This window comes from Scyliorhinus canicula, chromosome 17, assembly GCF_902713615.1.
Source record: "Scyliorhinus canicula chromosome 17, sScyCan1.1, whole genome shotgun sequence".
In the NCBI taxonomy this organism is placed as follows: domain Eukaryota; kingdom Metazoa; phylum Chordata; class Chondrichthyes; order Carcharhiniformes; family Scyliorhinidae; genus Scyliorhinus; species Scyliorhinus canicula.
Genome location: NC_052162.1, coordinates 91,743,799 through 91,848,793, shown reverse-complemented (window position 1 = coordinate 91,848,793; position 104,995 = coordinate 91,743,799). Strand labels below are relative to the sequence as shown.

The 104,995-nt window shown below is 47.3% G+C and overlaps 1 protein-coding gene and 1 non-coding gene across 2 annotated transcripts; one reads left to right on the top strand and one right to left on the bottom strand.

Moving 5' to 3' along the window:
* Positions 1-4,926: 4,926 nt before the first annotated feature.
* Positions 4,927-61,163, bottom strand: LOC119951975 (sodium- and chloride-dependent neutral and basic amino acid transporter B(0+)-like). Its single transcript, XM_038775411.1, has 12 exons — positions 61,061-61,163; positions 53,182-53,313; positions 48,689-48,856; positions 35,524-35,662; positions 34,245-34,377; positions 30,411-30,551; positions 26,153-26,381; positions 25,552-25,677; positions 18,738-18,856; positions 15,663-15,762; positions 12,330-12,439; positions 4,927-5,109 (listed from the first exon to the last, which is right to left on the bottom strand). Exons 1-12 carry the CDS (start codon positions 61,128-61,130, stop codon positions 5,017-5,019), a joined length of 1,560 nt encoding a protein of 519 aa, XP_038631339.1. The 5' UTR covers positions 61,131-61,163; the 3' UTR covers positions 4,927-5,016.
* Positions 61,164-69,092: 7,929 nt separating this feature from the next.
* Positions 69,093-69,175, top strand: trnal-cag. Its single transcript has one exon. It is a non-coding gene; the product is annotated as a tRNA-Leu (tRNA).
* Positions 69,176-104,995: the final 35,820 nt, after the last annotated feature.

The window sequence follows — 104,995 nt, the reverse complement described above, 5'->3', positions numbered from 1 at the left end:
GCGGGGCCCAGGGGGAGCGAGGCCCAGGGTGGGGGGACGGACGGAGGGGGACCCCGGGATGGAGGGGGGGCGGACGGAGGGGGGGGGGCGGGCGGAGGGGGGGGCGGACGGGAGGGGGCCGCCCTGGGGGAGGGCGGCCACCGCGCATGCGCTGGTTGGCACCGTCCCAACTGCGCATGCGCGGGACCCGGGTCTCTGGCGCCCCCTAGCACATGGCGCCCCGGGCGACTGCCCGAGTTGCCGGTACCTTGGGCCGGCCCTGATTAGCGGGCCTCCCCTCTGTATTACCCTCCATGTAACCATGTAAGGATTCTCTACCCAAGCCGGAGTGATGCCATGTAGACAGGATTTACAACAGACTTTGACAAGCAGGCACCCGGCAAATGGTCCACATCCGGTGGAGCACTTAAACATACAGGCCCCGGAGGGATAGGAGTCACGCCTGGGCAGTACTCTGGCATTGTTCCCCAGGACTGTCCCCTGGCAGTGCTCCCTAACATTGCCACAAGGGGGCTTCCATTGAGGAGGTTCTGACAGGATTTAGGTCTTTTATTTAAAGCAGCGTTACATCAGGTATTCTTGAGGGCTAATTGTATTTAACAGTCAATTGAGAATGGAGATGGTTTTGTGGTGAATGACACCTTTAACACACAGCTGCCTGCATTGTTTCATTCATCACACTCCACACTTGAGTGACTTTCAAGTAGTCAGCTGTGAAACTAACCACAATTTTTACAAACATCAAGTTATGATGGACAGCTCCTGGACCACATCAAAGAGAGTAAAGTGTTTTCTGTTAGTTTCACTGCTGGGCACTTTAAAGTCACTCAAGCATGAAGGGAGAATCCAAAATCAGAAGCCAAATGGAATGTTTCTTCAGAGGGGAGCTTCACTGGTCCAGGGTGATCCATCTTTTCAGAAGAGAGAGACTTCCACCAGGAGAGAAGGCGGGTAGAGTTGAGTTGAGTTAGTCATGAAGGCACATGTTCCAGTGTCCCAGTAGATTGCGGTTTTGATGAGGATTGAAGATAGGAGCAGGAGGAGGCCTTTTGGCCTTTTAAACCTGCTCTGCTATTCATCACGATCATGGCTGATCATACAACTCAATAGCCTAACCCTGCTTTCTCCCCATAGGCTTTGATCCCATTCTCCACAAGTGCTATATCCAGCCACCTCTTGAATATATTCAAAGTTTTAGCATGAACTACTTCCTGTGGTAATGAATTCCACAGGCTCACCACTCTTTGTGTGAAGAAAGGTCTCCTTATCTCTGTCCGAAATGGTTTACCCTAAATCTTCAGGCTGTGACCCCTGGTTTTGGAGTGGAGATGCCGGCGTTGGACTGGGGTGAGCACAGTAAGAAGTCTTACAACACCAGGTTAAAGTCCAACAGGTTTGTTTCAAACACGAGCTTTCGGAGCACGGCTCCTTCTTCACCTGAAGAAGGAGCCGTGCTCCGAAAGCTCGTGTTTGAAACAAACCTGTTGGACTTTAACCTGGTTTTGGACACATTCATCATTGGTAACATCTTCCCTGCATCTACCCTGTCTAGTCCTGTTAGAATTTTATAAGTCTCTATGAGATCCCCCCCCCATTCTTCTGAACACCAACGAGAATAATCCCAATTTAGTCAATCTCTCCTCATATGACAGTCCCGCCATCTCTGGAATCAATCTAGTAAACCTTCACTGCACTCCCTCGAGAGCAAGAACATTCTTCCTCAGAGAAGGAGACCAAAACTGCGCACAATACTCCAAATGTGACCTCACCAAGGCCCTGTACAATTGCAGCAACACATCCCTGCTCCTGTACTCAAAACCTCTTGCAATGAAGGCCAATATACCATTAGCCATCATTACCGCCTGCTGCACCTGCATGCTTACCTTCAGGGAATGGTGCACAAGGACACCCAGGTCCCGCTGCACACTCCCCTCTCTCAATTTACAACCATTCAGGTAGTAATCTAACCTCACACTTATCCAAATTATATCTGCCATTGGTTTGCCCACTCACCCAAACTGTCCACATCATGCTACAGGATCCCTGTATCCTCGTCACAGTTCACCCTCCCACCTAATTTGGTATCATCTGCAAACTTTGAGATGTTACATTTTGTTCCCTCATCCAAATCATTAATAATCAGTACTTTCAGCTGCCATCAATTGGATGCAAAGACGATCAATACTGCAGGCTGCCTGCCTGGAGCCACTGTTCTATCCGAGATCCAACAGATATTGATTGTAAGTTCCAAAAGCTGTATAATTGACGGAGTTCAGACAGCTTAAATCTAGGTCATGCAATATCGGTTTCAGGTTGTTAAACAAGGCCCCCTTGATGAAAACCATTGTGATTTGGAACAGGTAATGCTCAGGCCATTAGCACCATATTGGAGAGTAAGAATTGCAAACCGCTGCCTTTGTTCAAAGCGGACTGGGCCAGATCGCCTGCTAAAACATTGTGTACGCTTAGCTGAAATGTTTGTATGATGCAAGGACCATCTCATTCCTGGACCTTTTCCAACTTTTGAGCTGGCTCAGAAATTTCCAGAAGCCAACATGTAGCCAACATGTCAGCTCAACAATTGCCCATTTTGAAAATCAGAGAAAAATAATTATGATTCAGCTCGGCTGATGGAGTTATACGGCGGGATTCTCTCCTACCCGGCGGGCGGGAGGTCCCGGCGCCGAGGAGTGGCGTGAACCACTCCGGCGTCAGGCCGCCCAGAAGGTGCGGAATCCTCAGCACCTTCAGGGGCTAGGACGGCGCCGGCGGGGTTGGCGCCGTGCCAAATGGCCTCCGCCGGTCGGCGCGAGTTTATGCATGCGTGTGCTGGTGTCATCCCAGCGCATCGCAGGGGGGGGTTCGTCTCCGCACCGGCCATGGCGGAGGTTCACAGCAGCCGGTGTGGAGGGAAAAAGAGTGTGTCCCCCCGCACAGGCCTACCTGCGGATCGGTGGGCCCCGATCGTGGGCTAGGCCACCATGTGGGCACCCCCTCGGAGCCAAATCCCCCCCCCTCGGACCTCTGTGGCCGCCCTGAGTGCCAGGTCCCGCCAGTAAGTACCAAGTCTAATTTACGCCGGCGGATCTGGCCTAAAATGAGTGGACACTCGCCCCATCGCGGCCAGAGAATCACCGGAGGGGCCGCTGCTAGCAGTCGCCGACCGGTTGGGTGCGGTTCCCGCCCCCGCCAAAACCCCCACGCTGGAGAATTCGGCAGCCGGCAGGGGCGGGATTCATGCCCGATTTCTCTGTCCCGATTTCCTCCCATCCCGACTGGGACACAATAAAGTGGCATTCCTGGATATTAAACAGTTCCAATTATCTGTGTCTGATATTGTTGCGATTTTAATTGAACATCTCATTCTGTTCAACCCATAGGCTCAGGAACTGAACTGATGTAACTCTTCAATAATGTGCAGGTGCCAGACTGAGACTTGCAGTAACCACAATATGGCACAATGTGTGAAACTGTCCTGTTAATATTTTCCATCCAACTTTCAGAGGTTCTTCAGACCAGTTTTAGCTTTTTCGAGTTTAATTAAAACACACGACATCCATTGCGTGAGTAGTGTTACAGATTATAACACAATTTAATGCAGATTATTGAAAGATTCTCCAAAATTCTACAAATGTCACCTGTAAATACTCAACATGAATTGATAAAAATGACATTTAATGATCTGACAATCATTAAGTTCCTGGGAAGAGTTAAGGCCAATCAACAAGTCATAATTGATCTGTGTCTGCAGACACACCAACCATCAACATTACACATGGACAGCCAGTGCTTTTCTTTACGAAAATTTCCAAAGCAACATTTGTTGTTAGAATTTCATAAATTTTGTACAAGGTTGAAAAAAATACACAGTTTGCTTCTAGATGATGGTCATTCTTCTGCAACATATTTCGTTCAGCATTAGTTCGCCCGATTCTGGTACAAGTCCATGTGCGTTAGTAGTGATATCAATGCACTTGACTGCAAGATTTGTCTTTTACTGCCTTTTTACCTCCATATGATATCCTGTAGAACAAGGCGGCCGTGATAGCTGAACTTGGCCATAATTCCCGTGGATAAATGGCAAAGGGTTTCATTAATGACCACCATTCTGCAATAGCAAGAGAAGCCATCGCCTCTTAGCTGCTCCAGTCCCAAGAAGGTGACCAACACCTTGCACTGCTTCAACTGTATGGTCGGTGCAAGAGTTGACCGCAGTCAGTGTTTGGAGTCAGTGTGTCAGCATTTGGTGGATAAACCTCAGTGTGGACCTGGTCCCTCAGTGTCAATCTTACCCACATCCTGGGAGGGGAACCCAGCCATTGTGTACTGTAGGTGAGAATTGCTGTGAGAACAGGAGCTCTTGTCCACAATGTTCAGTGACTGGAATCCTCTGTATTAACACCAGGACTGAGGTGGGAGAATGACTGAAGGTTCACAATGCAGGAGCTCTGATGCTCATTAATTCTACCCTGTACCATCCTGCCTCAAATTAATACCCATGTTTGCAGTGGTTAGAGGAAACTTCAAACCAAGTTGTATCTGGATCCTGGCTGAGTTACAGACTATTCTGTGGAACTCGCAATAAAGTTACAGTGGGAGTATCATTGAACAGCTGTGGATTTTCATTACTTACAAATTGAAGAATTAAAATTTCACATTTCAGGAAGGGCCAGAAGTTGCACATGTTTAGGGGCTTCTGTAGAAGCAGGGGCAGCACAGTAGCACAAGTGGACAGCACTGTGGCTTCACAGCGCCAGGGTCCCAAGTTCGATTCCCCGCTGGGCCACTGTCTGTGCTGAGTCTGCACGTCATCCCCGTGTCTGCATGGGTTTCCGCTGGGTGCTCCGGTTTCCTCCCACAGTCCAAAGACGTGCAGGTTAGGTGGATTGGCCATGATAAATTGTCCTTAGTGACAAAAAGGTTGAGAGGGGCTATTGGGTTACGGGGAGGGGGTTGAAGTGAGGGCTTAAGTGGGTCAGTGCAGACTCGATGGGCCGAATGGCCTCCTTCTGCACTCTATGTTCTAAGTCTGTAACAGTATCTTTCTCCTTTGTGTTGTTTCAAGTATGGACCCCAATCAGGAGCTGATGTGCAGGCGGCAGAAATTTTCTATGAAAGGAAAAATGAAATGATAAATAATTTCAGCTGGATCCTTACTCAGCATTAACTTCCAACGAGAAAAAAAATAACAACCTGATCCCAATCAGGCTACCCTGCAGTTTGTTACAAAATATGTCAGTTTATATTATACTGAAAAATATTTAACCTGTATGTTTATCACAGGCCATAGTGTGTTGGGCCAGGTAACGCTGAGGCAATGAGCACCAGATTGGAGACTAAGAGTTGCAAACTGCTGGCTTTGTCCGTGACTGGCTGGGGCAGACATATCACCTGCTAAGCCGTTATGGATGCTTGGTTGAAATGTTTGTACAATGCCAGGAGCATTGCATTCCAGGGCCTTCCAGACATACTCGCATATAATGCTTCAGGGTGCAAACTGGCACTGAGGTACACTAAAAAATGTATTTTGCATCTAAATGATAACTGGTGAAAATACTGCTCATTGCATCTCAAATATGTGTGAGATGGCGAGAGAGGTAATTAGGTTTCCATTTAAGGGGCAATTTAACGTGGCCAATCCTCCTAACCTGCACATCTTTGGGTTGTGGGGGCGAAACCCACGCAGACACGGGGAGAATGTGCAAACTTCTCACAGACAGTGACCCAGGGCCGGGATTCAAACCCAGGTCCTCAGCGCCGTAGGCAGCAATGCTAACCACTGTGCCACCGTGCTGCCCTCGAGGTAATTAGGTTTGGGGGTGGAATTCCAGAGCTTTGGGCCAGTTGAACTGAAAACAGTCACCAGTGAAGGAGCGATTAGGATAACGGCTACACAATGTGTCAGAATTGAAAGAGATTTTGATTATTTATATGGCTGAAGGATATTACAGAGACAGGGAGGAGTGGGTCATTAGAAGGAACTCATACAAGAACGAGGATTTTTTAAACTGTGATGTTGCTGGATAGGGAGCCCATGTTTGTCAGACAGCACAGCAATGGCAAGTGTACAAGACGCAATGTGGTTGAAGAGATTTACGAGTGCAAGAGGGATTGTTCCTTCGAGGAATATGTTATGGAGCCAACCAGGGAACCGGCTATTTTTCAATTTAGTATTATGTAACAAAGAAGGGTTGATACATGGTCTTGTCATTAAGGATCCTCTTGGAAGGAGTGATCACAGAATGCTGGAATTTCAAATGCAGATTGGGCAAGAGAAGGCAGAGAGCCAGGCTAGAATGTTAGAGTTGGGCAGAGGTCATTATACCGGCCTGAGGAAAGACTTGGCTCAAGTAGACTGGGCATGATGGCTGAGGAACAATGGTGGATGTTCAGGGAGATATTAAATAAATCTTAATTAAAGTATATTCCTGTGAGGAAGAAGAATTATAAAAGGGAGAAAATGTTCCATTGCTAAACAAGGAAGTCAAAGAGGATATAAAGGCAAAAACTAGGGCATACCATATTGCAAAAGCTAGGAGTAAGCTGGAGGATTGGGAGATCTTTAAGGTTCAGCAAAAGGATGCTAAAAATACCATTAAAAGAGCAAAAATGAACTGCGAAAGGAAACTAACAGAAAAAATAAACACATATACCAAAGTAAATCGCGAACGATTCACCTGGGATTCGTACCCTTGAATTAAATTTGAATCTCTGGAGTATAACTGATGGTTGAGGTTGCAGTTGACCTCACTAAATCACAAGCTCACCAAATGATTTGAGGTTTGACATGTCTTGGGGCTGCAAGACTGCGAATAAGGTCCTCGGTCTGAGTTCCACAAATATTTGTGAGAATAGATTTGTCTTTCGCCTCTTCACCTATTTAATTTGTTTGGAAATAATACTGAAGGCACTCAACATATTGGGCACAGTCCTCCATGAAGGAATCAAATGGGTCTCTTTGACAAAAGGGAGGAATTCTGGTGAGTATCTTCTCTTAGACTTCAATTAAAACATGATACTCACAGGTATTGGGGCAGGAACAGTGTCGGGATAATTTGTGCAACCCGGTAATCCCACCTACTCTTATGGACACTCAGGGGCAATTTAGCATGGCCAATCCAGCTAATCTGCACATGTTTGGACTGTGGGAGGAAACCAGAGCACCCGTGGAAACCCACACAGACACGGGGAGAGCTTGCAAACTCCACACAGTGGCCCAAGGCTGGAATTGAACCTGGGTCCCTGCAGCTGTGAGGCAACAGTGTTAACCGCTGTGCCTCCGTGCCACCCCATTAGTTGTGGATCATGAGGACCAAGAGCACAATAAGGATTTTTTGGCTTTAAAGTGACAAGCAATGTGCTTAACTGTGTACTTAACTCAGTGCTCCTCCTGAGCCCGAATGTGCCGTGCGTTCCTACCCCTTTAAAAGATGTCAAGGTGTTTCCTTACCTGGCACAAGGTGGCACCCTCAGCTTGAACAACTCTCACAATGGCGACAATGGGAATCCACATAATACAGAAGATGATCATACACCAGCCAAGTACTGTTGCCCAGACTGGGTACTCAACAAGTCCATATGTTGGAGACGTAAATGTTGCTAAGGACCACACCAAGACTGCCTGAATGAAATAAATGTATAAAATAGAAGGTTCCATTTGATTGGGAAACAACTAGCGTAACTTTATTCAAAAAGGGGGAGTCAGAAATCAGAAAATGATAAGCTTAATAGCTGTCACAGGCAAAATTTTGAAAGTTACCTTAAAGACATTCTCACAGTAATCAGGCAGAGTCAACATGGTTTTGTGAAAGAGAAATCAAGTTCAACCAGTTTATTGGAGTTCTTTGTAAGAGCCACATGTGCTACGGAGGCAGTGCTGTCGTGGTATTGTCACTGGACTAGTAATCCAGAGAAGCAGGTTAATGCTTTGGAGATATGGGTTCATATCCCACCAGGGAAGATGGTGGAATTTGAATTCAACAAAAATCTGGAATTAAAAGTCTAATAACGGTTGTGTTAGATACACTGGTCGAATACTGGCTGCAACTTGATGCAGCTTAGATCAGAAAGATACTCCAGACCTTGAAGTTAGTTCAGTCAGGTTTATTGAACTAATAGCACAGTTAGCACAGTTCTCTGTGAGTTCGACTCTCTGCTGACCTCAGTGTGGTTACTCTGTCTGACTGAACCAGACTAGCCCTTGGCCACGTGGTGGAGGTGTGAGATTGTAACAACATTCGATTCCCGGCTGGGTCACTGTCTGTGCGGAGTCTGCACGTCCTCCCCGTGTGTGCGTGGGTTTCCTCCGGGTGCTCCGGTTTCCTCCCACAGTCCAAAGATGTGCGGGTTAGGTGGATTGGCCATGCTAAATTGCCCGTAGTGTCCTAAAAAGTAAGGTTCAGGGGGGGTTGTTGGGTTACGGGTATCGGGTGGATACGTGGGTTTGAGTAGGGTATTCATGGCTCGGCACAACATCGAGGGCCAAAGGGCCTGTTCTGTGCTGTACTGTTCTATGTTCTATGTTCTATGTAACATCCTTGAATGACGCTCCAGATGTTCATCAGCGTAAAGAGGTGGAGTGTGAGCGCCTCGTATTATTTGTAGTCAGATCTCACCCCTGAGTGCCCTGCCTGCTTATTGGTCATGTCCTGTTCTCGGTGTCCATTAGCTGCTTGGCTGTATATGATTATGTGTGTGTCTGCATATCATGATATCTCCCCTTTTTTTATTTTGGATGACATATGTAAACGTGTTTACAAGAATAGGCTAATATTAACATATTTACATACAGTGGATGTGAACATATGTACATGTTAAAACAGCTGTCTAATGCAAGAACACAGAACATAGCAAACAGAACAAAGGTTCATAAGTCCAGTCTCTGTGGTTTGCGTCTAATCCTGGTCGACCGCCGGAGAGGTGGTGGTGGGGATGACAGCGCCTTGATGGGCGGGATTGAAGCCTGACTGGTGGCCTCGTGAGTCGAGGTATCAGGAGGTGGAAAAACAACAGAAGGAAACGGAGAAGAATGTGGTTGCGGGCAGCCAACTTTGCGCAGTGCCCGTCTGTTTCGTCGCACAACAGAACCATCAGCCAGACGCAAAACAGACAAGCGAGGGTCAGCCTGTCAAACAACGCCAGCTGGAGCTGACAAGCCTCCATCAGGGATCTTGACCAGAACAGTATCTGACGGGATAACACGGGCAAATCGGTGGCATGAGCATCATGTCCCTGTTTTTCCCGGTCTCGGAGTTGCTGCACCTTCTGAAGCACCGGGAGGTGATCCAGGTTGGGCACGTGTATGGCTGGAAGTGTCGTATGCAGATCCCTGCTGATCAGAAGTTGAGCCGGCGACATGCCAGTGGACAGTGGGGCCGCCCTGTACGCAAGCAGCGCAAGGCGAATGTTTAGCACCAGGTTTAGCTTGTTGCAGGCATTCGCCCCCAGTAGGGATGCCCTGTCCGGCCTGACAATTTCGAACCTTAGCTGTGCATGGGTACTCCGGTTGGAGAGGAGTAGATGGCAGGACCCCAGTGCCGTGATGGCATTACCGTTATAGTCCACGAGCTGGCAGGATGCTGGAAGGACCTTGGGGGGCTTTTTGATGCGTTTGAAGTCTGCCTGTGAGAGGAGGTTGGCAGAAGCACCTGTGTCCAGCTTGAACTGGATGGAGCAGCAGTTGACCTACATCACCGTACGCCATTCATCCTCCGAATCCACAACGAGGATGGACTGAATGCGAGATGAGTTAGGTGTGGCATGTTCACGTGTGGTAATGATGCCCACTCGGTAGGCAGACTCCAGGCACTCGTCCTCTGGATCCGTTGTACTGCCAGGATCAGAATCCTGTAATCGTCGTTGCACATTCTGGATGCGCCATTGTCGGAATTGGGAGCGCTGGCCTCTGACTTGTGGTACAGACCTGCACAAGGCAGCATAGTGTCCAGGCTTCCTGCAGTTTAAACCACCTGCCCATTGCAGGGCAGTGTCCCTTTAAGTGGGCATTACCACAGTTTGGGCACGGCGTTGCACCTACGCAGTGTGGGTGTCGGCCGCTTCGTTATCCCGTTCGCATCGCGCATGCGTGAGGCTCCGGGAAAGTCACGCGAGATGGCCGCTGTCTTCAATGCTGAGGCGCTGCATCCGGGAGATGGCCTGCACACTCACTGCCTCATGGGAGGCAAGTTTCCCATTTTCTGCCGATTTGTATTGGGAATACCAATTTTTTGCGTGCTCATGCACTGTACGTGTTTCAATCGCGGCAGGATCATATGCTTGATTTGTAAGAGCTGCTCCCTTAGAGGATCAGAGTGAGTTCCAAACACGATTTGGTCTCTGATCATAGAGTCAGCAATATCACCAAAGTTGCACGCAGAGGCTAGTAAAGAAGGCATTGAAAGATTCATCTTCACATTGAAGACGTTATTTGAATGTATAGTGCTCAAGGATTTCATTGGTGTGCAGTTCACAGTGACAACCGAACTTGTCCAGGATGGTCTGAAACTTTGTCTTGTCCTGGCCTTCAGTGAAGTTAAACGAGTTGAAGAGTTCAATGCCTTGATCACCCGCTGTTGAGAGGAGAAGCGCGATCTCTCTTGTATCAGACGCAACCTCGAGGTCTGAGGCTTCGATTGTGCAGCAGAAACTTTTGCTTGAATGTCCGTCAGTTGACACTGAGATTGCCGGAGGTCCTGAGCTGGTGAGGAGCCTGAATCTTCTCCGTGGTGCCGGGATACATTTGCTGGTCTTCACGGAACGGACTGAGGTAAGCCACCTTAAATTAGTAGTCACCTGGTATAATGTTGTGTTAGGTACACTGGTCTAACACTGGCTGCAAATGGATGCAGCTTAGATCAGAAAGATAATCCAGACCTTGATCAGGTTTATCGAACTAATAGCACAGTTAGCACAGTTCTCTGTGAGTTCGACTCTCTGCTAACTTAAGTATGGTTACTCTGTCTGACTGAACCAGACTAGCTCTCAGCCACGTGGTGGAGGTATGAGATTCTAACAACATCCTTGACTGACTCTCTAGATGTTCATCAGTGGAAAGAGATGGAGGGTGAGTGCCTCGTGTCTTTCATAGTCAGTTCCACCCTTGAGTGTCCTGCCTGCTTATTGGTCACATCCTATTCTCTGTGTCCATTGGCTGCTTGTCTGTATATCATCATGTGTGTGTCTGCATATCATGACAATGACGACCATGAAACCATTGTCGATTATTGTAAAAACCTATCTCGTTCACTCAATGTTCTTTAGGGAAGGAAATCTTTCATCCTTCCCTGGTCTGGCCTACATGTGACTCCAGACCCACAGCAATGTGGTTGACTCTTAAATGCCTCTCAGAGATGGGCAACAAATGCTGACCCAGTCAGCAATGCCCACAACCCATGAACGAATAAAGAAAGAAAATAAAGGGAATCGGTGGATGTACCATACACTTTCAGAAGGCATTTGATAAGGTGCCACATTAGGGGCTATTGCAGAAAATAAAAGCTCATGATGTAAGGAGTAACAAAATGGGCAGATCTTCACAGGTGAGGCTTTTATCTGCTGGAGTAAGAGGCGACTTGATTGAAACATAGCAGTACAAAAGTGAACTTGACAGGGTGGATGTGGGAAGGATGTTTCCTCTTGTGGGAGAACCTAGAACTAAGGGTCTGATGGACACAAATTCGGTCGAGATGCTGAGTAGTAGTGAACCGATGCTTTAATAGACTAAAAGTGTGCCAACCTGTAGCTCCTCCCACACTGCAAGACTGCCCCAGATCGACGGGCTTTATACCTCCTCAGAGGGGCGGAGCCATAGGCAGAGCCAACAGCAGCACCAATAACAACATTCCAACAGTACAACAGCAACAACCAATAACAGAACAGCAATAACAGTAAGTATATACAACAGTGGAGATAATGATAGTCATAGAACAGTAGAACAATAGTGAACATATATACAACAGCCTCACGTAGCCATACGTAGCTCACCACAGGGTCACTGTTTAAGACAATGGTGAGGATTTTGTTTTCTCTCTGAGGGATGTGAACAGGTGGTTGAGGCAGAGGCTTTGAATATCTTTAAGGCAGAAGTGGATAGATTCTTGATAAGGGGGTGAAAGATATTCGGAGGTGGGCAGGAATGTGAAAATTAGGTACAAATTAGATGAACCATGAATGGTGGTGGAACAGACTCGAGAGGCCAAGAGGCCTACTCCTGCACCTAATTTGTAAGTATGTTTGGATATATGTAAAACCAGATCAAATGCTGATTGGAAGATTGCCTGCAGTTTGATTATTTTTAGTTCAAGTCACAAAAAAAAAATCGAACATCTTACTGTCAGCAAACACGGGGAGATAAACATCCAACACGCTCTCCACCACAGCCAGAAGATCCAAGTTCTTTTCCCAATCATCATCTCAATGTCTTTGATGAATCTGTTCATCCCTGTGAACAACAAGAAAGCAGAGAGACACAATCACTTGGATTGTTCAATCTTCAGGGCACTTTGTTTATTGCAGAAGTTCATCTCATACTGGGTGTCTCTAATGAACAGGTCAAATCAGAGAATCATAGAATCCCTACAGTACAGAAGGAGGCTGTTCGGCCCATCGAGTCTGCACTGACCCTTGCAAAGAGCACCCTGCCTTGGCCCACATCCCCACCCTATCCCCATAATCCAGTAACCCCACCTCACCTTTTGGATTCTAAGGGGCAATCTAGCATGGTTAATCCACCTCACCTGCACACCTTTGGACTACGGGAGGAAACCGGACCAGCCGACCAAACCCATGCAGACATGGGGAGAAAGTGAATACTCTACACAGACAGAGGTCACAATTGAATCTGCGTCCCTGCTGCTTTAAGGCAAAAGTGCTAACCACTGTGCCACCATATCATAATCAGGGCCATGATGACTAAGGAATTCCCAGTCAAAATATTGGCTGAGATCTTGGCCTCGAGAATAGAGGATTGTGTGCCAGGGGTGAAAGGGGAGAACCTGTGAAGGGGAGGCATCTGGCGGTCAATATCAGGAGGCTACTCCGTGTCATCATGATGCCTCTAGAGGGACGAGAGGTAGAGTGGGTGGTTGCCATGAACACAGAGAAGGCCTTTGATAAGGTGGAGTGGGAATATTTATGGGAGGTCCTGGGGCTGTTAGTGTTCGGGCAAGAATATTTGGACTGGATCTGGATGTTATACCACGCACCGGTAGCGAGTGTGGGGCTGAACTGGGTGGGTTCAGATTACTTAAGGCTGCACCGGGGTATGAGGCAGGGCTGCCCACTTTCCCCACTACTGTTTGCCCTGGGTAGAGAGCCATTGGCGATGGCACTGAGAGCGTTGAGGGTCTGGCAAGGAATAGTGAGGGGGTGGGGGTAGAGCACAGGGTCACGTTATACACTGACGATCTTCTTCTGTATGTTTCAGAGATGCTGGGGGGGGGGGATTGGAGGGATCATGGGGATATTTGAGGTATTTGATCGGCTTTAGGGGTATAAATTTGAGGTATTTGATCGGCTTTAGGGATATCAGCAAGAGCGAGGTCTTTGCGATTCAGGTAAGGGAGCAGGAGAAGAGATGTGGGGAGATGTCGCTTAATGTGGATGGGGGGGGGGAGCTTTCGGTATTTGGGCATCCAGGTGACATGGGTGTGGGAGCAGCTGCACAAGCTGAATCTGGATCAGGAGGTAGAACAGATTAAGAGGGACTTTTGGACGTGCGATGCGCTCCCTCTGTCATTGGCGTGGAGGGGGCAGACAGTGAAGATGACGGTGTTTCCGAGAATCCTGTTTGCCTTTCAGAGCTGACCAATTTTTAACCCCAAGGCGTTCTTTAAAAAAGTGAATGCAGTAATCTTGGGGTTTGTGTGGGTGAGTAAAACCCCACGGGTGAAGAAGGTGCTGCTGGAGAGGGAGTGAAGGCGGGCTGGCCCTTCCGAACTTCATAAATTATTATTGGGGGCTGAAAATAGCGATGGTCAGGAAGTGGGTAGTGGGGGAAGGGTTGGTTTGGGAGAGGGTGGAGGCGGCCTCATGTCGGGGCACGAGTTTAGGGCCATTGTTAACGGCACCTCTGCCATTCTCGCTGACCAGGTACTCCATAAGCCTGGTAGTAATAGATACTCAGAGTGTATGGGTTCAGTGGCGGCAGCACATGCTGCTGGAGGGGGGCATTGGTGTGGGCACTGATATGCGGCAACCACCGGTTTGTTCTGGGAGGGACTGGATAGGGAATTCTGGAGGTGACAGCGAGGATTGAGAGATTTGGCGATCTCTTTGTCGATGAGGGCTTCCTGAGTTTGGAGGAGTTAGAGGAGGAGTTTGAGCTGCCAGGGGGAATAGGTTCCCGTTTCTCCAGGTAAGGGTCTTTGTGTGAGGCAGGTTTCGACCTTCCCAAACCTGCCGCCGCAGGGGATACAGGATATGGAAGTGTCGAGAGTAGGAGGAGGGGAGAGGAAGGTATCAGAGATATATAAGGAACTGATGGAGTGGGAAGGAGCCCCAATAGGGGAGGTGATGGAAAAATGGGAAGAAGAGCTGAGTGGGGAGCTGGAGGTTGGATTATGGGAGGAGGCCCTGAAGCGAATCACTGCATCGTCTTCGTGTGCCAGGCTCAACCTGATACAATTCAAGGTGGTCCATAGATCCCCAAGCCCAGGGGTTGAGAGAGGCCGATGTTCTGGCCTTTGCCTCCCTGGTGGCCTGGAGACAGATGGTACGAGAATGGAGGGACTCAGAGCAGCCAAAGTCAGGGGGTATGGGTTCGAGAAATTTCAGGATTTCTCAGATTCGAGAAAATCAAGTTCACTTTGAGGGGATCACTGCAGGGGTTTCCCGGGAGGTGGCCGACGTTCATTGACTTCTTCGAGAACAATGAGGCTATCAGCAGGGGGGTGGGGGTGGAAAGGGAGGCATGGGGGGGTTAAGTCAGGTTAGATTTTCTGAAGAAGACTTGTGGAAAGGAGGGCTGGGGAAGAAGATCCTGATTATATAAGCCATGTTGGCTGGAGTTTGTATTGGGTGGGTGTACTTTTTATCTTGTTTTGTTCCTTTTGATACCTGGTAGTTAAAATTGTTTAAATTATAAATGCCTTCACAAAATATTTTCTAAAAAAAATGCTATTGGTAGGAAAATGGTTGCAACAAAAATAACCAGCTGTAACCCAGCTGGATGAAGGAGATCATGAGTGAAGAATGCTGAAGGCACCGTCTCAATTTGAACTCAAATGGAGAAAGATCTTCAACAGGTAAGCAGAACATTTGAAATCTTCTCATCTTCAGATATGAGGAACTATCTACGCCAGATCACCCAATTTGATGTTTTAAACAAACCTGAAGGTCCACGAGAATATCTTCAGGAGTCCTGAGTAGATTAAACAATGAAGGTTCATTTTGGCAAATAAAAGTAAAGGCCGCAACGTGGCATCCAGCAGATAAGTCCCAGCCGGGGCTGCCGTTCCCAATCCTGGCCGGTTTTCAGGAACTGGTTCACGAGCCCCAGATGCCAGGCCTCCGCCCCTCAGTGAAAGAGCTCATATTCCACAGACCCCATGGAGAGATCAATTGGGTCGGCCCCGTGGGTTTGGTGAGGGTCATTACATCCACCAAAGGTCTTTCAAAAAAATTATTATTTGATTTTGGTTCAGTGTTTTTCCTATTTTCCTTACCGTAGATCCAGTTGATACCAATGAGTTCCAGCAGAGCTGTTATAATGACAATCCACCCAGTACAGAAATAATCCACTAGATTTAACCAGTAAATCCCAGCCTACAATTAAATGGAAAATTAGAAGCAGTTACTGGGGAAAATCATAACACTCCAACATTCAGAATAAGAGATCAAAGGGATATGTAAAAAGTTGCACTTGCGCTCATTTACAAAACATTCAATTGTTTGTCTTCAATTCTCCCTGATTCTTTTCAGCTCTGGAATGAACTGTGTAGATGTTCACCAGACCCATTCAATAACTAAACACCGTTTTTAAAACGAGGAAACGAACAATGCATGCCGGAATTTTACAGCCGTTGCAATTCACTTTTCCCGTCAACAGCGCACCGTCGCTTGCTCGGATGTTCCAGCAGTGTGGGGTGGCTTCCATGGGAAATCTCATTGACATGCGATGGGAAGATTGAATCCCGCTGGCAGCGAATGGCACGCTGCCAAGAAGAATCAGCTAGGGAACTGAACAATCCAGAACCTGATCTCACTGGAACCAAATATCTCTCTGGATTTAGAGGTTTTGACCTTTCTTATATAGTATCATGATCCTTGACTTGACACTTTAGTGTTTGGTGAGATTCGATTAGAGATCAACACTGAAAACCTGCTTCTCTCTTGAGTGGCTCCAGTCTTCACTTCCGAAGATCTGACCGGGAAATTCAGTCCAGAGGTCAATCCAACTTGGAAGGCGTAAACAATGGGTCACCTCGCAGAGCTTCAATTCCATCTCCCAAGATTTTGTTCCCCTGGAATATACTCACAAGCACAACGTGAGTTCATTGGCTTCGCCAAGCACAACACTGCTGCTTCAAAGAGGTATCTTTGCCCCATTGGCTTGTAATACAGATTCAACACCTTTGGTTGCCTTATTGGATCTTCAGGCCTTTCCCAGAGACCTTGAAGTCTGCGACCCCAAGCCTTTGTCCTGTTTGGAGCCTGTTTCTCTGCTTGTCTCTTTTTAACCAAACTGAAATGATCCCTTCTCTGAAATTCTTCTTTTGCAACCTCTCCATGCCCCTATTTCCCTTTGGGGCTTGACCCAGTCCATACTCTCAATCCCGTGCCTACGATTCTTCTTATCAATGGCTTTCCACTCCCGGTCACCGAACTGAGTGGGAGGGTGAGCTGTGAGGGGGATGCAGAGATAGCACAGTGGTTAGCACAGTTGTTTCACAGCTCCAGGGACCCAGGTTCGATTCCCGGCTTTGTCACTGTCTGTGTGGAGTCTGCACATTCTCCCAGTGTCTGCGTCGGATCCACCGAATGCTCCGGTTTCAGCCGGCAGATGTGCAGGTTAGATGGATTGGCCATGATAAATTTCCCTTAGTGTCCAAAAAGGGTAGGTGGGGTAACTAGGTTCTGGGGATAGGGTGGAGGCATAGGCTTAAGTAGAGTGCTCTTTCCAAGAGCCGGTGTAGACTCTATGCGTCGAATGGCCTCCTTTTACACTGTAAATTGCATAAATTCCTTGATTCATTGTGATTTGGACACGTTGAGTGAGTCTGTAAAAAAATGGGAGATGCAGTATAATGTGGATGAAAATGAGGCTGTCCACTTTGGTCAGAAATTGGTAAAGCAGATTATTATATGAATGGCTATAAATTAGGAGAGGTGAATGAACAACGAGACCTGGGTGTGCTTGTGCACCAGTTGCTGAAGGTAAGCATGCAGGTGCAACAGGCGGTAAAGTCGACACAGGGTATGTTGGCCTTCATAGGGAGAGGATTCAAGTAGAGCTGTAGGGATATCTTGATGTAATTATACAGGGTCTTGGTGAGGCCACACCAGGGTTATTGAATGCAGTTTTGGTATCCTCATCTGAGGAAGGATGGTCATGCTATAGAGGGAGTGGAGAGAAGGTTTACCAGACTGATTTCTGGGATGACGGGACTAATGAACGAATTATTTTGCTCATTGTTGTCACAGTCATTCTTTGCTGTTGGAGTTTCTTATTCATTCATTTCATTTTTTGTCCCGCTTGATTTGCCTGATTTTCTCTCAACTCAAACAACAATTAGATATTTTTTCTTTGCACATTTATTTAGCAGCAATGTAGTGGAACGTCATATGGAGCCTGCGGATGGGCTGCAGTTGTAAAATGTACAGCACAATTTGAATGACAGCTTCCATGCAAAGGGGGAAATAATCAATTTCTTCAGTTCAGGAAGCACTGAATTTTTGTCATTCTTCATTGAAAATTTTAGACCAACATTTCAATCTGAATTTTGCTTGAGTTGTTGGTAGGTGCCTAATTGGTTGCCAAATCCTGGGGATAGTGTCGTTCATGCAAAAGGGTCAGGTGCCATTTATGATATGTTATAGGTTGGTGCTGGAGAAGTCAGAATGGTAAGGTTGTATTAGCTACAGAGTTGAATTGTTCTGTAAATGTAGTGATTTATTTGCAGCCACATTGTTAACATAAGTTGATTGCTCTATGATTAATTATTCTTACATTGGGCCTCCAATTTCCCCATTGCTACGGTAACTCTGCTTACTCCATGAAGGCATAATGAAAGAAAGATAGGTTTTAGGTTACACGTGCAGCATGGTCAGCGCAGGCTTGGAGGGCGAAGGGCCTGTTCCTGTGCTATACTTTTCTTTGTTTTTTGATAAAACCTGCATTTATATAACACCTTTCACAATTTCTCAAATTGCTTTTCTACCCTCTATCGATTTGAGATTATCTTAAACTTTGTTCCCTGTGTCCTTACAGCAGGTTTCATTCACATTTAATCCCTGTCTTTGTTGACCAACATTGGCTTCTGATTTTAATATTCTTATCCTGGTTTCCATTCCCTTTGCATGGCTTGTCCCCTCCCGATCACTTTAACTTCCTTCTGGCGGAAGATTACTCAATGTCACACTGTCACTGCACATGATTAAACAAATGGAAAACAAAATGAGTGCTCTCACCACACCATAAGATCATTCTTTATTCCTTCAACATATAAACTTTATCATCTTTTAGAGTTATAACCAGTAATTAATGTGGAAACGGCCCAAATTGCTCAAATATAACATACCTCTGTCACGAATAGAAGGCCAAGGAAGTAAAATACAAAACAAAGACCAGTTGTCAGGTAAAGCCGCCTTGATCGTAGGAACTTTGGATACTTGTCCAGTAGAGCTGTTGTAATTGTTTCTGATTGAAGAAAATAGTGAATGAAATCATTAATGAAAGAATAATTTACATAATCGCAGAGAAATCCACCCTTGCAGCCAAGGGAGCATATGACATACAAACATGAAGATATATGAATTAGGAGCGGAAGTAGGCCATTTGTCCCCTCGAGCCTCCTCTGCCATCCAATAAGATCATGGCTGATCTGACTGTGGCCTCAACTCTGCATTCCTGCCTACCTCCGATAACCTGTCACCCCCTTGTTAGTCAAGAATCTATCCGTCTCAATATTCATTGGCCATGCCTCCACTGCTATATGGGGAAGAGAGTTCAAATGATTCACAATCCTCTGAGTGAGAAAAAAAAATCTTCTCACCTCAGTCTTAAATGGGAGACCCCGGGCGCGATTCTCCCAAAGCGGGAGAAATCGTAAGGCTGGTGTCAAACCCGGGCGGGTTTGACGCCAGTGCGCCCCTTCCCGACCGGGAACCGATTCTGGTCCCCGGTCGGGGCTAGCAGCCCGACGCCGCAAGCTCCGGCATCACGGGCTTAACGAATTTCGTTAAGCCCGCTTGCCGGAGTTAGCGCCGGCTGACGCGTCATATGACGTCAGCCGCGCATGCGCGGATTGGAAGACTCCAACCCGCGCATGCGCGGATGACGTCATCGCGTATTTCGCGAAACCCGCGCATGCGCGGGCCGGGATGCCCCTCAGCCGCCCCGCGAATGGATACTACGGGGCGGCGGAAGGACAAATAGTGCGCGGGCATCAGGCCCGCTGCCCGCGATCGGTGCCCACCGATCGCGGGCCCATGGCACCCTTGGCACGGCCGTGGTACTGCCGTGCCAATCGGTGCCATGGTTATAAAAAGCGAGTTGTTCCCGCCGTTTTTACTAACGGCCAGACCAGGTCTGTTTGCCGTTCGTAAAAACAGCGTAAAGGGCTGGGACTTCGGCCCATCGAACAGCTGTGAATCGCTGCCGGCCGTAAAAAAACGGCGGCAGCGATTCGTGTCGGGAGTTGGGCGGGGGGGGGGGGAGAATAGCGGGAGGACGGGAAAAATGTCGGGAAGGCCCTCCTGCTATTCTCCGACCCGTCGTGGGGGTCGGAGAATTTCGCCCCCCGTATTTTCAACCTGTGTCCCCTAATTGTAGCCGCTCCCTGAAGGGCAAATATCCTTTCAGCATCCAAACAGCAATTCACCTTAGAGTATTTTATGTTTCAATAAGATCACCCCTGAATCGTCTAAACTCTAACGGATATCGGCCCAGGTTGAAAATGAAAAGGAAACCAGTAAAAACTCTCCAACTCATTTCTTGTCTTGGTTTTGAACATTTTGAATTGGTTATTCCTTCTGGATTCCTTCTGGATAAGACCATCAGATAGGGGAGCAGATACAGGAGTAGATATCAGAATAGAATTAGGTCATTTGGCCCCACGGTCTGCTCTGCCATTCGATCATGGCTGATATGTTCCTCATCCCTAATCTCATGCCTACTCCCTATAACCCCTGATCTCCATATCATTCAAGAAATCTCGTTATTAATCAAGGACACCAGATTTGTGCTTAAGTTGCTGTTGCCTACAGGTTTACAGACTAAGAGCTGGATTATGAAATCAGACAGAATAGTCCTTTCTTAGAACATCAGAACTAAGTGCAGCAGTTGGCGATTTAGCTCCACTGTTCAGTCCGTTCATAGCCGATCTCATGACGATAGGGGCAGCATGGTAGCATGGTGGTTAGCATAAATGCTTCACAGCTCCAGGGTCCCAGGTTCGATTCCCGGCTGGGACACTGTCTGTGTGGAGTCTGCACGTCCTCCCCGTGTGTGCGTGGGTTTCCTCCGAGTGCTCCGGTTTAATCCCACAGTCCAAAGATGTGCGGGTTAGGTGGATTGGCCATGCTAAATTGCCCGTAGTGTCCTAAAAAGTAAGGTTAAGGGGGTGGGGGTTGTTGGGTTACGGGTATAGGGTGGATACGTGGGTTTGAGTAGGGTGAGCATTGCTCGGCACTACATCGAGGGCCGAAGGGCCTGTTCTGTGCTGTACTGTTCTCTGTCTATGACCTCAACTCCATCGTATGATACTCTACACACTCTCTGTAAAATAAAGTAAATTAGCGCGGGCAACAAAAATGCAATGTAGAAACACAACTATTTATGAATATCAGTGAAGCCAATAAAAAGATTTTCAAACAAAGATACTCGACGCCCCAACCCCCCACAACTACATCTGTTGTATCAGCCGAGTGGCCTTTCTCTGAAATGCTCCAAACTAGATTTATATCCTTACTTAAAGAAGGAGACCAAACCTGTAGACATTGTGGTCTCACCACTGCATGTACAATTGCAGCAAAACATGGCTAATTTTAATGTTCCATTCCCTTTGCACTAAACAATGGGCGAGATTTAACAGAAATGAAACAGGGTCCCGTGTCAAGTGCGTTTAGCCAAGTGTTTACCTGCACTGGATTCGCTGAGAACAACCCGGCTATTATGTGGAACTCTGGTTCATTTTTGGGCCATGGCGAGGAACGTTGTGCCAAGGCCGCACATGGTCCTAGTTCCTGCACTAATGAGCTTTGCTTGCCAGTGCAGGAAGAGATAGGAGCACCAATCTCGAGACCCCTCCACCTCAGCCTCCAGACCCCTCCAATGTCTCAACTCACCAATAAGGGGGTAACTGAGCTCCTGCATCCCACCTCAAAGGCAGGGCACCTCAGGCCTGATCCCCGGCATGGGCATGATGCCACCGGGGCACTGCCAGGGTTCCAGACTGCCCAGAGCCGAACCGCCCAGGAGCCCCTTTCAGCTGCGAACCCCCCCCCCCTCCCAATTGCCAGTACATCTGGTCCACATTTGTGGAAACAAATGTTAAATGGCGCCCACTCAGGGTCTCCGGGGCGAGGCCATTAGGTCCTGGTGAGACCACCTGTTCACTTGAATCTGCAATTCTGGGTCCCGGCGCCAATGGCTGGGATCCAGATCACGATGCCTCATGAGATCTCATTAGAGGCCTCTCGCAAGATTTACCAGTCTCGTCACGTCCTGAGTCGGACGAGGACGATAGATTGTGCCCAACAACATTCCATTGGCCTTCCTAATTTCTTGCTGCACCCACAGACTAACGTTTCATGGTTCATGTACCAGGGCACCCCGATCCCTCTGTCGCTCAGAACTCTGCAATCTCTCTCCATTTAAACAACATGCTGTTTTTCTATTTTTCCTGCCGAAGCACTTTGAAACATGCATTTCACCCAGTTCCGTTCCCATTACTCTTGTTTGTGGGAACGTTTTGGGGAAACTATATAACTATAATCCCTAGTCATCTGCCAGGATGTTTTAAAAAGCGAGTGAGGTTTCTGACCAGCCTGCTCTCGGTGAGTCAGTCAAAGGTTTAAAAGTTGTAGCAATATCAGCCAGAAAGAAATGCGAGAGAATGGAATTTGGGAGTAAGAACAGGGAAAGGAAATGTAACCTGAACACTTTCATGTTCTTGTCGGATGGCATGATTTATATTACAGGAAAACTTGTAGCTAAAGCTATAAACAATTTATTCACATGAACTGGAGGTCCACTATATACAAAACAACAGATGAAGAACAGTATGATGATGCACAAGCAACCTCTCCAATAGCTCCCTCGTCCGTCTGCCTCTAACATTCACTTCTATGATGTGGAGATGCCGGCGTTGGACTGGGGTGAGCACAGTAAGAAGTCTTACAACACCAGGTTAAAGTCCAACAGGTTTGTTTCAAACACGAGCTTTCGGAGCACGGCTCCTTCTTCAGGTGAATGGAAAGGCTTGTTCCAGAAATGTTTATATAGACACAGTCAGAGATGCCCCGGAATGCGAGCACCTGCAGGCAATCAAATCATCAAAGATGCAGAGAGAGAGGTAACTCCAGGTTAAAGAGGTGTGAATTGTCCCAAGCCAGTTCAGTCGGTAGGCCTCTGCAAGTCCAGGCTTGTTGGTGGGGGCCGAATGTAATGCGACATGAATCCCAGATCCCGGTTGAGTCCGCATTCATGCGTGCGGAACTTAGCTATAAGTTTTTGCTCAGCAATTTTGCATTGTCGCGTCTCCTGAAGGCCTCCTTGTAGAATGCTGACCCGGAGATCAGAGGCTGAATGTCCTTGACTGCTGAAGTGTTCCCCAACTGGAAGGGAACAGTCCTGCCTGTTGATAGTCGCACGATGCCCGTTCATTCGTTGTCGCAGTGTCTGCATGGTCTCGCCAATGTACCACGCTTCGGGACATCCTTTCCTGCAGCGTATGAGGTAGACTACATTGGTCGAGTCGCACGAGTATGCGCCGCGTACCTGGTGGGTGGTGTTTCCACGTGTAATGGTGGTGTCCATGTCGATGATCTGGCATGTCTTGCAGAGATTACCCTGGCAGGGTTTTGTGGTGTTGTGGTTGCTGTTCTGAAGGCTGGGTAATTTGCTGCAAACAATGGTTTGTTTGAGGTTGCGCGGTTGTTTGAAGGCCTTCAAACAACCGCGCAACCTCAAACAAACCATTGTTTGCAGCAAATTACCCAGCCTTCAGAACAGCAACCACAACACCACAAAACCCTGCCAGGGTAATCTCTGCAAGACATGCCAGATCATCGACATGGACACCACCATTACACGTGGAAACACCACCCACCAGGTACGCGGCGCATACTCGTGCGACTCGACCAATGTAGTCTACCTCATACGCTGCAGGAAAGGATGTCCCGAAGCGTGGTACATTGGCGAGACCATGCAGACACTGCGACAACGAATGAACGGGCATCGTGCGACTATCAACAGGCAGGACTGTTCCCTTCCAGTTGGGGAACACTTCAGCAGTCAAGGACATTCAGCCTCTGATCTCCGGGTCAGCATTCTACAAGGAGGCCTTCAGGAGACGCGACAACGCAAAATTGCTGAGCAAAAACTTATAGCTAAGTTCCGCACGCATGAATGCGGACTCAACCGGGATCTGGGATTCATGTCGCATTACATTCGGCCCCCACCAACAAGCCTGGACTTGCAGAGGCCTACCGACTGAACTGGCTTGGGACAATTCACACCTCTTTAACCTGGAGTTACCTCTCTCTCTGCATCTTTGATGATTTGATTGCCTGCAGGTGCTCGCATTCCGGGGCATCTCTGACTGTGTCTATATAAACATTTCTGGAACAAGCCTTTCCATTCACCTGAAGAAGGAGCCGTGCTCCGAAAGCTCGTGTTTGAAACAAACCTGTTGGACTTTAACCTGGTGTTGTAAGACTTCTTACTGTATTCACTTCTACACTAAGGAGACTCCTAGTGGTCAGTCAGTGAATTACAGTACAGCTGTGATATCACTATTCACACAAGGGTTGAATTCCCCAGACCAGGATGTTTTAAAAAGTGAGTGAGGTTTATGACCAGCCTGCTCTCGGTGCGTCAGTCAAAGGTTTGGTGACCCCCACTGCGTTACAGCTGCTGAACAATGTAAAATGCTGCTTACATCAATGGGACCAGAAGATTCCGCTGCTGACCAATAGTGAGCTGCACCCTTCTCTGTCCGACCCCCACCCCGCCACTGGAAGCCCCCATCATAAGATTCAAAACCATGGCAGTGAATAGCTACTGGAATTTGTATTCTGAGACCATTCAGATACTGAGGTGACATTTCCTTGGAATGTTAGAGGGTGCAATTTAACAGAAATGATACAGAGTCCTATATCGAGCATGTCTAGCCGGCTGTTTTGAAGCACTGGCAGCGTCGAGAAAGACCCCGTTATCTCACGGGACTCTGCGAGGAACGTCTCGCCGTGGCCACACTCAGTCCCATTTCCTGCACTGAGGAGCTCCCCTCCAGATCTCCCAATGTTTTCCCCAATGCCCCAACTCACTTATAAGAGGATTATTGAGCCCCCACACGCCACCTAATAAGGGTCGGGCAACTCTCGGCCCAATCCCTGGCTCAGGCAAGGTGCCACTCTGGCAGTGCCAGGGTTTTCAAGTGGTATCAGGGGTGCCAGTATCCCACCCTGCCCAAAGCCCAGCCTCCCTGAGGCCCTCGATTCCCTGGGAGATCTCTGGACGTGCCCCCCCCCTCCCCCCTCACCCCCCGAAGTGCTGGTACACCTGGTCCCCGTTTGTGTGACCAGTGCTAACTGACACTCACTCGGGGTCTCCGAGGCCTGGAGATCCCCTGATATCTTGTGAGAGGCCCCTCGGAGGATTTACCTGGCTTGCAACAGCTCTCCAACTGAGACGCAACACGGCCAGTAAATTTCACCAGAGCCCTCTCGCAGGATTTACCCAGTGAACCACGCCTCTTATGATTTACCGGCCACGTCGCACCCCCATTCGGAAGCGGCCATTACATTTGGCCAAGCGTTTTAATCAGTTGGGGAATCCAGGGTTACTGGGATAATGCGGGAAAGTGGAGTTGAGGATTATATCATATCAGCCATGGCCTCATTGAATGGTGGAGCAGAGTTGATGGGCCGAGTGGCCTACCTTTGCTCCTATGTCTTGTAGATTTATTCTAATGCAGTTGTTAACCCATTTAAGTGAAACAGGTTGGAGCTTCGCTAAGACAACGGTCAAAGGTCTGTTACAAATAAATCCAATAGATTCATTCACTCACATCACCAAAGTAATTTCTAACTCTATATGATAAACAGAATAATTTAGAATAGTTTCTTTCAGCAGAAAGAGATTGTTTAAATACAGCAATGTATTCTTACCAAAACTTCCAAACTGCGTATCAGCTCCCAGAGTGAACAGCATGAGGAAAAATAAAATGGACCACAAAGGTGCCCATGGCAAATGGCTAAGAGCCTCTGGATAGGCGATGAAAACCAAGCCGAAACCTAAACATCGGATACAATTGGAATTATTCAATTAATGGAGCTCAGAGGAGATTTATTGTAAACTGATGTCATTTCCTTACAGATTGTCAATATTTTTCAAATTTGTGAAATTGATGATCAGATGAAATTTACAGTGATGAAATGATCTATCTTGTTTTGAATATAAATCACCGTCTCCACATTATGATTATTTAAAAAGCTGCATTTCTGAGGAAAGGTTAAAGAAACAAGTCGGCCAAATTCCAGAAATTCCAGCTCATTGATCAGTTCCAATCGCTGTCCAGTATAATCCAAACCCCATTTCATTGTGTGGTTTTTCAGAACCTGACTATCAGTTTCCATCAGAATGACTGTTGTAAATTCAAGTATTGATGATCATGTCTGTACACTGGAACAATCTCAGAATAAATCATTTGAGAGCGAGATGGTTAAAGCTTTGTGACCCTGCTTGATATTTTTCCCAGTTCTGGTTTACCTGACTGTACAACCTCTGGAACAGGTTTGTCTTGCACATGAGCCATGTGTCCCAGGACGGAGAAGATGGCAAATCCAGCAAACACACTCGTAGCACAATTAGCAACGCAGACAATGATGGTGTCGGTGCAACAGTTGTTGTGGAATTTGTTGTAGGATGACAATGCGATTAAACTGCCCCAACCCACCGAGATAGAAAAGAAAATTTGTGTTGCAGCATCTTTCCAGACCTGGTAAACAGAAAATAGAATTAGTCCATGGTGGGCAGCTGAAGCACATTAACCATGAAAACTATCAGTCGGTAAACCTATGGTAAACAGATTGGATAAAGCACCTCCGGTCAATAGTGTCTCCCTTAAACAGCAGCATCTTCATTTTTCCTCTCTGTCTATTTCTTGCTGCTAAATTCTCTCAGGGAGTTTGAAATTCCGTCCCACCAGACATGTTTCTGGTAAGTGACTCAATTAATTCACTTGCAGAGTACAATCTGTCACACAGTGGCCTCCGTTCTTTTATTGAAAGCAACAACAAAAAAAGCCTTTCAACATAAAATCAATTTTCATATCTGATTTGTAATAAATACTGGACCAAAGTTAAAAATCTCAACGTCAATAAATACCCTGGCATATAGATTTTAGTGCCAACTTCAGGGCCACAGTGTAAACTGCATACACAGGAATCAATATGGATACTGTTAAAGGAGGTTAAATGTTTTAAATTTAAATCAAAATCCAAATCCTGTCAGAATAACGCTGTCACAAATATTGCTCACCAATCATTTATGTGCAAATGCCGCAACAATTTAAAATTAAACACAGAAGTTGCTCTCTGATGTGCACAGACCCACTGTAATCTTCGTGAAAATGGTGCGAACAGTGTGCTTGCACTGTAGATATAGACTAAACTTGCCATAGAAGTTCACTTCAAGTCATTTCAAATTTAAGGAGTCTTTTGACAATGTGCTGAGGGTTCTTTTCTGTCCGTCAATATCTCTGGCATCCAAAATTATTGTTCGAAATGTGGAGTCAGGTTTTAATTGTGTTGGAGATTTGGATAAAAATTAAAGGTAACTGTTTTATTTATTTTTTCTTTCTGTCTTTTTCAACTCTCATTTAATCCAACCATTATTTTCCTTGCTTTTAATAATAAAATATTTATTGTCACCAGTAGACTTACATTATCACTGCAATGAAGTTACTGTGAAAAACCCCCAGTTGCCACATTCTGGCGCCTCTTCAGGTACACAGAGGGAGATTTCAAAATGTCCAAATTACCTAACAGCATGTCTTGCTGGACTTGTGGGAGGAAACCGTAGCACCCGGAGGAAACCCATAGAGACACAGAGAGAACGTGCAGGCTCAACACAGACATGACCCAAGCCAGGAATCGAACCTGGGACCCTGGAGCTGTGAAGCAACAGTGCTAACCACTGTGCTACTGTGTTGCCCCACCTCACTTCATCTCATTTTCCTGACTTAACATTGAATTCACTTGCTCGAACTTGCTCTTCATTCTCTCTGTCAGTCGTTGTATAGTTAATTTCACAATACTGCAGTCTGAGTGGACAAGGGGATACTCCGTTTTCTTTTCCATGTGTTAAGATACTGGACCAGACCCCAAACAATTTTTTTAAAAATTTGTAAAACTTTGAGGAAAGGATACTTCACCTCACGAGTGATGACCTTGATGAATAACATAGAACATAGAATATTACAGTGCTGTACAGGCCCTTTGGCCCTTGATGTTGTGCTGACCTGTCAAACCAATCTAAAGCCCATTTACACGATTCCATTATCATCCATATGTTTATCCAATGACCATTTAAATGCCCTTAATGTTGGATCTTGGGGATGGCCAAGATGGCGGCCCCCGTGAGTCGCACATGTTGTCTGGAGGAGGAGACACGCTGCCACATTGCGGGGTCTGCGGGCCTGAGCATCGGAGGAGCGAGTGTTCGAGTTAGGATTTGAGTTTTTTGATTTGGCCAGGCAGACCTTAGCAAAGTGTCCTTTTCGACCGCAGCTGCTGCAGTTTGCGTTGTGGGTCGGGCATTGCTGTCGGGGGTGTTGGGGCTGGCCGCAAAAATTGCATGATGGTCCTCCGTGATGGGCGGGTGACCGCGCGGCTCAGGCCTGGGGCAGCCTTTGATCGGGGGTCCACGATGGGGTCACGTGATCGGCCGGGAACACAGTTAGGCTTTGGAATGCGACCTCCAGCGAGGTCGCCAGTTTTACCGTGTCCTCCAGGTCCTGGGCCACTTACTCAAGGAGACGCTGTTGTACATCATTTGATCGGACCCCCACAACATACACATCTCGGAAGGCGAGTTCTATGTGCTGAGTGGCTGCCACGGCCTGGTAGTTACAGTCACGTGCTAGAGCTTTGAGGTCGCGTAGATAGTCATCTAGCAACTCCCCAGGGCGCTGGCGATGAGTTGTGAAGATGTGCCGTACGTAGACTTCATTCACGGGCTGCACGTACAGGCGGTCGAATATCGCAAGGTCCTCAGTGTAAGAGTCAGCTTCATCAAGTTGAGTAGAAATACGATGGCTCACCCATGCGTGGAGAAGACTTAGTTTCTGTTCATCTGTAACGGAGGAAGTCGTTGATGCAGCCAGGTAGACCTTGAAGCACAGAAGCCAATGCAAAAAAATTTCCTTTGCCTCTGCGGCCTGTGGATCGAGTTCCAGTCGGTCAGGTTTGAGGGATGATTCCATAGTAGTTCTTTAAGCCGATTAAATTGATGCGACCATCAATTCACTCAGAGGCACGAGTTGGAGTAAACTGTGGCTTTAATCGGCTTACAACTAAGCCTGCCTGCGACTGCACGATACTGAGGGCGGACTCGCAGGACCGCAGCACTTATACTCCCTAAAGGGGGTGGAGCCTAGGCCACAGCCCTGTACATGCTCCTCATCTCCCCCTGTGGGCAGAGCCGCACAGTAGCTCACAGATGGGGTCCACAGGGACAACAGTAAGGGACAGTGTGAATTGCCAGTTACACATTCACCACAATGTGGTTTCAGCCTGGGGAGTTAATTTGTTTTTAGCTTGGGTGGAGTAAAGGTATTTAGACATTTCGAGAAAGATTTTGAGCTGAGCTCTGATCTGGTTAACCCTTTAGACCACAGGTCAGGAATTTTGCTCTCACCGTAGGATAAAATAAGATTAGCAGTATTTAAAGCAGTGCAGACTTGTCTGAAGACAAGTGGGATGCTGAAATTGACTAGTTGAAACAGCTTTTTAAAGACATCCAGCCAGAGTCTGCGGGGATTCTAACAGGAGCCAAATCTGTTCTGGAAAGTGAGTATTACTCTGTACTATTGGGATGTAGGATGGATTGAGAGCTATATGTTTTTTCTTTCTTGTTTTTAAAAAAATTTGAATACTCAATTCATTTTATCCAATTAAATGTGGCCAATCCACCTAGCCTGCACATCTTTTGGGTTGTGGGGGCGAAACCCATGCAAACACGGGGAGAATGTGCAAACTCCACATGGACAGTGACCCAGAGCCGGGATCGAACCTGGGACCTCAGCACCGTGAGGCTGCAGGGCTAACCCACTATTTCTTGTTATTTCATTGGGACCATAAATAGTAATTAAGGGTATTGCATTTACTGTAGTGAGTAGTATTGTTTAAGGAGTATTTGAAAGTGATTTTTGGATGTGATGTTAAAGAGTTTAATACTGTGATAATCATAAAGTTTTGTTTTAAATTACAAAATCCATATTACTTCATGCAGTCACTCCTGGATGGAACGAAGTATTCTTTCCGCACAGTCTTACAAAGCAAACTAAAATATTGGGGTTTTGACCAGAATCCTGGCCATTGTTGGGGTCTGGCCTGAGATTGTAATACTTAACCTAATTTGCAAATTCAAAAGGTGCCAATTAACTAATTAAAATCCACCATGAGGTTAAAGTTTGGGGGCAATACCACATTTGCACAAAAACACAAAACAACACAGGGTGGAATTCCCCAGCCCTGCATGGTCAGCTTGTCATTGTCTCTGGCAGGACTTCACAGTCCCGCCAAAGTCAATGGCAAATTACATTCCTCACCCTTTGGGGAACCTGTGGTGGGGATGGACTTTGGCAGATTAGAAGATTCCGCAGGTGGGGAGGGCTGGAGAATTCTGCCCTGTGACTTCAAATTGACCATCCAAAACAAACAAAAAATAAATAAGGTCAAGCATGAAACAATTCAACTGAAATTAAATAAACACCAAATGATATCAATGGTATTGTTATATTTACCTCGGCATCAGCCAGTTTGGAGAAGTCTGACTGGCTTCCAATGTAGAATTCAATTCCTTTATAGGCTCCCTCCAGGGTAAGGCCTCGGATCAGGAGTATGATCAGAACCACATAAGGGAACGTCGCAGTGAAATAAACCACCTGACCATGGAGAGGAGCTTGTTAGATTTCTCTGTATTAAAAAGCATAAAATGATCAATGCAAAAGCATATAGACTAAAAAATGGAAGAGGAAATCTTACATCATTGCCGAGAAAGTAGAACAAAAAAGAAAACAGGAAAAGAGACTGAATAAACTTAAGGCCACTATCTGATCAGCCATTATCTTATTGAACAGTGGAACAGGCTCTTTGGCCCCTCAAGCCGGTTCTGCTGTTCAATAAGATTATGGTTGATCAGATTGTGGCCTCAAGTCAATTTCCAGTCTGCCTCCAGTCCCCATAAATCTTGACTGCATTGCAGGTCAAAAATCTACCAAAGTCAGTTTTGAATATCTCCAGTGACATGACCTTCAGTGATTTCTTGGGTAGAGAAATCTAAAGATTAAAAATGCTCTGATAGAAAAGGCTCCTTGTCGTTTCCGTCGTAAATGGAGGCCCCCTTATTTCAAAACTGTGCACCCAGCTCTAGGTTCCCGCATGAGGAGAAACATCTTCCCCGCATCTATCTTATCAAGACCCCTTAAAATCTGTTTCAACAGATTATTCCACATTCTTCTCAGCTCCGAGTATCATAGGCCCAGTCCCGCTCAATGTTCACTGAAACGACAACCCCTTTATCTGAGAAGTCAGCCAAGGAAACTTCTCTGCACTACTTTCAATGCAAATATATCACATAAATGAGGAAGCCAAAACAGTATGCAGTGTCTTGTTGAGTTTCATCAGGCAAGTTGTCATGTTGTCCTTATTGTCACTTGTTCTCTTGTTCAGTTCACAGGTGTAGTTACACTGGAACATTGACACAATGTCTTTGTCATGGGGTTGAATATTCAACATAATTTTTGTTAGATAGATATACTCATTGGTGTCACTGGTTTCTTTGTGTTGCGTGTGCAGTTAATTTACAAGCTGGCCTTTTTAGAACATTGTTTTATCCGGGTGGACCATATGAATATGACTGCATTTTACAAGCAGTTTGTTGTCAGCACTTTGGGCTTTCCTTCATGCTGCGCCACCTTCGCCCATCCTCGTCAACACTATTCACAACTTCTCTTCATTTTTAAGCCAACCCTCCCCCCGATACGTGTTCACTCAATTAATGCTATTTTGTAGTTTAAAGGGTTAATGCTGAACATGTAAAAAGACAGCCAACATTATCAATGATGCAAGATAAGAAGACAACAGAATATGATGAGAAATCATTCTATGAAGAGCCTCGAACTAAGCCCGTACTGTACATAATATGACGTTCAATAAATGGCAAAGTTTAACAACAGGACAAAAACAGAAAATTCTGGAAAAACTCAACCGGTCTGGCATAAGATGAGGAGGGAGAAACAGAGTTAATGATTCAAGTCTGTATGACGCTTCTTCAGAACTAAAAAGAGGGGGATTTGAGATGGGCTTTATACTGTATAAGAAGGGTGGAGCAGGTGAAACAAAGTAGAAGGCCAGGGATGGCTGAGATCTAAGAAATACTGGCCAAAGATGGCATGGATGCAAGACAAAGGAAATGTTAAAAGTCATGTTGAAGACAAAATAATGTGGTGATAATGGCACCAAGGTAAGATAGCAAGATATCAGAAGGGGTGGAACAAGGTAGATGGTCAGGGATGGCTGAGATGTAAAAAATGTTCGACAAATATGACATGAGTATAAGACAACGGAAATGTTAATAGTAATGTTGAAGACAAAATGATGTGCTGATAGTAGCATTAAGGTAAGATAGCAGGGTACCTCAAAAGGAGAATGAAGATCAATGCTCTTCAAAATGAGGTGACCAATACTCTGAAAGTTTTATCAACAGTCTAAGCCTCAAGCACTGTCTGTCAATACAGATGAAGAATAACTTCATTGAATGTACAAAACAGTTAATAACACATATTCTTCATGAAACAAGTGCTGGTCGAACCGCCTTCCTGGATCTGATCAATAATTTTTACTTTTTCGGCAATTATGTGAGATTTCCTCTTCCATTTTTTAGTCTATATGCTTTGCATGGATCATTTTATGCATTTTAATACAAGTATTTATACAGAGAAAACTGGCACCTTAATTAAACATGTTATTGTCATTTCATTGGCAAGTTCTAAACCATTTACAGCCCATTTATACTCAATGATATACTTAAATTACTCTGAATACTAAATACAGACAGAAATGTTGGTGTTCATGATGGACTTGATTTTTGCTATACTGGGTTGAATTAGAGGAGGGTCACAATGTACTTAACCCAGAGCTGCACATTATAACTAAATTTAAATAGCACAAATTTATTCCAAATTATTTTTAGTTCAAATGCAGAAAAGCAAAAAATGCCAAGTGCACAAGAGGGTTGACTAAGAACCCAGAAATCCATCAGAATGTTGAAACAGCAAAGCCCCAGGGAAAACATTGTTTGATTAGCACACTGCACAATGTATATTTGCACAATATAAACTGGCTTCAAGTGCTTGCAGTTTCAGCTATTGGCATATTAAAGGGACTGGATGCTTTCCACATACATTGGCCCATAAGAAAAATAATAGTTTTTTTTAAAGAAAATGTAAAGTTAGCTGTGAATGACTGTTAACTTCACACATTTTTTATTCAATCTATTATTCACATAGGACTCATTAGTTTGTGCAGTGTAAAGTAGGTGAATGGGCAGAGGAGTGCCATAACTTTGCATGAGGGACCATAGAGGTTTGGGAGAGAAGTGGTGCATGAATGGCATGGATGTAGCATGGGCAATGTGTGCTGGTAAGAGACCAAAGAGAAGGGTTCAGGTGAATGAGAATGTCAAAAAAATGGGTACAGAGGGGGAAGTGACAGGTAATGAACTGGGTGTCACACTGAGCTCATAATTCATTGAGGAAGTGGAGAAAGTTGTGGCCTTTGTTTGATCATTTTTTTAACCTTGTATCCTATCACAGACATTCCCTTTTAGTCTTCCTGCCCCCCTCCTCCAATCCCAACCTTCTATTGGATTAAAGACTCTTACATTTCTAGACTTCTTCAGTTCTTATGCAAGATCATCAACATGAAATGTTGGGCAGCACGGTGGTGCAGTGGTTAGCACTACTGTCTCATGGTACTTAGGACCCAGGTTCGATCCCAGCCCAGGGTCACTGTCTGTGTGCAGTTTACACATTCTCCCCGTGTCTGTGTGGGTCTCATCCCCACAACCTAAATATGTGCAGGGTAGGTGGATTGGCCAATCAAAATTGCCCCTTAATTGGAAAAATATTAATTGGGTATTCAAAATTTATTTTTAGAAAAGAAATTAAATGTTTTTGCAATGTTTTTGCTTTTACCGCATGTTTACTCTATGTTTATTTCATTGTCAATGTCCAGACAAATCTTATTTGACAAAAATAAAACCATGACCCTAATCTGCTCGATCACTTAGCCAGTCTGGCCCAGCATCCAGAGCAATTGAAAATTCATCCACTGAAGCCCGTGGAACGAGCGGCACATTTCAGGGGTTTAGGGGAATTGCTGTGGTTCTTTCCTTCAGGAGAAAGATCTTCAGATTTCAATCAGGCCTGAAGTGCTGATGAATTATGGATCTCCCACTCCCCAGAGTCATTGTTGCCTTGACATAAACCTTCCCAGTTCACTAATGATTCATACATTCTCATTTTATTCTTTCTGATCTCTGTACTTTATCACTAGTTTTAACTAAATAATTTTACCTTTCCTGAAGATTTGATTCCTTTCGATAACGCTGCCCCAACAATCAACCTGGCCAGAAACAGACAGAGGGCCAAATGCCAGACCACCTCCCCAGTCTCATCAATTGAGCTGGTACGGCGCAAAACCACTTTACTAAATAAATAACAGAAACACAGACATTATTAGACACAATACATCTTAGTATTCAATGAAATGTATGAGGATTTGAACACATTTATATTGTGTTTTTTAAGAAGTAAATTGTGACCAAGAATTGAGATAACATTTAAAGTTCTTCATGATTTCTCCCTTCCTGTTAATGTTTTAAAAGATAAATCTTTGTTTAAACAGCGAGTGCTGATGGAAACTCTTAAAAGATAATTTGATTGAATTCCAGACAGTCCTTCACTGACTGTCTTGCATTGTACTTTTCAAACTACCTGGGTTAGTTGTGTATCCCAATGAATTCAGCCCCTTCATATTGTTCAATATGCTCCCTGCCCCAGGCACTTTCCCCCAATTCAATTACCAGGTCTATGGGTTAAACGGGTTAAACATAACACTGGATTCAATTAAACACACAGAGAAAGGGACACCAGCCACTGATAATTGAAACCATTTCATGTTTAAGAATTTGAGGGGTTCATCTGTTCTTTGTTCAACAAGAAAATAAATAATTGGGGCAGCAGGGTAGCATGGTGGTTAGCATAAATGCTTCACAGCTCCAGGGTCCCAGGTTCGATTCCCGGCTGGGTCACTGTCTGTGTGGAGTCTGCACGTCCTCCCCCTGTGTGTGTGGGTTTCCTCCGGGTGCTCCGGTTTCCTCCCACAGTCCAAAGATGTGCGGGTTCGGTGGATTGGCCATGCTAAATTGCCCGTAGTGTCCTAAAAAAAGTAAGGTTAGTAAGGTTAATGGGGGGGGTTGTTGGGTTACGGGTATAGGGTGGATACGTGGGTTTGAGTAGGGTGATCATGGCTCGGCACAACATTGAGGGCCGAAGGGCCTGTTCTGTGCTGTACTGTTCTATGTCTATGTTCTAATGTCCAAGAAAGTTTTCACTGCATAAATATTGTTAAAGTGAACCTGCAGTGTTAGAAACCAGAGAGCTGTTAACTCATTAAGGGCCCCTGTTGTGATGTTATTTTGTAATAGGTGTATGATGTAAATGCTACCTCTATCGAAATCAAACAGCTTTTTACTGATTAAACAGGACATTCCCCCAACGGACCTTCCCAAGTGGAAGCTACTGGTACAACTGTGCAGGTTCTAGGTGCAGCTTTCTGTAGTCATTTACTTACTCCCAGTATTGCTCACTTGGACCCTGGTGAGGAACGTAGATTTCTGATCCATTTGGACAAGTTTCATTGTTTACATGCAGCCATGTTGTATTCACAATTTCAAAATATCCATGATCCAGAGTGAGATTGCAGAGTGGATCTAGAAAATGGGGAATGTGTTTTAGAATTCCATTTCACTGGGAATGATGCAAACATTTCTAGTAATATAATCAGGGTCACTTTCATTCTGACTGAATCAGTCCAATCCCTTTTATTACATGGGGAAGGTTACAGATGGGTCAAGTTCAGTCTATAAACTCCACTCACAGCACAGTCCTGCTCTGGTGCCCACTGTGTGTGTGTGTGTGTGTGTGTGTGTTCGGAGATTTTATTTGACAACACCTGTAATCCTCGTAAGCATAAAAACATGTTAATACATTCAAGTAGAAACAGTTGCTTCAATATAATTATTGCAGATGTATTCAGGATATTAAAGAAGACAGTCGGGATTATATGTTTCGAAAGACGTTTCAGATTTAATTCATTCACTGCATAAAATCTTTACAGAGAATCAGCTGATGAGCCTATGGGGCACAAAATTTATGGGTCTGACATGACCCTGTTCTGCCATCCTGGTGGATTACAGGCAAAGAAATGTTAACTGGTCCACATATCTAGCTTTACATTCCACGGGGGTTAAATTGAATGGACTTGATGGGTTTAGAGTCAATGCTGAGGACTCTCAGGGCCATTTCCTCCCAGCAGGGGAGGCGGTGGCATAGTAGTATTGTCACTGGACTAGTATTCCAGAGACCATGGGTAATGGTCTGGGGCCTAGGTTCGAAACCCACCATGGCAGCTGGTTAAATATGAATCCAACAAGAAAATCTGGAATTAAAAGTCTGAGGATGAACATGAAACCATTACCGATTGTCATAACAACCCATCTGGTTCACTGACATACATCAGGGAAGGAAATCTACCATCTTTCTCCGGCCTGCCCAACATGTGACTCCAGATCCACACAATTATGTGGTTGACTCAGATATGGTCCAACAAGCCACTTAGTTCGAGCGCAATTAGGGATGGGCAATAAATGCTGGCTCACTCAGTGACGTCCACATTCCAAGAACGAGGAAAGAAAATCTCAACACCAACATACCATCACTTAGAATTAGCAAATTCAGAGTTAATATAATAAAATGACCCAACATGTCACAGCTTCGACAATCTTTTTCGGTAACTGAAGCCTCTCATCCCCGGAACTATTTATATCATTCCTTTCTGTACCATTTCCAGTTCCTTAACACCCTTCCGAAAGTGTTGTTCCAGGATTGGACGCGATACTCGTTAAGGTCGGAATGTGTTTTCTAAATGCTAACCACAACATCTTTTCCTTTTCACTCAGAGCTTGTTTATAAAGCCAGGGTTCCAAAGAACCATAGAATTCCTACAGTGCAGGGTTTGGCCACTCGGCCCATCGACAGTGTGGAAGGAGGCCATTCAGCCTATCTGCAATGCAGAAGGAAGACATTCAGACCATCTAGTCTGCATTGTACGTTATTCTCTAAGTCTGAATAAAAATTGTAGACTTCCAGTGAACACAAATACTTTATTCAATGGGTTAGTTCTGTTTTCAGAGCTTAACTAGATATAATACAGTCAAGAGGTATGACCAGTGAAGCTAAGGTAAGCTGCCTACGCTGAGCTGTCCCTGTCTGCTGCTGCTCACTAGCCCTGTGCTTCTGAAAGAGGCAGATCCTCCCTTGGGCTGGACCCTTTATACCCGTCTCTGATGCTGCCCTCTAGTGATGGTGTGGCTGTTACATCTGTCTGTAGTCCCTGGTGTATGTGCAGATGTATGTCCAGATGTAAAGATCACTACACATTGATCCTCTGTAAAGCACCCTACCTCGGCCCACTTCCCCACCCTATCCCTGTAACGGCACAGCCCCACCTAACCTACACATCTTTGGATTTTAACAGGCAATTTCTAGCATGGCCAATCCAGCTCGCCTGCACATCTTTGGACTGTGGGAGGAAACTGGAGAACTGCAGGAAAACACTGACAGACACGGGGAGAACGTGCAAATTCTATACAGGCAGTACCCAAGGCCGGAATTGAACCTGGGTCCCTGACGTGTGAGGCAGCAACGCTAACCACTGTGCCGCCCTAATCAGCCTTCTTAACTAATTTGTCAACCTGACCTGCTACTTTCAATAACTTACACATATATACTCCTAATTTCCTCTCCCAATGCACTCCCTATGGATTTGCATCCTTTATTTTATATTGTCTCTCCTCATTCTTTCGATCAAAATGGATCTCTATCACCTGTCCCTGCATTATATTTCAGAAGTCACTTCTCCACACATTCCACCTGTCTCTCTGTGTCCTCATGAAGTCCTCTCTTATTTCCCAACAGATGTAATCTTCTGGTACAGGGACCAGTGAATATCCCAACATAAGCCGCTGATGTGTGACAGGATCCTGGGAAAACCCCAATGTGCACACATTTACGGTACTTAAGTGGCAATTCTAAACTTCCAATTGCCAGTTTTACGCTGCCTGGACTGCTCGGTGATCGGAATGAGGAGGTCAATTCCATACAGACTTAGGCTGTTTGCCTTATACTTGCTGTGAAATTTTTACTGATTTACCCCAAAATCAATGGTGTGACACTATCCTCTCAGCAGATGGCAATCAGTTCCTCATGTGAGTCTCATTTATTGGGCAGAGCACTTCTGCAATCCCCTAAATCACCAGTACATAGAGTGCAATGGTAAGAATACTGTCACTTCCACAGCACTACAATGGGGGTCTGGATCGAAGATTGGCTGGTTAACAGGAATCAGAGTGTAATGAACTCTAATTGGCTTTATTGGTTGGCCAATTGGAGTATGAGCTCCCTCAATGATAGCTCATTGAGGGGGCCAATATAATCACCTGTGTAGGCTTTGTGAGCAGTCTTAAGTTGACTGGACTGCTAGCAGCACTGTTTGTATCTCCTGCAGCTCCTGTAGTATCGTTATTGTAAATAAATATTGGTGTGGTGACGGAACTCCTGCCTTCCGTGGATTTCTACACAGAGAGTGCTCATAAATGGTCTTTTTCTGGTTGGCAGGAGGTGATGAGTGGTTGAGCATAGAGATCGCTCATCAGAAAATTGAATGTGTGGCTCAAATATTGGGACTGGAGAAATGCATTTTGATTCACACTGCACCGTCCTGGGACTGGGAAAAGAGAGAACTGTACCTATGAGAGAGATATCACCTGAGCTGCGTTGAGACGAGTGTTTTGGTGAATCCAATAACCAGAGGGTTCGAAACAAAATAATGCGGGGGGTGGGGATGGGAGCAGAAGAGGAAGACACTCATGAGGGAAGATTTGGAAAGTTGAAGACGAAGGCCAAGCCAATAGTTCAAGGTAGAGATGTGGTTAATGAGGGAACTGAGTGCACAAACACAAGGGTGCAGCAGCAATTAAGGTCAGAGTAGGGAAAATGGTGAAAAAGGTAGAATGAAAGGCTCTTTATCGGAATGCACACAGCCTTTGTACCAAGATGGATGAATTGTTAGCACAGGTCAAAATAAATCAGTATGATATGGTGATCAATACAGGCACTTGCAATGTGACCACTGCCTGGACCTGAATATTCAAGGGCAATTGGCCTTTTGGAAGGATAGGAAGAAAGGGAAAGAATGTGGGGTAACTGTTAATAATGGATGAGATCAGTATGGTGTGGTGAAATGCATCACTGTAAATACACAAAGGGTTAATGTAAATACACTACAACTAAGTAAACACTGGAGGGAGCAGCAGAGATGTCATGACATGCAGACATATAGCTAATGAACACATAGAATAGAACACGACCAATGGGCAGGCAAGACACCCAGAGGTGACACTACCACAAGGGGGCAACCCATATATAAGGACAGGGACAACAAAGATAAATTCCATTGAGAGAGCCTCTGCGAGAAGGTTGTACTATCCATGGATAAGTAATGAAATAAACATTGGAATCAAATTGAAGGAAATTATGAACAACACTGCAAAGATTTGTGATAGGTCAGAAGATTGGGAAGATCGGGAATTCCAAAAACAATCAGACTTTCAGAGATATCGAACTATGAAAACTAATGGTACGAAAGGCTGACAAGTCCCCTGGACCTGATGGCAGAGATAGAGGATGCATTGGTTACAATCTTCAAATTTTCAACTTGTTGCTGAAAACCTCAAAAGTAACATTTGCATTTGAACATTGGGTACTAGTAAAGGAGAACTACAAAATAAAGAGGGATACATTTGGAGTTTGAGAGAACATTATCTAGAAATATAAAAAGCTTCCACACAAATATGAAAAGGAAGAGAAGAGCTAAAGTAAGTGCTTGTACCTTAAAGGATGAGCAAGGAGAATATATGATTGGAAAAAAACAAAATGACAGATTTTGGTCCATATTTTGTACTTAATATCACAGTAGATGGCACAAGAAGCATCCCAAGAACAGTAAAACAGCAAGGAGCACAAGGGGGGGAGGAACTTAAAACAATCACACTTTTAGAGATATGGAACGATATGGAATAATGGGACGAATAACTAAAACGTCCTCTGGACCTGATGGCAGAGGTAGAGGATGCATTGGTTACAATCTTCAAAATTTCCAAACTTTTGCAGAAAGCCTCAAAGGTAACGGGGGCGATTCTCCGAAATGGAGCCCAAGTGTTCGCGACGGCGTGAACGCCGTTCCAGCCTCCCTTCCCGGCGCCAAATGGATGCTGCGCCAACCCGTGCACACGCAGTTAGGCCGCACCAACCTGTGCATGTGCGGGGGACTTCTTCAGCGTACCAGCCCCGACTCAACATGGCGACGGTATTCAGGGGCCGGCCACACAGGAAAGTCGGCCCGGAGGGGGAGAGGCCAGCCCGCCGATTGGTGGGCCCTGATCGCAGGCCAGACCCCATCGGAGGACCTCTAGGGACAGAGCACCCCTCCCCCTCACCCCCCACACAGGCTGCCCCCCCCGATCGTCCGCGCAGAGTTCCCACCGGCAGCGACCAGTGGTGAACGCCACCGGTCGGACTCTGTCATATCCGCGCAGCCGCTCGTCCCATCTGGGCCGGAGAATCAGCCAACCACGCCGGCGCAAATGGCGCTGATTCTCCGCACCTCGGATAATTGCGTGCCGGTGTTGGGGCGTCGTCGCACGGTTGCGGCGATTCTCCGCCCCGGCGTGTGGCTCGGAGAATGACCCCAACGTCTCTATTTGAAAAAGGAGGGTAACTTAAAACAGGAAACTATAGCCTAACATCTGCTATTTGGAAAATGAAGACTCTACTAAGAAGGTAGAATCAAGACTTTTAGGATATCATAATAAGGCATAATTGGTAGACATGTGTTTGTCTTCTGCAGACCCTTTGTCTATTGCAGGCATCCGGAAAGAAGTACTCTCTCACTTCACTGCCATGTTCTGCGTAAGTATGGCTTTCCAATGTATTCCAAGTGACTTTCCAATGCTGTGAGTCTGCTGCTGAGAGCTGTGGGAGGGGGAGAGAGCGGCAGGTGATTCAGATGCTGGTAACTTCATTGTACTATTGCCTGCCATTATTTTCTGTCTGGAGGACATGTGTTTGTCTGCTGCATCGCCTTTTATCTGCAGCGGGAGTCCGCAAAGGTTTGCTCACCATTTTCTGCATCAGTGTGACTTTCTAGTCAGTCTGCTGCTGGGAGCTATGGGAGGGGGAGGGAGTGGGCAGTTGATTCAGATATTGGTAACTTCTTTGTACTGTTGACTGCTTCATGTTTAATGTGTATTTGGTTTTTTTGTGTAACTACACTGTTCTGGCTTTGTGTTTGTACTGATATCTTGCAGTTAACAGGTGCCTGTGTGCATAGCACGGTGCCTTTTCCTTGTCAGTTCATGGTTAGTGTGATATGTGTACTGTTAAGTTGTTGGTTTTTATCCTTTTGCACAAAGGTATTGTTGACCATTAATAAACAAAATATTCTCAAGTGGATGTTGAGCATGTATCTGGGGCAAAATTCTCCCATCGGGAGACATCGGGCGGTATTCTCTCTCCTGATAAAAATTGGGATGGCCATCGTGAAATCGGCCAAGGTTCACGATGACCTCGGGGCCCGCTCCCCGCACCTAATTCACCCCCACCCGGGGGGCTAGGAGTGAGCCTCCGTCTTTCACGGCCGCGACCTTGTTGCGCCGGAAATGATGTGCAAAATGGCGCATTTGTGAGGTCATCCGCGCATGCGCGGGTTGCCAGTTCCAACTCGCACATGCGCGGATGACTTCATCGCGCAGATGGCATGAACCGCGGATGCGCGGTGGCCGTCTTTCTCCTCAGCCACCCGGCAAACGTGGCGGCTTGATCTTGCCGGGCGGCAGAGGGGAAAGAGTGCGGCTGTTTTGGACGCTGACCCGGCGATCGGTGGGCACCGATCGCGGGCCTGTCCCCTCACGAGCACAGTCGTAGTGCTCCCGTGCCAATCGGGCCCCTAGATGCCCCAAACGGGCATCTGTTGCCCATTTCACGAATGCAGCAACCAGGTGTGGTTGCTGCCGTGGTGAAACGGGCGCGAAGGGCCGGCCGCTCAGCCCATCGGGCCCGGAGAATCTCCATTCGCCGTGAAAAACGGTGAGCGGCGGTTTTTCCGAGCCGGAGAGGGGGAGAATCGCTGGGGCCGCCGGGGGGCGTAAAAAATGTCGGGAGGCCTTCCCGCGATTCTCCCATGCCGTGTGGGGAGCGGAGAATTCCGCCCTAATTGCCGGCACCGGAGTGTTTCACTCCGGCTTCGGAGGCTGCTCCTCGCCCCTTATTCTCCCACCCCCAGGGGGCTAGGAGCGGCGCTGCGCCAATTACGTGCACCGGGCCTTGGCGCCGCTTGATAGCGGCGGCGTGTAAATTGCGCAGCCGGCGCCGCATAAATGACGTCACCTGCGCATGCGCTCCGCAAGACATGGAGGATTGATCTTGCGGGGCGGCGGAGGAAAAGTGTGCGTCCTTTAGAGATGCCGGCCCGCCCATCAGTGGGCACCGATCGTGGGCCAGACCCCTACTGAGCGCCCCCCTGGTGCTCGATCCTCCCTCCACCCCCCCCCCCCACAGGCCGCACACGCATCGTTCATGTGCTGTTCACACCGGCAGCGACAAGTTGTGGTTGGCGCCGGCGTGAACCCGTCGGATTGGGCAGGCTGCTCAGCCCATCCAGGCTGGAAAATCACCGCTCGCCGGCTACAAACAGCGGGCGGCGATTCTCCGAGCGGCCTGTCGTGAAATGCGGCACGCCACTTTGGGGGGGGTGGGAGAATCGCGGGCGGGTGCCAGGGCGGCATGGTGGGAATAACCTGGCACTCCCGCGATTCTCCCACCTGGCATGGGGGTCAGATAATTGCGCCCCTGTCCTTTGATCCTGCTTTTAGATACAAAATGCCTGCAGGCCTAATGTGTGTTTGGTGCTGCTTCTTCTGCTCCTGTGATCTGGAATGAGGTAAAGGGAGGATGTAAGCAGATATACGACCAGTCTGAAGAAGGGGAAGGGGAGCTCGTTCACTCTTCCGCCGTGCTTTATGTTAGCTTTTTATTAATGTTTTATTCTGCCTTCGCGAGTCTGCTGCTGGGAGCTGCCAGGAGTGGGGAGAAAGAGAGATAGTGACCTGAATGCTGTTGCAGCTACCTGGAAGCTGTGTGTTTGTTTCCTGCCACCTCTTCTGTTTCTGTGGTCTGGAGGCCATGTGTTTGTCTTCTGCAGCCCCTTTTGCTTTGGCCTGTAGTCCGGAATCTACTGCCAGTGTTACAGCGGGGGAAGGGGAACTCTCTGAATATTCAGCTGCGCTCTGTGTCGGTGTGACTTTTCCGTTGTATTGTGATGCTCACCCCTGAGTGGCTTTCCACTGATGTGGGTTCACTGCTGGGAGCTGTGGGAGGGGGAAAGCAGCAGGTTGATTCAGATGCTGGTAACTTCCTGGTACCGTTGACTGTTTAATGGCTAATGTGTATTTGGATTTATTTGCATATCTACACTGATAAAGCTTTGTATTTCTACCAAACTTTTGTGGCAAAAAGGTGACTGTGCGTATGGCACGGTGCTTTTTCATTGTCGAGTAATGGTTAGTGTGACTGTTAAGTAATTTGTTTTTGTTAATAGAAAGGTATTGTTGACAGTTAATAAACAAAATATTCTCAAGTGTTGCTGCAGGTTGCGTTTGCAGTTTGCAGCTGCAAATACTTGGAGGCTGCTGCTGTTTATTTCTTTTTCTGTAGCCTGAAAGAAGCACACTTTTTTCTCACAGACCTGGAACCGAGACTACTGGGCTCAGAGAGGTGCAGAGTCCAGAAGACAATCAGATTTGACCAAGAAGATGCTGCAGGACCTGGCGCGCGACATTGATCAAAATGAGCAACTTGATGAATATGTTGAAGAAATGCTTTCGCAGATTGCTGATGATTTTGTTGTTGATGCGGTGAGTGCTGTATGTAAATGACACATCACCACGCTGGAAGTCAAGGATGCTCAACTACACGTTGAGCGCCAGTGAAATATGTGGATGCATGGGTGGCAGGGTGGCACAGTGTTTAGCACTACTGCCTCACAGCACCTGGGACCCAGGTTCAATTCTGGCCTTGAGTAACTGTCTGCGTGGGCTTCCTCCGGGAGCTCCGGTTTCCTCCCAGAGTCGAAAGATAAGCAGGTTAGGTGAATTGGCCATGATAATATTGCCCCTTAGTGTCCAGGGATGTTACGGGGATAGGTCAGGGGAATGGGCCGAAATAGGGTGCTCTTTGAGGGTCGGTGCAGGTTCAATGGGCTGAATGGCCTCCTTCTGCACTGTAGAGATTCCATGATGCCAGGATTTGGTTCCGATGAGATTGGGTTGTGTGGGAGGGTCTGCACAGCTGCCGCTCCTGGAAGGAGAATGGCACTGAAACGTGGAACAATTCACACATTAATGAACAGATCATTTCTCCGACAAAGTTCTGGACATGTTAACACATTCTCAGGCTTATCCTCCATTTGTGTTGAGAAACATGCAGGGGTGATACCATGGGCTGGATTCTCCGCAGCCCGCGCCGAAATCGTGGCTGGCACCATGGTGGAGAATCCAGTTTCATGCCATAATTGGACCCAGAACTGGCCCGGCGATTGTCCGGGCACCGAAAATCGATGTCTCCATGTAGTACACTGCGCGTCCGGGTGTCCATTGACAGTGGCCCGCCCAGCAAACCTCTGCTCCCAACCATCCGAGTTCCCGACGGCGTGCAACTATCCACCTATTGCCGGTCGGGATGGTGGTATGGCAGCTGCAGACACAGTCCGTGGCCGCCCTAGTCGGGGAAGGGTGAATTGGAGACCAAGGGGGTCTGGTGGGTAGCCAGCGATTAAATGTGCGGGTTAGATGCTCGGGTGCGCGGCCGATCGGGGGGGGTTTTGTATTTTGTCTGGCTCCGCGGTCCAGGTCCGCCATGGAGCACGGCCGCTGGAGGTCGCCACAGTGCACATGCATGGCCTCTGACCCAAAAGTGCAGGGGCCCGTATCTGCAGCAAAAGCTGCAAGATTCACTCCAGGTCCCTGCTACCCCCTGCAGGGCTATGAATTTGTCTAACTTTTTCCAAGGAATTTCAGGAGTAAAACTCCACCATTTGTACGCCGGCATATGGACATAGTCTCATTTTGGAAGAATCCAGCCCCTTGTGTTTAGGAGGCCGCACACAGCCTGCAGACCCGGACACCCAGAAAGCCGGCGAGGGGGGTGTTCCAGAGGGGAACGCGGACGACGGCCCAAGATGTCCAGGCGTTGTTGGTAATTTGAGAAGATGACGAACAGTATGTGACACAGGATGCTTTGTCTCAACAAGGAAATGGCACGGTACCTGTGTTGTATCCGTGCGGACTTGGCATCCCGTGGAGGAGGAGGAAACCCGCTCCTGGTGACTGTGAAGGTCAAAGCAGCTCTGAGCTTTCATGCAATGGGTTCATTCCAGGGCTCGAGTGGGGACTTTTGCGGCTACAGCCCATAAGTTACAACCCATAAGTCACAAGCTACAGCTCATAAGTGCATCCAGGAAGTCATGGATCCCTGTATGCCTGAGCAGCTGTCTGTATAAACTTTGAGCTGGACCAAGTCCATCAAGATGCCCGGGCAACTGGATTCTCTGCCATCGCCGGGTTTCCTCATGTCCAGGGCATGACTGATGGCACATATGGCACCTTACGCACACCGGGACATCAAACAGGAAGAGGTTCCACACCCTGAATATTCAACTTGTGGGCAACAACCGCCTGCGGATCATGCACATTTGTGCACGTTTCCCAGGGAGCGTAACAGTTACATCCTGGGACACTCAAATCCTCAACATCTTTGTGAACCACCCCAGGATGATGGGTTGGTTCTGGGGATAAGGGGTACTCACTGAGGTATTGGTTGATGACGCCAGTGCGGAAGCCGGAGACCGATGGGGAGACTCGATATAACTTGGCCCATGTTGCTATTTGAGCTGTCATTGAGTGGTGCAAGGACTGCTCAAAGTAACTCCCGCTTTCTGGTGGTCTGCTCTGTGCTCCACAACCTGCTGCAGCAGCATGGTGACATATTGGAGGAGGAGGGCCTCATCTGAGGAATCGTTGGGGGACGAACCTGGGGAGGACCTGTGGCAGAAGCCAGAGGAAGGAGAACAGGCAATGGCGATGGTCTGGCATGCCTGGAGGGCAAGAGAGGTTCTCATCCTTTCACGCTTCTCATAGGATGAGGCTTTGTCCATCACCTCACCCCCTCCCTCCCTTATTGTCTCTTCTCCCCCCACCCCCAAACTCCCTTCGATCACCTCCCCTCTCCTATTGGCTACTTCCACCCCCAATCCTCCGACCCATTTGCCTCTCCATCTCTTCCCCAATTCTTGACCGTCCAGCACAACCCTCCCCTCCCCACCTACTGAGTTCCACCTAACCAGGGTCTGTGTAACATCACCCCAGAGTAATGGGCCCCTGTTGGCACTGTCAGCGCGTCAATATACAAGTGATGAGAACCTGCTGTGAGACAATTTCTGGTTCTCTATATGCCAGAGCCTAACTCCTGTCTTTCTGCTGACAGCACGGTCACACCCATCACTACATGTAGTCTGCATCAGGGGCTCATGCTGTAGGCCCACTCTACCTGGGTGGGGGGTTGGAGATGGTGGGGTGGAGGAGCAGAGAGGAACGGGGTGGGGATCAATTGAGGCTTAACATGTATCAGGTGTAACATGTTTTAGTTGTGAACATTTGATATCCTCATTGTCCCGGGGTACAGATGGGTACCAGCCCCATACACCCCTCCCCCCACGCCTTAAAATCGTAGTTTCAACCTAGCATTCAATGTAGCACCAAGAAACACCCTGCTTTTCAACAGCATTTTGCTGTTTTTTGGCCTCAATGCCGCACTTAGAGGCATTTTCTGCTGGTGAACTTCAGTTCATCAGCAGGAAAGTCTCCTCTCAGATCGGGGTGCCATTTTGGCAGGCTCCCCTGATCACCCCCTTACAGGCACTGCTAGGGTGCCACCCTGCGCTGTCCACGACAACCGAGGGGTCTCCAATAGTCTGGAAGACCCCACCATGATTGTGTAGACCAGTATTAAATGACACACTGGCGAAGTGAAGTGTCCCAGGTGCGGCTGCTGAATCCCGAGCACAGGTGATTCTGGCGAAAGTATATTTAGATGAGCCTGATGGCTAGATATGCTGATCTGGATCACGTTCATTGAGGGTAAGATCCAGATCGTGACACCTGCCGGCTGAATCAGGCACAATGTTTCCTCTCATTGAGGAGTTTTAAAGTGACCAATCACAATTAAGATTGCTTTGGTCAATTCAAAGAGAATTAATCCTCAATATCTGAAGATAAAAATTGAGAGTCTTCAGTTGAACAGTGCATCTCTGTGAAAGGATGAGGAGAAAGAGAAAGAGACAAGACTGAAATAACATCAACAGAAAGTTTGTGCAAGGCTAACAGACTAAGAAATGCACAGAAGATGGAAGATATTTGGGAAAAACTCACATGGTGAGAAAAGATTCCTGTACAAACGCAGAGATACACAGACAAGAGAATGAATGTAAGAACAAATACAGAGAGAGAGAGAGAGAAAGAGAGGGGGAGTGGGGGGATATAATGGATAGAATGAAAAAGAACAAATTGGCCAAGGTTCTCCAATCCTGCGGCCAAGTTCTGACGCCTGCGTGAAAAGGGGCGCGAGCCACTCCAGCATCAACGTGCCTCACCCGGCAGCTATCCATCCCTTCCCAGGGGGCTAGTATGGCGCCGGAGTTGTCTCCTCAGCTCTGGCACCCGAAAGGAAGCACGCCATGGACAGCGCGAGTGCGTGCAAACGCGCCAAGGACAGCGCGAGTTTGCGCATGCGCATGGGTTTCCGTCTCCACGGCAGCCCCGGGCAACATGGCGCAGAGCGGAGGAACATAGGCCCCCACGGAACCAGGCCCACACAGAACCAGCCAGCCGGCCGATCGGTAGGCCCCAATTGCGAGCCAGGCCACCGTGGAGGGCCTCCCCCCCCCCCCCCCCCGGGGTCGGATTACCCCCCCCCCCCCCCCCCCTTTCCCCCCCTCCCCCAATCAGGATGGCCCTCGCAGACAGAACTCTGAGGTCTTGCTGGGTGGGAACACATGCAACCCACGCCGGCGGGACTTGACCGAGTGCCCGCCGAGGACCGGAGAACCGCCGGGGCGGGGGCGCTTCCAACGATGGCGATCCCGTAGACACCCGAAAATCAGCACCAGAGAATCGGTGAGCCGGCGTCGGGGCGGCGTGGCGCAATTCTCGCGCACCCCAGGGATTCTCCGACCTGGCGTGGGGTCGGAGAATCCTGACCAAGAATTTTCAAATGGGTGAACAGCTGAGTGACCAAGAAGAACGAGATTCATTCTCTTTTATTTCCCTCATAAACAACACCATGGAAGATTTTCTTTTCTTTATTTCTTCCCAATGTTCAAACTGATTGTCCCGCAATCCCGGTGACTCAGTGACATGATTGCTGCTGCTGATTTCTATCCCAGCTGTGTGATCACAGTGAAGATGGCCACTGAAACAATTGTCCATTTTCCCCTCACATTCAGTCTGACAGAATGAAGAATAAACAGTCGGTCTCTATACTTTACCCAATAGACGTTCAGACATTACCTTTGGGAGTCCTGCTACACGTTTCATCTGCTCCCCACCAACTGAAGCAGTCTGCCCACGGCAGGGGGGATTGGAAAGAGGAGAACAAGTAGTACAGGCTGTGGGCGAGGATGACGCTGTACGAAATGTTGGAAATGGCAATCAGAATGACCATACTTATACCCAGACCTGAAAATAGAAAAAAGAGCAGGCGGTAAGATTGTATTACGATCCCAGACCAGATTGTAACAATGGATACAGTACTGGACACAAACCCCATTATTTTAATTAAATTTTCGAAGACTGTGAGGAAAGAATACATCATTCCCGGAGTGATTTCACATAAAATAGGGATATGGGATGCGATTTTCCGACCCGCTGGTGGGGGTGGGGGGAGAATCCCGCCCTGCCGCCCCATAATATTCTCCGGCCCCCCCAAATATCCCGTTGTCATGAATTGCGGCGCGCACCGTGGGGAATGGCGAGGACCGGCACGACCAAACGGGCCCCGGGGCTGCCCCAATTCCCCAGGCCGGATGGGTCAGATCGGCATAAATCAAACCACCTATTTAACGGCGTCAAACACTCGTGATGGTTGACGCGGCCAGCGCGGAGATAGGGGCTGGCGTGGAGCGGTCGCCGGAGAAGTGACGGCACGGCCGCAGGTGGTGGGGGAGGTTGCAGAAGCCGTTGGAGTGCACGTGCCTGGGCTTGGGGGGAGGGGCGAGGGGAGGGAAGGGGCTGGGGACGACGGGTTGGAGAGGGTGCGTGATGGAGAGAGTGCGTGCCGGGGAGGAGGGGGATGGTTGGTGAGGGTAAATGCCGGGGTGGGGGGGGAGTTTGCGTGCCGGGGAGGAGAGGGGGGGTTAGGGAGGGTGCGTGCCGGGGAGGACGGGGGCAGGGGTGGGTAGGATGCGTTCCGGGGAGGAGGGGGGGGGGGTGCGTGGGGAGGGTGCGTGCCGGGGAGGAGGGGGGGCGGGGGTGGAGAGGGTGCATGCCGGGGAGGACAGGGGGGGCGTTGGGGAGGGTGTGTGCCGGGGAGGACGGGGGCGGGGGTGGGGAGGATGCGTGCTGGGGAGGAGGGGGGGGGTCTTGGGGAGGGTGCGTGCCGGGGAGGACGGGGGCGGGGGTGGGGGGGATGCGTGCCGGGGAGGAGGGCGGGGGGGGCTTGGGGAGGGTGCGTGCCGGGGAGGAGGGGGGCGGGGGTGGGGAGGGTGCATGCCAGGGAGGACGGGGGGGCGTTGGGGAGGGTGTGTGCCAGGGAGGACCGGGTCGGGGGTGGGGAGGGTGCGTGCCGGGGAGGAGAGGGGGTGGCCGGGGAGGGCGAATGCTGGAGAGGGTGCGTGCCGGGGAGGGGTGGTGCGGGGAGGAGAGGTAGCGGGGTTGGGGAGGGTGCCTGCCGGGGAGGAGAGGGGGCAGTTTGGGAGGGTCCGTGTCGGGGGAGGAGAGGGGAGGGTTTTGGGCACGGCACGTGCCAGGGGAGGAGTGGTGTCCGCCTGGCCATGTGCCAGCTTGGCAACATTCACGGCCATGCAGCCCATGGGACCTGGCTGCAAGTGGGGTGGTATGGGCAATGGTGTCATGTTGTCTATCCCCCCCACCCCCACTCCTCCTGCAGGCCGTTATGTTTGGTCACCACCTAGCGAATGTGGCCACCGTGGCGGGAGCCGCACTTCAACATGTTGCCCTGGGGGAGCTGGAGCAGTAGTGTGCCAGGGAGGCAGCGGAGGCTGCCGCAGGGAGGCAGGAGGCAGCCGCCCAGGCTGCAGGGCCACCCGCACGACAGGACGAGGAGGAGGAGGAGGTGATTGTGCCACGGAGAGGACCGATGAGGCCCCGTGTGTACCGGCCGCGCTCGTCTTACCAGGACCTCACAGACCTGGTATGTAGAAGGAGACTCCGGATGAGCCAGAAAACCATGGCACACATTTGCCACCTGATGGCATACCTGGCACTGCGTTGTGAGAGGACACCGCCTCCCCTGGCCGTCAAGGTTACGGTGGCCCTGAACTTTTCTGCCACGGGGTCATTCCAGGCACCGAGTGGGGACCTGTCCGGCATCTCGCAGACATTGGTACACCGGTGCATCCGGGCAGTGACAGGCACCCTATATGCCATTGCGGACTGCGACATCCTGTTTCCTGTGCACCGGGCCAGCCAGGATGCCCGTCAGCGGGCTTCGCTGTGGCGGCCAGGATACCCATGGTCCAGGGGGCGATTGATGGGATGCATGTCGCTGTGCGGCCACCTGCAGATAACAGGGCTATGTTCACCAATAGGAAGGGGCGTATTTCATGAACATTCAGGTGGTCTGCGACCACCACATGATGATTCTGCACGTCTCCGCTGGTACCCGGGCAGTGTACATGACTCATTCCTATTGGCGCAATCTTACATCCCCGGCATGTTTGAGGGACGCTCCCCCACGGCTGAGTGGCTGTTTGCTGGGCGACAGGGGTTACCCGTTGCGGTCGTGGCTGATGACGCCCCGACGGAGGCCGCAGACTGACACGGAGAACCGCTACAACGATGCCCATGCAGCGACCAGGGGTTTGACAGCGAGGTGCGTTGGGCTGCTAAAGATGTTCTTCGAGTGCCCTGGAGGGGCTCTCCAGTACCCGTCAGATAAGGCTGGCCGCATCGTTGTGGTCTGCTGTGTCCTGCAGAACATAGCAGAGGGGCGATGTGCCACAGGCAGAGGAGGGGAGGAGCAGCAGACGAGGCACATGTGGTGTGATGAGATTTGCCCTCTGATGGACTTTGGGGGCAACTCCCTAAAAGAGTTACCTGCTTGGTCCACCGTGAAGTCCACTGTCCCAGGAACACGCTGGTGAATACCAGCACAAATTCTCGCCCACATGAATCCCGGCTCAGAGGAACGGAGAATCACACAGACTTGGAGAATTTGATGCCTGGCCTGTCAATTTGACCCATGTGCATCCTCCCGTTGACGTGCCGCGTGAACCTCGATGCTGCCGCCAACAGGGGACCGGAACATCAGAATGGGATCGGCCATTCCTTTGCCCGACGCTGGAGTTAAACCAAGTGCTACCTTAGCAGCAGAATAACACCTTGAATAGTCTCATATCTCTGTCCTTATCAATTGCTGATATTCTGTCCCGTGTCAGCTGTTTCATGGGGTATGAGCTCGGGAAAATTATTACGTATTTAAATTGTAAAATTCATGTTCCCATTTTCAATTCTGGAATTATCTCAGCTCCTCACTGATTTTCCCCAAGATCATTTTGAGGTTTTTCCGACCGGTGCTGTCCAGATTATGGTCTCCTGGGCTTCTTAAGTCGAGAACCAACTCTGTGAAATACTGAAAAGCCATTAACCATTGACCAGGAGGGGTCATTCCAGTTGAGTCCAGTCTTATCCTCACCCAAAATTCATGTGCTACATGTTTATATTTTCACAGAAATTGGCAATCAATGATAGGATCCTTGGCTGATGCTTTCCTCCTTAATCTCAGGGATACAGTCAGCTCTATCGCTCTCACTATTGCTAAGGTGACGCACAAGTTTGAGCTACCCACGTCATTTAATTTTTACTTATTTCTAAACGGCAAACAAGCTCACATTCTTTCTAAGAACTTAGACTTCATTTGTGTTTATTTACCATTATGCTTCACATTCCAGAGGCACACTATCCATAGAATCCCTACAGTGCAGAAGGCCATTTGGCCCATCAAGGGACAACCGACCCTTGGAAAGAGCACCCTATCTGACCCATCCCCTGCTCTATGCCCTTAACTCCAACTAACCAGCACATCTTTGGATACTAAAGGGTAATTTAGCATGGCTAATCCACCTAACCTGCACATCTTTCGACTGTGCGAGGAAACCAAAGTGCTGGGAGGGAACCCACGCAGATATAAGGAGAACATTCAAACTCCACGCAGTCAGTTATCCGAGCTCGAAAATGTACCCGGCTCCCTGGCTCTCTGAGGCAGCAGTATGAACCACTATGCCACCATGCCGCCCACTACTACACTGCAAGAGACTGAATTCACTCATCCACTTTATATCAATGGGCAACATTTATCAAAATCCTTTAAGAAAGGAATCCTTTAAGTTGCAGGTTATACAAAGAAAGATATACTGTGGTAAAGCTTTTATTTCACCAGAGGGAAAGCACAATATACTCTGCAGTTTAAAACAACCTGGTAGAATTCAGCTCCCACCATAATCTAGGACAGTGACAAGTTATAAAATATAATCAAAGTCAACATTAATTACTGAATGAGAGATAAAGATTTGTCCAGGTATTGGGTTTAATACCTGATCAAAGTTGGGATGAGGAAAGAAAATATTTCACTCACTGTGTCTGTCTCTTCATTGTCTGTATCTGGTTTTATAAATTATACAACAGATCAGAATGGCAACATTACTTCACCAGGTTCAGCTGCAACCTTTGTCCGAGCGGGAAAATTCCAGCTGTTTTTTAATATGAAGTTAGCACTATTACTCAGTTAAATTATTGCGAGACTGTGTTACAAAATAAATGTTAACCTTGGAACATTGGCACGGCTTTCCACACTGCAACAGGTCCAAGGCTGGCAAATTGACCAAAGGAAGATTCCAAGAAAAACATTGGTATGCCAGCGAGTGCCAGCATGAGTGTGTAGGGTATAAGAAACGCTCCTGGAAAATATAAGAAAGAACTTCAATGGAGGGTTGATGCACTATCAATTACCACAAAGACGCGAGTGTAATACACGTAATATAGTACTAGTGGTGACTACCACAAGGGTGAAAACATCGTTATGCAGAACCTCCTTGTTCATATCAGGTGGGTTGGGTTCCAATTACTTCTGAAATCTTTATGAAAACCCTTCCGCCTCTCCTGATTTCCTTTCTCTCCCTCTCTTTCTCGCTCTCTTTCTTTCTTTCTCTCTTTCGTTCTCTCTTTCTTTCCTGCTTTCTTTCTTTCATTCTCTCTACCTAGCTATCTATCCCTTGTACAGCAATATCTTTCCTTCCAATCATCCCAATATAGAAAATTAATTTGTCTCCATTCTCTCCTTTTTTTTGGCCAGATCATGATTCCTATAAGATTTTTTACAATTTGATTGTACATTGAAATATTGGAAGTGTTAATCTCGCTGTTGCAGTTTTAAATGTTCAGTAAATGAAGGACGTTGCAGAGAAATTCCCATTTTGTGAATTTCATTCTCTAACTGAATCAACATATTTTCTGTCTCTTCTTGCAATGGTGTTAAAGCATTCTTACATGTTTGTTGGTGGTTTCCATCGTTCCAGTTCCGTGGGGTGTGAAGAGCACAAAAATGAGCAAGCTTGAATCCAACCTCCAAACCTGACCCCATGGTCTGACTGAGGCTAAAAACTTAGGGTTTCAGACATTGTGCAGTAAATGTGACTGATGTGGACGGTTCATGAGTTTTAAACCATATCACTTCAAAGCAAAAATGGACAGTTGTATTAATAATTTTGAATATCTTTTGAATTGTCATCTCTTTGGTATATCTCACTCTGAAGTATAATTCTAAACTATCGCAATACATTGTTATTCTCTAAGTCTGAATGAAGACTGAAGACTCAAAGTTAACACAAGCTCTTTATCCAAAGGGTTCATTCTGCTTCCAGAGCTCAACTAGATGTAAAACAGTCAAGAGGTATGACCAGTGACTAAGGTAAACTGCCTATGCTGAGCAGTCTCTGTGTGCTGCTGCTCCCTAGCTCTGTGCTTCTCAAAAAGGCAGATCCTACCTTGGGCACGACCCTTTATACCCGTCCCCGATGCTGCCCTCTAGTGATGCTGTGACTGTTACATCTGTGCTGCAGTCCCTGGTGTATGTGCCGATGTATGTACAGAGGTACAGATCACTACATCCACCCCCCCCCCCCCCCCTTTGAGTTGGTATATTTCCTAAACTGACCGCAAGAAAACTGTACAGAACAACTGGTGAGAATAGGCAAATCTGCACACTGTGAAAATGATAAAGTAATGCAGGAACCAGTAACAGTGCTATGTGTCCATCATTAGAAATGTTCATATTCGTCTTGTAGGTGTGTTGAAATGTTGTTACAAATCCAGCCGGTCGGATGCCTTATGGCGCCTGCTGGAGCATCGTAACGGTGGAGGTGGGGATGACGGTTTGATGTCATCAAGAGTACTGCTTGGCGTTGTCTGGCTAGGAACGTCCTGTGGAGTAATGGACTTGGTCAAGTCCAGTTTGGGAAACACCAGCGTCATAGGCTGAAGCATTAACAGATTCCAGCGCTTGAGGCAAAAGTGTACTCCTACCGACGACTTAGAACATAGAACATAGAACGATACAGCGCAGTACAGGCCCTTCGGCCCTCAATGTTGCACCGACATGGAAAAAAACTAAAGGCCATCTAACCTACACTATGCCCTTATCATCCATATGCTTATCCAATAAACTTTTAAATGCTCTCAATGTTGGCGAGTTCACTACTGTTGCAGGTAGGGCATTCCACGGCCTCACCACTCTTTGCGTAAAAAACCCACCTCTGACCTCTGTCCTATATCTATTACCCCTCAATTTAAGGCTATGTCCCCTCGTGATAGCCACCTCCATCCGCGGGAGAAGGCTCTCGCTGTCCACCCTATCTAACCCTCTGATCATTTTGTATGCCTCTATTAGGTCACCTCTTAACCTTCTTCTCTCTAACGAAAACAACCTCAAGTCCATCAGCCTTTCCTCATAAGATTTTCCCTCCATACCAGGCAACATCCTGGTAAATCTCCTCTGTACCCGTTCCAAAGCATCCACGTCCTTCCTATAATGAGGCGACCAGAACTGTACGCAATACTCCAAATGCGGCCGTACTAGAGTTTTGTACAACTGCAACATGACCTCATGGCTCCGGAACTCAATCCCTCTACCAATAAAGGCCATCACACCATAAGCCTTCTTCACAACCCTATCAACCTGGGTGGCAACTTTCAGGGATCTATGTACATGGACACCGAGATCCCTCTGCTCATCCACACTACCAAGAATTTTACCATTAGCCAAATATTCCGCATTCCTGTTATTCTTTCCAAAGTGAATCACCTCACACTTCTCCACATTAAACTCCATTTGCCACCTCTCAGCCCAGCTTTGCAGCTTATCTATGTCCCTCTGTAACCTGCAACATCCTTCCGCACTGTCTACAACTCCACCGACTTTAGTGTCGTCTGCAAATTTACTTACCCATCCTTCTGCGCCCTCCTCTAGGTCATTTATAAAAATGACAAACAGCAACGGCCCCAGAACAGATCCTTGTGGTACGCCACTCGTAACTGAACTCCATTCTGAACATTTCCCATCAACCACCACTCTCTGTCTTCTTTCAACTAGCCAATTTCTGATCCACATCTCTAAATCACCCTCAATCCCCAGCCTCCGTATTTTCTGCAATAGCCGACCGTGGGGAACCTTATCAAACGCTTTACTGAAATCCATATACACCACATCAACTGCTTTACCCTCGTCCACCTGTTCAGTCACCTTCTCAAAGAACTCGATAAGGTTTGTGAGGCATGACCTACCCTTCACAAAACCATGCTGACTATCCCTAATCATATTATTCCTATCTAGATGATTATAAATCGTATCTTTTATAATCCTCTCCAAGACTTTACCCACCACAGACGTTAGGCTCACCGGCCTATTGTTACCGGGGTTATCTCTACTCCCCTTCTTGAACAAAGGGACCACATTTGCTATCCTCCAGTCCTCTGGCACTATTCCTGTAGCCAATGATGACCTAAAAATCAAAGCCAAAGGCTCAGCAATCTCTTCCCTGGCTTCCCAGAGAATCCTAGGATAAATCCCATCAGGCCCCGGGGACTTATCTATTTTCACCTTGTCCAGAATTGCCAACACTTCTTCCCTACCCACCTCAATGCCATCTATTCTAATAGCCTGGGTCTCAGCATTCTCCTCCACAATATTATCTTTTTCCTGAGTGAATACTGACAAAAAGTATTCATTTAGTATCTTGCTTATCTCCTCAGCCTCCACACACAACTTCCCACCACTGTCCTTGACTGGCCCTACTCTTACCCTAGTCATTCTTTTATTCCTGACATACCTATAGAAAGCTTTTGGGTTTTCCTTGATCCTACCTGCCAAAGACTTCTCGTGTCCCCTCCTTGCTCGTCTTAGCTCTCTCTTTAGATCCTTCCTCGCTTCCCTGTAACTATTAAGCGCCCCAACTGAAACTTCACGCCTCATCTTCACATAGGCCTCCTTTTTCCTCTTAACAAGAGATTCCACTTCTTTGATAAACCACGGTTCCCTCGCTCTACCCATTCCTCCCTGTCTGACTGGTACGTACTGATCAAGAACACGCAATAGCTGTTCCTTGAACAAGCTCCACATATCCAGTGTGCCCAACCCTTGCAGCCTACTTCTCCAACCTACACATCCTAATTCATGTCTAATGGCATCATAATTGCCCTTCCCCCAGCTATAACTCTTGCCCTGCGGGGTATACTTATCCCTTTCCATCACTAATGTAAAGGTCACCGAATTGTGGTCACTGTCTCCAAAATGTTCACCTACCTCCAGATCTAACACCTGGCCTGGTTCATTACCCAAAACCTTGACAATGTAGGACCGCAGTGCCTCCTGCCTGATCACCGTGGCTGCTCAGACCACCCGCCTTCTGGGTCCCTGATCCTGATGATGTCGCCCATGTTTTTGTTTGGACCGTAGTACCCGCATTTTGTCGAGTACCAGAGCGTTATCAGGGACTCGGAATTGAATCACCGGTAGGATTGTCCGGATGTCCCTGCCAAAGAGCATCTGTGCTGACGACAGTCCTGAGCTCAATGGGGTTGCTCGGTAGGATAACCGGTAGTGCTAGGTTAATGTCCGAGCATGAATCTGTTGCCCTGCTAATAAGCCATTTAACGATGTGGACACCCTTTTCCACTTTCCCATTTGACTGTGGGCAGCGCGAACTGGACGTTACATGCCGAAAGCTGTATCGGTCTGAGAACTCTTTCCACTCCCAGCTCGCGAAGCAGGGACCATTATCTGACATTATCTCATGCGGGATTCCATGTCGCGTGAATGTCTCCTGGCACGCCTTGATGACAGATGACGACGTGAGATCATGGAGTTTCATTACCTCCGGATAGTTTGAGTAATAGTCCATGATCAAGACGTAATCACGCCCTGTGGCATGAAATAGGTCAATGCCCACTTTTGTCCACGGCGCCATTGTGAGTTTGTGTTGCTGCAGTGGTTCTTTACACTGTGCGGGTTGATATCTTTGACAGGTATCACATGTCATGACCATGACCGTTATGTCTTGATTCATGCCGAGCCAGTACACAGCCTGTCGTGCTTGCCTTTTGCACTTCTCAATGCCTGGGTGGCCTTCATGAATCTTATTGAGCACCTCGGTGCGAAGTGTGGCCAGAATCACAATCTGCACATTGCGTAGCAGCAGGCCGTCAACTTCAATCAGTTCTGACTTGACATTCTGAAATTGTGGACATGATCCCCTCGTCCAACCATGCTGGAGTAGGTGCAGCACCCTCCGTAAGGTTGCATCTTTCTGCATCTCCTGTCGGATTAGGCAAAGCTTCTCATCCAAAGTAGGCAATTTCTCCATGCATAACTGTGTTTGGGCCTCGATTTCTCTGATAGGGGCTGATGGTGCATTGTCAGGGCCAATGGATCAGGACAATGCGTCGGCAATGGCAAGGTCTCGTCCCGGGGTGTATATTGGGGCAAAATCATACCTTCGCAGCTTCATCATGATGCGCTGCAGACGAGTTGTCATGTCATTTAGATCCTTGTCTATGATATGGATCAACGGTCTGTGGTCGGTTTCCACTATGAACGTGGGCAGGCCGTACACATAGTCATGGAACTTCAGAATCCCAGTGAGGAGTTCCCCACGGTAGGCTATTGCAGAAAATATGGAGGCATGGGATTCAGGGTGATTTAGCAGTTTGGATCAGAAATTGGCTAGCTGGAAGAAGATAAAGGGTGGTGGTTGATGGGAAATGTTCAGACTGGAGTCCAGTTACTAATGGTGTACCACAAGGATCTGTTTTGGGGCCACTGCTGTTTATCATTTTTATAAATGACCTGGAGGAGGGCGTAGAAGGATGGGTGAGTAAATTTGCAGATGACACTAAAGTCGGTGGAGTTGTTGACAGTGCGGAAGGATGTTACAAGTTACAGAGGGATATAGATAAGCTGCATAGCTGGGCTGAGAGGTGGCAAATGGAGTTTAATGCAGAAAAGTATGAGGTGATTCATTTTGGAAGGAATAACAGGAAGACAGAGTACTGGGCTAATGGTAAGATTCTTGGTAGTGTGGATGAGCAGAGAGATCTCGGTGTCCATGTACATAGATCCCTGAAAGTTGCCACCCAGGTTGAGAGGGTTGTTAAAAGCGTACGGTGTCTTAGCTTTTATTCTTAGAGCGATTGAGTCTCTGAGCCATGAGGTCATGTTGCAGTTGTACAAAACTCTTGTGCGGCCGCATTTGGAGTATTGGGTGCAATTCTGGTCATCGCATTATAGGAAGGATGAAGCATTGGAAAGGGTGCAGAGGTGATGTACCAGAATGTTGCCTGGTATGGAGGGAAGATCTTATGAGGGAAGGCTGAGGGACTTGAAGCTGTTTTTATTGGAGAGAAGAAGGTTAAGAGGTGACTTAATTGAGGCATACAAGATGATCAGAGGATTAGATAGGGTGGACAGTGAGAGCCTTTTTCCTCAGATGGCGATGTCTAGCACGAGGGGACATAGCTTTAAATTGAGGGGAGATAGGTGTAGGACAGATGTCAGAGGTAGGTTCTTTACTTAGAGAGTAGTAAGGGCGTGGAATGCCCTGCCTGCAACAGTAGTGGACTCGCCAACACTAAGGGCATTCAAATGGTCATTGGTTAAAAATATGGATGATAAGGGAATAGTGTAGATGGGCTTTAGAGTGGTTTCACAGGTCAGCGCAACATCGAGGGCCGAAAGGCCTGTATTGCGCTGTAATGCTCAATGTTCTATGAGTCCGAGACATTCTTTTTCGACCTGTGCATGTCTGCACTCAGTTGGGGTCATGGCCCTGGACGAGTATGCTCCGGGATCCAGTCAGACTGGTCGTCCTGTTGGAGGAGAACAACACCAATCCCGTCCTGGCTGGCGTCAGTGGAGATCTTGGTGGGTCTGGTTGCATCAAAGAAAGGGAAGGTCGGTGCCCTCGTTAGTTGCTGTTTGCGGTCCACCCATTCATTTTGGTGACGTTGTGTCCACTCAAACGCAGTGGTCTTTCGTAGGAGATTGCGTAAAGCTGTCGTCCGTGCGGACAGGTTTGGGATGAACCTGCCGAGGAAGTTGACGAAGCCCAGAAATCGTAGCACCGCCTTCTCGTCGTGTGGCGTCTTCGTGGTCCAGATTGCAGCGATTTTCACCTCATCAGGGCTGACACCCTGAGATGATATGGTCTCACCCAAAAAGGTTACAGGCTCCTTCGCAAATGTGCATTTTGCCTGGTTCAGTTTCAAACCGTATTTATGAATCTTCTGAAACACCTTCTTCAGACGACAGAGGTGTTTTTCTTCAGTGGTGGACCAGACGATGATGTCATCCACATAGACTCTAACACCCTCGATGCCCTCGGTCATTTGCTCCATTATCCTGTGGAAAATCTCTGACGCAGAGATAATGCCAAAGGGCATGCGATTGAAGCAGAAACGTCTAAATGGCCAGGGATAAGAGCAAGGCTATCTTCCTGGCATCAGACGCTGAGGTTAGATCCTTAGCTTCTAGATTTATTTTGAACTGTTGTATCAAAAGTTTCCGATTGGAATGCATATTACCAGTGTTCTGGAGCAGGCGTGGAGGTTGGATTGGGTCCATCGTGCCGATTGGTGTCTGAAGGGTCCGAATGCTGCGAGGCCTTCTGCGGTCGAATGTCTGGTTTAAGTCCACTTCTCTTGCTGTTGTCTAGCTAGCTTGCTGAAATCACACCTGGTGCCATATGTTATTCTCTAAGTCTGAATGAAGACTGAGGACTTACAGTTAACACAAGCTCTTTATTCAAAGGGGCCGTTCTGCTTCCAGAGCTCAACTAGATGTAAAACAGTCAAGAGATATGACCAATGAGACTAAGGTAAACTGCCTATGCTGAGCAGTCTCTGTGTGCTGCTGCTCCCTGTGCTTCTGAAAGAGGCAGATCCTACCTTGGGCTCGACCCTTTATACCCGTCCCCGATGCTGCCCTCTGGTGGTGCTGTGACTGTTACATCTGTGCTGCAGTCCCTGTATGTGCCGATGTATGTACAGATGTACAGATCACTACACATATCACCCACATCCCTGGTCAAATTGCATAAATAGTTTAATACTGTGAGATTGAATTTATCATTTACATAAAAAAATTTTCCCTTGTACCTCCTCCATTTTTGTAAGCCAGGTAAGGGAATCTCCAGACATTGCCGTAACCCACAGCGTAACCAATCATTGAGAGCAAGTAGTCTGTCTTCGAGGACCAGTTGCCGCGCTCCACATTCTCGTCACTTTCATCCACATGGTCATTGGTGAACGCCTGGAGGGAAAGAGAGGAAATGGCTGACTCAAAAATTAGACTTTCTCAGATTGGAACTCAAACAGAAAACAGCTTTGACCCACGGCAGAAATATGTGCGATTTCACCACCACGTTGTGATCTGAACGTGCTGGTTAAAAACGAGAATGACCAAAATCGAGATTCATGCTGGGTGCGAATCAGTTTGCCGTCTAACTGGCCCACTCCTGGTGACGAGTTCCGGATCTCGCCCAAACGTGACAAGCATATTATTAGCCCCAATTAATTTCCATCTCATTAGTGGAATTGAAGTCAATGGCCTCCCGGGAATTAACTGATTCCCCAGCAAGAAATTACGCAGGCATTGCATAGTCCTCCTTTTTAAAAACGTGAAGCTGGCACAATGGCTGCTGAAGGGAACTGAGGAAGTGAGGAGCCATTTCCATTTTCCGGCAGGAAGCTCAAGGGCACCGGAGCTGCTGCCCAGTGCTTAGGCGGCTGGAGGTGGGGGTGGGAGAACCGACAGGGAGGTTGGGCTCGTTCGGACCCCTCAGGGGGTTGGGATCATTCGGGGGCTGAAGTGTTGCATTGCGGTGGCACCCCTGGCTGGGGGTGGGTGAGGGACTTTGTGTCTGTGAGGCCTTCAAGCCATCTTTAAATATTGTGGATATCCATAACAGGGGCAACAACAGCTACAGTCTGTCTGTCCTACCAGTCTCTTCCAGAACAGAGTCTTATTCTTGGGTGAAGATTTTTATCCCGGAACTGCCCCAATTTGTTATGGGCCAGGGTTTAGAGAACCAGAAAGTGTATCATGGAGTTCACCTGACCCACAACTTTTAATAGATTGTGGTATAGGGAGCACATGGCCCACTCTGTAGGTGTGGTAGAGCAGAAATGGAGAAGTATTTTTTTAATCAAAACAGTGTTTATTCTAAGAAGTCAAGTTAACCTTTTTAAAACATACAGTGAACATCTCAGCAACCATTAATTCAAATACAATCCCTAAAGAATACAACACTTAGTAATCCTTAAGCTGTTCTTTTAACATCCATACGACTTAAAACACCTTTTACCAGAAGCACATCAGGTTAAAGTCACTACTGTTATTAGTTTCAAATCACCAGGATCAATTTACAGTCTTTAGATTACAGAGAGTGACTCTAATACACCTTCTGGCTGTGACTGCAGCTATCCAGCTCTGAAAACGAAACTAAAACACACCCTGCAGCAAACAGCCTAAAACGAAAGTAAAAAGCTGACTGACAGCCCAGCTCCACCCACTCACTGACATCACTGCAGTAATAAACACCCATTTCGTAAAGTTACGTTCACTACAGATATTTATATACACACCCATTTATAAACACCCATTTCTTAAAAGTACTCTCACATGACACCTCCCACCAAGAAAAAATAAATAAACCATCAACTTCAAGATGGTTTCATTTTTCACATTTTCACTATCCTTTCAGAAATGCACACAGTAAATATACTATTTAGTTTCAAAAAAACAACACACGCAAGCAGGTATAATAATATCGTCCATTTGTTTTCATTCTTCTTCCTCCAACTGAAATCCGTCTCAATTGACAGACTCTTTGACCAAGAAGGTCTCTGCATGATTCGTCCATTACTCAAGCCTCGGAATTTCCCTTCAAAGTCAGATACTTTTGTTCAATCTGATCAGAGTCTTTTGTAATCCTTCAGCACAGGAGCATTGTTTATCAGAGCTTTCAGGCAGTCAAATGCCTGTTGAAAGTTCGCTGTCCACTGAAATTTTTCGACGTTTCTTCTGCAAGTCCATCAGTGGAGAAATCAAGCTACAAAACCTTTGCATAAATGTTCGATCAAATCCACTCATGCCAAGAAATAGCATTATTTCCCTTTGTCTCGAGGGTATTGAAAACTCTCCCATAACTTTTGTTTTCACATCCCGTGTGACCATTCGACCCTGTCCGATTGAATGGCCAAGAAAAGTGACTTGGGCTTTTCCAAATTCATTTTTGGCTAGGTTTACCACCAAACCCGCCTCCTGAAGTTGATCGAATAACTCCATCAGATGTTTTAAATGTTCTTTCCAAGTCTGGCTGAAAATTGCTAGATCGTCGATGTATACCGCACAATTGGGTAATCCTGAAACAACTTTTTTCGTTAACCGTTGAAATGCGGTTGGGGCGTTTTTCATGGGGCGTTTTTGAATTGGTATATACCATCTGGAGTCACAAAAGCTGAAATCTCCTTCGCCCTTTTGAATAAAGGTACCTGCCAGTAACCTTTAAGTAAATCCAGTTTGTAAATAAAAGCTGATTGTCCTACTTTCTCAATGCAATCCTCCAACTGTGGGATAGGATAAGAGTCCATTCTTGTAACTGCATTAACATTTCTATAGTCCACACACAATCGTTGGGTACCATCCAGTTTGGGTACCATCACTATGGGTGAGCTCCATTGGCTGCAACCCACTTCAATTATGCTATTTTGAAGCATACTCTCAATCTCTTTGATTGTGCCAATTTTAAAGGGTTAAGTCTGTATGGATGTTGTTTGATTGGAACAGCATATCCCACATCAACATCAACATCATGTAGAGCCATTTTAGTACTTCCCAATTTATCTCCGCAAATATGTCCATGTGATATCAATAACTCTTTCATGTCAGTCCATTTTTCCTCTGGAAGGTAACTCAAAAATCTATCCCAAATTTTAAGATCATTCTCGTTTTCCAATTTAATTTGAGGAATGTCAAAGTCACAGTCATCTGTATTTGGTTCATCACTTTGAGTTAGAATCATTAAAATCTCCTCCTGTTTTTCTCCTTCCCTTTCAAAGTACCTTTTAAGCATATTCACGTGACACACCCAGTGAGTTTTCCTTCTACCTGATGTTTTTACCACATAATTCACCTCACTCAACTTCCTTTCAATCTTATAAGATCCACAAAACCTTGCTTTTAAAGGTTCACCTACCATTGGTAAAAACACTAAAACTTTATCTCGACTGGCAAAACTACGACCTTTGGATTTCTTGTCCGCTACCCATTTCATCACATTTTGTGCAACATTTAAATGTTGTCTAGCCAAATGACCTGATCTATTTAATCGTTCCATAAAATTTGACATGGAATCCAATAACGTAAGTTCCGATTTCTCACTCAGCAATTTTTCTTAAATTAATTTAAGTGGTCCTCTTACCTCATGACCAAAAATAAGTTCAAAAGGACTGAATTTGGTTGATTCATTAGGTGCATCCCTAATTGCAAACAGTACGAATGGAATTCCTTTATCCCGATCCTCTGGATAATCTTGACAGTAAGCCCTCAACATTGTCTTTAATGTCTGGTGCCACATTTCTAACGCTCCCTGCGATTCTTGATTTAAATTGTTTTATTCCTAAGCTATCCATAACTTCTTCGAATAACCATGAGGTAAAATTTGATCCTTGATTCGATTGTATTTCTGCGGGTAGTCCATAATTCGTAAAATATTTAAGTAACTCCTCCATAATCTGTTTAGCTGTAATATTATGTACTGGAATGGTCTCTGGAAACCTGATAGACATATCCATTTTAGTCAAAAGATATTGATTCCCACTTTTTGTTTGCGGAAGCGGTCCTACCCAATCAATTAGGGCCCTTGTAAAAGGTTCCTCAAATGCTGGAATGGGTATTAAGGGCACTGGTTTTATCACTGCTTGACATTTTCCTATCACTTGACATGTGTGACATTATTAACCAAATTTAACAACATCTTTATGTCCAATAAAAATGTTTTTGGATTTCAGCTTGAGTTTTCCTTATTCCCAAATGACCTCCCACTGGTACCTCAAGTGCAACTCGCAACACCTCCTTTCTACACCCTACCGGCAATACTACTTGATGAACTTCTCCCCACTTTTCATCCACCTGCATGTGTAAATGTCTCCATTTTCTCATCAAGACATCACTTTTACGGTAATGGCACTCTGGTATTCACGCAGCTTCCTCTTCCATGTATGCTTTCTGATACATCCATTTTATTTCTGCATCTTTCTGTTGTAACTCTGCCAATTTTCCTGAACTAAAAATATCCGCCTCATCCTCCACCTGTTCTTATTCTTTTTCAACCATCTGAACAAAAATGGTTTCTGATAATTGCACTTCAACGTCATCTTCGCTCTTTGATTTCTCCTCTTGTCTTAACCTGTGACTTTGCGACCTTGTTACTACACAATCCGGAAAAATCCCAGGATATTCCCAGGATTTGGGCAGCACGGTAGCATGGTGGTTAGCATAAATGCTTCACAGCTCCAGGGTCCCAGGTTCAGTTCCCGGCTGGGTCACTGTCTGTGCGGAGTCTGCACGTCCTCCACGTGTGTGCGTGGGTTTCCTCCGGGTGCTCCGGTTTCCTCCCACAGTCCAAAGATGTGCGGGTTAGGTGGATTGGCCATGCTAAATTGCCCGTAGTGTCCTAAAAAGTAAGGTTAAGGGGGGGGTTGTTGGGTTACGGGTATAGGGTGGATACGTGGGTTTGAGTAGGGTGATCATTGCTCGGCACAACACCGAGGGCCGAAGGGCCTGTTCTGTGCTGTACTGTTCTATGTTCTATGTTCTATATTTGTCCTTCAACACTTCAGTTTTCTGATTTTCCACTGGCTTATCAACCACAGTAGGCATAACTCCCACTTGCGATCCAGCTGTATCATTACCCAAGATAAAGTGTATTCCTGGACAATGTAGTTTCTCTATTATTCCTCCTACCACTTCACCACTCTTCACAGGACTTTCCAACCTTACCTTATATAATTGTACAGAACTCCTCCCACCCTGAATTCCACATATTACCACCTTTTCTAGCAATATTCTTCCTACACTACGTAACTCCTCACCTCTTACCATTAAAGATTGACTAGCTCCCGTATCTCTTAAAATTGTGACTTCTTTACCTGCTCCTCCTGATAAACATGAGTGAAGTTTACCCACACAAGTAAATTCTTGAAAGAGATCTGGCACCTTCTTATCAATCATCTCTTGATCAGGCTGTACAATCTTTTGCACCTCCTTCGCTTCACTTGGGCTTCCCTTTACCACTTTAACAAACCCTGTTTTACCACATCAGCCTTCCCAGTTCTTTTCTTCAATCACCAACACTGTGACTTTCCATGGCCTAGTTTATCACAGTGAAAACATTTGAAACTTTTCATGTCTCTTCCACCCTCCTGGATTTCCTTGTTAATCTGAGGTACACTCTCCTGATTATCTCCCATCAGATCACCTTTACCTTTACCACTTGAGTATTTCTCATGTCCCCAGTTTCTATCCCTCACAGGCTGAAACTGATGTCGGAAATTAAGCTTTGATTTATGAACTAATTCATAATCATCTGCCATTTCTGCTGCTAACCTTGCAGTTTTAATCCTCTGCTCTTCCACACGAGTTCTCACTACATCAGGAATTGAATTTTTAACGTCCTCCAAAAGTATAATTTCTCTGAGAGCTTCATATGTTTGGTCTATTTTCAAAGCACTTCTCCACCTATCAAAATTACTCTGTTTGATCCTTTCAAGCTCCATGTATGTTTGACCAAATTCTTTCCTTAAATTTCTAAACCTTTGTCTGTTAGCTTCAGGCACTAGTTCATATGTACCTAAGATGGATTTTTTCTCCTCCTCATACGTCTCAGATACCTCCTCCGGTAGTGATGAAAACACTTCACTAGCCCTACCTACCAGTTTGTTTGAATCAGAAATACCCACATATCCTGTGGTCATTTCATTTGTTCAGCTACCTTCTCAAATGAAATGAAAAAGGCTTCTATCTCTTTCTCGTCAAACTTTGGCAATGCTTGGACATATTTAAATAGATTCCCACCAAGCCTTCGACTATGACACTCTTTCTCACTCACCACATCACTATCCACCAATGTACGTTTCCCTTTACGTCTGCCAATTTTAACTGACTGTAATGTTTCATGGCCATTTTCTGAAGTTCAAACTATCTCTCTTTATCTTTTTCCCTGATCGGTATCTCCCTTTCTCATTCTTTTTATTCTGCTAGGGCTATTCTTTCTGTTTTTTCTTTCTCCTCTCTCTTTTTCCTCTCTCTCTTTCTCTTTCGTTTTACTCTCACTCGCTTTCGTATTCAAGCTTCTTTAATTCTTTCTCATGTTCCATTTGTGAAAGTTGTAACTGAATTTTTGCCATTTCCAATGAGTCAACCTGCATCTCATGCCACTTTAAATGCTTAGCCACGCCATAATTACCTTGCCTTTTCGCATTTTGTCAGGTCATGTTAACTGCAATTTATTTGCCAAATCTAACAGTTCGCTTTTAGCCTCTGTCCGTAAGGTACTGCGTGTGACCGTCTCCACCCCCAAAACCTTCAGAGCCTCTGAAAGATCCATTGTCTACAACATACTCCCTACTTAAACTAAAATACCACACCTGAAAAGTAACCACAATATGCTCACCCCTCACTGTCTTTAAGTTCACAAAGCCAATCCAATAGAGAGACTTTTATCCCGGAACAGCCCCAATTTGTTATGGGCCAGGGTTTAGAGAACCAGAAAGTGTATCATGGAGTTCACCTGACCCACAACTTTTAATAGAGTGTGGGATGGGGAGCACACAGCCCACTCTACAGGTGTGGTAGAGCAGAAATGGAAAAGTATTTTTTAAATCAAAATAATGTTTATTATATGAACTCAAGTTAACCTTTTTAAAACATAAAGTGAACATCTCAACAACGATTAATTCAAATACAATCCCAAAGAACACAACACTAAGTAATCCTTTAAGCTTGCCTTTTAACATCCATAAGACTTAAAACACATTTTACCAGAAGCACATCAGGTTGAAGTCACTACTGTTATTAGTTTTAAGTCAACAGGATTGATTTACAGTTTTTAGATTGCAGAGAGAGACTCTAATACACCTTCTGGCTGTAACTGCTCATATCCAGCTCTGAAAACGAAACTAAAATATACCCATAGCAAACAGCCTAAAATGAAAGTAAAAAGCTGACAGATAGCCCAGCTCCACCCCCTCTCTGACATCACTGCAGTAATAAACACCCATTTCTTAAAGGTACTCTCACTACAGATATTTATATACACACCCATTTATACACATCCATTTCTAAAAAAATACTCTCACATGACAAATTCAACTTCTATTGACTGTGAGCAGCTATTAGCTTCACAGCTGAAGGCTATTGCTTATGGGGAATTAGCCTTGTTAGCTGTGAGAGCACTTCACAGCTGCAGGTTGTGTTTGCTGGTTGCTCCTGCTAGTGGCTGTATATGCCTGGAGGCTACTGTTACTGTTTCCTTCCTTTTCTGTAGACAGAAAGAAATGAAATGAAATGAAATGAAATGAAATGACTATGGTTTCAAAGATACCTGGGTTCTGGAACACCAGGCACAGGGGGATGTATGAGTCCAGAAGGCAATCTGGTTTGAAGTTGGAAGACACTACAGGACTTGTTCCAAATGGGCTACCTGTTGAAAAAATGCTTTCAGATTGCTGCTGCTTTTGTTGCTAGTGTGGTGAGAGCTGCATGTAACTGGCACGTCACCATGGTTTACACATGCTGGAAATCAAGGATGCTCAACTGCACCTTGAGCACAGGTGGAATATGTGAATGCCAGTATTTGGTTCCGGTGAGATTGGGCCGTGTGGGAGGGCCTGCACAGCTGTGACTCTTGGATGGAGAATGGCACTGATAGTTGGATCAGATAATACATTGACGGACAGATCATTTCTGTGACAATGTTCCTGATAGGATAACACATTTTCAGGCTTATCCACCGATTCCATTGAGGAACTATCGGGTGTTTATGAAACAAAATATTCTCAAGTGGCATCTCATGAACACACGTGGCATGTGTCGGACGATGATCAGTACATCGCATTTCAACACAGCGTCAGGATGGCCGAGCGGTCTAAGGCGCTGCGTTCAGGCCGCAGTCTCCTCTTGAGGCGTGGGTTCGAATCCCACCCCTGATATAGAGTACATCGCATTTCAATCACATTTTGCACCCTGCTCTCTAGAAGTGTCAGCACCATAGAGGCAGCAGCCAACAATCAAACACTCAAGAGCTGGGCTTCAGCACTGGAGATACCCTCACGACCAAAGGCTGAGTGTGTAGATCCGGGAGGGCACCTTAACATGGTCTACCCGTCAAAGGTCTGGGGGCTCCTGATGTGGACGGGGTAAGTGTGCAAAGTAGGTTCTCCAGCATAACTGGCTCAGTGGATGGCATCTGAGAGAAGGCAGGGAACATAAGGGCGAGGGAGGCATGGGGGATTTGAGCGTTTGAGCGTCCTGGGTGGAAGCCCGAACTGATTTTCGGTCTTTCTCCTTCTCCAATTCCGTAAAGTTATAAAATTATGGCAGGTGTTTTCAGTCCCATATTGGAAGAGGTTCCACGACTTGAATGTTCAACTCAAGTGTGACCACCAGCTCCAGATCATGCACATGACAGCTACACACTTGGAGACTCGGATATCCCTGGAGACTTCAAGGACCAGCCCAGGATGACAGGTTGGCTCTCAGGGAATAAAGGGTACCCTCTGAGGTCCTCGGTGAGAACGTCAGTGTGAAGGTTGGACACCGAGGTGCAGACCAGATATAATGAAGCCCATGTTGTCACCCATGCTGTCTAATGTCCAGTTCATTTTACTGCTCAAAATGCAGTTCCGATGCCTGAGCTGCTCTGGGGGGTGTCCTGCAGTACTCTCCCCAGAGGGCTTCTCCCTTTGTCGTGATCTACTGAGCCCTCCACAAGACATGCTGGCAGAGGAGGAGAAGGAAATGCAGGATTGTCTGTGGAGGTAGAGGATGTGGACCAGGAGTGGATGACAAGCCCAGGGAGTCCCAGGGAGGACTCACAGGAAGAACTGGAGGATAGAGGACATGCCATGGCAAGATTCTAGCATGTCAGGAGGACAAGGGAAGCCCACAACCTCACCAGATTCTCATAAGATGAGGATTTGTCATTATCTCACCCACTCTCCCCTCCAGTCCCTCCTTGCCCCAAACCCTCCTCCACCTCAATTCAATCTTCCCCCCCAATCCACCCCATACCCGTCCTTCCCCCCCCTCCTAAACCCACCTCTTTCCATCACCCCCCACTCCCACATTCCCTGCACCCTCTTCGTGCCTCCCCCTCCCCGACTATCTGTTTCAACCTCCAAAGGTCTATGCAACATCACTCCAGGGCCTGTGCTGCGACTGTCAGCGGGTCAATATACAAGGGAGGAGAGTGATGATAACTAGCTGTGAGGTCAGTTCTGCTGCTCCTCAGTTGATGCCAAATTCTGACTCCTGTCGTTCTGCTGACAGCGTGCTCACACCTATCCTCTGAAAGGGGTCAGCAAGCGGGAGGACAAGAGGGGGTAGGAGTTCAAGCAGGTTGATTATTAAGATTTACGTGACAGAGACTTCATCTGTATCAGCTGTAAGATGTTTTAAAAGTGACCATTTGCCATTTCCAATCCCCCCAGCGACAGATAGTGACCCCCTCGCCCCACTAGTCCCCTCCAGTGCCCACTCAGTGATATTTTCCCTTCTTGCTCTTTCGTGGTCTACTGCTATGTGTGGGTATGTCCCCAGAATGCACATCAGAGCTGGAGGTAGTCTGCTGCTTTCTGTGTCCTGTGGCCTTTGATTTTTTTTTTATAAATTTAGATTACCCAATTATTTTTTCCAATTAAGGGGCAATTTAGTGTGGCCAACCCACCTACTCTGCACATTTTTGGGTTGTGGGGGCGAAACCCACGCAGACACGGGGAGAATGTGCAAACTCCACACGGACAGTGACCCAGAGCCGGGATCGAACCTGGGACCTCAGCGCCGTGAGGCGGTTGTGCTAACCACTAGGCCACTGTGCTGCCCCTGTGGCCTTTGATGCCCTTGACCGATGTCCTCTTGGATCTGGCCAATTTATCGGTGTGACTGGTGTCACCTTGTCACCCTGTTCTGCCACTGCCCTTGAGATGTGCCGATGTCAGTAGGACTGGAGACTGTCATCGTCTGCTTGGTGGCAGGCACCAGGTTGGCCTCCAGCGTTTCCTCCACCCTGTCAGTTCCCCGATGGCCCTTGGGGTCTTGATGGGGTGAAGGGGCAGCTAGGTTGAACGCCAGAGGCCTCGGATTAATTTGCCGCTGACAGGCCTGGTGTGTCCATATTGTCTACACCGTGATATCGAGGCCCGAAGCAATGGTCCTCAGTGACTGGGCCATGCTCTGCAGTGCCTCGTTAATGTCCACCTGTGCCTGGGATTGGAACATGACGTCGAAGCCCTCAGCTATGGCTGACACGGACTAAGCCCAGCCTTGACCACCAGCACTCAAGGTGCTGACGTTGTGCGGCAGGCTTTCCACTGTGGTTGCTACCAAAGTAGTTTTGGCCTCTGTTGGCATCATCTCCAACGCATGTAGTCTTTGGACTCCTCCAATCGGCCTCGCACTTGGTGGAATGTCGCTGATAACCCCTCCTGAATGTCATGGCTGTTTCCTATCATGGGCATCAGCTCTGTGATATCTTTTTCCAGGTCTCGGCATCTGACTGTCACCCACCTGTTTCTAGGATCCAGCAGACCTCCGACTGCTTTCTCCCTGCCATATTCCTGCCTTCACCTGATGTACATCAGCTACTGTGTGGTGCTCATCAGATTGTGCCCCAGAGGTCTGTCCTCAAATGTCACCCACCGAGGTGTGTGTCTCTGCGCTGGTGGAAAGTGGGGGGGTGATAGCTGTGATGTGTCGATGGTAGTCGCCTCCGAATTCTCCTCAGAGGTGGTCTCTTGTGTGGAGGGGGTGGGAAAACCATCAGGTGGAGATCCTGAGAGACAATGGACATGTGAGAGGGAAGGATAATTTTGTCTGACATGAACAACTCAATTGAGAGAGGTCAACTAGGTTAAGGGGAAATGGAATCTCACCTCTCTGGCTCAGGCCAACCTTGCTGTCGGTGACTGCTCTGTCCCAGGTCAACCCCGCGCTCTCCAAGGCCGATCCTCATGGCAGGTGGGGACTCAGATCCCTGGGACTCCGGCCTGCACCTTGCCCCTTTCCCTCTTATTGTGGGCTATCTTCTCCTGTGGGGAAAAAGGGAGGGCATTGAAAGACACATACTTGATGGGTCGGGGGGAATCTATAGCAGGTGGCATGTTTGGGCACCGCACCTGGACATGAAAGGGTTATGCTGGTTGGTGCATGGAGACGCTGAGGAACGAGTGCAAAGATCAGATGAGGGGTGGGTGCGAGATGTTAGCCAGTGATTTGTGGGGTGAGGGAGTTGGGGTTTGGGATTTGTGGGGTGGCAGATCGAGCTGATTCCAGGAGAGAGGTGGTAACTTACCCTTGCAGCTCGGTGGGGGTCACTGGTCTTCTACTGACATTGGACGGAGGTCCAAGTGGTCATTAGAATTAGAATTAGAATTAGAACAGTACAGCACAGAACAGGGCCTTCGGCCCTCAATGTTGTGCCGAGCAATGATCACCCTACTCAAGCCCACGTATCCACCCTATACCCGTAACCCAACAACCCCCATTAACATTATTTTTTAGGACACTAAGGGCAATTTAGCCTGGCCAATCCACCTAACCCGCACATCTTTGGACTGTGGGAGGAAACCGGAGCACCCGGTGGAAACCCACGCACACACGGGGAGGACGTGCAGACTCCGCACAGACAGCGACCCAGCCGGGAATCGAACCTGGGACCCTGGAGCTGTGAAGCATTGATGCTAACCACCATGCTACCGTGCTGCCCAAGCAGGTCATGCTGCCTGATCTGACATCCACTGCTGCTGCCTCCCAGCCAGTATTGGTAACCCTGCTGCTGGTCCTCAGACTGCCTTGGGAGAACAGAATGTCCAGCCTCGCTTACACAGTGTCGAGAAGCCTAGCAGGTTGGCACCTCCAATGCAAGGAGCAGGTCTGCGTGCTGCCACCCTTGTATGTAGAATGTGACTGAATGCTGAGGGTGCCTGTAAAAGCAGCTCCCCCTTGTTAGCAGCGAGACTCTGAGGTGTGAGTCTATTGAAACAGACAATGCGACAACCAATAATGACGAGAAGCCCTTGGAAGTTCTTTTTTGGCACTAGGTGCATTTAAGTGCTTCCTCGAACTCAACAGTTTTTTCACCAGGAAATTACTCTTTCACATTCAGAAGCCAACCACTTACCCCAATCTCGCCACTGCGGTCATCGATAAACATCCCGCCAATGGCGCCCATAATGACATTTATTAATGTTTCTGTTAAATCGCGCCCAAAATATGTTGTTGTCCATTTAATAGCAATCAGTTGGTAGTTTGAAAACACCCTGAAGCTCCCAGAGGAACTCTGCAATTCACAACAATCAAATCCCTGTTGTATTCTCTATTCTGCTTGACCTGGATGGCTCGGGTGCATAAATAAATTGAATAAAGAACACAAAGCTTTGTTAACAAACAAAATTATAAATTTATTACAATACTAACTGAGATTCGATCACATTCCTTAAGTTAAATGTTTCTCTTTTAAACTATGCTATCCCTAACTATCAGACTTTCTCAAGTAGAACTGCTCTCTCTCTCATGCCTTACTATCCAATCCCCGAATCCCCTAAGTCATATGATGTATATATGACTGTTCTGTGGTTCCCTCTCGTGGAAAGAGGCATTTTCATTAACTTGTTCACTCTTTATATCCCAGTCAATATCCATATCATTACACTCCCCAAATCATCAGCTCCGCTCAGAGTTTGACATGCGTTTACTGTCATGTTTCGATAGTATACTCACCGTGTCGCATGAAGGGTGTGTTTGATGGTCATTCTGTGAGAATTCAGGTAAAGCTAATTCTCTCCCTTGCATTTTTGGATGATGACCGATTTTTCAACTGGTTCAGGAGTTGTCTGTGAATCTGAAGGAGGACACTTTTGCCCAAAGGTCCTTCAGCTTCCAGCTGATCGAGTTCTCTGGTTAAGGATGTGACCTTAGCGAGGCTCATCGGGCCAGGCCAATCAGACTTAGAACATAGAACAGTACAGCACAGAACAGGCCCTTCGGCCCTCGATGTTGTGCCGAGCCATGATCACCCTACTCAACCCACGTATCCACCCTATACCCGTAACCCAACAACCCCCCCTTAACCTTACTTTTATTAGGACACTACGGGCAATTTAGCATGGCCAATCCACCTAACCCACACATCTTTGGACTGTGGGAGGAAACCGGAGCACCCGGAGGAAACCCACGCACACAGGGGGAGGACGTGCAGACTCCACACAGACAGTGACCCAGCCGGGAATCGAACCTGGGACCCTGGAGCTGTGAAGCATTTATGCTAACTACCATGCTACCCTGCTGCCCCAACTCACTTCCCGTTAGTCTCGTGGATCATGAGCTTCCCCGCTGACAGGTGGAGCTCTCTTATCAGCAGGAGAGCAAATTAGGACAGAAAACTCCGGCCTGAGTTTGGGCTGGGTGTAGATATTCCCTTTCGCGACCAGTGTGCACAGAGTCTTCATTCTAGGTCAGTAAACGTTTTGATGCATTTTGCTCCTGTTTGGTCGCTTCCTCGAATTCAACATTTTCTCACCAGGAAATTACTCTTTCACAGCCAGAAGCCAATCCCTTATTCCATTCAGAAACTCTAATTACTTAAGGTCTGACAGTGTTCAAGGTTCTTTAGTATTATTGCTGTTAATTATTCAAAATGTACACTAATCATTCTTCTTGAAGTTTAAGTGCACATTTTCAGATTATTCAATAGTGAAGTGCAGTGACTCCACACCTTCAGCTTTGAACATAGTGACAATTTAAACGGGACAGCATCAAGTGAACCTAAACCAAGACGTTGTTCAAGGATAGAAGAACTTTGAATATGTTCAGTTTAAAAAATGAAGAAATCTGTTCCAATGCTCGAATCAGAACAGTTATGCTTCATCTCCCTGAGTTCATTTTTGCAAATAGAAATATAAATAATTTTTTTTGTTGTTGAAGTTAGACAGAGACTACAACTGGTACTTTGTGGCCCCCAAACAAAAGCAAATGAAGTTGGGTTTGATCAAAAAAAAACACATGGTCACATGGCTGCTGACCATTGTTACTGACACAGGAAAGGGTGGATCTTGAACCCCACACGCTCATGTTTAGAAGTCGAAGTGGGCATGTATTAGTTTTTGGATTTTTCATGGGCGTGGCCACTAAATGACGCTTCCTGAATGAATGTCTGAGCCATGGATTGGAGGCAGGAAGGGTATTAAAGGTGAATACAAATGGTGTTGACGCCTTTATAGTTGATCGTAAAATGTTATAGCTTGAGCTATATCCATGTTTTCTGAAGTGAGTGATGACAGTGCTGTGTTTGGAAAATATGAATAACCCTTAAATAATATGATGGCTTGGTTGTTACAGCTGACAACTGGAAAGCAGCCAAATGGAAGAACAGCATTGTAACAGTAGAAAAGAACATCGTCAGGTGCATTGGAATAGGCTATCCATTGCATACAATACTATTCTACATTGTACAATATTGAAAGGTCAGAGCAGTGTGAGATTCAGAGCTAATTATTTAATGTTTCCGATTGGTGCAATTCATTCTTTGTCGATCAAGGCTATCCATCTAGGATGTTTTAAAAAGTTGATAACAGCATTTGGCTTGTCTTCACAGACACGAATAGATTTGAAGTGCCAAATTTGTTTATTCAGTTGTACTAATGATTGATGATTTGGCTACCTTAAACACACTAGTAGGTTCTGAAGTGCAATATTTCTTTATTCAGTTGAACTGGGGAATGTATAATATATGATTTGGTTGTCTTCAATTACACTAATCGGACCTGAAGCGCAAGAAATTTAACTGTCTTGGGAATATAGTTTTATGGATTTAACAGATATTTGGGTTTCTGAAGAGATTAATGTTTTTTCAAGAGTTTATACAAGGGATATGAGTTTATTGTCCCTGTGAGGTGGGGTACCCCCCTATTACAGGGGTTCTCATGGGGGGTCCGGCATTACAGGGGTCCCTGAGGAGCATTCCCCTATTACAGGGGTCCCTGTGGGTTATCTCCCTATTACAGGGGTCCATGTCAGGTCCGTACTTTGGTATAGGGTGCACCCAGGCAATCTGGTGATGGGGGGGCTGCCGTGCAGTCCGGGAGAGTGGTGGTTGTGACCAATCTGCAGTCCGGGGGGGTTGTTGTTCATTTGTGGTGGGGGTAGCTGGCCATGGGACTCCGCTATCGGGCTCCCCACTCAAGATGGCGGCCGAATATCGGAATTCCCTGGGAACCCCTCATATTGATGGGACCCCCTGTATAAACTTTTGAAAAAATATTAGTCTCTTCAGAAACCCAGATAACTGTCAAATCCAGAAACCCATATTCCCATGACAGCTACATTTTTTTGTGCTTCAGAACCCACTCGTGTCATTGAAGGGAACCAAATCATGGCCGGGATTCTCCGATGCCGCGGCCAATTTCTGATGATGGCGTCAAAAGTGATGCGAGCTACTTCGGAGCCAACGGGATGCCAGGCCCAAGTATTTACTCCATCCTAAAGGGCTAGTACGGCGCGGGACTGGTGTTGCCGCACCATTTCTCGAAAGCCGGCACGGCACGCAATGCGTGCCACGGCCGGCGTGAGTCTGCGCATGCGCGTAGGTTCCCGTCTCCGCTCCGGCCACCGGGCACTATGGCCGAGCCCTTCAGGGGCGGAGGAACATAGGCCCCCCACGGAATTAGCCCGCCTGCCAATCGGTAGGCCCCGATCGCGGGCCAGGCCACACTGGAGGCTCCCCCCGGAGTCAAATCCACCTGCCCCCCACCCCCTATCAGGACGGCCCCCGCAGCCAGAACTCTGAGGTCCCGCCGGGTGGGAACATACGTAACCCTCGCTGGCGGGACTCGGCCAAACTCAGCAGGCACTCGGCCCGTTGAGACGCAGAGAATCGCCGGGGGGGCCGCTTTCAATGGCCCCCAACCGGTGTGGCGCTGACCCTGCGGGCGCCAGAGAATCGGCAGCCCAGCGTCGGAGCGGCGTGGCGATTCTCCGACCCGTCGCGGGGTCGGAGAATCCCGGCTCATATATCCTACATTCCTCTGGACAACTGAAAAAGAAATATTGCACTTCAGAACCTACTGGTGTGTTTCAGGTAGCCAAGCCATCAATAATCCATTCATCACTGATTGTCTTTAAGAGAGATCGAGAGGTTCTTGATTAATAAGGGAATCAGGGTTCATGGGGAGAAGTCAGGAGAATGGGGATGAGAAAATATCATCCATGATTGAATGGCGGAGCAGACTCGATGGGCTGAGTGGCCTAATTCTGCTCCTATGTCTGATGGTCTTATGCTCTTATCAGGACAACTGTGGGCTAATTTTGTCGGTGGGCGGGCTAATTCCGAGGGGAGCCTGTGTTCCTCCGCGCTGGGACCCTGCAGGGCTCCGCCACAGTGGGCCACACGGTTGCACAAGTGGATAGCACTGCAGCTTCACAGCACCAGGGTACCAGGTTCAATTCCCCGCTGGGTCACTGCCTGTGCGGAGTCAGCACATTCTCCCCGTGTCTGCATGGGTTTACTCTGGGTTCTCTGCTTTCCTCCCACAGTCCAAAGACATGCAGGTTAGGTGGATTGGCCATGCTAAATTGCCCTGAGTGTCCAAAATGGTTAGGAGGAGTTATTGGGTTTCGGGGATAGGGTGGAAGTGAGGGCTTAAGTGGGTCGATGAAGACTCGATGGGCCAAATGGCCTCCTTCTGCACTGTATGTTCTATGTATGTTCTATGTTCTAAACAAATTTGGCATTTTAAATCTATTAGTGCCTGTGAAGACAGCCAAATGCTGTTAACCTGCTTCACAAGCAAAAGTGGAGCGTAAAACTAGTGCAATTCAGCTCCTGCGTGAAAACCCTGGGCGAGGTTCTCCGTTTCCCGATGTTGATTTTGCAATCGGCGATCGGGCGGAGAATCCATTTTTACGATGGAATCGGGGGAGGCGCCTGTTTTAAGCAGCTTTCAGGTACTCTGCCCCCTCCAAAACGGCAGTTACGACGGCGTGGACACTCTGCTGGACGCTCCCCTGGTTTGACACTTTCCCGGATCATTTCAGTCATGAATACTGTGGATGAGATTGGATGAGTTTACTGCACATCGGAACATATATTTGGTGATGGACAACGTAAAACTTATAACTGGCAGTTACCATTATATGGTGCCCACCATGAATTTGTCCCTTTAATACTGTCCGCTTTGAGTGGTGTAGTTGAAAACTCATGCTTTTGAGCTCAGTTTGAGTTTCTTGTAATTTGATCAAACCACGTTAAATCTATCACGTGCAGTGCAGTGTCACAAATGACAGAAAAGATTTCTACACATTGGCCTGGATCTTCCCTGAATTGACATTCACCATCAAGTTACCGGGGGGCGGCACTGCAGCGCAATTGTTAGCACTGCTGCCTCACGGCGTCAAAGACCCAGGTTCAATCTCTGCCCCAGGTCACTGTCCATGTCGGGTTTTCACATTCTCCCAGTGTCTGTGTGGGTCTCACCCCCAAACCCCAAAAATGTGCAGGTTAGGTGGATTGGCCACACTAAATTGCCCCTTACTTGGAGAAAAAAAAGGGTTGGGCACTTTAAATAGAAAATCATCGATTTGCTGCTCTGCTCAAACTCCATTGCATCACCGTAGCATTAGGTGGAATATTTGGCACGCTCCTATTTTTACATCATGTGCTGTCATATGGTAAATGTAAAGTTCCAATGTGTGTTCGTTTGAAAATCAATAGTTTGAGTGTAACCCATGCATCAAAGCTCAATTCAAGCTATATTCTTTGTAATTAAACGCTAAAATGCTAATTTGTGCTAACACTGAGCTATGAAGCAATTTTGCAGTAATTTAGAAGGCATTTGAAAAAAACTAAATCAGTTACTGCATTATTAGAAACCAGGCAGCTCAGCAAAATAAAGAGCCTTAATTGTGAGGGAATTAAATGCTAAGTAATTATCAATTGATGTATTCGAAAGGCTGGTAATTTTACCTCAACATAAAGTTTATAATATTTAATGTTTTATATCACTTACTTGATTTTAAGCACACTAAAATCACGTTAACTGTAAAATGCTGACTTTCTAGGCAGTTTGGAAAGAGAAGGTGGACGCTCTTGGAACCTCAATGGACTTCATGGATTACATTAAGGCTGCCCCACCATGCCCACAACTATATCCTGCCCCTGCGGCTTTCCGCACCACCCTGACACGCCAAGGAATTCCTCCCTTCACTGGCCACATTCCCAACTTACCACAACCCAAACCAAACCACCCCCAAATTAGGGACTCAACCCACGCAACCCCACAACAATCCACGGGCCTGGCACAACACGCCCCAAAACTACAGACATGAAAAGAACCCCCCCTCCTTACCTGCGAACCCGCCAGCCCATGTACACAACGCCCCCCCCCCAACTAAATCCCACCCCTCTGACCTGTGGATGTGAATGACCCCAATCCCGTTTCATCTGACAACGCCCCCATCGACACAACACTCCTATGACCCGTGAAGCAGACCTGAAACCCCCTCCCATTAACCCGGCGACCCAACCTAACCCCCTTATCCCAACCCACAGACCCCCTCATCCCAACCCACAGACCCATCCCTTAAACCCACCCTGACCTCCGAACTCCCACTCACGACAACCAAAACCTACCCACCAATCCGTGGCCCTCCACAGGCCGTCTGAATCCCAACACCCACCCCCACCTTTCCCAGCATACTAACCTGGACCTCAGATGTCCTCTTCTCCCAACCTTTGACCCCTCATCCTCCGATTGCCCCTGGCCCCCTGAACACCAACCCCCTCCAACCTCCCTTCCCTGATCATTTTCTATCCACGTACCTTCTTCCTGGGCCCTTTAAACTGAGCTGCTTTACAGAGACAAGTACAGTAAAGAAGGGGCACACCCCTTCTTGAATCCACCAGAGCTGCAATGTGCTGGGGCATGTGAGGACTCTTTCGATGCAGGCCTGAAGCAGGTCTGGCCATTTTCAATGCGGTTTTCAAGACCAGCATTAAAATCTCCTAATTCCTGTAGACCATCTATTACCGATGCTAGCCGGAAGCTGTGGCCCACTGCTACATACGTGTATGGAACTGATAAAATTGAACGTGAAAGTGGTTATCTACTAGGCCTAGATCTTGTAATGATAACCTTGCCTGGCGGTTTCTTCAATTTCTCACAATGACCTTGGGATTGCCAATCTTGGACATTGTTCCTGGTTGGATTTTGGATCTTTGTTTCAAGATTAGGTGGGAGAAGCTGAAGTTGCTCTCCTTAGAGCAGAGAATTGAGAAGAGATTTGATAGAGGTGCACAAGAATATAACAGGCTTAAATAAGGTAGCAAGGAAACGCTGTACCTATGAGCTGATGGTGCACCGACTCAGAAGCACAAGTTTTAGGGGCTGGATTTTTACAGAATGTAATAATAAGTGCTGTTTAACACAGGGCTAAATCGCTAACTTTGAAAGCAGACGAAGATAGGCCAGCAGCATGGTTCGATTCCCGTAGCAGCCTCCCCGAACAGGCGCCGGAATGTGGCGACTAGGGGCTTGTCACAGTAACTTCATTTGAAGCCTACTTGTGACAATAAGCGATTTACATTTACAATGGATTGTTGGCACAAGTAGACTTCAATGAAATTACTGAGAAAAGCCCTGAGTCACCACATTCCGACGCCTGTTTGGGGAGGCCGGGACGGTGAACCCATGCCTCCAGAATTTTTGGGTCACTGAGCCTACATGACAAGTGGAGTTTTCTTTCAATACAATCGCCCTTATTGAGCCAGCAATGAACTCAGTGCCCAATTATTAGAGCCGAGCGAGTTCCCAGTTGCACCCCACCCAATTTCCCATTACAAGTCGGACTCTGAAAGTGTTAGTATCCAGGGCTGTCACTCTGAGACAGGATTTTAAAACTGAGCCCACACTGTTCCTCATAGAATCATAGAATCATAGAATTTACAGGGCAGAAGGAAGCCATTCAGCCCATCGAGTCTGTACTAGCCCTTGGAAAGGCACCCTAAACAAGCCCATACATCTACCCTCACCCCATAACCAAATAACCTATTTGGACACTAAGGGCAAGGCCAAGCCACCTAACCTGCCCATGTTTGAACTGTGGGAGGAAACCGGAGGACCTGGAGGAAACCCATGCACACACGGGGAGAACCAGCAGACTCCGCACAGACAGTGACCCGAGTCGGGAATCGAACCTGGGACCCTTGAGCAGTGCAGAAACTGTGCTAACCACTGTGCCAGCATTGTTTTATGCAGTGAATAGCAATGAGTTGGAATGTGTTGCCCACAAAGGTGCTGGAAAGAGAGACAAGCAATGTTTGTTTCCAAAAGGAAATTGGTTCAGCCCTTGAGGAAGCTTCTCCCGGCCCTTGGGAGGTGGATAGGGCTCACAGAGCACTTGCGAAGAAGCCGTGAATGGGCGATACCCCGAGGGCTATTGTGGTGAGATTCCACAGTTCTCGGATAAGGATCGTATTCTGCAGTGGGCCAAGCAGACACGGAGCTGTAAATGGGACAATAGTGTCCTATGGGTTTACCAAGACCTGGGCATGGAGGTGGGCAGGAGGAGAGCAGGCTTCAATCAGATCAGGGCGATCCTTTTCAAGAAAAAGGTGAAGTTTGGACTGTTATACCCAGCCTGTCTCTGGGTCACGCATGAGGATCAGCACTTTTACTTTGAGTCGCCTGAGGATGCATTGATCTTTCCAAGAAAGAAAGGGCTGACGGAGGACTGAGAACTTTTGAACTCAGCTGCATCATTCGTGTTTCTGTTTTCTCTGTTTTTATAAAAAGTTTCTCATTTTGCTTGGAATCAGCAGTAGAGCTGGGTGAGTTTAGGTTTTCATTTGCACTGTTGTGGGGTGGTGGTGTGCTAGATTTGATCTTGGTTGTTTTCTGTTGGGCAATTGTATGGGGATTGTGTGATATTGGAGTTTGCTTGCATGAGCGTGGGGGAGGGTGGGGTGGGAACAATAGGTGGGAGACTATCTGGCGCCGGGGATGGTGGCCACCAAGCTAGCTGGGTGAGCTAGCTCTCGGAAGTGCAGTGGGGGGTGTGTATATGTTTGGTCTCGGAAAGGGATTGGGTTACAGGGTGTTGTTGCTGGGGGGGGGGGGGGGGGGATAGGGGGTGAATGTTCTGCTGGTGAGGGAGGGACTTGGGCTAAGGGACAGAGAGGAGGCCTGGGACAGGGGCTTCCTGGGGATTAAATGGGTCAGTCAAAAGGGCATGTGTGTTCGCGCATTTTAGAGGATTGAAGGCAGGCGTGGTAATGTTGCAGGACACATACCTTAAAGTAATGGACCATGTTAGACTGAGGGAAGGCTGGGTCAGCTAGGCATTTTACTCGGGATAGATTCAAAGACTAGAGGGTCCTGATCCTGATCAATAAGTGGGTGTTGTTTGAGGCAGGTAGAACAGTCTCGGACGTGGGAGATCGGTATATTATGGTCAGTGGGAAACTGGGGGGGGGGGGGGGGGTGCAGGTGGTATTAGTGAATGTATATATGCCAAATTGGGATGGTGTGGAGTTTATAAAGAGGATTCTGGGAAAGATACCGACCTGGACACGCAAAGGTTGGTCATGGGAGGGGACTTCAATATAGTTATGGACCTAGGCTTAGACCGGTCAAGCTCAAAAATGGGCAGGGTACCAGCAATGGCAAAAGAACTAAGAGGGTTCATGGAGATTTGGGCAGCTGAGGGCAAAGGAGTTCTACTTTTACTCACACGTGCATAAAGTGTACTCCCGGATTGATTTCTTTATTTTGAGCAGGGTCTTACTGGCTGGGATAGTGGACATGGGGTATTCGGCGATTACAATCTCAGACCGTGCACTGCACTGGGTTGACCTGCAGGTTAGTAAAGACAGTAATCAGCGCCCGCACTGGAGGTTAGATGTGGGACTTTTGGCGGATGAAGGGGTGTCCGAGCGGCTGAGAAAATGCATTCAGAACTACCTTCAGGTCAATGACACGGGGGAAACTTCGACAGCGGTGGTTTGGGAAGCACTGAAAGCGGTGGTAAGGGGGGAGCTGATCTCGATCTGGGCTCATAGGGAGTAGGTTGACAGGGCAGAGATGGACAGACTGGTAAAGGAGATATTACAGATCGAGTTTAGCTTGCTGACCACAGGGAGGGCGGTGGAGCAGCTGAGAAAGGCAAAGAGGGCGATTTATGAACATTGGGAGAAGGCTTTGTAGAATATGTGCACAGCAGCTTAGGAAGAGGGAGGCAGCTAGGGAGATAGGGAAAGTGAAGGATGGTGAGGGGAAGCTGGTTGGTTATTCAGTAGGGGTGAATAAGGTGTTTAGAGATTTTTACAGCAGGCTGTACAGGTCGGAACCCCCTATGGGGCCGGAGGGGATGAGGCGCTTCTTGGAGGGGCTGAATTTCCCAATGGCGGACAGAGAGCGGGCGACGATGTCACAGGCAATGATTTCACTGATTCTTAAGAAGGACAAGAACCCTGAGCTGTGTGGGTCCTACAGGCAGATCTCCCTGCTGAATGTGGATGCCAAGTTGCTGGCCAAAATCTTGTCCTCCAGGATCGAGGATTGTGTTCCGGACGTTATTGGGGAGGACCAGACGGGCTTGTTCAGGGAAGGCAGTTGGTGGCCAATGCATGAAGGCTGTTAAATGTGCCATGTGCCCCTGTTAAATGGGGTGGGGGGGGGGGGGTGTTGGGGGGGTGGAGCACAGGGTTTCGCTCTATGTGGACGATTTGCTTCTGTACGTTTCGGACCCAGTACAGGGGATGGAGGAAGTCATAAAGATTTTACGGGAATTTGGCCGGTTTTTATGGCATAAGCTAAACATGGATAAGAGCGAGATGTTTGTGGTTCAGGCGAGGGGACAGGAGGGGCGAGTGAGGGAGCTGCCATTTAGGTCAGTAGGGGATAGTTTTAGGTACCTGGGCATCCAAGTGGCGCGGGAATGGGCCCGGCTGCATGAATTGCATCTGGCCCGGCTAGTGGACCAAATGAAGGACGATTTCCGGAGATGGGATGCGCTCCCGTTGTCGCCGGCCAGGAGGGTACAAACGGGAAAAATAATGGTCCTCCCGAGGTTGCTCTTTGTATTTCAATATCTCCCCATTTTTATTCCGTGGTCCTTTTTAAAGTAGATCAACAGGGTGATCATGGGTTTGTCTGGGCGAGAAAGACCCCGCGGGTAAGGAAGGTAATGTTCGAGCAGAGCCAGTGAGAGGGCGGGCTGGCGCTGCCAAATTTTAATAATTATTACTGGGCGGCTAACATAGCCATGGTCAGGAAGTGGGTTGTTGGGGGGGAGGGGGGGGGGGGGGGGGGCGGCGTCAGCGTGGGTGTGTATGGAGGTGGCATCTTGTAAGGGCATCAGTCTGGGTTCACCCGGAAGTGGCAGTTGTTCATCGACTTCCTTGTGGAATATTAATCAGGGTGGGTGGCGGCAGTAGGGGGGTAATAAGGGTGGGACGTGTACGAAAGGTAAACGGTTTTTGCACTATGTTCATGGTTTCATGTATCTTGTCTATTTTGTTGTTGTTTCCATTCCAAAAATACCTCAATAAAATATTTATTGAAAAAAAAAACTTTGTTTGACCAGAAGTGGAGGATCCTGGCAACTGGGAATCCTCCATTTTACAGCAATTTGTTGGTAATTTGGAATCACCCTGAACTCCACAGAGATACTCTGCAAGTCACAACAATTAATATCCCCAAATCATCAACACCTCCCAGAGTTTGACATGAGATAACTGTCATGTTTTCATAAAATGACTCACCGTGTCCTCTGCAGGGTGGGTTTGATGGTCACTCTGTGAGAATTCCGATAAAGTCAATTCTCTCTGATTCATATTAAAATGATGATGAATGATCCTTCCACTGAAAATGTTCAAAATGTGTTCTGGGACTCTGGCTGAAGATCATTCAGCCCTTCACCGTGTTGGCAGTTCCGCAGTCAGATGTCAGTCTGGAAAAGCTATGCCTCAAAGGAGTCTGCTTTTAACCAAGGTCCTTAAGTATTTCTCCTGCTGATTCGTCTACTTTGAATATCAACTGTTCCTATTCCAGGTAATTTGCATTAATTTCAGAATATCCAATATCAACTTGAAGTTGTTTTGCGGATTTTTAAGGGAACAGCACTAGGTGAACCTGTATCAATCAAGATGGTTCTAATGTCTCAGAATCTTTCCTGCTTATTTCCTTTGCTCCCATTTCTTTTACATTGCTTTTGTCCATGGGTCCACAATCAGAATGTGTCTTTCAGCAGAAGACTCAAGTTTGAAGCAACCTGCTTATCAGGACACTATGTTCCCAGGTTTGATGTTAGCCAGACTCCTCGGCGCAATGGGGATCTCAGGAACCAGGGCCGGGATTCTCCCCTACCCGGCGGGGTTGGGGTTCCCGGCGGGATGGAGTGGCGTAAACCACTCCGGCATTGGGCAGCCCCAAAGGTGCAGATTCTCCGTTTGAGGGGCTAGGCCCACACCGGTGGTTGGGGCCCCACCGGCTAGCGGGAAAGGCCTTTGGCACCACGCCAGCCGGGCCGAAAGGGACTTCGCCGGCTGGCAGAAGTCCGCGCATGCGCCGGATGCGTCAGCGGCTGCTGACGTCATCCCTGTGCATGCCGAGGGGAGGGGGTCACTTCCGCGTCCGCCATCGTAAAGCCTATGGCGAACGCGGAAGGAAAAGAGTGCCTCCATGGCACAGGCCCGCCCGCCGATCGGTGGGCCCCGATCACGGGCCAGGCCAACGTGGGGGCACTCCCCGGGGCCAGATCGCTCCGTGCTCCCCCAGGACCCCGGAGCCCACTCGCGCCGCCTGGTCCTGCCAGTAAGGCAGGTGGTTTGATTCCCGCAGCGGGACTTTGGCCCATCGCGGGCCGGAGAATCGCCAGGGGAGGGCCCACCGACAGGCGCGGCGCAATTTCCGCCCCCGACGAATCTCTAGTGCCAGAAACTTCGTGAGACGGCGGGGGCGGGATTGACGCTGGCCCCCGGCGATTCTCCGACCGGTCGGAGGGTCGGAGAATTCCGCTCCAGCTTTGGAGGGAATCAGATCGCCTGGCTAATTGGCAACCGGTGGGTTGGCCTGGGACAGTGTTCTGCCTGACAATGGCCATTGATACGTTCCTGTGTGATGCTTTCTGAGAAAACTGGGGAGAAGTGTTTAGACCTTGGAAGTGAAAGGTAACTTCTCTCTATATCTCTCTCATGCTTGCTGAAATGTAAGTATTACTTTATTGTTCTAAAATAAGTGGGTGCCCGGCACATCATTTACTGAAAACTTGGATTGATGCTGATGCTGTCTGTCTTGCAGACAAGATAGGCAACCTTGCCAGAGAAAACCATCTGAAGGCTGGAAGGAAGCAGTATCAAAACGATAGCTAAAATTCAGAAAGTCACGAAGTAGAAGTCATCCTAGTGCACCAAAGATCCTTAACGCTTTATTTTTTTCCCCTTCCCAGCACACTTTTGCCCCTGTGTTGTTTGTCTCGGTATGTATGTGTGTGTGTGTGTGTGTGTGTACATGGAGAGAGTGGGAGTAGTTAGGAAGGGGGGTTGGCAAAAGATAGTAGATAGTCAATTATATTTTCTGTCCATTTAATACTATATATCATAAAAGGCTACTTGAGTTAAAGTTACAAACCTTGTGGTAGCAGTTTATTCAGGGGGTATCAAGGACGTCAGGTATTTTAACTGAAATCTTATTTAACTTGTGTTGTGACTCTGGGTCTAGTGGGGCTGGAATTAACTGCACTGTCGCCCAGGGTGTCGTGACAAATGGCAGAAACACAGAAACGGTTTACTGGTACTTGAGTTCATCTTTTTTAAAATATATGAATTCATGGGATATGGGTGTGGTGAATATGATTCACACTATATATAGTTGCCAATATCATTCCATGTATATATGTTCGTTATCTACCCGTTGTAAGATCAATGCTGTATATAGTTGCTAATATAACTCCGTGTATATATGTTCATTATCCACCATTGTAAGTGCAGTTGCACTATCCGACCACCAGGGGAGTCGCTCTGGGAGTATGCGCGAGTTTGTCCCTTGGCTCCGCCCAGGACTCCTCCCCCTGGGACCAATGTATAAAGATTAGTGCCTTAGAGCCAGCCTGCAGTCATCTGGATTCAACGACGAATAGGCTGGCTCTGTTGTAAGTGTATTAAAGCCTCTGTTCAGATCCAACTACACGTGTTCGCTGAATTGATGGTTCCATCAGTGGGCATGATTGGCAAGGTCAGCATTTGTTAACCATCCCTAATTGCCTTGAACTGAAGGGCGTGCTAGGCTACTTCAGAGGGCAGGTACATCACAGTGGGCCTGAAATCTAGCCAGGTAATCATACCAGATTTTCATCCCGAAAGAATGGGTTTTTTGAAAATGTGAACAATCATAAATCTCTCTGCGCTCTCGCAAGAAGCCTAATGAATACACTGGATGAAATACACTAGTTTTTTTTAAACCTGCAAGGAATCTGGCATTGCTGTGTAGGCCAGCATTTATTGAAGAGTTAGTGGTGAGCTGCCTTCTTGAACTGCTGCCATCCCTGTGGTGTGGGTACAATCACAGTACTGTTAGGGAGAGACTTTCATTGAGAAAAATGACATTGAACTCATCGTCAAAAAGCGTGAGACATATCAGGAGAATATGCCAGCTCAGCACACAGAATCACTGATTCCACAGAAAGGTCCCCTGCATCCTTGGTCCAAAATGCCAGGTGGGTTTTTGCAAAAATCAATGAGAGTTTCTCAGTCACCAACTTCCAATTCCAGATTTATTCATGAACTTTAATTGCACCAGCTGCTCTTATGGTTGGAACTTTGATTACACTGTGATTTCGCCATGTGACTTGCCCATACAGTTCTGTCATCAACCAGCGAACTCATCCGTCCTCAGAAAACACTGCCTTCCTGCACCAATTGGAAAACTGATTAGATGATTGTTGTGTATCATCCAAACTGCCTTCTTCCCCACTACTAATCTGTTTATATCTGCTAATTGGATATTGTAGACTGATTGGTGAGAATGTGATGATGTGGCTACAAAGCGATGGAGTAAGGAAAGCATGGGGGTTATCCCCGGGAGCGTGGACAGAACACAAGTATTGTATAAAGCTGTTCAATTTAAGAATAAACAACTTTTGTTGGAAGTCATTGTTGTCATTGATTTAGAGAACCACAACATTCTCATGGTATCAGGAGTTGGCAATACGACAAAAGGAATTTGCCACATCGACCCTCTCAAAGAAACAGAAATGAGGAGCAGGAGGAGGCCATTCAGCCCTCCAAGCCTGCTCCACCATTCAATATGATCATGGCTGATCCTAGATCTCAATGTAATATTCCCGCTTTCTCCCCATACTCGACTTTGATGAAAATATTGCAGATAGTTGGGACAGGTTGCAGAAGGACTGGCATATTTACTGCAGTGCTGCACTCTCCAACAAGTCAATCAAGGTGTAGGCTTTTACTCTATTAAACCTCATGGGCCCTGAGGCTATCGAAACATTTGCACCATTTGTTTTCTAGACTGGGGAGAAATAGTGAGAATGTGAAGCAAGGGTTAATAGCTAGAAAGAGCCAGAATGACTGGGATACATTAGTGGAAAATCACAAATTAAAAGAATGAGTTATTGAAGCCATTGAAGGATGCTCAGAGAAGGGAGCGATATTTGAAGTCGTGAGCCGACTCATGACTATAAGCCAAATAGCCTTGAGAAACAAGGCGCCTGGCCGGATGACGAGATATGAAATATAGGAGCCGCTTGCAACTATAGCTAACATTTATTAATTAAGCTAAAACTGCTACATTATCATGTGCCAATAGATAACCTCAAAGTCTGTAAAATCATGTACTGGAACTATTGTAATAACCAAACTATGCTTTGAAGTGTGGTCAAGCTCAAGTGAATGCAAGAGACAACCCCTTAAAAAAACATATAAAAAAGGGGTGCTTTGAGGAAGACTTTGGCACTCTCAGAGGTGTTTCTTTGGGATACCTAGAGAACGGCCCCGATCGCAATAAAGAATATTCTGAAGTACGGACGTGTTCGAGATCGTTTCTTCCGGACTGAGAGACAAGTGAATTAGACACGCATTCACAATAGAAGACCCCGTGATAATCCTGAAACAGTTCAAGAACTTCTGTCTCCCGATAAAAGAGATCATTCTTGGTCGATGTGCTTTCAATTTAACAAACCAAAGAGCAGATGAGTCAATGCAACCTTATATGGCCACCCTAAAATGCTAGCAAAGAAATGTGTGTTTGGGACTCTCACTGAAGAGCTAATCAGAGATCGAATAGTTTTTGAAATATACAGCAATTCTGCTGGCAAGCAGCTGCTGTGAGAAAAAAGACTTGATGTTGCAAACAGCCATCAACATCTGTATGTTTAATCAGAGATATGAAGCAGAGATTTTGGGCAGGAAACTGAAGTGTTCATAGTATAGGGGGTACCCTGCTTGACTGCAACGGCCAGCGCCCACTGCACAGAACAGTTTATTTTACATGTGATGGAAGATATAACAAATGTGGGAAATGAAACCATTAGCTGAATGCTGCAGATTCAAACAGCAGCCCTTCTCTGCCATCAGCAACAAAGCAGCTATTCAATCCTCCAGGGGTAGGAGCATCAGTGAGGTGAATGAATTGGAGTTGAACCAAAGCAGTGAAGCTACAGACCCTCCAACAACACTCTATTGTGACAGTGTTGACAATGTCATAGGAAATGGGGGGGGGGGAATTCGTCCCCCATTCAATAGAATTGGCAGTAACGCCAGACTTAAAGTCAAGATCCAGCGTAAGGTTATAGGGAATAGACCCACGTGCAGTACCAGATACCAACATCCAGATGCACCCCGCAGCTTACAGCAGGCAGACAACCCAAACCAAAGGTATAGCAACCCTCCACTGCACACAAGGAAATTTCAAATCCCATTTAATTGACCTGAACGTAAAGCCACTGTGAGTGCTTCAGGACAGTGTTTCATTTGGGCTCATTCAACTTGATCCAGAATTGCATGCTCTACAACTCCAAAGCCCCAGAGTTGAGAATATATAGAGACCTCTTCAACTAACGTCATTGGTAAGCTACCAGTCGTATGCCACAAGACCAAATGATTTGCGACCTCCAACAGTCTGTGCTCAGAGAAGAGCACAGCAGCCACGAAGCAGAAAGTCATTGATGAGCTGGATTGGATGACAGCACGAGGTGACAAAGCTCCTCTACACAAGGTCACGGAATAGGTTTCACCAATGGTGGCCGCAGTAAAGAAAATGGGACAGTCAGGATATGTGTTGACCAGTGCACTTGAATAATGCGCTGCTCAGACCACATCACCCTATGAAGACAGTGGAACTAGTTGGTGCAGACATGCCAAATGCCAAGGTGTTCAGCATTCTCGATGCAAAATGTGGATTCTGGCAGATCCCATTTGATTAGGAATCCTCAAAACTAACCACATGCATGTCTCTGGCCGGCAGATGTCATTTCCTTCTGATGCCGTTTGGGATCTTCAGCGGCAATGCGGTTTTCCAGCAATGCATTGAGCAACTCTTTACATGCCAACCTTGCGTGATCATTGTTGATGACATCCTTGTTTGGGTCATGCCATGCAAGAATATGATTCATGTCTTTGTCTTATCCGCGACAGAATTAGAATCATCCAATTAAAGCTTAACCCTTTGAAATGCAGATTTAGGGTCAATGAGGTTCCCTCCATGGGCCATTTACTCACAGTCAATGGTGTAAAGCCCGATCATGACAAGACAACGGCTATATGATGGCCATTCCTGTGGACAAGCACGATTTACAACGCTTTCTTGGTATGATAAGCTATCTTTCAAAGTTTATCTTCTGTTCCAGTCAGGTCACTGGACCTCTTTGGCAACTTCTCCATCAGGATGTCAAATGGTGCTGGCAAGGGCACCAGACTGTAGTCGTCAACATACTCAAACCCACAACTTTACCAGTGCCACAACAGTTTAACGTTCGAGCACCCATACTAATGTCAGGAGACAGCTCCAACACGGGTCTTGGTGCAGTCTGCATCCAGAATGGCACACCAATAACCTTTGCTTAAAGGGCCCACGCTTAAACTGAAACCAGCTATGCTCAGCTCAGAAACGAATGCCTCGCTCTAGTCTTCACCTGTCTGTTGGAACTGTTGGAACTGCAACTGTTGGAATGGGTCACCAGCTCATTACTTTCTTAAAGAAGCCGCTGCATGACTACAACGCATGATGCGAAAGTTGCAATGCTGCAAGCTCAGCGCTGTTTACAAACATGGGAAGGAGCTGTACTTGGCTGGTGCCCTTTCCAGAGCCTTCTTACCCACCACAGATCATGAGCACGACATAGACGTTATTGCAATAGAAATGCTGCTTTCCCATTGATTTTAGGAACTCAAACAAGCCTTATTGGTGGACATCACATGCAAGTAACTACACAATGTCAGCAAGAGGGGATCCAAAAGGGAGCTTCCTCATGAGCTCCGCACATTCCTCGCCATGAGAGGTGGACTCACTGTACAAGATGGACTAATACAATCAGTAATTCATCATTCCTACGTCCCTCCAGAGGTAGGGACAACTGCACCAAAGGTACCCTATGTTGGAAGCAACTAAATACAGGGCCAAGGAATCACTGTACTGGCCCTTCGTGTAGGCAGGCAAGAAAAGGGAAATCTCCAGAGGTGCAGGCTGCAATAAACCCAAGCCAGATCAAGCAAAGAAACCGTTGTATTTACCCGAGTTCCTGGACATCCATGGCCGTTCATGGCAGCTGACATTTTTGAACGGAATGGCAAACAATATTTAAGTTTAGTCAATTTGTATTCCAGGTAGTTTGGACTCGATTGCCTGCCAAACATGACGAATAAAACAGTAATCATCAAGCTTAAGAGACACTTTGCCACACATTGCTTCGAACAGAGACTCGTGGCAGACAAAACCCGTCAATTTGTCTCCACTGAATTTTGCACTTTTACACGCACATGGGACTTTGAGCATATCGTGAGCAGCCGACGATTGTGATGGTCTTTGATTTCTTAATGAGGATGGCTTTGAAGTGGAGTGTTTCACAAAGAACATCAAGGTATGTTTTAACAAAGCTAATTTATTTACACTACAAAATAGATAGATATGTCTTGCTGCTAAGATATAAAAGATTACAGATTGATTAAAACTATGATACTAACTGCAGAGCTCCTGATAACACGATTATTCACTATCTCACCGAACAAACTACTCCCCGAAGCAGCAAGAGTATCACGTGATCCATGTGTATGTGCGAGATCGCCATCTCGTGGTTGGATGCAGTTACAGTAAATTGTTAAGCCTTCATTATTCTTGCAATTCACATATTGTCACATCTATATCCACAATCAAACAGTTTGACAAAAGGAGTGGTTCGTTCAGTGAAGCATCTTCTGTAGTAATGTGCATGGGGTCGCACAAGACACTGTGCAACACTCTTCACTAAAATGACAAAACCAGTCATGCTACAGAACATATACGAAAAGTAAGGCAGGAAAGGAGGTGGGTGCTCAGGGGTTATCACAGAATGCACACTTGGGAAACTCACAAAATAATTTGATAAAAGATGGCTGGATATCAGGGCAACAAAATGGAGGAACTTGTGTTTATGTTGCTCTTGGTTTATTTAGATTGTTCCTGTTGGTAGAAAGCTTAGAAATGTTCTTCTTTCCTCCCACGCATGATGTTTCATTCGGTGTATATTTTGAGAATATTTAAACTTTATTGTGTTAAATTACTTTTCCTTTTAGTTAGAAGAAAAATTTTGTTTGAAGAAAGAAATAACAAGACCTCCTTTCTGTGTGTTTATAAGGTTATAAGGTTCAAGTTGAGAGTTCTGGCCAGAGAGAACAGCTCAAATATGTGTTCCTAAACTTTTAATCTGAATACAAATTTACAGAATGCGAGAAGAGGGTTATTGTCATGTTCGGTGTAAATTGAAATTTTGAAACAGGTGTTCCCGAGTTGGATTGATCCTCGGGTGGAAACTTCTCATAAAGTTTAAAGGTTTAAGGATTGATTCCCGACAAGCTTTTCAAAATAAAAAAAGGAATTGTTATTACATTTTTGGCAACAGTTGAGATCAATTTAAAATGCTGCAGGTTTCTGTACTGAGAAAGAGGTAGGGGGGATTTAGCAGCCGTGTTAGTCATGGGCGCATGGCGTGATTTTGGAACGCAAGCTTCCTAGGCCATTCCCGATGTTGTGATCAGGTTCAGGAAGATAATGTACTGAGTCACATCCTGAGCCCTGATTGAATCTTCCCACCCACCAAGTGTGACATCATACTGGCACAAATTACTACTGCTTTTTAAAAATGGTAACCATGCAATGTCACCTCTGAGAGGGAGGAAGGAGATGAGCACCACTGTTTCTATCTAGCACAAGGAGTCCAAGGGGAAAGAGCTCACTGGCAAGCTCTCGAAAAAGGATTAGTGGAGTTCGCTCTGGGTGGGGGGGGGGAGATTTTGGGCGGAGGTGCGCTGTGGGGATTCTAAGATGGAGGCCGTGGCTGGTGTGGGTGGTCCTGATGTCTGCTACCTGTGTTATTAAAAAGTTCTTCATGGGTTTTCTAATATCAAATATTTACTTTAAGAACTGTATATTGCTTTTGGCGTCTTGTTCAAAATGTGGATAAATGCATTTTGGTTACCAGACAATGTTTTCACTGAGGCCCTGTAATCAATCTTAATTACTTTAGTTTACAACTTTTTGAGATTGGATGTAAGTATTTTGGAAAAGGACGAGAATTGAGAAAATTGGATAGAATATCAAGAGATTATGGAATTGGATGAGGTGATATGGGATAGACTGGGAGAGATGAAGATAGGATTGGATGAGATGGGAAGAGAAAAGAGCCAATCAAGCAGGAGGAGATGGAAAGGAATTGAATGAAATAAAAGTGGATTGGAAGGGACAGAATAATAATCATCTTTTATTGTCACAAGCAGGCTGACACTAACACTGCAATGGAGTGACTGTGAAAAGTCCCGAGTCGCCAAACTCCGGCGCCTGTTCAGGTACACAGAGGGAGAATTTAGAATGTCCAAATTACCCAATTGCCACGTATTTGGAGACTTGTGGGAGGAAACCGAAGCACCGGGAGGAAGCCCAGGCAGACACGGGGAGAAAATGCAGACTCCGCACAGGCAGTGACCCCACATTCTCCTCAGTGCCAACTATTTTTAATATCTTCCAGGAAGTGAAATTTCCTTGTGGTTTGCAAAATGCTCCAAATTGGGCAGGGATGGCTGAGATTGTTATGTGTGTGGAGTCAAAGACCCCGTGTGGGAGTTTGTCAGTGATGCAAATCCCAATTATTCACTCATTGTGGCTGATGTTATCATCAGAGAAGCTTATGTCCCTCACAGTGCTGACAAGTCACATGGTCATAGAAGTCTAATGGGACGTTCTGAGTCTTCGATGCTTACTTGACAGGGACGCCTCGTTTTCATGCTGCCAATCCCTCACATGGATTTGCAACAAGTACTGGGCAGTAGAATGGTAGAGTGGGGAAATGGGAAAATTAACTGGGTATAATGAGTGAGGTAAGTGGGTAAAGGGTAGATTGGCAGATGAGTGAGGTTTTGGCAAGTGATGTGGTAGTTTTCTCGGGTGTTAGGTGGGCAGTATGGTCAGTGATTGGGTAGCCCGGGGGGGGGGGGGGGGGGGGGGGGGGAGTCAGCATGGAGAGGTTGAGAACTAATCAATAAGATACGATTGACCTGTGTCAGCACACACACCAACCGTCAGCATTACACATGGACAGTCAGTGTTCAGAGTCAGTGTGTCAGCAGTTGGTGATAAGAACATAAGAATTAGTAGCGGGAGTAGGCCATCTGCCCCCACGAGCCTGCTCCGCCATTCAATGAGATCACGGCTGATCTTTTGTGGACTCAGCTCCACTTTCCGGCCCGAACACCATAACGCTTAATCCCTTTATTCTTCAAAAAAACTATCTATCTTTACCTTAAAAACATTGAATGAAGGAGCCTCAACTGCTTCACTGGGCAAGGAATTTCATAGATTCACAACCGTTTGGGTGAAGAAGTTCCTCCTAAACTCAGTCCTATAAACTTCAGTGTTGATCTCTGTGTCAATCTCAGACACATCCCGTGGCTAATGAAAGGGGAACCCAGCCAGTGCGTACTGTAGGTGAGAATTGCTGTGAGAACAGGAGCTCTTGTCCACAATGTTCAGTGACTGGAATCCTCTGTATGAACACCAGGACTGAGATGGGAGACGACTGAAGGTTCACGATGCAGGAACTCTGATACTCAGTAATTCTACCCTGCACCACCCTGCCCCAAATTTATGCCCATGTTTTCGGTGGGTAGAGGAAACTTCAGACAAAATTCCATCTGGGTCCTGGCCGAGTTACTGACTGCTCCAGAGAATTCACACTGCAGTTGGTGTGGCGTAACAGAACGGTGATGGATTTTCAGGGAAATTGTTTACAAATCGAACAGGTCATATTGGTGAATGGCTCAGACGTTCACCTCTCAGGACTGGCCAGAAGCTGCACATGGCTAGGAGCTTCTGTAGAATCGGGCCTGTTTCTGTATCTTCCCCTTCTGTGTTGGTCCAAGTACGGTCCCCAATCCAGAGCTGATGTACAGGCGGCAGTAAGTTTCTATGAAAGGAAAAGTGAAAGGTTTAATCATTGCTTCCTGGTTTTTACCCACCGCTAACTTCCAACTAGAAAAACAAAACCCTGATCCTAATGTCCTGCAGTTCGATCCAAAACAAGTTCATTTGTATTTTACCAAAAAATATTTAAATTACTTGTTTATCAGGAATTGTACTCCCAAGTTAAAACTCTAGGCAGGGGGATCCTCTGGTTCCCCAGATACATGTTTCTCCGCGCCCCATTGGCTGGTGACGGGATTCTTTATTCCCATCATTTGTCACTGGGATTGTGATGGGGAAACCCACAGGTGAGGATGCACTGCCGATGGGAAAAGTGAATCCCGACGATGGAGAATGCCGGCCTCTAATTTCTCAGGCAGTGAACTGGCAATGAGATGCTCTGAAGGAACATGGAACACGTCCAATGAATCACTATTGGAAATAATTTACTGCACTATTACCATCTGAAAAAGAGTGAGAGAGGTGGGGCGGGATCCTCCGCCGGAGGGATGCTCCGTTTTACCGGCACCCGAGGGGAGGGGGTTTCTCGACGGTGTGGGGCTGCCCCACAGTGGGAAACCCCATTGACCGGCCGACACAACGGAGAATCCCACCAGCGGGTCGAGGCAGAAATATGGCGCGGCAGGGCAGAGAATCCAGCCCAGGGCGCGAGAAAGACAAAGAGACTGAAGGAGTTATACCAGTGAACAAACAAAGAACAAAGAAAAGTACAGCACAGGAACAGGCCTTTCGGCCCTCCAAGCCTGTGCCGACCATGCTGCCCATCGAAACTAAAATCTTCTACACTTCCTGGGTCCTTATCGCTCTATTCCCATCCTATTCATGTATTTGTCAAGATGCCCCTTAAAAGTCACTATCATCCCTGCTTCCACCACCTCCTCTGGCAGCGAGTTCCAGGAACCCACTACCCTCTGTGTAAAAAAACTTGCCTTGTACATCTACTCTATACCTTGCCCCTCGCACTTTAAACCTATGCCCCCTAGTAATTGACCCCTCTACTCTGGGAAAAAGACTGACTATCCACTCTGTCTATGCCCCTCATAATTTTGTAGACCTCTATCAGGTCACCCTTCAACCTCTGTCGTTCCAGTGAGAACAAACCGAGTTTATTCAACCGCTCCTCATAGCTAAGGCCCTCCATACCAGGTAGATCTCTTCTGCACCCTCTCTAAAGCCTCCACATCCTTCTGGTAGTGTGGCGACCAGAATTGAACACTGTACTCCAAGTGTGGCCGAACTAAGGTTCTATACAGCTGTAACATGACTTGCCAATTCTTATACTGTCAAGGCCTCAGCAATTTCCTCTCTAGCCTCCTTCAGTATTCTGGGGTAGATCCCATCAGGCCCTGGGGACTTATCTACCTTATGAAGGCAAGCATGCCGTATGCATTCTTGACTATCTTCTCCACCTGTGTTGCCCCTTTCAGTGACCTGTGGACCTGTACACATAGATCTCTCTAACTTTCAATACTCTTGAGGGTTCTATCATTCATTGTATATTCCATACCTGCATTAGACCTTCCAAAATGCATTAACTCACATTTGGCCGGATTAAACATCTGCCATCTCTCCGCCCAAATCTCCAAACCATCTAAATCCTGCTGTATCCTCTGACAGTCCTCATCGCTATCTGCAATTCCACCAACCTTTGTGTCGCCTGCAAACTCACTAATCAGACCAGTTACATTTTCCTCCAAATCATTTATAAATACTACGAACAGCAAAGGTCCCAGCACTGATCCCCTGCGGAACACCACTAGTCACATCCTCCAATCAGAAAGGCACCCTTCAATTGCTACTCTCTGCCTTCCATGACCTAGCCAGTTCTGTATCCATCCAGCTCACCCCTGATCCCGTGTGACTTCATCTTTTGTACCAGTCAGCCATGAGGGACCTTGTCAAAGGCCTTACTGAAGCCCAAACAGACAATATCCACTGCCCTATCTGCATCAATCATCTTTGTGACCTCTTCGAAAAACTCTATCAAGTTAATGAGACACGACCTCTCCTTCACAAATCCATGCTGCCTATCGGTAATATGTCCATTTGCTTCCAAATGGGAGTAGATCCTGTCTCGAAGAATTCTCTCCAGTAATTTCCCTACCACTGACGTAAGGCTCACCGGCCTGTAGTTTCCTGGATTATCCTTGCTACCCTTCTTAACAACATTGGTTATTCTCCAGAACTCTGGGACATCACCTGAAGACAGTGGGGATCCAAAGATTTCTGTCAAGGCCTCAGCAATTTCCTCTCTAGCCTCCTTCAGTATTCTGGGGTAGATCCCATCAGGCCCTGGGGACTTATCTACCTTAATATTTTTTAAGGCACCCAACACCTTGTCTTTTTGGATCTCAATGTGACTCAGGCTATCTACACATCCTTCTCCAGACTCAACATCCACCAATTCCTTCTCTTTGGTGAATACTGATGCAAGGTATTCATTTAGTACCTCACCCATTTCCTCTGGCTCCACACATAGATTCCCTTGCCTATCCTTCAGTGGGCCAACCCTTTCCTTGGCTACCCTCTTGCTTTTTATGTACGTGCAGAAAGCCTTGGGATTTTCCTTAACCCTATTTGCCAATGGCTTTGCATAACCCCTTTTAGCCCTCCTGACTCCTTGCTTAAGTTCCTTCCTACTTTCCTTATATTCCACACAGGCTTTGTATGTTCCCAGCCTTCTCGCCCTGACAAATGCCTCCTTTTTCTTTTTGACGAGGCCTACAATATCTCTCGTTATCCAAGGTTCCCAAAATTTGTCGTATTTATCCTTCTTTGCACAGGAACATGCTGGTCCTGAATTCCTTTCAACTGACATTTGAAAGCCTCCCACATGTCAGATGTTGATTTACCCTCAAGGATCCGCCCCCAATCTAGGTTCTTCAGTTCCCGCCTAATATTGTTATAATTAGCTTTCTCCCAATTTAGCACATTCACCTGTGGACCACTCTTATCCTTGTCCACCAGCACTTTCAAACTTACTGAATTATAGTCACTGTTCCCGAAATGCTCACCTACTGAAACTTCTACCACCTGGCTGGGCTCATTCCCCAATACCAGGTCCAGTACAACCCCTTCCCTATTTTTCTTTAAGAAGACTTCCTGGATGCTCCTTGCAAACTCTGTCCCATCTAAGCCCCGAGCACTAAGTGAGTCCCAGTCAATATTGGGGAAGTTGAAGTCTCCCATCACAACAACCCTGTTGCTTTTACTCGTTTCCAAAATCTGTCTACCTATCTGCTCCTCTCTCCCGCTGGCTGTTCGGAGGAGTAAACCCCCAACATTGTCACTGCACCCTTGTATTCCTGATCTCTACCCATATAGCCTCGCTGCCCTCTGAGGTGTCCTCCCGCAGTACAGCTGTGATATTCTCCCTAACCAGTAGCGGAACTCCGCCACCCCTTTTATATTCTCCTCGATCCCGCCTGAAACATCTAAATGCTGGAACATTTAGCTGCCAATTCTGTCCTTCCCTCAACCAGGTCTCTGTAATGGCAACAACATCATAGTTCCAAGTTCTAATCCAACTCTAAGTTCATCTGCCTTACCAGTAATACTTCTTGCATTAAAACATTTGCACTTCAGGCCACCAGACCCGCTGTTTTCAGCTACATCTCCCTGTCTGCTCTTCCTCAGAGCTATACTGGCCCTATTCGCGAGTTCTCCCTCAATGCTTTCATCATCTGACCTTTTGCTCCGGTACCCAACCACCTGCCATAATAGTTTAAACCCTCCTGTGAAACACGAGCAAACCTCGCGGCCAGGATATTTATGCCTCTCCAGTTTAGATGCAACCCGTCCTTCTTATACAGGTCACACCTGCCCCGGAAGAGCTCCAAGTGGTCCAGATAATGGAAACCCTCCCTCCTACACTAGCTGTTTAGCCACGTGATTAGCTGCTCTATCTTTCTATTTCTAGCCTCATTTGCATGTGGCACAGGGAATAATCCCAAGATTACAACCCTAGAGGTCCTGTATTTTAACTTTCTGCCTAGCTCCCTGAACTCCTGCTGCAGGACCTCATGCCCCTTCCTGCCCATGTCATTGGTACCGATATGTACTTTGACCTCTGGCTGTTTGCCCTCCGCATTCAGGATGCCCGCAACCCGTTCTCAGGCATCCTGGACCCTGGCACCAGAGAGGCAACATATCATCCTGGAGTCTCTTTCATGTCGACAGAAGCTCTTATCTGTGCCCCTGACTATAGAGTCCTCATGACTATTGCTCTTCTGTGCTTTGACCCTCCCTGCTGAACATCAGAGCCAGCCGTGGTGCCACTGCTCTGGCTGCTGCTGTTTTCCCCTGATAGGCTATCCCCCCCGACAGTATCCAAAGGGGTATACCTGTTCGAGAGAGGGACGACCACAGGGGATTCCTGCACTGACTGCCTGCCCTTCTGGTGGTCACCCATTTCTCTGCCTGCACCTTGGGTGTGACCACATTTATATTACTGCTATCAATGACGCTTTCCGCCACCTGCATCCTCCTACGTGGGGGGGGGGGTTTCGTGAGTGCGTTCCGGGCGAATTGGCTGGCAAGGTATTATCTGCGGTGACAAGCCTGTGAGGCCTCCTTAAGGGAAGCAATTAGCATTGAATCACTTTGCCAGTTTTGTTGGGCCAAGCGCCGGCAAACATGCGGCAAATCCCACTTGCTGCAACACTTGGAAATTTTTCCAAATAATCACGCCCTCTATGTTTGGTGCTCACTGCTCAGCTATCTAATTAGTGTGGGAGTAGCTGAATGAGGTGGGGGCTTTTTCCTGCCAGTTATCATTTGTAAATAAGATCAAATAAAATATTCTCTTCCTTCAATGTTTAACTGCTGCCGCTGACCATTTTCAATGCTGAGAATACACAATAAGTTGGTGGAAAAGACTGACCATTGCTGGGAGATATCTGGAATTGAATTCAACCACTGTGAACAACATCATAATTATTGTAAAATGGTGCAACAGCATTTTGTGTTTCGCAGATTGGTCCAAGGTCCATTTATAATGGGTAAACATTTTGTTTGATTGCAGTTTCACTTCAATTCCAGGGGCCTGGGGGGCAGACTTAGAGCTGGATTCTCAGATTTTGAGGCTATGTCCCCACGCCGGTGTGGGAACGGTGGCATTTTGCGACTGAAAATTTGGCATAAAATGGCCACCGATCCTCCGTTTGGCTGGCGGGTCGTCTCTAGTTGCCGACGCGGTCCAGAGAATTGCCGGATCCATGCAACATGGCGCCGGTCGCTCGTGGGCCCGGCCTGCGAAATAGTGTCCCCACTTTGGCCGGCGTGCAAGCCCCGGACCACCCTCCAACAGTGCCCCCAGCCCCTGTCAAAGTCCCCCACCTGCTCGCGGATCGGCCCTCCCCCGACTGTGGTGGCCCTGAACAGAGTCAGCAGCTGCCACGCCGAGTTCCCGCCGGATGATACCACACCCGACTGATGCCGTCGGGAACTTGGCAAGTCAGGGTTGAGCATCGGGGGTAGGCCTCAGGCAATGTCCTGAGGCCATTGATAGGGTACGCAGCGTACTCTGCGATTACGCCACTTTGTCGAGAACGGGGCATTGCAAAAACTTCACCGCCCCCGATTTGGTCGGAAATTGGTTTTCTCAGGCCGATCGCCGAACACGATTTAGGCGTCGGCGACCGGAGAATCCCGTCCACTGTTTTCCCAACACAGCCCCTCATGTGGAAACTCACTGAAGACTATTCACATCACATGGTGACACACTGGGCAGAACACACATGAATGTGTGACCACTGCAGCCAGTGTATTTGAGGATGACAGGCAGACTTGTTTGTTGTTGGATCATCCCATATTGGTGAATGGACTCCAATTGTATGCAGCTGGATCCCTGAATCTTCCAGTTAAGATGATGAGCAACTTTAAATTTCAAAATGATTTCCTTCAAGCCCCTGTTCCTCTTCCTTTGGTGATACAGAGGTGAATTTTCATTGGACAAACTGAGGGTGCAAACCGGAATTATGTGCCCCTCCCCCATCCGGACTGAAAGGTCCTTCTCTTTCAACGTGGAATTTTCCCTCAGAGGAATGTCTCCCTTATTCAAATTAATGACAAGTGAGGGGCGAGAATGCAAAACAGAAGAAACAAATGTGGCTGCTGTCTGACGCATAACATTCTACATTTGACTAATCCTTCTCCGTCCTGGCCAGTTCCCCATTGTGCAACCTGAGTAAACTTAAGTTTCCTCCATTCTGCTGCAACTTCCATTCACGTCTCACCATTGTGCTCAGTGACGTCCATTGGCTCTCAGTCCAGCAGCACATGGGCTTTCAAATTCTCATCATTGTTTTTCAGCCTCTCCTGGGCCTCACCCCTCCCTATCTCTGTAATCTTCTGCAGCCCTCAGTGGCGTACAGAGGTCTGGTGATGCCCGGGGCAAATCTTGATTGTATGCCCCAAAGACTCAAGTATAAGGCCTAATATACTGAGAAATATTATGAGAAAGGAAAACATTTTGAATATAACTTCCTGTACCAGCCTCCTGAACAGGCGCCGGAATGTGGCGACTAGGGGCTTTTCACAGTAACTTCAGTGAAGCCTACTTGTGACAATAAGTGATTTTCATTTCAGTGTAGATGATGTTCTAAACCGCTGTGTGCAGAGAGCAGTGAATGGTCTCTCCCCAGTGTGAACTCGCTGGTGTCTCAGCAGTTGGGATGAATGACTGAATCCCTTACCACACAGAGGGCAGGTCAATGGCTTCTCACCTGTATGAACTCACTGATGTCTCAGCAGGATGGATGGCTGAGTGAATCCCCTCCCACACACACTGCAGGTGAACGGCCTCTTCCCGGAGTGAACTCTCTGGTGTGTCAGCAGGTTGGTTAATTGAGAGAATCTCTTCCCACACACAGAGCAGGTGAACAGCCTCTCCCCAGAGTGAACTCGCTGGTGTGTCAGCAGTTGGGGTGAATGACTGAATCCCTAATCACACTCAGAACTGAGGGAGTGCTGCACTGTCAGAACAGCCTTCTTTCAAATAAGTTGTTAAACTGAGGCTCTGTCTGTCCCTATTAGGTGGATGTTGAAGATCCCACAGCCACTATTTTGAAGAAGAGCAGGGGAGTTACCCCCATGTCCTGGTCAATACTACGGGCTTTTCACAGTAACTTCATTTGAAGCCTATTTATGAAATGAAAATCGCTTATTGTCACATTCTGCATTCGCCACATTCCAGCGCCTGTTTGGGGAGGCTGTTACAGGAATCGAATCGTGCTGCTGGCTTGCCTTGGTCTGCTTTCAAAGCCAGCAATGTAGCCCTGTGCTAAACAGCCCCGACAATAAGCGATTTTCATCTCATTTCATGTGTCAAACTGAGGGAGCAAAGGATGTCAATATTTTAAAGAGAGAGACCTGGGCCAAGCTTTCCAGAGTCTGAACCCTCCCTGGATTCACTTCCTTTCCCTTCAGTTGCTGCAAGTGACCAATTGATGGTCAGAATGAAAAAAGAAATGGAAAGGGGGAGAAAAGAAAGTGTTTTACTCACAGATGTTGGAGACAGGAGGAAGATTCCGTTGGTGTGAAAGCTCAATTATCACTCACACAGTCCCTCCGGTCCTCAATCTTTTTTCATTGGTCAACATCTCAGCACGCAGATCAGAGGGCGGGGCCTTTCCCTGCATGTGAGGAGCTCCCCCTCCCTTGGACATGCGCAGTCCCGGGCCACCCGCCCGCACGGCGGATAGAGCGGTTTCCCCACCGCGGGGGAGTCTGGGAGCGCAGTCACCTCACCCTGACACAAGGTACATGTCGGTAGTCACTGGATTTGATTGTGACCCCCCCCCCCCCCCCCTTAGCAAAACAATTTGTTAAATTCAGGTGGAAAAATTTAGGCATCTGGGTGACATTGGGGCGAGCAGTAGCCTCTGATTGATGCCCCCATCCAATGGATGCTCGGGGCCAACGCACCGTCGCCCCCCCCCCCCTCGCCACTGCCAGCCCTGATACTCACTGAGGTCCCTGCTTTCCTCTGATTGCCATATCTTGTGTATCCCCAATTTCCATCGCTTCACAGTTGACGACCATATCTTCAGCTACTGAGACCCAGAGTTCTGGAATTTCCTCCCTGGCTCTCCATCGCAATCTTCCTTTGAATTTCCTACGACTAAATGTTGGGATGACTCCGCACCGTCACAGCGGCCCAATATACCCTGTCACCACAATATATCAAATTCAATATGGACCGAACCCACCAGGTTGCCCAGCAACGGGGTTCACCATCATCGCCGAGATGCCCCAGGTACATCGAGTGATCAATGGGATGGCATGTTGCTCGGCGAACATCCGCCTTTGTGAGGTCGGTCTTCACAAATCAAAAGGGGTTCCACTCGATGAACATGCAACTGGTTTTTGACCATGAGCCCCACATCATGCATGCCTGCGCCCGATACCCGGGCAGTGTGCCCAACGCCGTCATGCTGGCACACCCGATGGTTTCTGACATCTTTGAGGCTCACCCCCAGCTGAGGGGTTATCTCCTGGACGACAATGGTTATCCACTGATGACATTTGTCCAGAGGCCAGACGTGGAGATTCGCTACAACAATGTCCATGCAGCAAGAATGATGGCAACCTGCTCTGGGCTGACGTCTGGAGCCCCACATCCTGGGGATGGTTGGGTAAGGTGGGGGGGGATGGAGAGTGGGATGGGGGTGGGTTACTAGAGCGATGCGCACTGCCTGAACTGCAGTCACTGTGCCGAGCCCACCCGCAGCGTCTGCCCAGATCCCCCCCACCCCTCGTCCCCCCGGGCCTCCTCTGTGGCTAGCGCAGACCAACCCATCTCTCAGACCCTTCTGACAGGGCACCGAGGCAGGTTGTAATGTTGTGTACGGGTGTTTAATGTGAACAAACATATACAGCTTTGTGATCCAAACCTATCACTATACTGTGCCCTGCATCCGTGCCAAATTAACTGGTGCCTACTTTTCTGGCCAAATGGGCTCTAACGCTATGCCAAGGTGGATCCCCAGGTGGAACATCAGGAGTTGAGGTGGTCTGCTTCGATTCCTACCCTTTGACCTGGGGTGACCAGGCCTGGATGGGACTGGCTGCTGCTCGGGT

What these genes read in the sequence shown, in the direction of transcription:
- LOC119951975 (XM_038775411.1), bottom strand. Translation starts at nt 61,130, where the DNA reads ATGATTGGTTACGCTGTGGGTTACGGCAATGTCTGGAGATTCCCTTAC. An exon ending in CCAAGTGAGCAATACTGGGA is followed by an intron (nt 34,378 to 35,523) that starts GTAAGTAAATGA and finishes TTATTTATTTAG; the next exon opens with TAAAGTGGTTTTGCGCCGTA. An exon ending in TGGTATCAACTGGATCTACG is followed by an intron (nt 12,440 to 15,662) that starts GTAAGGAAAATA and finishes TGTTGTTCACAG; the next exon opens with GGATGAACAGATTCATCAAA.